Source organism: Chaetodon trifascialis, chromosome 6, assembly GCF_039877785.1.
Source record: "Chaetodon trifascialis isolate fChaTrf1 chromosome 6, fChaTrf1.hap1, whole genome shotgun sequence".
In the NCBI taxonomy this organism is placed as follows: Eukaryota; Metazoa; Chordata; class Actinopteri; order Chaetodontiformes; family Chaetodontidae; genus Chaetodon; species Chaetodon trifascialis.
The window spans coordinates 17,506,982-17,651,160 of NC_092061.1; the positions used below are offsets into that span (position 1 = coordinate 17,506,982).

General features: G+C 41.7%; 5 protein-coding genes across 6 annotated transcripts; 2 read left to right on the forward strand and 3 right to left on the reverse strand.

Annotated features, from left to right (window-relative positions):
- The first annotated feature begins 13,186 nt into the window (after positions 1–13,186).
- col27a1b (collagen, type XXVII, alpha 1b) lies at positions 13,187–75,526 on the forward strand. The gene is made up of 61 exons (XM_070965246.1): positions 13,187–13,751; positions 15,540–15,604; positions 19,630–20,951; positions 24,156–24,209; positions 29,278–29,331; positions 32,157–32,210; positions 32,306–32,359; positions 38,904–38,948; positions 41,304–41,357; positions 42,630–42,674; positions 43,609–43,662; positions 44,994–45,038; positions 46,991–47,044; positions 47,930–47,974; positions 48,382–48,435; positions 48,685–48,729; positions 48,957–49,010; positions 49,380–49,433; positions 50,329–50,382; positions 50,527–50,580; positions 50,668–50,721; positions 50,804–50,848; positions 52,178–52,231; positions 52,484–52,528; positions 52,691–52,744; positions 52,969–53,022; positions 53,246–53,299; positions 53,595–53,648; positions 56,353–56,406; positions 56,841–56,885; positions 57,427–57,471; positions 57,662–57,715; positions 58,368–58,421; positions 58,509–58,562; positions 60,018–60,071; positions 60,259–60,312; positions 62,645–62,752; positions 62,851–62,904; positions 63,130–63,237; positions 63,314–63,367; positions 64,396–64,449; positions 65,528–65,584; positions 65,674–65,727; positions 65,844–65,897; positions 66,008–66,061; positions 66,198–66,251; positions 66,484–66,591; positions 66,672–66,779; positions 67,554–67,661; positions 67,756–67,809; positions 69,446–69,508; positions 69,668–69,721; positions 69,823–69,858; positions 70,394–70,411; positions 70,568–70,603; positions 71,650–71,676; positions 71,793–71,858; positions 72,004–72,163; positions 72,274–72,383; positions 73,103–73,321; positions 73,932–75,526. Exons 1-61 carry the CDS (start codon positions 13,699–13,701, stop codon positions 74,076–74,078), a joined length of 5,106 nt encoding a protein of 1,701 aa, XP_070821347.1. The 5' UTR covers positions 13,187–13,698; the 3' UTR covers positions 74,079–75,526.
- Positions 75,527–75,777: 251 nt separating this feature from the next.
- LOC139332771 (3-oxoacyl-[acyl-carrier-protein] reductase FabG) lies at positions 75,778–78,471 on the reverse strand. Its single transcript, XM_070964867.1, has 8 exons — positions 78,405–78,471; positions 78,070–78,240; positions 77,366–77,544; positions 76,660–76,753; positions 76,499–76,568; positions 76,369–76,405; positions 76,120–76,183; positions 75,778–75,989 (listed from the first exon to the last, which is right to left on the reverse strand). Exons 1-8 carry the CDS (start codon positions 78,426–78,428, stop codon positions 75,831–75,833), a joined length of 798 nt encoding a protein of 265 aa, XP_070820968.1. The 5' UTR covers positions 78,429–78,471; the 3' UTR covers positions 75,778–75,830.
- Positions 78,472–78,669: 198 nt separating this feature from the next.
- ppil3 (peptidylprolyl isomerase (cyclophilin)-like 3) lies at positions 78,670–80,263 on the reverse strand. The gene is made up of 6 exons (XM_070964855.1): positions 80,222–80,263; positions 79,905–79,979; positions 79,558–79,651; positions 79,394–79,461; positions 79,164–79,282; positions 78,670–79,066 (listed from the first exon to the last, which is right to left on the reverse strand). The coding sequence occupies exons 1-6, from the start codon at positions 80,222–80,224 to the stop codon at positions 78,940–78,942; spliced, it is 486 nt and encodes a 161-aa protein (XP_070820956.1). The 5' UTR covers positions 80,225–80,263; the 3' UTR covers positions 78,670–78,939.
- Positions 80,264–81,492: 1,229 nt separating this feature from the next.
- Positions 81,493–91,285, reverse strand: lrrc8ab (leucine rich repeat containing 8 VRAC subunit Ab). The gene is made up of 4 exons (XM_070964330.1): positions 91,157–91,285; positions 90,407–90,532; positions 86,247–88,365; positions 81,493–86,092 (listed from the first exon to the last, which is right to left on the reverse strand). Exons 3-4 carry the CDS (start codon positions 88,356–88,358, stop codon positions 85,817–85,819), a joined length of 2,388 nt encoding a protein of 795 aa, XP_070820431.1. The 5' UTR covers positions 88,359–88,365; positions 90,407–90,532; positions 91,157–91,285; the 3' UTR covers positions 81,493–85,816.
- hscb (HscB mitochondrial iron-sulfur cluster cochaperone) lies at positions 90,801–113,674 on the forward strand. Of its 2 annotated transcripts, none has more exons than XM_070964332.1 (6): positions 90,801–91,826; positions 91,940–92,036; positions 95,696–95,785; positions 95,960–96,104; positions 97,409–97,456; positions 97,617–97,865. In XM_070964332.1, exons 1-6 carry the CDS (start codon positions 91,459–91,461, stop codon positions 97,709–97,711), a joined length of 843 nt encoding a protein of 280 aa, XP_070820433.1. In that variant the 5' UTR covers positions 90,801–91,458; the 3' UTR covers positions 97,712–97,865. The 2 variants fall into 2 exon arrangements, with proteins under 2 accessions (XP_070820433.1, XP_070820432.1); XM_070964331.1 differs by lacking the exons at positions 97,409–97,456; positions 97,617–97,865 and adding exons at positions 113,290–113,427; positions 113,569–113,674 and having other exon boundaries at positions 91,348–91,826.
- The last annotated feature ends 30,505 nt before the right edge of the window (positions 113,675–144,179 follow it).

Below are 144,179 nucleotides of genomic sequence, written 5' to 3' on the forward strand. Positions count from 1 at the left end.
TATGTTTCCAACTTGGAGTATGTCTACAACTGGCTGTTTTATCACTATTGAACTTTTAAGATGTGTGGCATTTAGTCCAACAGGGCCACTGTTGGACCAGCTCCAAAATTAATTAGGTTTTTCCTTGGCCCGTGCTACAGCCTCCCGCCAGGTTTCATGAAAACCGGGCCAGTAGTTTTTCTGTAATCCCGCTGACAAACAAACAAACAAACAAACAAACAAACAAACAAACAAACAAACAAACATAACTGAGAACATCCCCTCCTTGGCGAAAGTAATAAAGATGAAACAGTAAACATTCAAGATGCAAATGTCATCCATTCACATTTAAATAAGATGGAGTTTAAATGGAATGAATCCCGATTTCAGGGTCTGTGGGTGCATCAATGTTGTGTGTAAAAATCAAAAATATGAAATAACAGGAAACGTAACATGCATTTGTTCCATTATCAGGAGGCTAATTCACTAACAGTTTGTAACAAATGGTCACTGAGTTTTATCTGGGAGAGGCAGCCATTTGGCTCGGCCCTACCCATCACGATGAAAGAGCTTCCAACAGCGCCTGAAAAATTCCTCAAGGTCTAGCAAAGTGGTGCAGCGGTTGTGGCCGACAGCCAGTCCATATGTCTTTCTGGACTCTCACCGCGTCTCCATGTTGAGCAAATCTCCGGCACCTGTCCTGCTCACGTCTCATTCCTGCCCAGCGACACATTTTGGAGCAGCGTAGCCTATGCCGCTGTTGCACACAAACAGTAAATACTTGTGTTTGCAACGCTCTATTCTCTGGGCAGTGACACAGAATGTGTTTCTGTAAGAGGGAAACATTTTCTGTGCTACGAAACAGGATTTCTCTGTTTCAAGAAAACTGTCTGGCAGTTGAATCGAACTAGAAGTTGTGTTTTAGGTTTTGAATGTATTTGTTGGCTTTTTCAGAATTAACACAACAAATACATTTAAAAATGTTTGCACTCAACAGGTGACTTTGAAGATGATTAATAATTTGTCCCCTTCTTTAAAATAAACCTCTGTATCTTCCCCTTGGTGACATAAGTTAGTTTTCCCATGGCAGGGTTTCTACAGTCTACACACAGTGTTTAGCCTGAAGTGAGCAAAATGATTTTACTTTCACCTGACAGTCTTCAGACCAAGGGTAAATAGTCGAGGGCAGACAGGCAACCCAATACAGATAATGTCAGATATAGTCTGTAGTGACCTTTTCTGAGAATATTTTACATTTTGGGCAGCTCCAAAGGCAGTGGAATAATGTGCCTTCCTCTAAGCCACATTTAATATATAAAGGATTATCATTATCAAAGTGATGTAGCAGGGAGGAAGTTTGATCCATTTAAATTGAATCAGTTTAATTCTCTTTGGACAGTCTTGCATCCTCATGTGGGAGATCATTTCCCATCAGGATTATAGGACTGAAAAAGCACTAGAAATATACAGCAAATCTTGAGAGATGTCTCTCACTTCAACAACATTTGAGTTAGTTCTATAACTTCTGGCCTTATGAAGTCTTTCTTGGGTAAACTCAGATTGACAAGACAACCTTTTGGATGCCTTAAGTTTCAGAAAGTTTCTACTGACATCTTGCACCAAGCCAAACCAAATCCAAAAACATGACTTTCCCTGTAGCTCGATGCCATGATGACGGTGCTGAGCACATCCGATGAAGTGGAGCAGCTGGTTCTGAGGAACACAGACCTCACAGACGACCTTCTGCTGAGCCTGGCGGGGGCCCTCAAGAGCAGCCTATCCGAGGTCACGCTGCTCAACCTCAACCTCAACCTCATTGGCCCATATGGTGCTCACATCCTGCTGGACATTCTGAGAGTGAAGCCTCAGGTCAAAGGCTTACAGTAAGTCCAAGGCACCACTGGTACATCAATATCCGAGAAAGAAGAATAATCATTTGGAAAACACACTGAATAACAAGCCAGAACATCAACCTCTTAAAAGTGCTCTAATATGACTTTTCAAAAGAACATAATAAAACTGAAGAGACGCTGCTGATCCAAGGACAGCCTCATCATTGCAGTGTAAAATCTTAGCCTTTCACAGCTGAATTACACAATCCATCTCTTTTATGTGAACAAGAAATGCCACCAGTGCCTTACCTTTTTGAGTTATTTTCTTTTTTCCCCATGAAATGCAGTAAATGTGCAGGCGCTTGTCTTTCTGACATTTGCTCAGAGACCTATTGACAGATGTGGAGACTTATAGTGCATGCTGTCATGTGTGAGGCAGCGAGAGCACAGCTGGTCATCACATACAGGACAGACGAATAGCTGAAGGAGTAGTTTGAGACTTTGGCTTCTTTGCTCTGTGGCAGAGAATTATGTGAAAAGATGTCCATTAAATATGAGGCTATAGTCAGCAGCTGGTTAGCTTATCTTAGTACAAATGCTCTGAGCAGTTGGCAGGCAACCAATGGAGAATCCAGGAAGTTACTGGTCTCAGCTTAGAAACAGTCTCATAAATAACCCAATTTTGTTGGTTAAACAAACAATTCCTTTAAAGGTATACAATGCAGAATTTTCCCAAAGAACTATTGCATAAATACAGTGCAAATACAATACAAAACTAATCACTTATGACTTACTAGAAGTGCGTGGTGGTGTATTTATCAGAGACCCTGCCCTCTGCCACTATTTTCTTATGTTCTTCTTATCTTGCTGTGGTTGGTTGTTTGAGGGCTGTAACCTTTGGGCAGTGGGTGTTCTAGTCCCCCAGCCAATAACAGCGCTCATTATGAAAAGGTAGCAACCAGGTGCCAGACAGAAAGCAGCACACATCCAAGACAAAGCTACGGAAATGGGGGACAAAGCACTGAAAAATCTCAAATATAACAAGGTAAAATGCCAAGTGGCTGAAGCTTGTTGCAAAAGGAGGGTGCATTTGGCGTCGGCTTTCCCCCGCTCGCAAGTACTGAAGGACAAGAATTGCGATGAAGAGCGACACACACGGAGCTGGCCTGTTTCCTGTTAGACATATAAAGCGCCAGCAGTTAGCTTAGTTTGCATACAACAGTGTCGGCTTTTTCATTACTGCAAATGAAGTGCTCCTACAAAGGTAGCTTGTAGTGGATACACAAACAGTCTCAGAGGACCAGAGCAAGCATATACAAGACTTAATAAAAGTTAAACTAAACCAAATCAAAGTTTAATTAGGGAAAGCTTAATATCAGGCTGCATACCCTCTGAAATGAGCAGTTCAGGGTGGAATCAAAATCTCTGTGGCTACCACTTTTTTCTTTCTCTACAGCTTGTTTGGAAACAAATTGCGTGACCATGGAGTGCTGGCCCTGTTGAATGGAATAGCTGAGCTGCAGGAGCAAACGGCGAGAGCTGCTGCTGCCATCCATCAGGCAATGCTCTTCCCATCGGAGCAGAATATGCTTCTGCAGCTGCCCAGCGGATGGAGCTCTTTCAGGGTTTTTGCCCTTTTGGAACTAGATGTTGGGGGAAATGGCTTGAGCAGCGACGGGGTAAAGGTGTTAGCGTCATATATGAGGCACCACTCGTATCTTCGGTACTTAGGGCTGGCGCAGACCAGTGGTGCAGATCTGGCGGCTTGGAAGGAACTTTTCGACAGCATCAAAGGAAACAGCTCGCTGACTCAGGTCATCCTGGATGAGAACAACTTGGGGGACCCTGGGGTCAGGCTGCTGGCCGACACACTGAAAGAAAACATGAGTCTGCAGCAGGTGGATCTGGACAGAAACGGCATCAGCGACGTGGGAGGAAATGACATCATGTGGGCGTTGCTATGCAGAACGCAGGTCCCTCTGAGGCATCTGAGCCTTCAGGAGAACAACATCAGCGCAGGGCTAATGAGTAGAATACAGGAGGAGGTCAAATGTAAATGAATCCTGCACGAGTGGGAGAATCCACTTCCAAACCACGAGAACCTATGTAACATAATAAACACAGCACTGACTTGAGAACTTCTGTGTTTACATTTTGAGGTCAGGGAGGAAAAATCCTGACTCATTTGACCTTCAAACACTCACACAAAGATCTCTTCCTTCCTATAACTGGGTGGCCCTGCTAACAAATGCTGCATCTGAGTTTAGCCCAGGCAGGTAGTGTAGGAGGCATGTTTGCTTTAGGGCTGCACTGTGGTCTGGATGCATTTTCAAAGAGATCTCAATAAACTGAACCTTTCTTCTTTGTGGTGAGGTTATATCTTCACCTTGAGTTGTTTTTTTTTCTTCTTCTTCCCACCAACGTTACCCCTTATGACTCCACACCTCCTACTTTGCTAAAACTGACTTTGGCACTGACTTTGAATAATTTTCTGCCTGCCGACAAAAAAGAAACCACAGTGATTCATTCCACCCACAGTATTTACAGGTCACGGATGACTTACTCACGACCCCCCCCGCCAAACATTTCAGTAGCCATCAACACATCCCCTTTCTCCACTTCTACAAATCAAAAGAGAGTTATGGACAGCTAAGCCATGCCACGTCAACTACCCTCATTTTGTCATCCTTGTCTCTTCGTGTGCTAGACAGAGCTTCTATTCAGAAGCTAAGCATGAGGAGGGGGTGAAGAAAAACTGGGGCAAATTCGTCTGAATTTTCAGGCCGTCATCTCATTGTTCTATCAACACCGACATTCTGAGAATAACTGTACCTGTGATCAAAGCTTGTCAAAGTGGCAATTATCTCCTTCTCTCAGGGCTGCCAGTAGTGATTCTGCTGAAACCAATCCCTCCACATTTCATCTGCAGTCTTTGCGAATTCCTTTCTGTGGAACCCCGATAAAGACGCTCTTCGAAGTCCCGGGAGGATGACAGATAAATGAGACTGGCGCACCTGAAGATTACATCTGCAGAAGTCATCCTTCTCTGCCGTATCAGACTGAATAAGCTTCTATTTGTGGTGTTGTGGTGGCGTGCATTTAAAGCTCTGTACAGCAAAGAAAAGACATCTGGCTCAGGGTGTCTTATTTTGTTAGGTCAATTCTTAGCATCCGAAGTGTTGCAGACAAGACAGGAAAGAATTTGTTATCAGCACTAAAAAGAGTCAAAGTTTCTTTTCTCTTTCTACTGTTGATCTGTGAAGATCTCAACAGCCACATTTGTAGTAGACTGAACACAAAACTAAGTGGTACACCATCATGCCTGGCTGAGCATAAGCTGGCAAACAAGAGCTGCGCTGTAATTCACAGACTCCTTCGATAAGGCCTTTGTGCTTCTCTGTTACAAGTAAAACTCAGATCAGTGACCCCATTGTCTGTCTGCTAATGTTATCGGTATTTGGCCTGAAACAAATCCTGCAGTGTAACAAGCTTCTTTCAATCACTCTTCCAAAAACATGACGTTCAATCATAGAAGCTCAATCTGTTAGGAATTTACAGGTTTCGCTGGGAAGCAGTTTCCCGTCTCAGGCCTTTGTAAGTCACTGTATCGTATCTCTTGGTGCTTCAGCTGTACACATGCTGTCACATGAGGCCTCGCTAGTGCGGCAGTATCTACTGTTGTGCAGCCCAGAAATAATCAGGCTAAATACATCAATCATCAATGTTCTGCCGATGAGAACTGATCTATACCACTAATGGGTGAATTACAGCTGAAAAGAAGCACAGATGCATCTGATACCCTGGTACACAGGGTTGAGTTTCACACAGCCGATGCTGTGCTGGGAGGACAGTGGAGAGTGGAAAGTCTTGGGATTCGAGTTTTTTGATTGTGACTTTGGGCAAAAACCAAACAAATGAAGTGAACAATGGCTACATACCCTCCTGGGAAGTTCAGTGATTCAGACTTCCTCTAAGTTTCCTGGGCAGGGTGATGCAATTTATTTCCACTTGCAGCATATGAAGGATAGTGTCTTTGCAGTTTGCAGGGTATTAACTTTTGATGTCTTTGTAATCGCGCACCTCTGAATGAATCACCTTTCGAGTTAATCTCAAAGGATGCTGATGTCAGCCTGTCAGTCTTTGCAATCTGAAAAAACTCATAGCACCCTCCACCTTCTGTTGATGCTCCACGAAAGTATAATTTAACCCGTTCTCCTGTACCGTTCCCTGTTTCTTCACCATGTTAACCGCCTCCAATAGGAACAATGCATCTGCATCACACACAGCGCCGTTACACAAAGAGGACACACCATAGCACATGAGCCCAGGCGCCACCTCAACCCATTCTTCATGCTTCAATCTGGTCATAGATATAGATCCCTGCCCTGGAAATGCTATCTATCTATCTATCTATCTATCTATCTATCTATCTATCTATCTATCTATCTATCTATCTATCTATCTATCTATCTATCTATCTATCTATCTATCTATCTATCTATCTATCTATCTATCTATCTTTTGACTGTGCTTGTGAAGAGGCATACCAATTGCTTCAGTCTCATTACATCACTGTATGTGCACAAAGAACGACCTCTAAATGGTATCTGGGACAAAAAAGCCTTAATTGAGACACTATAGACAAGCTTGTATTTCAGTACATTTCCAAACAGAAAACAGCAGCACACTGGAGCAATACTAACACCAAAGCCTGCTGGGACTGACTGGATCCACTTGGAGCATTTGTGCCATGAGAACAGTCTGAGTCAGTGTATGACGTGAGGGAATGGGTGGGCAGGGGTGTATGTGTGCGTACAGCAGGCCTGTTTTCAGCCCACATGGAGAAAGCCAGGTGCTGTGTTTGTGTTTACAGAAGCCCGTGGGCGGTGGACCTCTGTCAGAACAGCAAACCCTCTGTTGGGTCCGCTGAAGCTCTGTACTTACCGCAGGCACTCCCTAATTTGTTTTGTCTAGTCTGTTCAAATAAGATGTTACTTGTGCAGGTTGATCAATTGGAAGCGGTTTGTTGTCAATTCAGAAATATTTTTTTTCACATGGAGACTTGCTGCAAGCCCTGAAACATGGTCTGGCTCTGTGGTTGGTTAAATAGAATCACTCAGTTTGTGCGGATGGAAAGCTAATCAGGTAATGTGCAGTGCTTGACTAACAGCAGTATTAAGATCTTTGTCTTCATCTGCGCAGCTGCTGCAGTAAACAGCGAGAAAGGAGCAGGAAGTTGATGTTGGCTCACACTTGGAGCACGCAGTGTAGCCGAGGATGAATGTGGAAAGGCCTGGCTGAGGATGAGAGTGAAGGTTTCTGGATTTGTGAGATGTAGCACCGCAGTGAAAATCTCATAGTGGGGCCGCTCCATAACAGATCGCCTTTTATTGTCAAGAATAGGAGAGAAATTTATAGACTGGATACCGCTGTGACGATGACGCATGCAAAGCTACAGTTACAGTGGCTGTACAGTTCAAGTGGTGTTTTATTGTCATATTGGAGGGTCAGCCAACAGCATTTAAACCACTGGTTTCCAGCTTAGAGCTGCATAAATCTGAGGGCTCATGAGATGATTAAAAACATATTTTGCTAAACACAATATGTTGTTTTTGTAAACATTTTTATTTTCTGGATAGTTTTGTCCCTTCAGGCTTCAAAAAATAATCAAACTTAGGGAATCTGTGGAGGGAAAATAACTTGCAGGCGAACACAGAACATAGTAAACCTATATGACACTAAACGTTGCTTAGGTTTAAGTTCACACAAGTAATGGGGACCGCTTATTTAGACCATAATAGGACACAACAAATTCAGATAAAAGCGGGATAATGACAGTGAAATCCTGAATAAACATGATCAAATTAAATTCTTGAAAGGCAGCAGACTTCATTCAAGTGCATGGCCAAAAACACTAATGTTATGTGAAATGAGTAAAAGTGAGGACTGTGCGTTGTGGATTACTAGCGGCGTGAGTCCAATGCAACAGTCCTTAAACTCTTCAGATTATAAACAACTGTATATTCAGTGCACCCTTCATTGCCACATTCTCTATAGTATGTGACACAGCATTGTGATGATGGTGAATGAAAAGTTTTCGAGTCCGCTCCGCGAACAATGGCTCCTGCTGCTGTTTGACATTTGGCAGAAAGAGCAGCTTTTCAATATGGATTATTCATCAGCGGTTTGATCCTCCACTCAAATGTCACCACAACAATGCCTCTGACTTGGCAGCAGCGTCTGTCTTTCTGCAGCTCTGCGGGGTAAGGAATTGGCAATAATTACCACATTTAATGTGGCCCTCTGGAAGATTCAGGCTCTGTGTTCTTTTGCTTTTAAGATTATTATTATTATTACCATTTTATTGAGAAGTAAGGAAAGAAATGAGCATCTTGGCTCACCACATCATTGCAATGCTGTGCTTTATGCTCTGACTTATGATGCATTCTAAGGTTGTAAAGATCCCTGTCACATTAATATGTGAACTCGTACAGACTAACAGATGACTGATGGATGTAACAGACCTGTGGCCACACAGAATTTATCAAATGCATTTCCTTAACATGCAGACCTCAAAACGCATGTATGGACCCTCACTAAAACCATGATTTGAGCTGTAAAATGTATTGTTTCTTTGAAAGCTTTTGATGAATTCACATGGACCATTTGGTACTATAGGAATACTGATTAGAGCAGCTTTAAGGAGGAAATGTGCTGCACGTTTCCTGTGTGCATTACTGCTATCCTAATAGCTACAAACATTTATCTGCATATGAATGCAGAATGTGTTGGCAAGGGAAAGATTTTGGTGTCGGAAACATTCTGGTTTCCATTTGTAGTCTGTTTGTAGCCATTGACCAATCACATTTGAGTGGGTTTGGTTGCATGCAGATAAACAGGAAAAGGGGAGAATGCATCGGCTGAAACAAAATCTTTAAACCCATTGCATATCATCTGACAACAATTTAGTTTTTTCTTAGCTTTTTTTCTTTGTTGTAAATAAATCTACACTCACAGGCAGATATCCATTTATAGAGATTAGGTGAAATGTCGTCATCTCATCTCAGGTTGCTAATCAGACTACACAATGGTCAGTGCACAGAAGAGGAAGTCTTGGTCCGGATCTTTTTATCCGCTGGCTACACCAGAAGCCCTCAGAGGCTAAAGTGTCACCAGATGATAGCTGAGGGGTTCTGAGATCTCTGCTGGTCTGATCAGGTGATTTTGTTTACAACACAAATCTTATTGTGTAAATGATTGGTAGAAAATGTGACAAACAGCACCTTTAAATATTTCCTTATGCACATAAAACATTCAAGAAACACCTTGGCGATATTGTCTTTAGGTGACAACTAAGGATTATTTTGATTGATTACTCTTCCAGTTATTTTCTGTATTAATTACTCGGTGTCTTGGTCTCTAAACATCAGAAAATAGAGGAGGAAATGACCCTGATGATTACCCAAAGTTAACATATTTAGATCACTTGTGTTGTCCAAACAAACAGTCAAAACCCCAAAGATGTTTAGTTTTTAAATCAAGAACCAGTGAATATTGACAATTTGTACTTCTGAATGAACAATTAAGTATCAATCTGTTGCCAGTTAATTTTCTCTCCATCTGTTTCAGCTCTAAGTTATTCATTTGTTTGAGCTTGTGGTTTGTCAATTGAGATCAGTAACTGTTATGCAACCATTAAACCTATTCAAAACATTACCCCAGTTAGAGGTTATACAGTTCCATCCCGAGGCAGCAACATAATAGAAACAGATAGAAACAATTATATCACTCTAATTGGGACTTACCCAGCAAGAATGAATAGAAGTTTTCTCTAAATTTCCTGTTGTAATGTATGGAATGGGTAAACACAGCACCGGGGCTTGCACTTATTGGATCCAGCTGTGCTTGGAAAGAGGTTGATGCATTCAGCTGGCCCCAATTCCCCAAGACATGGGAGTAAAACAAAAGACTCTGTGTTTATCTGACAAGAAATTCGATCAGTGGAGCATGGCATGAAAGGATACGTTTTCAAAGTTCATATTTTGAGGCCTGTTATAAAAATAGAAAAGAGAGAGGGATGACCTAAAATGATCATAATCCCCTCAGGTCTTTTAATTAATCTCAACAATAACAATACAGCCACAGTTAATGGAATAAATCACCACACTTGGACTGTGGACAACCAAATGCTGCTCATAAATGATATGACTGCTTTATTAACTAAAGATGATTCATATGCATATGGTATAGGAACGCTAGTTACATTGACACTGTCTGTCTGCAGGAAAATCCTCCAATTTCCTGCAGACACTGAACTTCTAATATCCATCGTAATGTCGGGGTATACAGGCCAGCTGACTTCTATTACCCACCACTGGTCTGGAGTAAAAACAGTCACAGCGCCTATCCACACCTGTCAATGGTTATAGACGGGTTCCAGGATGGCAGTCATATGTGATGAGTGGAAGAAAATCAACTCATAAAACACTAATAGAAAAACTTGCCTCCGGATCTCTAAAGAAAAAAAAAAATCTACTGTGTTTAATTTCTCTTTCCACCAGAGCTCTTTCATGGTTTCCATGAAACTGGCTGTTGGCCTTGATTGAGAGTGGAGGAAAGACTTTGCTCAGATTGGAAGGAGACTCTTGCTGAACTGCTGTCAGGTAGGAAATCAGTGATAAAATTGTGCGCTCCTGCCTTGAGGCATTTCTTCCCATAGGCCAGCATGAAAAGGGTTGTCAAACTTTTTGGTGTAAAGGACCAGCAGCATATGTATGAGACCGCAACCCCCTGTGTGCCTGAAGGAACCATATCTGGGAAGACTTTACATAATAGTTACATAAGTTTCTACAGCCTATGTCAGATAGGAAGGGATGGACCCTGACAGCCATTACTGACCGCCTTCCTTCAATCAGTAAGTGTCTATGCTTATTCCACACATGATATGTAGCTTAATTACCACAAAGTTCAAACTAGTCCCAGACAAATTCACTATTTAACCCTACTGAGTAACATTTACTAAAAACTAGATATTTACTTAGCCTTTTTTTTTTTTTTTTTTTTTTTTTTTTAAAAAGAAGGTATATGTTACCTGTTCCTCAGTATTTGAGTCTTTAGTACTGAGTGTCATACAGTCACAAATATGTTGTTAGTTTTGGGTCTTTCAAGGCACTTGTGTGCATTATGAGAAAAATAGAGAATTTTGCTAGCATAATCCTTTAAGTTAAAGAAGTTAGAAAAATTACAAAGTGTTTCAACATTTGGGGAAATGTGCTTATTCAATTTCTTACAGAGAGTTAGAAGGAAAGGTCGATACAGCTCTCATGTTGGCTAAGCAATAACCTGCAGCTGATCATCTTAGCATGAAGACTGGAAGTAGTATTTGTGAGCTACCAGCTCACAAAACCTGGCAGATTTGAAGGAGCCAGGCTAGGTTTTTGCCCCACTTCCCACTGTTTATGCTAAGCTAAGCTAATCAACTGCTGGCTGCCGCATCATATTCATTACATGGCATGAGATTGGTGTCAATCTTCTCATATCACGCCCTGCAACAAAGCAAATTAACATATTTTTATAAAATATCTCACTACAGATATTTCTTTAAGCTATTCCTCTTCTAACTCAACCCCCACAGCCATGCTTAGAAGAACACTTTGCACTTCCTAGGCCACAATTTGAGGACCACTTCCATAGGCTGCTGCAATAACCATTACAAACCCCATGAAACATTACACCCCAGATTGGAGATCTTCCTCTGCGCTCTTCCACAGGCCGAGAGGACATTGCGCTTCTTGTCTGTGAACTAAAACTCGTGGTAACAAAAGCTCACATCCGACGTAGCTCAGACAGGTACATGGGAAGTATTCTTTCAAGGTGGTGAGCTCCCTTCCTTCCTGGCCCTGAGAGGACGAACTGTGAGGGGGCTCTGTGTGAGGAGGAGGGATCCAGTTGCAGGCAGCTGAATCGGTGCTCTGTTGGGTCTCCACTGGACACTGTCATAGCGTGTTTGCTGAAGGCGGGTCAATGAGGACTTTCTTTGGCAGAGGAATTTCACAGCACACGACAGCACACAAACACACACACACACACACACACACACACACACACACACACACACACACACACACACACACACACTGGAACCAGTGCTGTCCTGCAACCCAGATCTCCGCTGCACTGGTGAGAACGGAAGTGGATGTTGGTGAAGCAGGAGGTGAAGGAAGCCTGTCACAATACGCTGCTCTATTGGTTTAACTTTTCACTTGATGAAATGAATCAGTGGATTGTCATGGCAGAAATATATCCTTCGTATCATACCGCAGTTTGGTGGAACTTGTTGCCAAGTTTGTTTAAAATTTAAAACCACCCCTCTCATTTTTTATTTAAACACACCAAATGTCCCAAATCTCAGTTTACCTCAAGGGGCTTTGCAATCTGTATAGCATAAGGTGCCTCTATGATTAGATCCTCGATTTGAATAAGGAAAAACTCTCCAAACAACCCTTTTAACGGGGAAAAAAATGAAAAAAAAAAAAAACCTCAGGAAGAGGAAAGAGGAAGCATCCCTCTCCTATGATGGACAGACATACAATAGATATGTACAGAAAAGATTGAGAAAAATCACAATAAACTGACATTTTGGTGACAAAAACACAGATCTCTGTAGACTAAAATTAAATATATTTAAGAGAGACAGTTTACTGGGGAGGCAATTACATGAAGGTCCTTCTGACACCAAGGACATGTCCTGCATTTCTGGCTCCAATGATTTCAGGTTTTTTGTGAGCCAGAATGCAGTTTTTATTGGAGGGGGACCAATAAATCAAATGGCTGATATTATCACAGATATAAATGTCGACACTCACATCTGCAGGTAACAAGAAGTATATTACAGTATGCAAATGTCAAAGAAATATCTTTGGTAAATTAGAAATAAAATGCTTAAGTTTGACCACAAGAGAGCGATAAAGAAATGGATAAAGCAATCTCAGCTCAAGGTCCACTTACTTGCTTGTTGTGGAGCTTTCCAGCGGTATTATAGGAAAGTTTTCAGGATTTTTTTAAATTTTATTTTTTATTTTTTTGTGGTGTTTGGTGAAAGTTTGCAACAGGTGGGCATGGGGGGACCAGAGGGGCCCTCAGTGTTACCAAAAGTCTTGCGGCAGCCCTGAAAAGACTTGAAATGCAACAAGCAGCTAGTGGCTGACAGGCGTACAACTCATTTACGCATTCATTTATTACCACACATGATGAGCAGCTGCACACACTGCACATGTCCCACTCCCACATGCAAATCCGACAGGGTCCCGCTTCCTAAAAAGACACACCTCCAGCAGCGGCAGCAGCGTCTCTGCTACAAATGTGTTTCCCTGGATGTCAGCTGAGGGCGACAGAGGGAGGTGTTCCCCCTTCCCGGTTCTCAAGATTTTCCTCAGTCCACAATAAACTTTCATTTTGGGAAGTCGACACACACACATACACACTCACGTACACACACAGCGGAGGTCGTCATCCTGTCCTGCAGCGGAAAGAAAGTCGGACAAGGCTTGACTTGACGTCCACTGTACTTTAACAAAACGCGCGAAAGGAGGAAGGAGAAACCACGGCAAGCGCACAGGTGGAGCTCTCCGGAGCGTCTTTTTTTTTTTTTTTATTATTTAGTATCATCTTGTGGAGGGCACCACAGGGACAAGAAGAGACAAGACAATGACAGAGAGCAGCCTTTACATCGCTGCCTCATCCCGCAGTGTCTGATCCGCTGTTTCGGTGTTGTTGCCCGGCACGTTCACTCCTCGCGCGACCCTCAAGCAACACCTGGAATGGAAAAAGTTGATCTGCCTCGTCCGGACTGCAGGAGAAACTCCCAAGAAAGAATGAAGTAACCGCTATGGAGCCGGACAATGCCCCGTACTCCAAACTCAAAACCACTGGAGTCGGGGGGTGAGTCGATCCATTCTGAAGTACAAAGGAAATAACATTTCTTTGATTTTTTTCCCCCTCAGGTTCATAGATATTCGTGTCCTCGTGAACATCACCTGCGTCTGCTTCAGTGTGTCATATCCACTTGAAGGTGATATTCGTGTTAAGTTGTTGCATTGATGTTGTAGCACAGCCAACACAAGCAGTCTGCTGCTAAGCTGTATCCTGAGAAGTAACACAAATTTAAAGTTCACGTTTGGAAAACTTGGGCAGTGAGATACTCGAACAGGTGGTATGGTTTAAAAGGTTGCAGGGAAGCTTATGGAAACAATTGTCTCTGCTCTTCGGACTGTTCAGTGGAAGCCAGTGTAGTCTGCTGTACTGTTTCTTGGAGTTGTGTCTCTGCAGCTTGTATTAGAATGAGCTGCCAAATGATCTGGGACTGATTTGAGGGAGATGTATGAGAGGAGGAGAGCTCTCCTCCTCCTCCTCTTTTTCTCTCCTCCCCGCTGTGCATCTCACTCAGCTGGTTGGCCCTGCTGTCCCAATGGGAGGGGGAACAAAAGTTAAAATGTTGCATCATATAACCCCACACACCAGAGAGACTTGGTCACAAACTGCACCCTCTCTCCCTTTTTCTGGGGTTTCTGCTGTGTGAGAGCAGTGAATGGGATGCAAAGACGAGGCAGGGGAAATTTAAAATAAGCTTCAGGCAGCGTGTCAGTGGTTGACCAGTGGCTTTGTGCGGCCCTCTGGAAAACCATTAATGCAAAAGATGCTCTGTCACTGCCATCACTGTGGCACAGCCTGGTTCACTTCAAACGCCGCTCGCTCGACAGGCGTCCAGTTTCATCCACTGCATGCAACCTAATGATTAGCTCTAAGAGTGTATCCTGCTGATAATACGAGTCCACACTCATCAGAGGTCATTTAACACCTTTGGAAACATAACATCTCGACATGTGAGCTGCCAACATCCCTTTTATCACTTGTTTTGCGAGAGAAGCGTCGCAGAAACATCAGTGGTTTAAAATTGGCTGTTCATTGGCTGATGTGGGCCGATAGGGATGGGGTGATGAATGTCCCTGTTGTCATGTGAAAAGAGTTGATCTAATGGTCTTTTATGGACTGCGCCTTTTTACATCCACACACACACGCACACACGCACACACACACACACACACACACACACACACACACACACACACACACACACACACACACACACACACAAAACCATTTCAAAACCAGCATCCTGCAATTTTCTTTCACTTTTCACTTGAATTGGAGGCTTGAAGGTGATGCTGTGTTTTTTCGGTTTGTCAGCGGTGGTCCTGTGGGAGTGCTCACTTAGCCACGCTGAGCACTGGCTTATCTGGTCAGGCAGCAAGACAAGACAAAGCTTGCTGACTTGAAACGGATGTTCGACTCTTTGAGCAGTGCAGAGCTGCTGATGCCCTCCCGCAGCAGGTCTCATCACCATGGGAGGTGGAAATCCAGGAGTTTATGGCATTTAAAGAGTGTTGAACAAGTAGCGGATTGATACAATAATCAGGCCCATCTACTGGTTACTGCTTCAAAGATGCAACAATGATGTTGTTTTTTGTGTTGCATCATGATGAAGCCTTGAATGAATGAATGAAACATAAGCAAATTACCTTTTGTTGAGAATGCATCATTGCTTTTGACATTTTAGAGAATGAACCATCAACTATTAATGAACTGTAAAGAAACATCTCCTAGATGATCTGTAGCCTACCTTGACTCTCTGCCATAATGTTTTTCCAACCCTTTTGTCTTTCTCTGTAGGAGAGTTCTGATTCTTTGGGCTATACTCTGTTGCACCTGCTCTCTAAGGCTAGCACAAGCACAAGGTAAGCACACTTCATGACAAGGATGGGGGAATGTTTGCTTTTCTCGTTACGCAAAGACATTATTGAGCAGGCAGTGTCTCAGATGTGCCTCACCAGCAGTGTGGGAAAGAGGAAATTAAAATTGATTTATTGGAGGTTAGAGTGACCCTTTCAGGTTTGTCCTGTGCACTGCACCTCGGTGAGACTATTCACATCCTGGACTGGGTGACATTATCATTATGTGACATTAAATAGCCATGGAACACAAGGTAAAAATAACCCTTGTAAGTAAGTACAGTGCCCCAACATGGGCCCCTTGTGCACATATTTATCCTTGTTATCCAGGGATTATCTGTGACCAAAGTGATCAGCATCCACATTTTCCAGCTTAGTCAGCTGTACCTCTGTCAGCATCGCCAAAAACTCTGATTCAGTGTGATTACTCTTCCCTGGAAAGCATATCAAGTCTTTGTTGGGAATTGGCTGCTGTTCTTCGCCTTTTTCCATCAAGTGGATGTTGTGCACTGAACGCGTGAACTGTTTTAGCCGAAAACGGCGGATGTTGCTCAGGATATGGATTCCTATTCATGGAATATCCAGCATTAGACACATCGTACTGGTGTTAAAAACCATTCAACGTTCTCTTCTTAGCCCAAACAAGCCCCATACCCCTCTCTGGTAAAGGCTTCCAAGGCGTTACATGACCCATCAGTCCTGATTCCCGAAGTCTTCTCTGCTTAAAGTGCACTCTGTCTCATGTTGACTCACATTCAGCTGTGTCTAGATGTCTGATGCAGTCAGCTTTCTGTTACACACCTTAAAGACCTTTTTATTGCCTGATTTTGCTGTCAGTCAGATTTTATTTTTCTGATCTCATTCAATCAGAGCTCTTCCCAGTTTCTAGATGCCTTCTGATAATGTAAGCCACTGCACTCAGTGATTGCTGTTTCTGCCAATTGCTGCTTGATATTTTCCTCCACTGATGACTGCTGAGACAGATTTTTATATGCAAGGACCTGTTCATTTGCAAACTCTCAGATTCCAATGAGACTATAAATGTGTCCCTTGATGAAACAGAGTGCCTGGGAAAACAGTTCTGCTGGTATTCAAACCTGCAGACAGTTCTTGCATCATTTGTAAGATAAATTCTCTTTCTGTCTGCTCATTTCGTGAGAAGATGACTTGCAGAGAAAGCCGATCATATGGAAAGTGACTGTGCAATCGCATGCTATTGTATTGTTTGTGTGATTGTTGCTGGCCATGCTCCAGTTCTTCGACTGTTACTTCTATATATAGTTACCATACAAGTGCCGTCGCATTTCATCAGAGGGGTCAGGACCTGATCAAGGTCAGCCAAAGTGCAGCAGATTTGGAGGCTCTGTCTGTCACTCGATGCAATACCAGTCTCCACCCAGATGGTGGCTCACCTGTAAGGGCTGGGAATCAAACCAGCAACCCCCCCACCTCTACCCTGAAGCCATCCTTTTGCCAGAAAACTCAACTCAGAAGTCTCAATAATAACGATGATAGTAAATAATTCATAAATTGGAAAATGCACTCACTGATGTAAGGAATTGTGATGTCCCATTGCTCATTCAACCATCCATTTCAATGTATCCTGGAAAAAAGATTAACTGAGACAATATTTTGAATGAGTTTTCTTTGGTGATTTCTGCTGGCCTGTAGATGCATTCGTGTGCTGAGTCAGAAGCCAGCAATTCACTCCCTGTTTTTTGAGAAACAATGTAACCCAAAAACATCTTTGGATGCCGAGTTCTTGAAAGACTTTCATCTGTCTATAAACACAGGTTGTCCTGAATGCTAAGAACCAGCTGTGTTGCTTAGTGTCAGTGCTTTTCCTGAATTAACAAATGAAGTGTCTGTCTGTTTCTATTCTTTGACTCCACTTTTCAGAATTTCGACTATAAAGCAGCCACATGAAATGTTGCATTGACGGCGTGCGAGTAGTGGAAATGAACTAGTCTGTGCACTTGCCTCCTTTCTGAGAAGAGTTGTGTTCTGGAGCTGTGTTTCTAGCATGTGTTATGCTCTGTTTTTTTGTATTCAGCTCATTAGGAGGTCACAAAAAGCCTTAGGTGGCCAGTCTACCAGCTCAGATTTAGACTTGCGAGGCAAGGCCCTGAAAGTGGATCACAAATCAGAAAATGAAAGAAGTAATTTGGCACACCATCATTAACAATTCAAATGAGCGCTATATGTGAATTTCAGCTGAAGACAGTCTTTCAGTTCTTTTTTTCACTTCATGTTTGATGTTTCCTTTGAATGTGTGGGTTTTCCAATCGAGCTGACCTCCCACTGCCTGCAAACACTGAGCAGGGTTTCCCTCCTAACATATCTAGTGTCTACATTATTTCTCCTCTGCTGAGCCGTAATTCATCATTCAGCACTTTATTTTAGTCTTGCACACATTTGTTTGGTTTTAGTCGAGAAAAGGACAGATTTTGAGATCTGTCTGTTAAGCTTTTAGTTACGACATTGCAAGTACTGAGGGGATTAGCGTACTTTGTTCTGGATATGCTGATTGGTCAGGGATGATCAGTTCCTCTTTATTTTCCAGACTTGCTAAATCAAACAAAAAAGCTCTTGTTTGACATAACTGATGACTTGCACCGGTGTCTAACAATAGACAATACTATGATATTGGGAACATTTCCAGTCTGTTTTGATGTTCGAAACAAAAACAGATTTAGCTGTCTGAGAGTGCTGAATGTTGTGCTTGCGAAAATAATAACCCAGATTTAGCATGACCTTGGTGCTGTAGTTTCAGTGTTTCTTGGACTGGGATTTTTTGTTGTGTTTAGGGTTCACAAAGACCATCATTTTTTCATTTAGAGGTTAAATCATGACTTTTTTCCCCTCTAATTTGAGCTTTTGTGAAATACTAAATTGTGTCAATTCAGGATTACAACCTAGAGAGGCATATCATTTTGTTATGAATGATATATGTATATGTTATCCTGTCTCTATGTGCACTGTGATGGGTGGTCACCGCTAGCTAAAGAGATACTTTAAGTGAAAAGGCAAACCACTCTTGCTCAAAAGGTGCATTAATGTAAAGAATACTTAAGTGGAATAAAGGCTGTGTCTTACTACAGTGAAATGTGGATTCATTTAAAGTCTTATATTCTGGAAAGGTGGGACCCAATCAGAAGCAATATATAGAACAACGCCATAATGTGTGAAAATTACCCTGAGTTTCCTCCCGTGAGATGCATGTAGCGATTAAAAACCTGCAGAAAGCACTGCAGTATGTTTCCATGAGCTTGGGCCCTGTCAGACCGATCATGTTTAATTATCAGACGTTACCAGATAAAGTGAGATGGCTTTTCTGTCTCTGCAGGAATGCACCTCTTAAAAACCCACCACTGTCCTCTCCAGGGACCCGTTGAGCCTCCGTTTCCTGAGAGCGTTCTAATTAAGACTGATGTAACCATTACATAATTGGCGGCAATCCCCAAAACTGGATGTTGATGTGTGGCCCTATCAGAAATTTTATGCAGCCTTTTTAAATTGCTTTTTGCTGCAGGATTTCCATTCGTCTAACTTTAAACTTGCGAACTCCCAGCCCGGCATCACAACATCATTATCACTTACATTACTGCACTATTGTTTTTTCGGTTCATGGTTTGCAAATCAGTGCACCACAGAGAGAGGTTGTTAATAGGTGCCTTATGCAAATTAATATGGTATTGTCTTTTAAATAGCTTATTAAGTGCACATACCATAAAGTGAAATGTGTTATGCAATTAACTTTTTTCTTTCCCCTTTTATCGTCACATTTATATATTGTAATAATTTTCCTTTTATGCTCCTCTGTAAAACCCTTTGCAGTTATACCTTTGCCAAAGTGTTGAATAAAAGTTACTTGGGGAAAAAAGGCCTGTTTTTTAGGCAAAGGCATGTACACGTTCTGTTGTGTTATATAAGCTTATGACTCATGATATCATGGTTTTGCAAAAAGTTAGTTTCTGCTGATGCTACAAAGCTAAGAGTCACTGACTTCTCTCTCTTTTGTTTATCTAAAGATGTGGATGTTCTGCAGCAGCTTGGGCTTTCTGGGCGAAGGGCAGGTGGGTCGCCATCTTCAGGCGCTCGATCCATCCCTAATGGCATCATCCCCTTCAAGTCTGGAGTTATCCTCACCCCGAGGGCACGTATCCAGGTGCCTCTGCGCACTGTTATCCCTGCTACCTACAGCTCCACCAATCTCTCCCTGATCCTCAGCTTGTCTGTTCATCGCATCAACAGCGCTTTTCTTTTCTCGGTTCTGTCCAAGAAGAGGAAAGTGCAGCTCGGAGTGCAGTTCATACCGGGCAAGGTCCTGGTGCAGGTGGGCCAGAGGAGCTCTGTGAGTTTTGACTATGATGTCCACGATGGCCAGTGGCACAGTCTGGCCTTGGATATCCAAGGCCACCGGGTGTTTTTACACACTTCTTGTGGAAAGGAAAGTGTGCATGCAGATTTAGGTACCAAAAAAGAGGAGGCCCTGGATGCAGGTGGCTCTTTCCTGCTGGGAAAAATGAACCACAACTCGGTGCCGTTTGAAGGTGCCATCTGTCAGTTTGACATTTATCCCCCTGCTAAGGCAGCTCATAACTATTGTGATTACATTAAGAAACACTGCAGAGAAGCCGACACGTATCGGCCCGTGTTTCCACCCCTGCTACCTCTATTTTCCACAGACCCAAACATTACTGTCACTCACATAACTCCACCATCATTGGCGGAGGTATCCCATAAGGCCCAGAGACCAACTTTGGCCTTCTCTGAGGAAAGCACCAGGACTACGTTTCTTGTTCCAACTGAGCGCTCACTGATGCTGAATGAAACATCTGCGTATCAGACTGCGAGCACTCCAAAACCTGGTGCTGTGTCTGTTTCTCCACCGGTTCGTCCAGGGTTGGAAAGTCCGTTTAAATTTCCGACTCAAACAGCTACCACATCTCTTAGGATCAGCGTGACACCACAAAACCCCAAACCAACCTCACACGACAGCGCCAGAAAGAACACAAAGCAAGGAGATGCTAATTCTCAGAGACCTTCTGTTGAAAATATGGATTTACCTGCTCCCACCGCACCATCCCAAAGAAAACCAAACCTCCAGACCACAGCTGCTTTCACACAGGGGTCCCCTTCCAACGCCTACCTTCCCCATGAACAGCAGTGGACCACAGTAGCTTCAAAGAAACCTGAGCCAAAAGTGACCAGTGTGCAGGATGTCAAACCCACCTTGCTTATTCCAGTCACTCCAGCTGCAACAGATGGCTTCCAAACATTTGACCTGGAACCGACCCAGTTCTCACTGCTGGCTGGACCACCTGGACAAAAGGGAGAACCAGGACCGCCGGTGAGTGTATGAGCTCGAAACAAACACAGCACACACCTGCTCCTGAAACCCCTGAGTATATGCATGTCTCTCGCACCTTTGAGCCACAATAAGTGCTTCTTTGTGTGTTTATCTTATCACATGCATACAGTCTACTATTTTAGTAGACTTTTTTTTTTTTTTACTAGACAATTTTAGTAGCTTACGAATTAGAGCGTTTGAATTGTAACAGATACACATTACTTTGCTTCAGGCCAATTTCCTAATACATCTGTGGATCACAACAATATACAGCGTGTGAGATTATTGTTTAAAGGTGGTTTGCCTTTCTTTGATGTCCAGAACTGCTGCTGACGTGTCTCGTGCTTGTGCGGTTTTGTGAATCTGGCAGTCACCAATCATTTAATCTCTGAAGTGTTTGCTTATGTGACAGTAGTGTGTCAGCTGTGTTAATGATTCAGAAGTGCTCCATTTCCCTTCCTCAGGTTTTTCCTTTCCTGCTTGCATGAAATACTGGCTTGTGGTGCCCTGCCAGATTGCAGCAGTGGTAGAAATAGTCAGGTTCATAGTTGGTCTTCGCCAGTTAGTGTTTGTCTGAGTGAAGGGGCTGGCGGTGAGGTGTTAGATTCCTCTGAGGGGGAGTGTGACTGCTCAGAGAATGGATACTTTTAAAGTAGGGTCAAAGGTGAAAACGGATTAAGCGCTTGCGCACAATTAACCATTTAAAGTAAAAATTTTAAAGGCTATGCAATATACAGGCAGTGCTTTATCTTTATTATTGAGAGCTGTAGTGTTTTTCTCATTTTAAGCACCCCTGACTTTTTTGGTAGGAGTGCTGGCCTGATGTGCAGGAATTGCAGGAAATGGAAATTTACCTTTTAGTTCGAGACTTAACATTTTTTTTTAATTTGCAGTTCAATGAAACTTCTAATTCTTTCTAAATATTTGACTGTAACTATAACAGTCTTGACTGTAGGTCTGAGGTTTTGCATGTCTGTGAAAAAGACCTAGTATTGCTTGCATCACACAACAGGCTTCAGTTTTAAAATGCCAGAACTGAAAAGTTAGTAATGAAGAGAAATGTAAACAATCGTTTTAATGAGATCAGTGTGTGTCTGCAGTGTGAAGACTGCAGACTAAGACCGAGCTTTTGAAGTTCAGAGCACAGTGTTGGAGACGAACATATTTCACCCTGTCATTCATGAACCCGTGTTGACAGTTGACTATATACATTCACATTGGCCATGTGGTCCTGACAGGCAGTGCTCCTCTGTTCAACACAAAATGGTTACCCACATTTTCCATTGTTAAAAGAACTCTTCTGTCTTGTATTAGGTCATGCTTGACCAAAAGGAATGCTTTAAGTAAAGCTTTCCTGCTTTGGCAACGAGGGAAACCACAGCTTTGCATGCCCCTGAAGCCACTCATTTTTACGAGAGAGGAGTAACCGATCCAGAGGTCTTTTGCCATCCTGCTGCTTGCTAATGTTTTAGTACACACTACAAAACAGATTGCTGAGTCAGGTGTAGAATCCAAATAATTTTCAGGCGGTCTTGTCTTCTGAATAGTTGTAGTGACGACTGGGAGCACGCTGTTGAGTTTCTGATCCTCTCCACTGGGATTTGGGTTGACGTTAGTGGGCCATGGACTGTTTAGAAGGGCATAAGCTTCAGCCGCTTACAAGAAAAGGAATGTCTTTGAAAGTAAATATGACAGATTCTTCTGCAGCATGTCAGCTCTGATAGATAAGAAAAGTGCTGATGAATACTTCAACAGGCAAGTTCTGAAGATGGGAGGATTGACGACTAGATAGTCAAGTAAGATCCTCAGTCGAGGACTAGAGACTTTTTACAGGTGTGATACTTGTTATATATCCACAGATAAACATCTCTGAAGAACGTCATGATGAACTGCAAGGTTCGTGGAACAATTAAACATACCTCATGAGTTTAATATGGAGGGGTTCTTCAAACCGCCACACAGTTTCTGTCGCATCCTTATAAAGTTCAGTGTTTCATTTACATTTATTCAGTAATAGCTAGCAGCTCAGTAATGCCAGGCTCGTGCACTGAGGCATGCAGGCTTTTAATTTGGTGAGGTGAGGTATTGTGAGTGGAAACATTGGATTGGTACGTGCTTTTCCACCCTTTTGAATTTTTGTTTTTGCAGTGGATGGAGATGCTACCTTGAAAGTTGAGCACCACTGGGATTTTCCACCTTGTTTCTGCAAGTTCAAATGATCTTGTTTGTCGCTGGCAGAGTAACAGCAGAGGCAGCATCAGAGTTTTCAGAGATAAAATACTTGAAAATAAGTATGTTTGCTTTTGTTTCACTTGAATCAAATAATTATTTGTGACAAAACAATTTCAAATCAAAGTATGGCTTGAGCCAAGAGTCTCTTGTCATGAATATTTATTGTTTGGAAATATTAATTCTATAAAGATGTGAGCCGTAGTGTTGCCTTGCCGCCTACCCTGCAGCTCCTACTGCTTATCATGTGTGTCTAAAGAATCGAAAGGTTGCTGAAATTCCTTTGGTTAAAAGAGTATAATTATAGCTGCTGGTCCTGTCTGAATCAGACAAAAGTGCTCTATACATCTGACATTATGACAGTAGCCCAATTTCAGCTGCCTTGAGCAGTTTTAAGGAGCATTTCTTTTTCCTCTCTGTAAACTTGTGGAGCCATGGGAAAATAAGTAACAAATCCTAACATCTCGAGCAAACACAGGTTGCTCAGATTGACCCCTCATTAGATTTGACCTTTCAGAGCTTTGCTAATCCATGGATGAAATTGTTTTAAAGCTAGCTGATGCCCATAATTAATGTGATTGGCTGTGGCTGGAACCAGTGCCGACCTCCCTGCCAGTACAATGAGTCAGACTTACAGTTCATTCGCTGTGGTGGTTTTGGACTGACATCGTATTGGCTGCAGGGGGACAGAGCTGCTCTCGTCTCTAACAAGACGCCCTCAAGCATGCCAGCATCTCACTGACTGCCCTGCAACTCTCAACTAACGTCATTAAAAGCGTAATGAGGGAAAAAAAACTCGCGTATTTGTTGATTGAATATCACGCTTGAGTGACTTTTACACCATTTTCACTGTGAACACTTGAAACTCTCTTTTACTGTTCAAGACTGTTCAAAAGGCAGCAACTCTTATTTTCTGCTTTGTGTTTATAGACTTGTCCCTCTGTCCCTGACATCTTTTATCTTTTTTCTTTTTAGGGCCTTCAAGGACTTCCTGGGTTGCCAGGAAAGCCAGGAAAGAGGGGCCCAAGGGTGAGTCTCCCAACCAGGCACAAGTTTCATATTTACCTTCCCACTGCTCCTCTTTTTTTCCATTAACGCTTTTCAGTGCCCCTGCAAAATCATCCCTGTGTATTGCACTGCATCTTAATGATGAAATAATTACGTCTGATCTGAGATTATACCCTTAGCACTGCACTGATATGGAGGACCTTTGAGCATTTTGATCAAGCACTCTCTGACATCTTTGGATTATGGAGCATTATTCAGTCAGACGTTAGTTTGCTTTGGCTCTGGTTTTGATCAAGCTGTGCTTCTCGGCTGCCAAGGTCCATTTGTAAAGCTGGAGAGCAAACAACCATAAGCTACAAATCTGCTGGTTGCCAATGTAAAATTAATTGAACACATACGATAGGTATCAGATGGAAATGAAAGAATAAGGTAACTTGTGCGAGTGTATCGTGTACTTTATTTCCAGAACAAGTACTTTCTATCCCATACATAAACAGTAACACTGCTTGAATTAGGCATAAGTCCTAAGTTAACATCGGTAAATGCTTCTAGTGTACTGGAGTCTGAGTCTTGGTGCCATATCTCTCATTTCTGGGGCTCAGCGTCAGTCTACAACTGTGACCTCCTGGTGGAACCACATGGAGTGAGTGCAGATGTTATTTTAAGCTCATGTTTTCATAAGAAATATAAGAAGAGAGAAAACACGGGGAGATGATTTGTCCCCAGGGATGGTTTGTTATTTTGATTTATATCTAAGACCTTTAACTGATGGTTGTGTATGTAGTTGCTGGCCTTTAAACTGCCTCTTCGCCGCCTTCATTTGAAAATGATTGAAGCAGAAGTTGAACTTTGCATTGCAGTGAGTGCTGAGCTGAAATACGTAGGCTAGAAGTAGAACTTAAGCCAGTGAAAAAATGGAGGGATACCCGGTTTGGTTGCTCTTTTGCAGAGCTCCCGCTGAAGTACTCCTGCAGAGTACTTGTGCTACTGAGGAGCGTGCGTATTAGCTACCTGCCGCAGCCCGTGAGACCGTGCCCTGCGGTCAGGCCTCAGAGGGGTGGGCTGTGTGGGAACCCAATCTCTTTAAACAAGGAAGAAAGAGGGCTTTGTCCCCATCTTATTAAAGGCATTTAAGACCCTGTCTGGAGCTCAGCAGCTCTATCCAGTAGTGCACCAAACTCTATAGAGTTCATTCATCATGAAGCTCTTGAGACCCAACTGCAGGCCACGTTGAGTCAGAGCAAAAAAAAAAAAATCCTGACCAGAGGGTGCAGCTCAAGTTTTTACTGATTGTTTTCCTGAACCACCAGAATTCTACTGGATAGGTCACATGATTAGGGAGAAATACCTCACAGCTGTGATCTACAGGAAGCTCTGCCGTGGACTCCATTATACTCCAACATTAGGAATTAAAGTGACATGCGTTGTGGTAGAAGATTTTATACTTTAAAGATACCGTATCCAATAGTTGATCCCCAGTAACATTTACACTGCTCAAGAAGTTGTCACACATTGTTTTTTGCTTGTTTCCCACAATAATTTAAGTTTAAGACAAACTAAAGTGCACCTGTAACATAGCTCAGAACACTGTTTGCAGCTTGTGTCAATTTTTGACACAAGCTGCAGGTATAGACGTATAAAAACCAAGGTTTGTTTGAAAGATTTACTAGAAAGATGCCTGAATGCAACTGTCAGTCCTTGCCCCTGCTAATGGCCAATAGATGTGCCAAATCAACAGTTTGCTTGTGTGTTTTGGGTGGCACAACAACATATAATCCTCTTTGTTTGTGGAGTTAGACAGCCTAAACTTACAGCATTGCCGTGCTATTCTGTGTCCATTTTTCAAGGAAATTATGTAGAAACGTTTATAGATAGAGATAAATCAGTTATATTTGAAAAGAAATTCACTGGAGAGACTGCTAAGGATAGAACAACATCTGGCCAAAAAAGCCTCAAGAAATTGAGGACATGTGTCCCTGATAAATGTATTCTCCTCAGGCTGAGCTGAATTGCAGTCAGCATCTCTAATCTTTTGAAGGCCCTTATCTCATTTCAATTGCACCTTTTAAATCAGATACAGAGCAGGTCGCACCAACATACAGTATGAGCTTGCTATTGCACTGAACATGAGAAGAGTGTGACCTGTGTGGGCATTCTTGCTCATCACAAAGGCTTTGCAGCAGCAGGGATGACAGCGCCCCATTAGGGCTTTACCTCTCTGACAGTAAGGTGTCATGTCTGACTGCGCAGACAGTCTCACCGCTGCTACCGCCGGTCAGCATCTCTTACACGTGAGAGCTTCCACGTTCCTCGACACGGCCACGAGCCCGGCAGAACGCCGCAGTTCACCCGGCCCTGAAGGGGAGGCTTGAGAGCGGATCAAAGAGGGCTTTGTGCAGAGAAACGGACCTGCCAGTGTGCAGTCAGTATGTGCCGCTGGGTTTCTGTCAAATTGAAAACCTTTGCATAATTTCTCTTTGCCTGTGGCTGATTGGTTCAGAAAACTGAACTGATTTATGTGTGTTTTAAAATTTAGATTATTCTGAAATGAATTACATGTGTAGGCATGAATGAGCAGTCTCTTGGAGGCTTGATTGGGTTTTTCTCCGTCATTATTGGTTACAGACATTTTCAACTATTGCTTGTACTTAAGCTAATTGGGAGCACGCTCAGAGAGTTAAGAGGCAGGGGGTTCACAGAAGATGCCAGCAGTCAGTTTGCTCATCACCGTTGAGTTGTTCCTGAGTTGTTCCTCTCTAGATTTGTTGACCTTTAAACAACTTCCCATGTAATGCACTGTAACACACCAGTCATTGAATCCCAGTCGATGAAAATAATTCTGCTTCTCTCAGCATTCGGGTAGGTCTACCTACCACATCTCAGCTCTGATGCAAAGCAGGGAATGCATTTTATATTACCCACAGCAGCAACAATCGTTTGTTTTGAATAAATTAAAGAGTCCTACCTTGAGAAACATGAATATGATTCAAAAACAGAAAAGGAAAGACAGATGCTCTTTTTGTACCGCTAGTTGAAACTTTTTCAAGTATGAGCATTTTTGGACTTTGGCCTGATTTTGCACCAGTTTTTGGCATTTTATAGACCTGACAATTAATCCATTGATCAGAAAATGAATGGGAGATTCATCATTAAGAAAACAATGGCTAGTTGCAACCGCAGTCGCACTACTGGCCATGCTGTTTCTCTGCCGGATCAGCAATCTCGGTGAAGCAATCAGCACTGATGGCCTGTACACATTGGGGCCGTAATGAATAAGTGACATGAAAATGTGAAATACTCCCCTGTGAATGCTTTGCATCAAAACTGTTCAAGTGTGTGGGTCATGCAAAAGAAAATCGATCTTCTCCTGGGCCGGTTCGTACTATTCACGAGAAAAACAACAGCTTGAAATATTCTACAGTATTGATGGGTGAATTGCGTGTGAAGGCCTTTACTGTAGGTAGCAGCAAAATGGCAAAATGGAGTAAATAAGAGGTGAGATCCTTTCGATATGCATTATATTGAATAATCATCAGGCAAAAGACGAAGTGTTTCCTTCCGTGCAGTCCAGTGAAGGTGTTAGCAGGTCTGTTCAGGGTTAACAGCCAATAAAAACAGTAGCTCCACGTGTCACCCCTGTTAAAGTCATCGGCCCACATCGTAAACCTGGTCACAGCTCTGGCATACAGGTGCTGTTCATCTGCAGTCCTCAGGTTTGTGTGTGTGTTTGTGTATGTGCTGACCTGGTTTTACATTAACCCCCGTGTGTGTTTGTGTTTTTTTTTGCGGGTGGTCTCTAATTGGTTCCTTGTCAGTCACTCTGAAATAATTAAGCAAAGAGGTTCTTCATTCCTCTCCTCACCCACGCCAACATAGATGGACAAAGTGACTCACTCTCCCCGTTATGCTCATCTCCGTCGGGATGACAACCGCCCACCTTGTCATCAGTGCCGTGCCTCCTCACCTTGTGTTCTGTGAGAATGCAATTTGTAATTTTCTGTCCTGACCTCCCTTTTTCTCTACGTCTCCTCCTCCCTTTGCTTCCTATCTGGAGATAATGACTTCCATACGTTTTAATATCGAGCGAGCGAAAGGGGGAATGCTCTGCATGGAAGAGGAGGAGGAAATCTGTAGATGAGCTTCTGTTAAGTGTCTCCATATGCCCAGCAGTGAGCGCCTGCGAGGGGAGAGGTCTGGCCAGTTTGAGGGGAGGGGAGCTGCTTGGGTTGTTCCAGTCCTCTCCGCAGTCTGATAAAGGAGTGCAGATAAATAACAGAGAGCGGCTGGATCACCCAACTGTACACTTACACCTTTTGGCCTCCTCCGTCTGTTTGACTCAGAGTAATCCTATCCTCACTTTCACCTCCAGCTCTGAGGAGAAGGTCTCACAACCCACGGAAAGTCTGAACAAGTCAAAGAACGGGCTGGAGATACAGTAGCTTCCTGTTCGGGCCATCTGAACATGTTTCAAGGCTTTCAATTTTGCTGGGGAAGATTTTCCATGCTCAGCATTTCGCTCCACACAAGGGCGCAGTTGAGGTGAAGACTCCTCACTTGGACGCCTCAGGAAGTTGTGGCTTTATTTTTCCAAACAATCCTTCTTTGCAGCTTGCTTGAATTTATAGTTCGCTCAACCAGAAAAAAGGAGATTTTGTCTCATCATTCTCAGCTCCTGTACGTCTTCCTGTATGGCCTGCCTTGCAGGAGATGCGTTTTGATAAAGCATTTGGCACAGATGGTGTGATGGATGAGTGGCCTTCGCTTTGTGGGACCCCAGAAACCAGTGGAAAAGTGTGAGGATGAGGAAAATCACATCCATATGTCATAACTTGGCCAGGCAGGCAGACAGTCAGGAGACGCAGTATGTCTCCCAGAGCACCTATACATAAACAGACACCTTGGGACAACACTGACCTGTCCCACAGCACAAACAGGCAGTGGACAGGGAATAATGTATGAATGCATCTGTGAATATCTGACACATAGTACTAACCCAACCCCCCCTTCACTGTGAAATGGAGGCCTGTTCAATGACCCCCAACAATCACCTTTACTCTGTGTCTTCTTAATCATGTGTGTCTGTTTTCAGGGTCCTCCTGGCCCACATGGAAACCCTGGTCGCCCTGGACCTTCTGGAGTGAAGGTACGGCATCCACAAGTCAATAGGTTTATGTCAAATGTTTGTCATGTGCACAGGAATGACAGGATCCAGATCATGTTTTAGTTTTGTCAGCCAACGTGTTGATGGCACAATCCAAGATCCCACTACCAACATTAATACAGCACTGCAACTCGTTTTTACCTCCAAATTAGTTGACAGGTATTTTAATACAGAGACTAACACAAGACAACAACTACACTATATATATATATATATATATATATATATATATATATATATATATATATATATTTGTCAAGAAATCCCATGAAAAATACTATTTAAACACTATTTATACACTTAAAAGAGCCAGTGTTGCACTGGGTGACATGTTCCTTTGTCACCATGAACACACTCAAGACAATCCCACATACACTACCCCTGTGCTGTAAATACTCATTAAAACACAAACTGTATATTAATCCGTGGTTGAAAATAGTTCCCAACAAATACATATTTTACTCCTGGCTGAGCTCCGTTTTCTAAAGTCTACAGTGTCCAGCTGGTTTAGAAAATTGCTTCAACAGCTATATATTTGTGGCCTGTTTTTAAAGGATTTATGTCTTCAGTAGGAACTACAGGGTTTGGGGCTGAGAACCACAGACCGAGCAGAGAAGTCTGAAAGTATTGAGAGATGGACTTACCACACTGTTTGTTTTGGTCTTTTCATGGGATTTGTTGAGTAAGAGAAACACAGAATAACAGCCACCCTTCTTGATGCTGTCAGTGGTTTGTTTACATCGAGAACACAGCGGGCAAACTGGCCTGTGTTTTCAGCTATGATGAACTGACAAAAATGCTTTTTCATGGTTATATTAAACTCGAAAAACAACATGATTGCATATTGCTGTAATTTATGTGCGCTCAACTAATACTGTCTGCCTTCTCAACACAATGCTGGATCCTCGAAGTGGACTTTTAGATATGGGACAACCTAATGGGCAGGCAAGAAGGTCCAACCAGTACAAAATGTTGATATAAACAAAATGCAATATAATATTTGGTATATATAACCTTAATATGGTCCATATATAACTGATGTAACAAAGGCATTTAAACAACAGTATTTTTTGTGGTATTTCCTCTTCATCCAGTGTTTGTTTGTGATTTCACTGTGTTAGCATGTCTGAGGCCAGCTCCTCTTGGCTTCACAGTACAGCTACTCTAGCCTCTTAAAAAGCCATTTGTTTCCCTTCAGGAGAGAACAGCAGTTTCATGTCGTTTTGACTCCCTCATTTGCTTGACAGCCGTCTGTGTTCCAGCTGATTTGAATTGTCAACAAAGAGGGCTGCTTAGCTCCAAAATATGCCAGTCTGATATCACAAAGGAGTCTGTATGTCAGACTTTGCTGGAATGAAATGGAAAATTGCTCATATTTCAAGTCTGTGCATAATCCATTTGAATGCATTGAAATTCAGCATTTTCCACACTGTCTTTAAACATTAAAAAACATAATTGATACCATACTTTGGCCTGCTTCAACCAGGGAAAAAGCATAATTCTTATATCGTACATATGTATTGCTGGAGCCCAACCAAACCTGGCCCGGTTTGACCCATTTGCCCACAAACCTCAAACAGCAGACAGCTTGGTCTGGCACAGTTCTCTGCTCTGAGGAAAAATGAACAACCCGGATGAAAACATGCTGTGTTTCAGCTGAATTTTGTTTTGAAAATGTGACTTCATCTGGATGTAATGATGATAAATTGAGACAAGATGATGATTAATTTACTACTGCTGTAAGATGCTTACCATTAGGCTTAATAATTGTATGAAAGAAGTCATAAAATACATGTGTAATCAGTGGAAGGTACACATGCTTATCAGCGTCTCGAGCTTTCAGTAGAAATGACCTCATTTAGCCTCTCTCTGAGTTTAAACTCTTCAGAGGATGTAGTTGGAATTAAAACCTTTTAGACAGTGAAAAGACACACTGTTCATGTATAGATGTAGCTCTTGGCTGGACTTGCACTCCTGGCTCTGCTAGGAAAAAAAAACTCCCACTAAGACTTTTCACTGCAAACTTGGAGGATTAAATGGGCCGATAGCATAGATGGGAACTGCTGTCACACTTTTACCAGTGACCCAGAAATAAAAACATACTGTTGGGAAGCAAGGATGTCTTTCTATGACTGAACTGTTGCCCTTTGCGTTGAGAGGTCTGGAAAAAAAAACAGCCCCCTACCCCTTAAAGAAGGGGTGTCGGCTTTAGGACTGCACAAAGTGAGTCACAGTACAGGACTTCTCTCTGCCCAAACTCCAGTTTCGTAAATGATCTATCAGAGCACTTGCAATCAGCTGATAACAGCTGGATTACAGTCCAGCCAACTCGGCGCTGCTGCATTTTTCTCCGGATTCTTGTTTCTTTATATGATAAGCACTAACACAGGAAATTAGGAGTTTCTCCATGGACCTCTTGCTTTATAATTACACAGATAACTGGGCCACTCTTTCACCAGTGCGATTCGCTGTCGAATGCTGACCCAGAACGCACTGACAGGATTCCCACTGCCCGAAAAGGGAGAAGAATGTACACGATCACTCCCCATCACTTCTAGCTGGCTTGGTGTAAACTGAGTCCCTGGAGGGCATAAATGGACTGCACGTTTGTGTAAATACAACTGCTTAGACCCACCAATAAGTTGTATGAACTCATTACTACTTGATAGTGTAAATTCAAACAGCAGACTCCTCTGCGGCTCCTGAAGTGGAATGCAGGAAATATGCGGTGATCTTCGGTGCAGAGTAGGATATACTTAGTGCCTACTGTGATGAAAAGTATGAAACGTTCTGTTTTCATGTTCTAGGGACAAAAAGGAGATCATGGACTGTCCCCCGGTCAAGCCCCAAAAGGACAAAAAGTATGCATATTCTCATCTGCCATAGAACTACCCACTTATTAGCAGATAGTCATGCAAATTATGTTGGTGTATGACCCAGTTTGTCCTTTCTTTAGGGAGAGCCTGGCGTCATTGGCCCCCCTGGACTGCCTGGCCAAGATGGACGAAAGGTAGAGAGTCTGATTTGTCTCAAACTCAAACAAGCGTTTGTGTGTAAATCTACAAGGAAGTAACTGATATCACTGGCCCTGTTCCATATGTGTGAAAGTCTGCGTGTGTGTCTGCTCTTTTTCTCCTCCCAAAATGTTTTCAGACTTGACACCTTGAATGAATGAGTGACTGAAAGAGTGGAGTTCTGCATATCGAGGATCACTAAACCACAGGAATACTCTCAACCCTGGCCCACTTTGAAGCGCCTTTGAGGGGGGGAAATCTGTGAAATTGCAGTGTTTAGAGGCTCCAGCCAAACATGGATGTTTGAGCTCTTGTTTGGAAAGCTGCCTCAACATAATGCAGGCGTCAAGGAGCACACCTGTGTTCTGGCTCCCTTGAGGGTTGACTCACCAAAGGCTTGAATATCTGGGCTGTTACATCATCGGTATCACAGGCCTCCAAAATGATGAAGGTACTTGAGGAGGAGCCCTGAAGTTTACTGAGGAAAAACACAAATCTCACTTGTTTCCTCCAAATACATGTTATGTCACTTACTCTCTGAAGAACAGTTCTCCTAAAAAGTAGGACAAGTTATGACTGTGGTTTCTGTGATCTCGTCCTGCTCTGGATTGTTAGTCAACATTATTTGACTTTATTTTACATGCTGCTGAGCTGGGTTACCCTGACAGAGAGGAATGGTTAGCAGAGCATTCTTCATGGCCTCGTGCATTTTATCCTTGGCCTTTTCCCAAAGCTGTTATCCCACTCTCAGTAATTACACATCTCAAGCAGACCAGAGCCTGTTGGATTTCCTACGATGCAGAGTGTGAAAATGACATAGTGCTTGGTTGCTGACTGGCTTTGTTTTAAGACAATATTTTTGCTTTAGATCTTTTTTTTTTTTTTTTTTTGACATGAAAATTTCTTATTTTGGTGACTGCAATGCATTTTAATCAGAATATCATGAAATAAAGCTTTAGTTTCCATTAAAGAGTAAAGTTGGGGATATTCTATGTTTGTTATTGTCAGCAAGTCCCAAGAAAAGATCATAAGCAGCAATGTGTCAGTCTCAATCCTAACTTCCCTTCCCTGTGTGTATCACGCAGTTAGTATTTACAGCAGCAGAATGGCGGCGGGATCAATTGCCCATCGTCATCCTAACTGTTATAATTTGTGGTCCAAGAAAAAACAGGAAGCGAACCCACTATGCAGACTTAAACAAAAAAGAACTCCCAAAAAGAATTTATTTTACAAAAACTAAGGCATCAAAGGACTAATGGGTAGGGGAAGCTGGTGAGATCAAAATCAAAATGTCCATACAAACACACTGAGGCTACGTTTACACTTTGGGAAAACGCATATGTTTTCATGCGGTTTGGCCTCTCGTTTACATGCAAATGGAGTTTTTTTCATGGAAAACGAACATTTTTAAAAAGTCCGGCCAAAGTGGAGATTTCTGAAAACGCCGGTTATGTGTTGGCGTGTAAACAGGGTTAAACAGCGTTTTAGGTTCCGAAACGTCACAACATGCGACTGAAAATACTTTAGGTCACGTGAGCGACCTATGTTTACATTCACGCCCATAGGTTTGGCATAGTTATGATGGTGCTCAACAGCGTATTTATCCGGGTTCATGTAAATGACAACATTTTTGAAAACAATGTTGTGTGCACGATGTTATTTTTGAAAACGGAGGGGCAGAAATATCCGTTTTCCAAAACACCCTGCTACGTGGAAACGTAGGCTCACTTAAATAGACGGGGGAGGAGAACTAAACAGACACAGCTGACATGAATCAGACAGTCACAAGGGCGGGAAAACGCAGGAAGTAAAGTCAAATCTGACACATGAGGGAAGACTTCAAACTAAAACAGGAAGTGGCAAAACCGAACAGTAACCAAGGAACATGTCAGCCAGTGTGACATTCGGCTCGTCAGTGTTATCCACGTTATTCCCAGCTCTGTGATACCCTGCATGAACTGGTAATGCAAGATGAATAGCTGTTAGCTGTCTGTAGCGATGGCTGATTTCAACAGACTGCAGGCTTCACAAAATCTTCCACAACAACTCATCTTTGCTGTCATTAGCTTCCCACGCTGGTGAGGTCAACAATGTGCACTTAATTTGCATGACAGAAATGTCACAAATTCAGCATTTCCTCCCCTGATCCTTCTTGTTAACACAGGGGAAAAAAATCTGGGAAACAGCACTCAGACCAGGCAGCTTTCCACTGAAGCCCAAATGTATGAAATTCATTTATCAGCTTTTCAAGCAGAGGGACCCGCCCTTCTTATTTAGTGGCAGAGAATCTCGAAGATTTACAACAGATAAATGCAAATTTCATTGCAGCCTGTTTTCATTCTGGGTAAAATAAGACTGAAGAGGGGAAACTTTACAAAGGGACTGACTGCTAAGTTACCTGACGGTATGCTGCAACATCTGCTTAGAAAAACAAAGTCATAAAAGTTTGTGGAAAAAAATCCTCAGACAGGCCTTCTTCTAAATTACACTCTGCAGTTTATCACACTTCTCCTTTTGTGGTCTGTTGTCAGAATTATACTCTGGTAAAGATAGAAAGAAACAAAAACTGTGCATCAGTACAGCTGAAGGTAAAAGTAAGGCCAGGTTTTGAATGTCTGAAGAATTAGAAATAGACTGTCACAAAATAGGAAACCTTTGTAAGCAATTTTCTCTCTCACTTACGCACACATATACACACCCCTTGTCCTCATTTGGGACACAATAGTGTGAGTGCAATAATGCCTTGGCGGGAGTTTCAACAAACTGTTATGCAATCGGGCAGCGCTGACTGTGAAAAACCATCTGGTGTGCTCAAGGTTCCTCCATTCAGTGTAGTAGTAGGGAGGACTCCAGCTCCAAGAAACAGGACCTCTTCGCGCCCGTGAGTCATGGAACGAGCAGTCATGGGAAAAAGCTGATAATCTTCCTGCTGATTTATGGTGATTGAGGATCTTGACTGGGTGCGGACTGGCGTCCTGGCAGGGGTGGTTGTGACACATCCACTTTTCAGTTCAGGTGGGATTCTGGTCCCTCTGATCAAGTCTGTGTTAATCTTAAATATGCTCCAGCCCCACAAGTAACTGCTGACAGCCATACAGAGCATTAAAATGCAGTTTGTATCCAGCTAATAGAGACAAGGCAATCAGCTCGGCTCTGCTGAAAGCCACCACACACCTCATTGCTTGCAGCTGTTCTTAACTCACTTAGATTTTTTTTTTCTTTTCATTTCTTTTTTATCATACTCCGGCACTGGAAGCCAAAAAGCACAGGGCACTTTTGTATTCAAATTACACTGAAATTCCACCGATGAAGCCCGCGGTTCGTTCTCTTCTCTGTTCTTGTCAGACCGGCCAGTAAAACTATGACCTGCCGCGGCTTTATGGACCCTTTTTGCTGAGTTTTACGCTCAGTCCTTGGCCCGCTGCCAGAGAAAGCCTTTCTCACTGTGGGAAATGTGTAAAGATGTAATGGGGAGGTTGCCTGGGAGTCAGTCAGTGATCTGCACTGTGAAGTAAGACGAGACTCGTGTATGCGTGCGTGTATCTTTCATACGGAAACACTCCGATGAGCATGGAGCAGCGTGCCTTTTACACAGCCAGCTCTGATCATGGCACGCTGGAATAGCTCTGAGCTTTTTATTAGCTGTGCGGCCCTCAACATTTTTCCTTCCTGCGCCTCAGCTTTGTACAGAAGTGCTCTCATACCTTTTATTTGCTGAGTCTGATTTGTCCAAGAAAGAAGTGTGAGGCTTGCCAGGTGGGAATATGCTTTTGTGTTATAGTAAAAATAAAAATCTACGGAAGGCACAATATTTTGTCTGCTAGAAAGAAAAGTCTGCTACTTATTCTGTGCGCAGGGGAGACGCTGCTGCAACAGCAGCAGCACTTTGCCTGTTAGCTGCAGGGTCGATCTGGTGTGAGTTACACTAATTAAAACTGTTTGCTCTTCATAGAAAGGGAGAACTAATGGAGAATGTGATCTGTTGCCATCGTTGTGTCACACGATGGATTTGCAGAGCTATGAAAGCTGTCCAATTCTTTTGAGCTCATATACAATACACATGCAGATACACATGCACACACATACACACTCAAGGGACAGACTTCCTTTCTCTACTTTTACTGTACTCAGCTGTATTGGCCTTGCTGGAAGGCCCAGACACATTCTTTTGTCTTCTCGTGGCTGCAGTGCTTTGGCTCCAGCAGGAGACTCATCTGCTCCCAGAAACCCTGTCAGGTATTTCCAACTCGAAGCACATTGCTGCCTGTCAGTCGATAAATACACAAATAATCACCAACGAGGAGTTTGATAGAACTGAAGCGTAACAGCGTCTGATTGAATCACTGCGGCCAATGGACCGGCATCTGGCTTCGCTTGTCCAAAAGCTGCAGGAGAAGAGACAGAAAATTTCAATATTTGAAGAAAGATAGTTGCCTTTTAAAGGGACTTAATTCTTTCCTTCATCTATAAGGACTTTTTATTGGACTCAGAGTGTTTTTCTTCTTTGTTTGCTTCCTGCTGATATTTTGAGGATCATTTCTCACATCGTGATGCTTTCAGAGGCCCGAGTCTATGAGCTACTTGTTATGTGTTTTCTGAAATCTTCCACTGGCATGTTATTAAGGTACGTCTCTGAGTTAAGACGATACACGCGGCCAATATTGGCCTTTGATCAACATGGGACATCAACCTGACAGCGTGATTTACTTAACAGCTTCAGGCATGTCAGCCTCACTCAGCCTCAGCCTCTCAGCCCTGCCTGACCCACTGCTGGGTCCATCATTATCAACTCACGTTGTGCGGCCGAACGATTTTCAAATCCACAAAATCTCATTTTGAATTCGTATTAAAGCTCCAGAGTTTCAGGTTTGAATGTTTTATTCATAATAAGCACCAGCTCAGCTTAAATGATGTGTTGAGAAAAGCAGATACAGATTACTGTATATGGTATGTGATGTTTTAACACAGTTAGAAATGATTGTTTTCTAAGTTAAAAAAGGGACAAGAAGACAAAAAGCAATAAAATGGGAATATGACATAAAATAAGAAACATTATCATTAACAACATTTTGATGGAGCCTGGCTAGCTGTTTCCCCCTGGAAGTCTTTGTGCTAAGCTAAGCTAACTGTCTGCTTGCTTTAGCTTCATATTTCATGGATATACTCAATGAAGATTGATACCACCACTCTCAATGTTCTCATCTATCTCTCAGCAAGGAAGAGAGAAATGTATTTTCTAAATTATGGAACTGTACCTTTAAGGGAAATATAAGGTAGAAAAGAGAGTTTTTCTTAGTATGTGGTGGAATCACACTGAAACCTGATGTTTCAGAGTTTTTAGCATCCTGCTAAGTATACTAAAAAAAGATTACTCATTATTTTTTCACACATAAAAAAAAAAAAATCTTAACAAACTGATTATCTGACGGTATTGAAACTGTCCTAATCCTGGTAAAAACTCTTGAATTCAGTTACATTGACCTTCCTCGTCACTGTCATAAAGCAAAGGCCTGCATAAACTCAGTGAAGTAGCCAAAGATGACTCCTGCTTTACATCAGTCCTACCAACTGTCTCGCAGGCCGTTTACAGAAGGAGATTTGAATCCTGGTGTATACACTCTGGCTGCAGGCTTAAGAGTGCTCGGTATGGGTCTCTTGATGGTGACTTGCTTGTTTACACAAAGTTTTTTGCGTCAGCCCCTGGAAGGCCGGGGTTTACTTTTTCTGCTGCTGACAGGCCAACACAGCTGGTGGCTAATGATTTCACACTTGTGGGGATAGACATGTTCTTCCCTCAGAGATAACAACGCATGACTCTATCTGCACCAGGTCTCGAGTATGAAAAGATGAACACATTTCGTAGCCAGCTGGCCTGCTCATTTGAGACCACAAGGCATTAAGGTGACCATTAATTACCCCTTTGGGATTCACTTGTTCTTGTCTAATTGGTTCACTGGTTTAATTAATCCAAGATTGGGCTGAATTGTTTTGTCAGAGTGCAGTGGTGGCAATAATGAGACAAACTCAGGGCCAAGCAGCTGTGCTGAAACAGTAAATAAAACGCCATTGTTCCCGGGTAGAAATCATAAAGAAGTGTTTTATTCAGGGTTAACCAGCCAATACTGCTGATAAGTGGCCTATTAGTTTCACAGCTATTAAGTTTGTCTTTGTTGTGAACCCTTTTAAGTGAAACTCTCCGGGTCTTTATTAAGTTATTTTATTAAACATTTTATGAGGAAACAAAGTCAAGTCCTCTCTGAGCCAACTGGGAAATGGCTCAACATAATTTCAGCCACCGTGGTATTGATGGAGAGGCTTGAACACAAGGTGATACACTTTCTACAAGAAGAACAAGAATTAGATTCAATTTGACCACTGACTTAATATTTTCCACCCAAGACCAACATAATCTCTTTCTCTAAAGAGCATCAGTTAGCATTCCCTGTGGCTTTGTGATCAGAATTTCAATAACATATGACACAGTAGTATTTTTTGGAGACTTGTGTGCAAGATTCTAACTTAATGTTTTTCTGTCTGCAGGGACAAAAAGGTTACGCTGGTCCTTCTGGTCTCCCAGGTGAACCTGTGAGTACTTTATTTTTTCATCTTTCATCTTCATCTTTCATCATCTTTCTCATTGTCTTCACCAGTCCACCATTAATTTGAAATGTCACTCCTCTTTGGGCCACTCAGTAATTAACACATCTGTAATTGCAATTCATGTAATTGTAGTGACCCCTTTAGGCCATTAAATATAGCAGGAAATTGCTAGAATGCGATGTCTGTATGCTACTTTGAAAATACATACAGTTAAATCTGAGGTGAGGTGCACCAAGTGTCTGAGTGGTTTTTCTCACAGGAGATAAAAACAATCATGAGGCAAGCCAAGAGGATTTTCTGAACAGCAGCAGTGGCATCTGAAACACAAGCAAAAATGTGATTTCTCTGGTTCCTCTGACACAATCCCTCCTCCGTCTCTTTGAAGTCTTATCATGCTGACTAAATCCGCTACATGCTGGTTGTCTGTCTGATGGCTGCGCTGTGTGTTAGCTGTATGTCAGCGTATGTTTACTCATTGAATAGAAGAGCCAAGGGGCCACGGAGACAGTTCCCATAAGACTCCAGCGTGTCTTTCCATTTATAGTTACAAAACAAGAGAAGGGGAGGGAATGACAGGGAGAAATTATCAACACGAACTCATCAGGATGTTAAAAAAAGAAGTGTGGGAGTGGTGGAGGATTACAGCCCGAGAGGCGAGGCATCAGACATGAGCCGTTCTGGAATCTTGGCGGGAATAGAGAAAGAGAGATTTTTGGCAGAGGTACAAGTGGGCTAAATAGTTTGGACACCCATAGGTCATTCCTCTTCCTCCCTCTCCTCTTCCTTCTCTCCCTTTTTCCTGAGCCCAAATCCTGTGTACTATCTTTTAGAAGAATGTGCTAAGTCACATAGCAAAAACAAACAAAAAAAAGAAGGAGGAAACTTGTCCTCTGTGCTGCGGTACTCTCCAGAGACAGTGCTTTGTGTTTTGTATGGAAAATAGCTCAAATGGCACATGGTTTAACATGCAGGACGGTCGGTTATGATCGGCCCTTTCAGCGCATTCTAGAGTTTGTTATTGTTGTTTGTGAAGCCGATTTGATTGTTTGCTAATCCAGTAACTGGCGACACCTTGTGTCCGAAAACATGACTTCTTGTTCATGGAAGGCACTCTTAATTAATTTGATGGAACTTATAATACAAAGTTATAACATATAAGTTATCAGTATTAATGGAATATGTAACAAATCTCAAAATGTCTGATGTGCAACTCTACACCTGTCAGATGACGTTCAAGCGTCCAAATTTCCATTTCACTATAAACCAAAATGTCGAGTGTCTGTTATGGGGAGAAGTGAACGAGTAAACGAGTTCACGACAGCCCGCGTTTACTTTGCTTGCCAGTCTTCTTCCCTGCCCTGAACAAGCTCGTTTCTGTGTTTCTTGGCATGCTGCTGCCACCAACAGCTGATCAATGGAATAGCTGTCGGCAGGTGTGCTCATGCATACCTGTGTGTCCTTGCACTGTTATCGATACAATACATGAACAAAACATGCACTTGCTCAACCCCCCCAAAAAACAGGGTTACCTCTCTGGGCTTTGCTGTGCATTAATAACCCTCCTGCTGTTCAGTATATCTTATATTGCTTCCATTACTACCACACCTTATACTGCTGCTAGCATGACAACTGTGTCTTTTTGGCCATGTGCAAGATTTCTCTTGTCATTTCTAATAACACGTAACAGTTTGATCTCTCATAACATATTAATTTTCCGGTGTTCCAAGGCAACTAAATAAAAATACAGCAACAGAACTGTTGACAGTGTGTGACTGTGGTCATCCTTCAGTATCCTGCACAAAGAGCCTGTAATTTCCTGCATGCCTTCACTAACTAATCCTGTTTTACTCTTCCCATACATGTAGAGTTAAACCTTCCTCTCGGAGGGATGCATTTTGTTTGAATGAGCATGTATTATACTGTGCTGTTGATGAGGATAAACATTAAGTGGGAACTGTGCTCACAGTAGTCTTAACAGCATGTGGCTGGACTGCGACAGCACTTAACTGTCGGATTAATGGAGCAGTTAGAGCGCTGATGTCTGCAGTGCCATCTCTCTCTTCAGGACACTGACTCGACTAAACAAAAGGTCTTTATTGAAACGCTATGAACTTTAAATTCCTCCATAGGATCGATTGACTGGTGTTTGTGACTTCATAAATGAAGTGCTTGTTTTCAGTTTTTATTATATTAGCTTCTTATTATTGCAATCAGTGAGGCCCCAACAGAAATCATGTGTGCATAAAAGACACCTTTTTCCTTGTTTCCCTCCCTCCATCCCTCAGTCCTTTCTCCTGCCCTCCTCTGGTGCTGATTTCTCTTCTGTCTCTCTCTCCACAGGGTGAACGGGGAGATGATGGAAGCCCTGGGGCCAAAGGCTATCCTGGCAGGCAGGTGCAGTAAATCTAGCGTTGCGGTGCTGGTTGAGCAGGGCCACACACACACACACACACACACACACACACACACACACACATAAAGGAAGATAACACAATAAATGGATGCTGGGATATCACCTCTATTGTGGATTCAGCTCTTTGAAATATTTTAGGCTTCTTAATAAATCAAATCACAGTCAGTAATTTTTGCTTACTCTCAGAATGATGAATAAAATGGGAATTGTAGCCCTGTATGTTGTCTGTAAAGATATTGAACGGTGGTAAAAAAAAAAAAAAAGTCAGACATTGGCATGTGAAGCCCAAGCCTCAAAAAACCTCATTTAGTAAATCCAAATACAAAGTTTGTAGCGGCTGAGTGGAGGGGAAAGGCCTCAGAAAGAGCGACAAACCACTCCAAGCTGTTGAGAAGCACCTGTGGTGGAATTTCAGCGATGCATGCCCCCAGTCCAGCGAAGAAATAAAATGTCAGAGGTTTCCATAGTAAGCATTGCTCTGAAGAAAGAGAAGGTAATAAAAGTGTGACTAATGCCACAGTTCCCTGGGTACAAATAAACTTCCTCTGTCCCTCCAAACTGCGAGCGTCACTCCTTGCCCCACTTCTGGGAATAGCGTTTAACTTAAGAAGTCAAAGCTGGGAAGCATTAGGGATTCTCTACATTTAAAATCTGTTTCCTCTTAGCTTTAAGCAAATTTCAACTCCGCAAGCAGCTGGACAACTACTCGCTCGCTGGCACTTCCTGAATGTTTATGATAACGTAGAGTTCAGGCATGGGTCTCAGTGTTTGCCTCTGTGGTCTGGTGCACTTACTTCGTCTGCACTCTGATCCCTATAGACACTTAGTGGTGTGTGATGGATTAGGTTTTAGCACCCCCTACCATCTGTGGGCTGTGAATCACCAGGACTGTCGGTTTATGTCAAGGCGTTGCACTTTGCTGTGGGGAGTTCTCCTGAGCTGTGACTTGATCTATATAGTCGCAGGGGGAGGTTTTCTGCACCGATGGATTTGCTGGCAGCATCTCTGAGAAATTGATGCAAATGCTGCTTAAGTGTTAACGCAGCAAACGCCAGCCAAGACGCTAATTCGAACTTTTAAAAGGATGCAAAAATCGGGATAAGGTTGATGCTTATCATCATGTATTGAGAATTTTTAATCTGGTTGGATATAACATTTTTTTCAGTGTTTTCCTAATTGAGCACAGTGACACAGATGATATTCTGCTGCTGTTTGTAACCATAGAAATAAATTTTGTCATCTGTTACATTTAGGGTTTACCCGGGCCTGTAGGGAAAATGGGGCCAAAAGGAGTGAGGGTAAGTAGATATTGGGGAAAATGACAGCTTTGTTTTATTAAATGTAAATTCTCCCGGCAGCATGCTTAATCTCTGGTCATAAAAAGGTGTTTTGAAAGTAAATACTGCACATCTAACACTGGAAAGTGTTTAAAGCACCCTCAGAATGACTGTTTACCCTCATTCGGCTTCCACTGAAGGCCACAGGGCAGAGAAGCATGACTCTTCTCTGAATAGTAAAGTTTTTGAACGTTCCCTTTTTTAAACGACCTGTGAAATGTCTCCTTAATGAAATACCAAACCAGTGTGGGTACATAAAAAGGCCAGTGCCATAAACACCACTTGTCTGCCCTTGTTAACTCCATGATGATGATGATGATGACAGATGGTGCTGTATTTAAAGTGCTGTAAGAATGAATGAACTCTGGCTCTCCCTAAATCACTTTTGTGCTTGCTGTTCTTCTTAATGTTAGCCAAATATCATAAAAATATATTGGTCTGTTGCCGAGCATAGCCATTATGTGTTTGGATGTTAGCTTCTCATTAATTGTCATTGGAATTTCTGTTTCCACCCTTTCTGCCGCTTTTTCCCCCCTCTTCCGCTTAGCAGGTCTGGCCCGAGAGATCTTCAGAGATCCCTGATGTGAGGGTATGTGCCCTTGGACTACATCGTGGAAGCCAGCACCATGCAGTCCATGGGCATATACACTTGCCTCAAGGCTTGGCTCTTCAGTGCCGCTCCATTGTATCAAAAAGCCTGCGGTGCTGTAACAGATCAAAGCATCGCTGCTGAAGAGATTTTTACGTGTGTTAGTGTTATTGGCATCTAAGGGTTCTTCACAATGTCCGTCCTCTTTTCTCCGTCTCATAGTGCACCCATGTCCATCTTCTTTTGCTTTTCCATCTATCTTTGCCTTATCTGTTCCTCCCCTCCGTGTTTTATTCAACTCTCTAGGGTCACATTGGCCTCCCTGGGCTTTTTGGCTTTCCTGGTCCCGATGGCGAGAGAGTGAGTATTAGTGGCTGTGGGAGAAAATGCCTGCTGGGTTGAATTATATGATGAGGAAATAGAAATAGATTTCATTCTTGAAGCACTGCAGGCACACTTCATCCAATCACTATTATAAGCCCAAGGTAGTGCAAGTTCCCTTGTACTGTAAATGGATCAAGCCAGGGGGCAAAGACAGCCCACATCCCAAACCTCTCTACTGTCTTGGCTAAGGTTAAAATGTAGGAGGTGGATTTGAATTTATTTAAACAGCCAGGACTCATGAAGCTCCAGGGCAGTGGATCAAAACAATGGCACCAAATCACAGAGGGGATTGAGGTCTGTTTTTCGTTTTTTAGCCACGCTAGCAAAACGACCTTCAGTGCGTCAGTCAGTTGATCCAATGCTTCAAGTAAAACATGTCACAAACATTGGGATGGATTTCCATTACATTTGGTAATTTGGCATTTACAGCTTGGTCCTGAGAGGAGGAATCCCACTTGCTTTGGTAATTCCTTGACTTTTCATTTAGTGCCAATAGTGTCAGGTCATATACTGTATTTCCTCTATGACAGGATAGTCCTAAAACTAATGACTGAATTGAGTCAGCCTCGGCTGCACCTTAAGATTAATGCTGATGTGGCTGGCTGCGAGGCTAACAGGCTAAGACTTCATACTGAATGTTAGCAAATGTGGTAGAGGTTGCCGCTTGGTATAGACAGTCTTGTTGGAAGGATCATAGGGCTGTGCCTCAGTTTCTTGATATGCTGCTGGATGGAGATTGGATTCTGTTGTTTAGATTAGAGCTTCTATTTGTGTCCTTGTTCTCTTGGGTATAACTACAGTGTTTGTCAAGCAAACTGCATGCCGTGGAGAATAATGACTTATCCATCAGCCAGTTAGCATGCTCATGTAGCATCCAGCTCAAAGCACACCTTAAGTGAAGTACAGCTGAGGGCTGACAGGGGACAGTCCAGAGGTCCATTTAGTATCTGTTCTGATCACATTACATGATCTTCATCAACAGATTTTTAAATTTACACTTGCTTCTGCACACTTTGAGGACTTCCCATCCACTTAAGCTTCAAAGTTGATGATTCTCTGCTAAAGATCATGTTGTGATCTATCAAAAAATTCCAGAAGAGCTACAAAAGGGACCTTTGAGATGGTTTTGTTAATTCAAGAATGAACTTTGAGGCTCAGTATTTCCATTTTTGCCTCACTAGTGGTTTTGTGTTTTGAAAGAGCTGCTACTGTGGCTAAAAACTGTTTTACATTATACACTTGTATCTCTTCTGAAGATCCTTATCCATTTTTCTCTCTCTCAAATCTGTTTTCTTTCCTGTTTCCAGGGAATTCCTGGCGTTCATGGGAAGAAGGGCAAGATGGGTAGGCCGGTAAAGTTTTCTCTCAACATACTTCTCAGAGAACATTTTTAATGCAGCCTCATGAAAGTGAGGGTGTTTTGTCTTGATCGTTGGAGTCTTATTGTAGTGCAGAGCTACTTTAAAATGTATTAAATGACCATTCCTCTGGCTCTAGTCCAAGCCTTAGCTGTAAGCCTGCAAAAGAAAAGCTGTGGTAACTTCCACACTGGCAAAGTGATGCTGGTGATTACTGTAGGGGCTGTTATAATGGTAGAAATATGCAGCCGAAACACTGTAACTGAAAGTACTGGAAACACAAATGTTCATGTGTCAGTCACTTCCCTTTATAAAATCTGAAATTACTGCCCTCATATTAAAGCTATTGACTCCTCTGGCAACTATAAATCTTGTATGATTAATTCCTCTGGCTGAAGTTTATTAGGAAACATTGTAAGTTGTACAGTGTGCTTAGTACTGTGCTTGTTTTGTGTTAGACTGATAGGATAATGTGATGTGTCAGTTGTGGGTTTGGTGCTCTGGAGCCTCTACCCACAGATTAGAGAAGTCTATTGTCATTGGCGCCTGGAAATAAATTTCCCATCCTTCCAGGCTTACGTGGAAAATACTAAAACAGCACACAACCACTTGATATTTTCCCATGCCTGGTCTGGTTGTACATGGTTTTTTTTGTTGTTGTTATATTATTATGCCATAACGGTCAGTGACATAAACTGAGACCGGAAAATATGCTAACAAAAGCCAAGTCATGAGCAAGCCATTTCTCTTCCTTTGTGGTAAAAAGTGAGGTCAGTCATTTTATGCAAGAAGTTTTTCTGTCCTGAATCAGCAGAAACAGGAGAGCGAGTTGGCATGCTTGATGCAGCGGAGATGCATGTGATTCATTCCAAAGCCGAACACAAGAAAGCAAATTTGGAGCCTGTGTGTATTTTGTGGTGATTAGCAGCTCCTCTTTCTTCACAGATGGAAAGTAGGAAAGCAGTTTTTAGTGAGTGTTATATTTTGCACATAGCAGACATTGGACAGATCACATAATGAAAAGTCTTGCCAGCCTCCCTGAAAGTTGTTGTCAATACGAGAACAAAGTCTTGCATGTGTTTCTGATCAAACCAAGTCAGCTATTGGCACTTTTGGGAAAAGACACATTTATGCACATGTCCTGTGGGTTTCGTGTTGCATCAATTACCGCTTATTACTTTATCCACGTTTGCATTTGTTGCCACACAAACACTCCGATCCCTGCCATCTCTTGAAGTCTTCTTACTTTGATTTAGTCTTTTCCTCTGCCGCTGTTGACAGATAACGAGCGATCTCTCCTCCGTTCTGCCGTTTATCGTTTGTCTAAGCACAACGTTTGCCTCCTGTGGGCGAGAGCTGAGCCGTGATCTGTGCGGTCGGCTGCATGTTGACCTTGGCACGCTGACAAGCGCACGTTGAGCGTGTGGCCTCGCGGCTGCATCACGTCTCTTGTTCTGCCTCCATAATGGAATTACTAGCACCAAGCAAAAAAAAAAAAAAGGATGCAGTCAGCAGTTTCTGGGCCAAGCAGCTTTATTCAGCCATTTAGACAAGTCCTGAGGGTTTGGGGTTCGCGGGTTGCTGAGTGCAGCGCGTGCACACACAGACACTCGGTCGCTTGGAAACATTCAGCCGTGGAATTTCCTGCCCGTCTCCCAGGAATGAAGCTCTGGGAGCACATTTGATGGGATTTGCTTGGCTTGACTCTGCAAAATTCTGTTTTGGGAAACATACTGGGGGTCTGAGGATGGAGGATGTCGTATGCTGTGTAGAACGTAAAGCCCCCTTGACGCAAATTTGTGATCTTTGGCTATATGAATAAAACTGACTTGACTTTGTTGATCACCTGTGTTTGGTGCGATAACTTCCCTGACAAACCATGTGACATAACAGCCTCTGACTTCCCCCTCTGGTTACATGACTATCCTGTCTCCTTCTGTTCTCAGGGGTTTCCTGGTGACTTTGGAGAGAGGGGACCTCCCGGCCCTGATGGGAACCCAGTAAGTGACATGATGTAGCTAAATGCGCCCTTTACTTACCTATTAGCATGGTGCAGTTCCTCTTGTATGGCCCTGACGTCCACACATTACACCTGACCTGACACATCTATTAAAATGCAGTACAGGGTGCTTCACAAGAAAAGAATAATAAAGTCATGAGGGCAGATGCAAAAAGTAAACACTGCTACACCACTTGACCTTCTTTTGTCTCTGTTCAGTTAGACTATTTGTGAGTAACTCAGAGTGGGAGCTTATTTCCATCTTGTTTTACAGCAAGAACATTTTATTCCTGCACAAGACTGACTTTGGGGCAAATCCGTGCCAGTAACTCATTCACCCGTCATAATCCATACTGATATGAGAGCAGCATCAGCAGTTTCACCCGCCTCTCCTCTTGCTTTTGTTTGACCCTCACTGCTCGTGATTGACGGGGTCAGTGTTGGATTGTGATTGGCTGACCTTTGAGAGCCTCCTCCAAGCCTCATTTCCTCTGCCTCCAGAGGGAAGAAGGGACGTTCCGTTTGGCTGAATTCATCTCCTTTCATTCATGGAGAAATAGAGGAGGCGACAGGAAGGCCGCGCTGGGCCGTGTGTCATCCATCTCTCCACTGGACGCGTAGCTCGGAGAGGATGTAGGCATGGCGTGTGGCTGCGGGGTAGATCATTTAGACAACAAGCCTCTCTGTGTGTCAAGTGCCAAGTGCTCACTCACTCCAGCCAAATGAGTGGAGAAACACAGTACTCGGGCGAACAGTGGAGGAGAACACTAGTAAACAAGCAAATATCGAAGCACAGTGTATGCTTTCATGCGTACCTTCATCTACACCTCTGTCCCCCTGAGCTTGTGTGGCATCTTTTATTTATTCTCTTTTTTTGTCCTCTTAGGGTGAACTGGGAGCTCCTGGCCCATGTGGTGTCCCCGGTCTTATTGTGAGTGTTGTTGTATCTGTCTCACTGATTTCATATCTTTCTATTTTATGGTCTCAACACTTTGGTTCCTACATAGTTCCTACATATTTGTCACTTTAACTCCCTCTTTGTCTTTTTTTTTTTGGAAAGCAGCTTGTAACTACTGCGCCATATAAAAATATATCTCAAAGTAGGGCATAAAGAATAATTTTGACATAGGTACTGAGAGTAGTATTATATGTATAGTATGGACATTTTTCAGACACTGCCCCAGTTGTGGGTAATAAGTTGCAGTTGTGAAGTATGGCCACTGACACACCAGAGTAAATGTTGACATTTGATTATCATTTAAGCCTTTGAAGATTAATTCAGACATGCAGCGCTCTAAGTGTGTTTTTTTTTTTGGGGGGGGGGGGGGTTGTTTGCAGGGAGACATGGGCCCCGTTGGTATTATGGGGTTACCAGGACCGCCAGGACTCAAGGTGAATGATGCCTTTTTTCTAGTTATGTCTCCATCTTGTTTTGCTATGGATACAATATGAATAGGGTACATTTTGGTAATTAAGCAATTATTCATAGCCAGAATGCCATCAAGTCATGGCTCAGCTCACTTTGGACAGACACATGGTCGCTGTTGTTATTCCACATCTTAAATGTGTAAATCCTAGTGAACATGGAAACATACACTGTCTGCTCAGTAATCATCTTTTAAATGTTGTTTTGCTTGCAAGGGAGTACCTGGAAACCATGGGGAGCCAGGACTGAAAGGTGATAAGGTGATCTGCACATGTCTTTCTCAGTCTACTAACCTGTTTACAAGAAAGATTACTCGAGGTGACAAATCACAATTTGTACCTCTGACTCCTGAGACCGCTAACAGATAACACAAAGCTTGTGTTAACCAGCTCTCCTGTGGTGCATGTTGATAGAATAGATTTTTTTATTTTTTATTTTTTTTACAAGCGTTCCTATTATTTTTTCATGTTTCTTTGTGTTTTCTCAGGGGGATATTGGTCTATCGGGAGAGCCAGGAGAGTGTGGATTCCAAGGGGACAAGGTAGGTGTGTGTTTGTTTGTGTTCATGTGGTGCAGCAGGTCATCCATAAATAATAAGGTGGGTTTTTCGATGCCAGGCTGCTCCTGTTTGCATGTCTGAGTGTCCCACAGCAAGACACTGAGCCCCAGATTCCCTCTGATGGTTAGACCAGTGACTTGTTTGGCATTGTGTTCACTGATTATTGAGACTTTTTGGAAAGTACTTTGTTCTGCTCTCTAAAAGCACTACAGAAGTGCATTTGCCATGTCTTTTATTCCTGTCATTGAGGTGTAGTTGGTGTGTTTCTCTATCTAATCGGCATGTATGTGACTTTTTTACATTTGTCCCACACTTTTGTCATGCAGACTGTTTTGTTTCTTTTTTGTACAGGGTATCCGTGGCTCACCTGGGTTGCCAGGTCCTCGTGGAAAACCTGGACCACAGGTATTTTTTATCTTCCATTCAAACACCAAGCACCAGCAGGGAAAACAGTTGCAAAGCTGGTCCCTTGATTAGCTTTTATTGAGCGGTTTCTTGTCATGCATAACTGCTTTCGTGACCTGTATATTCTCAGTAGGTGAAGCAGTGTGCAGATTTGAGTGGTCATTCTATCTAATGGAGAAGAGAGTAGGCTGTGAGTAGTCTACTGGATGTTGGATGCACTTAGTCAAAATGCTGGTGCTCCTGAGGTGAAATGGGTGGAAGTCATCAGATGTACACGAAAACAGACTTGTGTCCAATTCAGAAAATGCTCGCAGCTAATTTTACTCATCAGTGGAAGAGGTGTCCGTCCTGAGAATGTTTGCCAGTTAGCTTGTCAAACGCTGGCAAGGGCCAAAAAAAGGCCACAATTCATGCTTCACCCATTCTCCAGAATCAGATTATTCTCCAACTCCATCTTCTCTGTGGATCCACCATCAACCTGCTCAGCTCCCAGACTGGACTTTCCTGGACTAGGACTAGGAGTCCTTCAAACAGACATGGGCTCATAAAATGATGTGAATTTTGTAAGAAAGTCATGATATTTCATGATAATAGGCTAATTAGGCCTATTTTTTTATTCAAAAGTCCAGCCCCTACAGTGTCTGCTTAGAAAAATTCTGGCCCCTGGACAAATTTAGTTGAGGACTCCTGGTTGCTCAGTATGCTAATCAAGCTGTGGCATAAACCAGCCCTCAAAGAGCAGGGCACTGGCAGATTCCCGTACAGATCATTTTGATAACACACCACGATGTTCCAGGCAAAAACCATTAAGTGAATTTAGGCTGTGTGTTGGCAGTTTGGTTTATTTTGAGGTTTCTGATCTGCTGATAACAAGATCATTTGTGACATTTCTTAGGGCAAACCTGGTGAAAAGGGCCCTGATGGTTTTCCTGGCCCTCCTGGCCCAGAGGTAGGACAGAGTATAACTACAAAGAATTATACTTGGACGATGTCATTCTGTCATTGTCCAGTACATATTAATACAACACTGTGTGCATAAAGTATGCTACTGTGTGGTGACGAAGACGTGGTTCATTTCCTGTCATGTTCACAGGGCTTTCCAGGTGATATTGGCCCACCAGGAAAAAATGGCCCTGAAGGACCCAAAGTTAGTAGAGTGACATTAACACTTAGCGTATGAATTGTCAGTGAGTAGAGGTGAAGTGAAAGCTCACTCTCAGCATTTCATCCACAGGGAAAGCAAGGGACAAGAGGTTTGCCAGGTCCAAGAGGGACACCTGGACTTCAGGTGGGTTTGACTTTTTTGAACATGAATAAAAGATACAAGCACTTTACCTCCACTTGACCTTTTGTGACAATTTGCTTGTCAGGGTGATGAGGGACCAGTTGGACCAGCTGGACCCACTGGACTCGAGGTGAGTGCTGATTGGATAAGCCCTGCAGCTCAAGAACAGTTAGAGAATACAATAACACAATTATCTTTGAGGATCCACACACAACACCGCAACACGTGCTTATGCACAAGTGCACCATGTGTTTCTGCCTAAATTTAACCTTAGAGGACTAACTGTGTCCTATTATGACCAGTCAGTCCTTTGGCTGACTGACGTCTCTATTGTTCTAAAGCTGTTTTTGAGAGACTTCCTATTGGACGCTGTGTGCTCATATTACCAGATTGGTCAGCAAATTGCTATGCTCTTTTCTCTCATAAAAAACACACAATCACAAACAAAAACAACTGCCTTCAAATGTCAAACCAAAGTGGTTGTATGAGATGACTGATTGAGTTTAAAGTCGAGATGAAATGAAGATGCCTTTTTAACCCTTTCAGATCACGCCCATGGTCACACTGTGTTTAACAATATATGCCCAAAAAAAAATCCAACACAGAAATCCGTTTCTTTGTCTTCTTTTTGCAAAATCCACTCAAGTTTTCTTCCTGTAAAACAAAATATGACACCCATCAATCCGTCTTCAAATCTTCATTATTTCATTCATTCATTAGTTAGCAAGCTAGCAACAGCATGGTACGTCAGGGTGTCCTCTGGTGACGCCCTTTCATCTGGACTTTCCTGACGGTAATTCATTATATTGGCATCTGCCCAGGTGGTCAAATGTGAAATAAAAGTTTTTGAATTGACTCAACTAGTCCCCTTTATTGGTTGTCCTTCAAATACCTCCAACGTACATAGATTAACACCTTCAATTATGAGCATCATGGGCACCTGAACGTGGAATAGAGTTGATAAAAGGGCCCAGCAAGGCAAATTTATGTCTTAGTAAGAGACTAATAGGTTGGCTTTAAACTTTTCTGCAGTATAGATAAAAGTCCACACTAACAATCTTGTTCCAAAAAAAGTGTTTGTTTGGAGTCATCCCAGGCTAAACAATAGAGAACACTTTTCCAATGAAACTCTGTATTTTTTGCATTGGTTGACTCCAGTCTGCCATCTCCCAACAGTGTAACCCACAAGCGATTACTGAAAACAAACACAAATGACCCAATGACTTGTGTGAGTAATAAGAAGCCTTTGATGCTGCAAACGGCTCTTTGTTTTATGGATCATTAAGTTTCTTAAAGGGGGTGTTTTTGTTTTGGCATCAGTTGCTGCTTTGTTTTGTGCCTCGACCTCTCGAGGGACGGCAGACTCACAGACTGCACCTTTTACAGGAGATATAGCGTTTATTGTTTGTTGTGTGGAGCTGCAGTACACTTCTCTGTGTCATTTTTGCTTTTTGTTCAGGGCAGGCCTGGGAGGCAGGGATTCCCTGGACTGACAGGCCCAGATGGACTCAAGGTCAGACCTAACAGTCACACATCCACCGCCGAAACACCGTCATCCTTAACTGAACCCCCCCCCCCCCCCCCCCCCCCCCACCCCCCGGCTGTCTTTCGTGATAATTGTCTGTATCATCTGAATATGTGTAAATTTGATGTTAATTCTCTGTTACTGCTGGGGAACGGGCCTCTGAGCACATTTCAACTAATTTTGACTAAAACGAAAGGCACGACTAAGTTTGTGATGTGCTAATTGTCTGCTTTGCTGTAGGGCGAGACCGGGATAACTGGCGAGGTCGGGAAGCTTGGCGAGAGGGTAAAGACTTCTCTCCCTCTCTCTGCTGATGTCTGTCTGAAGTTCACTGTGCGTCTGTGTCTGTTTTGTTGGAGTCCCAGAGCTGTGCAGCCTATTATGAGAAATCTAACTTCAATAGAGCTAATAAGAGACAGTTAAGACAGCATGTTCTCTCTCCTTCAGGGACTGCCTGGGTTTGTCGGGCCTGTTGGAGAAACGGGCATCGCCGGAGAAAAGGTCAGCAGGCTCTCAGTTTGGCATACTTGGCTAGGATTGCAATTTTTTGTTGTTTTGTTACAGCAAATTTGATTGACTGATTAATTGTTTAAGTCATTTGTCCAAACTGGTACTGGCTTCTCAAATGTGCAGATTTGCTGCTTTTCTCAGTATTATGTCATTTGTAAGTTAAATATCATGAGTCACTTGTTATGTTGCTCTAATTGTGGCCTGTGGTTCCTCAGGGGGATCGAGGGAAAACAGGCGCCCCCGGGCCGCCAGGTGAATCGGGGCCGATGGTAAGGAGTAAGTCTGGACCCCGTCTCTCGTACCAAGGGGCATTCAATTCTACACATATAAGGGATGGGGGTGTGATACGTGTGAAGGGACTGAGTGATTAAACAATAATCATCTGACAGGCAGATAATAAGGCCACCCAGATTTGTCTGAAATCTGAGAGCTCATTTATGATTTCTTTGATAAATCATATTGATATCATTTGAGTAATATTGTATCCATCAGGGTCACACTGGAATACCTGGAGAGACGGGGCCACCTGGACCACAAGGGATCCCAGTGAGTTTTCTGTTATTGCTGTCATGGCTCCATGTGCAAGGTTTACAATACGTTTGGATGGAAAACTAGCTAGCAACAGGTGTGGAAGGGAGTGTGGTCAGAAATGTGCGGTGTTGCACTTGGAACCACGGCCAACAGTGATGTCACCAGGAAGTGCACATCTACACCAGTGTAGCAGAGCTTTCTATGTAACTGCATTCAACTTGCCACTGTTAATAATCAGTTAGACGACTGTTCCTCGTGTGTTGATTTGTTACAGTCAAACTCAAAGAATATTTTTTTCACATGCATTCAGGGGCCACCTGGTTCACGGGGATCCATCGGCGTCAGAGGACCCAAAGGCAGGAGGGTAAGTAACTGAAATCTGTGTGATAAGATTATATAACCATGAGTTGACACATAACTGCTGTCAATTGTCAAATGAAATGACAAAACAAATCTACACCCAGTTCATGCAATTAGCATCATGGCTTGAGGGATAGCAATCAAACTAACCCTAATTCATAAAATTAGACAAATGACTGTTGCATACCTGTCAATTAACACGACTGAGATCTGTGAGCCACCCCCAGTGCCCACACGCACACACACATGTACACACACACACACACTGGAACGTGCATAGCAGTGATTTGTTGTTGCACGTTTTCGGTTCAAACTGATGATGATCGGTGTGTTCACGGACAGTCCATGAAAGCGCTGCTCTAACCTTGTTACACTCTGCACCTGAGCCCATCTGAAAGATGGAAAGTTAGCGTGAGAAAGAGCATGTGTGGCGTGAGATCTGTGTTAATTTTCACCTCAGTCTCAGACTCAATGCATGAGAGTTGGCAACCCCATTAATGTGTTGGTTGGTCCAACACTCTGGTCCAGACTGAAATGTGTCATCAGCTCTCTGACAGATTGCCATGACATTTTGTGTAGACAGTCATGGTCTTGAGAAAATAAAGATCTGCAAGATTAAAAACATTCCCATCAGCCTCTGCTGTACTTTGGATTTACTGTTAATTAGCAAATATTAGCATGCTAACATGTCAACAGAAGATGGTGAACATGGAAGCAACTCAACATGACAGCAGCATAATGGCCATTGAGAGTGTGTCATGATGCTAGCTTTAGCGTTGCGCTAACATGACAGTTTTATTTGGGTCTTATCCAAGAAAGAAAAAATGCTATAGATAATCATGTGTTTTATATCCTCAGCAACAACAGTTTAGTTGGAATAAATGGAAGAGCAACTGTGTAATGTTAACATAAACAATGATGGTCACCTTCACTATGAAAGAGCACAATGTAGAGATCCTCCTCCAGCCATCCACAGATAATTAAATCTCTTAGAAGTATAGAGCAAAAACACCACAACAAGGCTAGCTTAGCAACAAAGGAAGAACAACCTTTAAGAAACATAGAGTACTGTAAATCTCCACCTATCTGAATATGTATTAATAAAGCACTTGAATTCTAAGATGCACTTTCTGTGCATGGAGATGTATATGTGTTGCTTTGTCTGCCAGCTCGGGATAATATTCGCTGGCTTTTCCATAATTGCATTTTCTACTTTTGGAAAATAGCCCTCGGTTGCACAGCAGTATCATTGAGCTGAAATGAATAATTGATCTAACATGAATAAGTGGTATAATTAAGGCATTTCATTCTGTGAATTGGTTTTACATGGCTCCCCTGATATCACAAGCAGTCACAAATGTAATATTTAATAACTATAATAGCTGAAAATTACATCAAGACTTTGGAATATAGAATTAAGACCAATACAATTAAACACCAGTCTCCTTATTAGACTGTCTGAAGACCTTCCCAGTCAACAAGAATGGGGACAAACCAGTGACAACCTTTTCCTGCTCCCAATGCTTTCTTTATAAAATTGTGATATCACCTCCAAAAAAAAGAAGATACTAGCTTTATTCTGCTGGAAACATTTTATTTTGGTCTGTTTGTGTTCCTGAAGGGAATGAAAGTATTATATGTAGCACAATAAATGAATCATAGGATTGTAAGAAAAGTGGTGACAGCTATTTGGAGGATGTGTCCAATCCTGTTACTGCATTTTTTGTTTGCTCTCATATCTTGTTAAGTTTCTACATTTGACTTTTAGAGCATTTAGCCACACTTGCGCATCATGTCACCCTGTCATTCTTGCCATCCAAAGTGACTCACTCACACTGAATTTAAGCAACTTTTCAATCTTAATGTGATGCATTTCTTCTCACACATGTAAGCAAGTCATTATCATCATTTTGTCTCAAGGGTTTCAAGTAAAAAGCCCCTAAAATTGGAGCACTTCACAAGAAAGCCAGGGAAAACGGTTGGGCTTCCAGCGAATGTGCCCGTTCAGGTTGAATGGATCTGAAAAAGTAATTATGGAGGCATTATGGTGGGTAAATGTCTGCATTATAAAACATGTCAATCTTAATAAGTCATTTAAAAAATAAAAAGCCAATGCATTGACAGAATTTCAGATTTTCCCACGCGTCACCTGCCACTTGACAATAACTTGAAACAACAGTAATGAACTGTATTCAGCTCTGGCCCCCGTGTGAATCACATTTATATAAGATGCTTACATGAACAACCAGCCAAAGACACAGTCAATCCTTTAATGCTTAACGACAGCGAATACTTTGGTTCAATTTTAATGGCAAGGATGAATCAGCTACAGGATTTGTGACCTTTTCCCAAGGCGTCTTGACAATAACTCCAGTGTGTGGGCGGTACCACCGTGTGTGATCCTGGAAAGATGGGGGCAAAGTCTACACAGTGTGGATTGGGCATGCTTCAGAGCTAATTCGCCGATGCCAAGTATTTGCGAAATCGCCACAATCTTTGATGATGTCTCTCCAGTGTGGGCTAAACCACAGGGCACAATGAAAGCGAGAGAGCTGCCTCCCAGGCTAAACTAAGTGGGGATGACAAAAATGGAGATGAAGTGCCCTAATTCATTGACTTAATAGGTCAAGTAACATGTGCCTCAGGTCTGTTAAAGGCCAGATTTTCCAAAGCTATTCATCAGTGACTACATGTATTTCTTTATACAGGGTCTGAGGGGTCCTGATGGCCCAATGGGAGACAAAGGGTCTGCTGGAGTAAAGGTGAGCATATGGTCACAAAGTCAAAGTTGACAATGGTTAATAAAACAATTTCAGCCTCAGCTTTAGCTCAAGCTTATGGCTATTTATTGATAATGTTGCTTCACATGCCAAACTGATTTAAAGCAATGTCTGGCTTTCAGCTTCCTAATTAATCAAATCTCTGTAAACAAAATGTCCCAAGTTTCTGTGACGTAGGGGGGAAAAAAAGAACTTTTACAAGCAGCTTTGTTCAGCAGACTGTAATTATTATCTATTTTTAACATCTAAAGAATCTTTAGAGGACACTCTTTGTTAGCTAGAAATCTAACAAGAGAACTTTAAATCAAAGAGTCTTAAAATATTGATGGTGCTGGTAGTGCCTGGCAGTTGGGAACATTTTGACTCTGGGGGATTTCAGAAAGCTCAGCTGACTGAGGTGGATGTTTTCTTTGCAGGGCCCTGATGGTCCACCAGGAAAATTGGGCCTCCCCGGGGAGGTGGTGAGGAAAATTGGGCTTCTTTACTTTCCCCTTTTAACAGCACTGGAATAAGTATTTGAATAATTGGCTTAAGTTAAAGTAGCAATATAAAAATGTGAAAAAGGGCCATTGCAAGTCCAAGTCCTGCATTTCTTACTGAAATGAAAGTGTTTAAGTGGTATCAGCAGCATCGGCATCATTTTACTCTTGTTGCTGATTGAGGTGGAGCTAATGCAGTATAAAGCTGCACAACATGGAAACACTCCAGTTAAGTATAAGTATTTTAAAACTATCCTTAGATACAGTGCTTGAGTAAATGTATTTAGTTACTTTCCACCACTGGTTTTCGTTTCATGTCATTCATGAAGGAAGACGGCCGCTCGTTCCAGTCTCTCAAATGTGATTTCCTGCTTTTCTCTGTTTTCTATCATTGTAAATTCAGTCTCTGGGATTTGGAGTATTTGTGGAACAAAAAAAAAAAGAAGATACATAAATATACAATTTGAACTTTTTTTTAATTTGAAGACTAAACAATTAAGGTATTTGTGTCGTTTTGCTGCAGGGAAAGCTCGGCGAGCCAGGTGAAGCTGGGCCTAAGGGATTTCCAGTAAGTGATTGGGGCTAACAAAGGTCTCTTTTAGGTCAGTCTTGATTTTTGGGGTGGACTCATTTTGGGGAACAGTAGTGGATCAGAGAGGCTTATGTGGCACACTGTTACTCTAGTGGGTGTTTTATCGTTTCAGCATGTGCATGAATAGCAATCGTGTGTGTGTTGTAAATGGCTGTTTTATTTTCAGGGTGTTCAAGGACCCTCGGGACCTCCAGGAGCCAAAGGAATTGCAGGAGAGCCAGTGAGTTTATTATTTGCTTACATGAATGTTGGATCCATATTTGAGAATCTACCTCATTGTCAAAGACCTGCTGTATGGAAATGTTTTCTCTCTCTGCATGTCTCATGTCAAATTTTCTAGTTTTGCAGAATCTCTTAAAGTGGATATAGACAGAAACTATAGTGTCTCATTATGTGTAATGACCTGTGTCTCTCCAGCACCCACTGTGCACCTTTCCTCTGCATATAAAGTCTGAATTTCCATTTTGACACCTTTTATTCAGTGCTTTCTAGAAACTCGTATCCTGGTCAAAAAGCCCTGAACAACCTAATCTTCTTTCTCTCATTCTGCCCAAGTCTCACAGACATAAGCACAGAAGCAGTGAGTCTGAGACAATTTGATTTACACCGTCTCCTTCTTGGAGAGGCAGCTTTATTGTAGCCTGAATGTGTCTCTATAACAGCAGGCCTGTTTCCATCACTTGCAGGAGCTTTGGCTCGGTCTTTTGAAGACTCTTAGCCCTGCAGATTAACTTATCTCCACAAATCCACACTTTCTGCCTGGTTCTTATTTATTCTCTCATTTTTCCTCTTTTACTGTCACTTTCAGAGGTGTTTGTCCAAGATTAGGAAGTGCTCTTAACCTTTTTATGAATGCCTCTTCTTTTCTGCAGGGACCAGCAGGGCCGCCAGGAACGATTGGGCCGCTGGGGGAAATGGGAGCGAGGGTGAGTTTGATCACACAGCTGGTGTAAAAACTCTACCTGACTTTTACGTTCGCACTGAATGCTAAAGGCTGTGACTGCTCTTGACAGGGGCTGCCGGGCAAGGCTGGAGAAAGAGGACTGGCTGGTGACCCTGGAGAGAAGGTGACGATGACGATACGCTGTTGACGTTTTCATTGGTTATTGCTGTGGACTGGCGGATGTGTGCTTACATTTGTACTTTACACCATGAACGTTTGTGTGGGATGACGACGTTACAGCACCTTTTGCTGCAGTAAATGGTTATGGCTGTGGGAGGAGCACCTCTTACTCTAAGGAATTATATTTGGCACTCAATCCTGCTCATTTTTACCAAAAAGATACAGATACATTATGTTTTGTAGATGAAAATTGCGCAAAAAATATTTAGTTTTATAAAACAAAAATCTGATCTGTGCTCAATAAATGTGTGTTTGCTATTACTCATATACTGTGAGTGCATAATAGTAAGCTCTGTGCCCTTTCAAACTCTTGGAAATTCACTCACATTGTCTTTCACTTGCTGTCTCTCAACATCTCCACTATGTGCACTCGAAGGCCCTGTTTACGCCTCACATTAACAAGCATCTTGGGTGGTCTGATCACAAGTGGACAGGTGTGAATGCAACCAAGAGGCATTGAGGACACATTGAGATCCACATTGAGTTGTCTGGGCCACATATGGCCTTTTAGCACTGTGTATGCGAATGTGTCCTGGGCCACATTGAAGGATGACTCTACTGACGTCCTCTGCAAAACAGCAAGAAGAAGCCACAACAACAGGCAACATGGATTCTTGTACACACGAAACATATATGTTTGTGCTCTCGCACCGCTTGCAGAGTTGCCCCTACTGGTCATTAGAGAGAGTGCAGGTGTCGGGTGTAAACAAGGCCAAAGGTTTTCCTGCATACTTGCAAATTCTGACCGATTGTTCCAGTCTACCACAATTTCAGCCAGTTGGAAAGCTAGAGTAGGTTATTGAATTGATTGGCTGTTTTGTCTCCAAGCAGATTGTAGGTAGCATTATTGGTTTCTGGGGAGGCAGTGGGAGAATGATAAGTAACTACTGTCAGCTAAGTTAGGTTTAGAAGTTAGCTACCTGCCTACCAAGATAGCTATGTAGAGACTAACGTCCAAGTGAAATTGCATGAATGCTAATGAAAATAGGTATGTCAAAAAAAGTGTATTTTGCACGAATGCTAATGAAAATAGGTATGTCAAAAAAAGTGTATTTGCAGCGTCGCTGTGTCACTGTGGTGTGCACACAGGCCATTGTACCAGGACTTCTACCTGAAGAGTCATTAAACCCTACTAGCAGCTGTGTTGGAAAGAAAACAGCCAAGAGAACTGATTACACACAGGTGGACACAATCAAACAACCACAAGGGCGGGAAAACACAGGAAGTAAAGTCAACTTTGACACATGAGGGATGGCTACAAAATATAACAGGAAATAACGAAACTAAAAAAGTTCAGATCCTAACAGAAATATTATTGTTTTCTACACAATATATAGTTTATGTGCTTGAAAAAAATGTTTTTCTGTACTCAAAATGTCCATCATGTTTCTCCTGACAGGGTGCCATTGGTCTGCCTGGCAACATCGGAGAGCAGGGTTTGATTGGCCAGAGAGTGAGTATCCTGCATTTCCTTTCAGTGTTGGATTTATTTTGGCAAAGCCTTAAAATTCCTAAAAAAAACCCCACATCACTTGCAGTGTTTGGCTTGCTCCTCATCTGTTTTTGCTTCCTGTGATTACAGTCCTACTGTAACACCAAAACATATTGCAACCATCATAATTTTATGATTTCTCTAACAGGGTGAGCCAGGCATTGATGGGGAGGCTGGAACAAGTGGACCTGATGGAGCCAAGGCAAGTCCAAAAAACATGTAGTGACTTAAAATTTGAGTTATTCATTACTTTAAAAGAGTGTTTTTTACTGTACAGGCCCACAGTCAATGGAAAAACATTGCTTCAAGACGTTGGCCACTGATCAAATTGTTGTCAGTAACTTCACCGTGGATTAATTCATCCCTGAGGCTTTATGTCTGCGAACCCACTGAACTATGCTGTTTACTGTAGCAGCTTATTGTAATCAGAGGGAGTATTGTTTGTGAGATACTGGCCTTTGTACTGTTGGAGCTGCATTGTGTTGACGCTCAGTGAAAACAGATAGCGGTGCTATTTTAAGAGCTCTTAAATCTTGAGAGTATTGTGACGGGGAAGAAAAAAATATGGAAAGCAGAAAAAGCCTGCCGATTCTGCAGAGCCAAATGGCTGGAGCTACGGCTGACAGCCCCACAGGCAACTTCTGGATTAAAGAAGGTGTTAAAATGTGAGCGCAGAGAGCAGCGAGCATTAGAAAGGAGTCAACCTGAGAGTGTGTTCGGCTCTGTGCTGTACAGGACGTTTTCTGTTAGTCAGGAGAGTAAACTGCTTTGAGTGGTTCTTGGCCACAGTGCAGCTCCTCGATGGAAAACGGCAGCTCGAGAGGGATTTCCAGCTTGTGCTGTTAACTGTTATGGGAATGAAAACCAGCGCATTGTCATGGTTCATTGTGATATTGGTGAAATTGGGTAAAATAGAAATTCAGCAAAGAATTAGAGGATTCTAACAATTGCTGACTGACTCTTTCCAGCAGTCTGTAGAAAATTGAATACATGATTATTGTTTCCAGGCTTTGTTAGAGTATGAAATGAGTCTGTATTACTGTATATCTGCAGTATCAGCTACCTCAGAGAGGAGCCATATTTGTATCTCAATAAACATCTATTAGGTTTTAGTGGGCAGGCAAGGTTGAGCAGGGAGACCAAGAAACCAGGAGGAAACACACAGAAATACAGTAGAATGTGATTTCACATTGAGGGGGCTGTGTTGGGAGACAAAACAACAAAACAACAGAATACAAATAATTTGAAAGAAACTGTTAATTTGTAAACATCATTGAAAATGGCCTTCTTGTGTCTCGGCTGTCAAATTGTAAAAAAAAACATCTTGTAGTCTAATGGACGTTGGATGTATTTCCGCTGTCCTCATGCTGAAGCGTCTAATGGTTTTCAAGTGAGCTGATGCTGGTAAGTGCTCATTCATTTTACTGCTAAAGTTTGAGTGCAGCTGTTCACTAGAATATTCAGTGGGTGGCCACATGGCACTGGTTCTCATCCTGTTTCTCAGTTTCTGTAAGGAACTACCTGTCATCTTGGTGTCCATGGTGTTCCTAAGGGCTCAATTCTTGGGCCAGTCTTGTTTTCTGTATTGACATATTCCCATTAGCCTTCATGCTTTTTTGCTTTTTTTTTTCTTGTCCTTATTAAATGCAGGCCTTGCCACTAAACTTTCTCCTTAAATGACTCTTGGAAACGATCTCAGCTGTCTACAATATTGGTTGCCTGCTGTGAAGCCTTGGCTGGTCAGCAGTTTCTTAAAATTGAAGTTCTGATAATGCAGCATCACATCTACCTCTGAGCCACGGCCATTTGCAGGCAACAAGTGATGGCCAAAGACTGTCAAGTCACTGTGACAGTCTTCTTTTAATCTTAGAAATGTTACAAAATCACAGCGCCTTGTGTTTCTCTAAGGAATTAGTCATGCTTTTGTGTCATTCTGGCTAAACTACTGGAACAACTCTCTGTTTACATGCCTAAGCGGTCACTGTAGAAACTGAAGCTACTTCAGAATTCTACAGACTTTAATGTAGAGCCAGATGTAAGACTTGGATGTCCTCTGTTCTGGGCTCACATCTTTGTGGGGTGTGAATACTGGATTTTATTTAGAACTTGCAGCACTCTGAGAATCAAACTCTGACTCAGAGACTCTTACTGTCTTACTGTAAAAATCCCTAAATATACGTGACCAAGCTTTGTCTTTGTGGCCCCCCAAGCTTTGCAATATGCTTGAGTTCTTGGGTCAGTTGATAATGTGGAATATCATTAGCGTATGAAACCTAGTACAAACAGACCTTTCATTGATATGTTTGATCCAGTGAAGGTAGTTTGCCATTTATTTATTTATTTATTTATTTATTTATTTATTTTCCACTTTTGAAACTCTAATGTGTCTATTGTATATAAATAATAATGTTTCCAGTCTGAATATTTTATTGAAATGTGTTCCTCCCCAAGGTTGCCTGTGATTGCACCAAAATACTCTAACTCTAAAGTTGAATGATCACCTTTTTTCACTGGACTTGTACTTTTCCTCTCAGGGTGAAAAGGGGGATGCTGGTACAGAGGGCGCCAAAGGAGACAGGGGTGAAATTGGTCTGAAAGGAAAGGAAGGACCCCCTGGGCCTTCTGGACTAGTGGGTGTGAGGGTGAGTGTCTCGGCAGCCAACTCCTAATTTCATTCAGTCCCCATGAAAAGGCAGCTCTTTTTGTCCACTTACTACCTGCTTCGATTTTCCTTTACCAGGGTCAGGAGGGCAAACCTGGCAAAATTGGAGAAAGAGGAAAACCAGGAGAAAGGGTTTGTCAGTTCACTTGCTTGGAGCTAAAATACACCTTTCATTCTTCAGTGTCTGTCAATTTGCTCTCACACAAGAGCTTGAATAGCCCTCTGCTGTAGTGGTAAACAATCATTGGAAGTGCTTGTCAAATAGACTTTCAGTATTAAATGTTTGAATTGTCAAACTACCTGTGGGTGAAGTTTGGGCACTCACTGCATACCTGCTCATTTACGGCCTTTCTCCAGGGGAGCAAGGGCCACCAAGGTCACCTGGGTGAGACTGGACCAATTGGAGAGCATGGAGAGATGGGGTTTGACGGGCAGAAGGGAGCGAGAGGAACCATTGGGCCCGTGGTAAGACACCCACAGATGGTTTGAAGGACTTGCTCAGTAGTTGGTGGATGTAAGCTAAATGTGTACATCCCCCCAGGGAGCTCCGGGGAGAATGGGCCAACAAGGAGATCCAGGCATATCAGGTTATGAGGTAAGCACTTGGTCATAAATACTGATGGAATAATATGTCTCATTGCAGGACGTGAGGAAAGTGAGGGACCTACAGCACTTCCAGAGCTGTAAAAAAGTAGTTTCTCTGCTGTCAATTCATAAATGTTTAAAAACCTCTGAGATGAAGGCTTTTGAACTTGTTTTACGAATCATTCTGTATTTCTATTGATAAGTAGTGCGGATGCCACTATATAACAATGGGCATGTTGGTAAAAAGGCAAAAACACGTAGGTTGCCTTGTCGTCTTTTATTTTACATGATGGAGATGCAACTTAACTTTAATTTCTTGATTCTTTGCTTGTGAAAGATATGAATCAGGCAAAATGTTTAAATCTTGATTACTGGCCCTGAAGAGGTAAAACCAGTTTTAATTACTTTTTCTCTTAAAGCTTACCACTAGAGGGCAGAAAGCAGACACCAAAACCACCTAATGTGCTATGGAGGCCATAGGGCAAATCCAGCAAAGCAAAATAAATAAGTAAAAACTGAATAGCAAAGAGGGAGTAATGTGTCATTTTCTAACAAGCCATGCTCGCTAGCAGCTCGCTAAATGTGCCTCTCCTCTGTCTAACCATACCAATGAAGACAATTTATGTGTTAAAACATCAGGGTGGAGAAGATTTTCGTTTACAGTGGATTTTTAACAACAAGCTTTCTTTTAGGAAATGAAACTGGCAATGTTACTGGTCCACATCTGTGTGTGCACATAATGCTGTCGGCTCAGGATGAGATCGAAGTTTAGAAATCGATCATTGCAGATAAGACTAGGGTATAATCATATTGCTAACACACACAACCATGACTTGACTGATGACTCACAAAATTGCATTCTCCGTGGCAATGAAAGATGAAGTGAAGATTGATGACACTGGTGTACTATCAGTTTACATAAGTTCCCTCTCTGTCTCTGCCTCAGTAGAAATGTGTGTCTCTGCGCTATGAACATAAGATTTAAGGTTTGGAGGTTATAGCCATGAAATGAGCCACCAACTCTTTTTCTTGTCATAGGGTCACACAGGACCACAGGGCCCCCTGGGACCTCCAGGGCCAAAAGGTGAAAAGGTACATTGCCACACTTATTTGCTGTCCCTTACCACTGTCTGCACTTTGATTGTGTCTAATGAGCTCTGGGAGCCTGTAATGGTTGAATTACTTAACAATGTAAAACTGCCTTGTGCTTCATTGTCTTTGAGTGTCCGGTCAGTCATTCTGATGCTCTGGAGCTTCAGTTGTGTCCCTAATTAGTGCTTCCTTTGTCTGTCTCGCCATCCTTGCCGTATTCCAAAAGTCACCCCTAATTTGATCAATGATATGAACTAGGACACATCCAATTAACCCATGCTGTCAAATGTATACAATTAGCCAACACCTGGACTCTTCTGCTCATGATTCTGGGGACATTATCAACATAATTTGTGTTCATTGTGACAAGAGCAGCACGCAATAGAACACACTGCATCAGAGTTTAGTGAGATGCTAATTTGCATTTTTTTTAGTCCCTGGGCAGGAGCCATCTGGATGTGGATATTTGTTATTTTCTCTTTGCCAATAACCACGAAATAATGGCTGCGTTTGAGCTCTAATTAAATCAGTATCATGCTATCACACGAGTCGTTGCAAAATGTATGATAGTCACTTGAGAGAGCCAGGTAGCTGTAACAACATGCCGCAGAGTCTGCTATAAATACAGATCTAAATACAGATCTGTATCACAGTTATGTTAAAAGCCCTAATGCTACAATATGTTGCTTTTTATCCACAGAGGTGCCAGCTTTGCTTGGCCCGTGGCCATCACCAATTATTCTTCTACTTTCGGTTGTCTGTCGGCCTCTTCATTTATTTATTTCATTTGACACATGGACAACACATGACTATTAACATCATACACACATCCATGGTTAATGTTTAATGAATCCCATAAAGACCCTGGAAGAGACATTAGCTCCATTCATGTGAAATGGGATCATTGTGGGTAACAGTGCATCTAATGACTTTCCATTCATCTGAGGAGAGTGGGCAATGTGCTTCCATCGTTATATGCTTCCAAACAAAACATGCATTGATTTTGCACAGACTATTGGGTTTAGAGGGAAATTCCATTGATTGCCGTTGTTTGTCTCTTTCTATATTGCTTGTTTAGGGTGAGCAGGGAGACGACAGCAAGGCAGAAGGTCCTGCAGGTCCCCAAGGTGACAGAGTGAGTTTCTTACATGTACTAGTTTTTCTTGTGTTGTTTGTTAGCTGTGATCTGGATTGTTTATTTAATTTGTTTCCATATGATCCCAGGGTCCTCGTGGAGACCGAGGAGAGAGAGGAGAGCCAGGTGACCCCGGACACATTGTAAGTCAAATGGAAAAAAAAAGCTGTCATTTTGTTTGTTTTTGTCTTCAGGTGTAGTGTCAGTTTGGTGTAAGAGGTGTTCTATACATTGAAATGCAGAACACGATGTTTTTCAGGGTCAAATAGGTGTTGATGGTAGCAGAGGGGAAGCTGGCGCCCCAGGGCTTCCTGTAAGTATCCAAATTATGTCTCTGAAACTATTAAAAGATATATAGATAGTATGTCAGCTTCTCCAAACGCAAACAGTGAAAGTCAAATCAAACAGTAATGATCATTTTAGGGACATCCAGGACCGAAGGGACATCCGGGGTTGAAAGGATCCAAAGGTGATCAAGTAAGGGCCTAAATAATAGTGGCATGATTTTTTTTTTGTATGAGAAGACTCCGTTATTTCATGCAATATTATTGGACTGCATTTCCTGTCATGCAACCATGTCAGAACTGTGGAACATGAACTCTTTATGTCTCAGGGTCAGAAAGGAAAATCAGGGGCGAGAGGCAAATCTGGGACCAAAGGACCACCAGTGAGTTGGATGCATGATATATATACACACACACACATATATATATATATATATATATATATATATATATATATATATATATATATATATATATATATATATATATATATATATATATATATATATATATATATATATATATATATATAATCAGATATAACTCACATTCAAGCTACATGCTACTAAAACCAGTGTAAGCTCTGATGTAAACATTCTGATTGTCATATCTAAGGGTCCAGAGGGTCCTCCTGGCCCACGGGGAGTTGTGGGCAGGGAGGGACTTGAGGGCCCACCTGGCATCGATGGACTGGCTAGTAAAGATGGAACGAAAGGAACCAAGGTGAGGACATTGTCTGTGGTGCACCTTTCCAATGAATGAATGAAAAAAAAAACCAGCTCTGATTGCACGACTGTGTTCAGGGGGAGCAAGGAGAAGATGGAGAGGTGGGCTTAACTGGCAAACCTGGTCAGCAGGGTAAAACTGGTGTGACAGGGCTGCCAGGAAGTCAAGGCTCCTTTGGACCAAAGGTGAGAATGATGGATGGACAATTTGCGCTATTTTTTTCTTCATTTGAGTTGCTTGAGCTACAAGTGCAGAAGTTTTGATCGTATTCACAAAGGACTTAATGTTAATTTATGGCCCAAGCTTTTTTATAGATTATAATGCAGGCAATTTTATTGCCAATCTCAGGTGGAAATTGCCAACTCAGCTTTAATCTGCCAGGGTTACCTCTCTTGGCACCAAAATGCTGCCTTTATATTTGGAGTGTTTTCTGGCACAAAGGCCAAACATGGCACAAAGTCTTTAACACCAGTTCTCAAAGGACCTCATATTAACTGCCTTGCTTTTGAGGAGTTAGTGTTGCAAATATTTATGAGTTGGCACAGTCTTGATTTGCATTGCTTTGCCAGTATTACAGAAAATTTACATATGCATGTCCGTGAGAAAGACAGAGAGGCCTTATTTGTTAGATCTACACTATTTTACATCACTGGGATTAGTGAGGTAATAAAGTTCATTTGGTCATATATTGATCATCTAACATTTATTGAATTTGGACAGTTTATTATGAGGTAAACTGTAGTTGGATTCTACTGCATCTTGTGATAATGAAGCTTTCAAAACTGATTTTCAGGAGCACCATAGTGACGTAGGGACATAGGTACGGGCCCACTGAGCAATTAAAAGTGTCCATTGGTGGGAAGCCAGTGAGGGATCACGAGGGTGCAGTCTACTGGTTGGTTATTGGATGGAATATGAGGAGGATGTGCATGTCTTTACATGTGTTTGTGTGTGTTCAGGGTGAGAGGGGTCTTTCAGGACAAACTGGTGAATCAGGAAAAAGAGGCTTTATTGGTGGGACAGGATTGCCAGGAAAACAAGGAGACCTTGGACCTAAAGGGCAACCAGTGAGCACTGATTTGTCAACAACTTTAAATTCCATTCCTTGACATCTTCTTTGGTTGTTCAGCAATGATACTTTCACCTCTCTCTGTTTATCAGGGGGATGCTGGTCAACAAGGAATTCCAGGGGTGCTGGGCATGTTTGGACCAAAGGTATGCGCTGCCATTCACAATCAATATGATGACCTCAGGTCAATCGTATCTATAAAGTTTTCATTTTCCAGTCTGAACAGAGTTCTTTACTCTTACGCCAGACTTATGATAAGACTCTGAGATAGTAAAATAACCTTAAAAGTAATATCTGGGTTTAACTCACCTTTTGGTTGAAGTGCTTTTGTGAAGTTTGAATGTCTAAAATTCTCTGGAGGTGCATTATATTATATTGTCCTGAGTAAAAATTGGGATGAAAGCTGTTAGGTATTACTGTAACCTGCCCCAGGATGAGATCTGCTACAACATAAGTCTTCTTTACTTACAGCACTGCTGCACTATAAATTATTGCCAGCTGAAGAAACAGAACAGGCTTTACCAGAGTCTCACTCTGAAACTTAAAACCCTGAGAGTGATGCTGGATGTCTTCCTGCAGGAGGAGTTGAACAGGAGTGTGAAGCAGATGAGCTCTGTGTCAGTATTGTTAATGATAATTTGTTACAATAATAACTTGTAAGTAAATGAGGAAGGAAAAATATAGTAAAGTCATAGGATAAAAGTGCAGTCGTGTAAAAGGCTCTGAAACAAAATTATGTAATGACAACAATATTGACCTCATTCTAAATAAGGGGAGAGATTAAGCTGCTTACATGAGTTTCTTGTAAAACCTTTCCACTTCTCAGAAGCATTACAAAGCTTAAGTTTGTTTGTTGTTAATGTAGTATTATGATTAATTTAGCAAAAACACTGCCCGATTTATTCTACAGCTATATTAGAATAGGTTAAAACTGGCAGCGCATATATCGTTAAGCACTTGGGTAGCTGTTTGCTAGTGCTGTATGAAACAATACACGCCGAACTGTTTTGTGTGGTGTTGCCCATAAACAAATTGTTGGAGCATCAAACCATAGTAACCATATAAAGACATCTGTGACACCCACATGTTTCTGATGGGACATTTTGGAAGATTGTGTTTGGGTGTAGAGGTCTGAAAGAGGTGAGGTGAGATGAATTGGTTGCAATCCCCCTCTTATATGCACTCTAAATCCACTTATTTTAGAGTGTGCTTTTAATCAACACTGCTGTCCTAAAATGTAATGCTCACAGGAAATAGAGAACCTTCCTACAGCTGCAATCAATTAAAATAAATTGCGAATGGTGTACAGCAGGATAACTCCAGAAACACCTCAGAAAACAAACAAATGATGGAAAGAACTTTGAGGAAAAGCTCTTTCTCTTTGAGAAGTTTATTTGGCAGTCCAAAGTTATATTTTGACATTAGGTCCATTAAAATATTGTATCATTTATATTCCATATACCTACTCACTGCAAAAAGAGTATATAGTACAGCACATAGTACAGTAGTACAAAGTGTTGGTAATTATAACCCTTATTCCAAAAAAGTTGGGAAGCTGCGGAGAACATAAATGAGAGGCCATGAGAGGAACTGCAGCTTGAGACATAATTGCTGTTTTAGCAGGTAATACAGGTTGCCTCTTGCTAACTGCAGAGGAATTCATCAGTGTAACAAATCCAGGTTCTTGCCAGTACGGGTCAACAAAGGTCATTGATTACTTGACTAGTTCCACTTTTAAGCCTTATCTGCCGATATATAATAACAAATATGTGTGTCCTTCAGGGACCCCCAGGAGATGCTGGCCCTGCAGGGATACAGGGACCAAAAGGACCACGTGGTTTGATGGTAAGATTAATGATAGTTTGGCAACTCAATGCAGTATTTCAGACAATGCCTGTGCACTGAACTCCCACAAACTGAACACTTCCAATGAAAAATAAGCAGTGCCCCATCAGATGCTCCATCATATATGTCCTCAGTCACTAACATGCCTCCGCTTTCCAGGGTATGGAGGGAGCTTTGGGCCCGGCTGGCATCATTGGCCCCAGCGGTCATCCTGTATGTACCTCATATCTCATCCTATCTGCCAAGCTTTATGTGGCTTCTCTCTGCTTTTTGGCAGTGATGGAGTGATCCTCTGTCTCCTTTCTCTCCATCAGGGACCTCAGGGTGACAAAGGAAGTCGGGGGGAGACGGTGCGTGGCGCTGTTTTGATGAATCCTTTTCTGTCTGTACTGTGAGCACAGAATAGGATACTTAGTATGGAGACAGCACACCACTCAGCCTCCTTTGCCCTCAGCACTTTTCATTTCCTATTGTGCTCCACTGTTTGTTGTTACACTCACAGTGACACTTAGCTGCTGTGGAATTCCTGTCAGGGTGATAAATGTTGGCTGCATGCTCATCTCAAGCTTTTTAAGAGGTTTGTTGAGAGCTCACATACAGGCATAATTCACAGTTCACTCCTGAAATGCCAACATTCGTATATGGGTTTGCTGTGTTGAAACAGGATTTGCTGTGTAGAAATAAGATTTCTGAGTGTACGCTTGCAAAGAAGCAAGAGGGCAATTCAACATACAGTAGATAAAGAGTCTCTATTGAATTGGTACACAGAGATGCTGTTACACTGCACATGATAGAATAATACTTGGTCTGCTCTCAAACTCATTCTCTTATTGTTGGATTGTCCACTTATGAATATTGATTTCTTTTTCCTTTCATCTCCAACAGGGGTTGCAAGGACCAAGGGTGAGTAATTATTCACTTCTGTAGCTTAATCATTATTCTTTGCACAGGCCTGTGGCCTGTCGAGTACTCCAAGAAAAAAATTAACTACTTCATCATCATCTCTAAAGGCCAAGTTCTAAATGATTTGAAGTCTAATTCAGTGCTGTAATTTTTCAGGGCTCTCCTGGCCCTCGTGGACCACCTGGACCACCAGTAAGTTTATCATTTTGCATATCGTGCATATGAAAAAAGACGTTTTATAATTCATTGTAGATTTGGATGTATAAGCAAGTGAAAAACATCCCTTGTGAGATTTAAATATTAAGGAGTTCTTCATGCATTTTCCAGAAATGTGCAGCTTAATTAGGTACGTCTCATATCAAGAAGAGAATGGAAACACTGATTTGTAGTCTTTTATAGTGGCACACAGTAGTAGTCAAAATGTACAGCAATAAATACAAAGTGGTGTTGAAGCATCTCTTTGCCTCTAAAAAATGCCACTTTTTTCCCGAATTCTTATTTTTACTTATTTATTAATTGCATCTTAAGAAGTTTCATGAAATAGCATAACAGTATTTTGATATCATATCACTTCACTGGAATCAAGATACTGTTATTTTGTAAGAAACTTATCAGACGTAACTGTTAGAATAAACTTATCTGCATTGAACGCAAGTGAGATTATGTTACACCCCTGGCAGTTTTTTCCAGCTTGTATCGATCCTGGAAATGGCCTCTTGCCAACACCTGAGGGTGGTCACGCTCAGTATCTTTTCAGAATTCAGATCCCAAAAAAGAAAAGAAAAAAAAAAAAGAGTAGACGCAGCTGAGGGTGCAGCATATAGCCTGCAGGAAAATCATTTAAAGAAGACAAACTTATTTTTGCATTTACACCTTAGCTAAACTGTGAGCACATCAAGTGTGTCATTTGGAGAATAATCTAACTAGTTACAGACGAGCTTGTTTTCCACTGTGATCTGAGTCAAATAGCTGTTAGCCAGCGGCTCTTCTTCTCTGCATTTAACACGCCTCATTTCCTGTACGGTCATGCCTCATTTCCTGTGCATTCGTGATTGTTTCTGTGCATATCTGTATATTGGGTGAGAATGGCAGAACCTACCACCAACAGTGGAGATTAGGATTTATGGAAGTGCTTCCTGAACACAAATACACTGCGTGGCTGTCGCTGCAAAAGTGCCAACATGGAAAAACAACGGAAGTGTGTCAATGTAATACAGAATTCTCTCTTTGGTTTGCAGGGTCTTCCAAGTTCTGCCCTCTCACTTGTAAGTAAACTTCTCTTCTTGTCTTCTTCTTGTTTTGGGAAACATGACATGTTACAGCACAAACAGAAGTAAAATTGGTTGTGGTTACCTTATTGTCTTGCTGTCTTCCTGGGTAGACAAATGAGGCTCTTGGTTCTGCCTTTCAAGTCATCATCGATTCCCATGCTGCTCTGAGGCCAGAGGTTAGTTTTGAGGGAAACTGCACTTTGCTCATCACTTGATTGTTGTGTTATTGTTACTGTTAATGTGAATGAGTCTGTTAAAACCTGAAAAGTTGAAGTCCATAAAGAAGGTTACTTGATCCAACGATGAATATTCTATTATCAGACCATGGACCTGCCCATGTTAGACCAGGGCACAGAGATCTTCAAGACCTTGCAGTATCTGAGCACTCTGATCCAGAGTCTGAAGAACCCCCTGGGAACCCGCAACAACCCTGCACGAATCTGCCGTGACCTCTACAACTGTGAACAGAAGATGTACGATGGTGAGGAGACATTTAAACTGCTCTGTCATTTCTGTGTACATACTCTGTCTGTAGTCTGTTCTTGCTAGTTACGAGCCATTTCCTCCTCTGCTGTCGCTCCTCTTTGACAGGCACTTACTGGATTGACCCAAACCTCGGCTGCGGTGCCGACACCATTGAGGTGACGTGCAACTTTACCGGTGGGGGACAGACTTGCCTGAAACCTATCACGGTATCCAAGGTGAGGATCACTTCTGTATTTAGCTATTTAGACAAAACACCCAGCGAAATGTAAACTTCTATCATCTAAATGCAGATAAGATCGCTCTGGGAGCTTGTTCTGTAGACAGTCGGTGAATATCAAATCCATGATTGCTTGTGCGCATGCAGAAGAATCTTCTCTGTTGTCTTTCTTAAGAAGCAGAGAAGCTTAGAGTTGAATGTTGTTCACGTGATAAATGAAGGTGCACAGCTGCATTTCTGGCTCTGTACCATAAACCAAAGCTCTTTTTCAATGGATAATTCTCGCAATGAATCTTAAGGCTTCCCATTTAGTCCCTTTGGCACCATCGACGGCAGGCTCAGTTGGCAAGCAAACCTCTAGAATCTTAAACTCTTTTTTCATTCCTTTGTTTTGGAGTTATACTTCAGCCATGAGATATTACAACAAAACACCGGAGCGCACACAAATACAGATTCAACACCTGCATAAACGGTAAATGAAACAAGGGGGACGGACAATCATACTTAAGGCACAATCTGTGATCCAACAGAACAGGAGTTTGTCATCAGCTCCTAAATGGATTGCGCCCAAGTTTGTCTATTACAGAGACTAATACTCGCCACGCAAGCATAAATTGTGTCAATAAAATGATTATACTTTTCTAAATTATGGTTATTGAAGAAACACATCTTCTCAAATGTCTCAATCAAAAATGCACTTTATAATCTGCTTTATAGTTGGAGATGGGAGTGGGTCGTATCCAGATGAACTTCGTCCACCTTTTGAGCACAGAGGCAGTGCAGCACATCATCGTTCACTGCCTCAACATGCCTGTATGGGCAGCAGGACCCTCCCTCCAACCTTCATCCAGGGCTGTGAGCTTCAGGGCCTGGACGGGGGAGAGGATTCGGGCAGGCGACCTCCTGGAGCCGCTCATACCCAGAGACGACTGCTGGGTATGCGCTGTTACTTCTCTGGCGCGGATTCAGAGTACAACGTCTAAGTCAAAGTCTATGCAGAACTCAAGCCTTTGGTTCAAAAATGTAGATATCCTTGAGGAAATAGTTCAACATTTTGGGAAATACACTTATTTGTTCCTTTGCTGACATAGATGAAAAGATCAATGCCACAACAGGACGCCTTTACCTTGTGGAGTTTTCTCGCAAACAAACGAAAGTTTACGTTCAGTGCTACTCACCACAATGCATTGTTATGTCCTTGAGATATTGAATGCGTTTTCCTCCCCATAAAACCACTGCAGATTTTTTAAGTATTTAAGTCTAGCATTGTTCACATCCGTGTTTACTTACTAGCAGTCTTGTCTGCTTTGCTGGCACATTGCAGCAGAGCTTGGGTGTGTTAGCATCTTGCTCATGTGCATACATGTATGTCCTTGTATATGAGATAAACAAAACAGGGAACAATATGGAGCTGAAGCCAGGAAGCTAGCTTAGCTTAGCATAAAGACTGGAATGGTAATGGTATGTGGCCATGCAGATAGTTTTGGCTGCTATTTTGTCTTCCACCTCCTCACATCATGTGACATAATACAACCTTCACTTTCAGATCAAAGATGGCCGCTGGCATCAGACCCACTTCATCTTCCAGACCCAGGACCCAAACTTACTCCCAATAGTGGATGTGTACAGCTTACCTACCACAGAACCTGGTGCACACTATCACCTTGAGGTTGGACCTGTGTGCTTCTTATAGGGCCCTGTGGAGGGGCTGGCAGTACTCCTCAAGGGAGTGACTGCATGGAGGAGGTGGCTGGGAGACTCATGTTTCTGTGGTTTCCAGATCAACAGACCCCCAAAACCCCAATTTCTCTCCACAAAATATGCTTGGACTGCAGAAACAGGAGGGGGCACCAGAGAAAGAAGGCCCATTGGAAATACAGAGATAAGACTTCTAGCACTAATCAGCCTATGGAAAACAATGATAAGCTTCTTTTTCAGAGACTTGTTTGTGTGACAAGACCTGAAGACTCCTTTTGGAAGGAAGTAATATGAACGTGTCATCTCTCGGACCATGCTGTACCATATTTCCTTCACGGTCTGATAAACCTGAAACACTTTTTCAAAAGAGATATGTACAGAAAAATGAAAACAGCTACATCTGAAAATGCAACAATTCCTATTTTAATGTTTAAGTATTATTTATACATGTATATGTACTGTATATTGTAATATAAAGTGCAATAGTTATTGTTCCACAGCCTTTAGGCATATACAGTATCAACATCATATCGCTCATTCAGGTATACAGTGTGCCTCAGACACACAGGCGTACTGTCTCCAGGTAAGTCTTTCTGAGCCTGTAAAAACTGTCCAGTGCTGAGAGACCCCGCATTTATACAGAGATCTTCACACAAACAACTGCTGTGTGGTACTTTTCGTGTTAAAGTGGATCGAAGCACTCCACAGTGTGAACCGAGAACAGTGTGTCAAGATGCTACCTCGTACCGCCCCTCTCATCTCACGGCAAACAAAACGTCATAATCCGAGATGACACGGAGGTGACACCCGGTGCTGCAACAGTTGACACGCGTATGATTGACTCTTGTCAGCTCTCAGCAAAGCTGCGTCTTTACGTAAAAAGGGAAGATTGTAAAATATACACGCAGGCCAAATTCATTAAATTATATTTTCCAAGGTATTTTATCGTTTTCAATACTCTGACTATCTGAGTCAGTCTGAGTCTCTCTAAATGTAAATGTCTATAATTATGCAACCTTTATTATTTACAGTGGATTCTATTTAAATTTTATTTAAACTCTGACTAGCTTTCCAGTTCAAAACCAGGCGTCATGTTTTATCACTTTTTTTTTTTTTTGTCATTGGGAGCTTCAAGGATTCCAGTCTGTATTAAATTGTCCGAGACAATCATTACTTTTTTTTTTAATTGTTCATGCATTTGTCACTCAAAGGTGCAGCAATGATGGTTGGTCCCTACCAATCTATAAACTCAGAGGATTTCTTACAATACACATCACTAAACTACACATGGTACATGAGCGTACATCGTTTGGTCTGTGCAGACGTTTTATGCTGCGTGAATGAAGTCTAATGACTCAGCAGGCAATTTCAATAAATGTCTGAAACCTTTGTTGATAAGCAGCTTTCAAGTTTTTTTTTTCCCCCCATCAAAGAAAACTTCATAGCAAAGTGAGAAAATAAAATGCATTTAAACTGCCTGCTTGTGGCAGTGAGTTTTGGCTTCCTTCTATTAATTTCACACCTGGAACTGTCGAATCCTGACAGCTACCACCATCCTGACAGCTACCACAAACATGTAAACATGGAGAAGAATTGTGTCCTTGAAGTAACATCCCCCCCCCCCCCCCCAGAGGCAACAGGATGACTCTTTCACCTGCAGCCTTATTTGATAAAAAAAACACAGACAGGCTTGGGAGTTTAAAAGAACTATATTAGCAGGCTGCCATTTCTTAACATACATGATATCTTATCTCGGGCACATGGCATGGCGGCCCCCATCAATGGGTAGGTTGACTCCAGTAATGAAGCTGGCGGCATCGGACGCCAGGAAGGCGATGCTTTGGGCCACTTCCTCCACCTCCCCTGGTCGACCGAGGGCATGGGTCTGCTTACACTTTGCAAGAAACTGGTGGTGAAAAAGATTGACAGAATGAGCTTAAAAGATGTTTGTCTTCATTTAATGGTAGATAGGAACATGAAAGACAGGGGGATTCTGTTACAGTGGCAACATTGAGTACACTGACATGATGTGTTACCTGAGCATACTGCTCCTCATCTAGTCCTGCTCTCTTGTGCACATCTGTGATGATCACACCAGGGCTGAAGAGATGCAGCAGGAGCAGGGATACAAAGTATGGTATGTTAGAAATACATTTCCTACAGAAACAACTGATAGCAATGCTTTTTAATTCAGAAATCCACAGAGACTGGGTTAACTAATTGTATATATCCCAAACAAGTACTGAACACAATAAAAATAATCATTTTTTCATTAAAACACTCACCAGACAGAGTTCACTCTGACTTGCTTACATGCAAGTTCTGAAAAAAAAAAAAAAAAAAGAGTTCTGTTATTCATATTAACAGCTTTGTCAATGGTAAACATACAGTATACTCAACAACATACTCACTCACCAAGGGCTATACAGCGTGTGAACTGATCAATGGCGGACTTGGACATGCAATAGGCCAACACACCCGGGAACTACAGCGAGAAAGCAGTCATGATTCTTACAGTCACTCAGAGTAACAGAGGAACGGTGGGTAAAAAAAGTGGCCAGCTGCTTAATACCCACTGATCTCTGTCCATTGACGCTGGATACATTGACGATGGAGCCTTTGGTCTTGATCAGGTGGGGCACGCAGAGTTGAGTCATCTGGTATACAGATCTGGAATATGAAACATATATAATATTAAAATAAAACATCAATTTCTGTTTCGGGCTGCACGGTGGCGCAGCAGGTAGTGCGCGTGCCTCACAGCACGAAGGTTGCCGGTTCGATCCCCGGGTCAGGCGGGGCCTTTCTGTGTGAAGTTTGCATGTTCTTCCCGTGCATGCGTGGGTTCTCTCCGGGTACTCCGGCTTCCTCCCACAGACCAAAAACATGCTCATTAGGTTAATTGATGACTCTAAATTGTCCGTAGGTGTGAGTGTGAGTGTGAATGGTTGTTTGTCCTTGCATGTGGCCCTGCAATCGGCTGGCGACCGGTTCAGGGTGTACCCCGCCTCTCGCCCATTGTAGCTGGGACAGGCTCCAGCCCCCCGCAACCCCGAAAGGGATAGGCGGTATAGATAATGGATGGATGGAATTTCTGTTTCGTTCAGGTGCCGTAACTAAAAAAAAAAAAATATATATATATATATATATATATATATATATATGCTTATTTATGATGCATCTTCCATCCATACATCACTTTAGCCTCCGTCAGATTGAACACTACTGTGCACTCAGCGCTGGCATGTCTCTGTGATGCTATGATGACGGGTGAAATCCTACCTGACATTGATGTTCATGACCTTGTCATACTGAGTCAGGTCTGTCGTCTCGATGCTGCCCATGGCCAGGATACCAGCACTGTTGACCAGGACATCCAGTCGGCCGAAGTGAGCGACAGTTTGCTCCACTGTCTTCTTCACCGTCTCCTCGTCAGTGAGGTCTCCAGGAACGAGCAAAGGCTAAACACACTCAGTGTTTCATTATGTCCTGACAGGTTGCAAAAACGTATTCACACAATACTGACCACAGACTGATCAAGCCACTTCGTTTAAGGCAGAAATGCCTGGACGAAGTATGAATACATGTATTTAAATTTAAATGTAATTGTGTATGTTTATATGATGCATATGCCCATTTGACATAAAACCATTTGCCTGTATAGTGTTCCTAAATATGTCTACATTTAAAAACATTGAAATGCTTTGTGCTCAACCCACAGTGCATCGGGGCTCCTTATTTTGATCGCAAGCCTAACAACCCTAACTTAATTTTGACTTATATCCCCCGTCAACTTGAAGTGTCAGGCTCTGTAAACGCACTGGGTGCTGTCACACCAAATCCCATTAAAAAAAATGCAGATTAAAGGTGTAGAATCTTATCATTAAGATGGTTCAAAAACAGCTGCATTCAGCGACACTTTAACATAGCGCCAACATGTCTGCACTCGGTTATGTAAGTCGTGTAATGTTGACAGTGAGAGGTACCTCTGCAGCTCCACAGTCGGTACACTGTTTGGCTATTTTGTTGAGGTTTTCCACGTCGCGGCCGTTAAGCGCCAGCAGAGCTCCGAGTTTGGCGAACAGGATGCTCGTGCCGGCCCCGATGCCCGAGCTGGCACCCGTGATCAGCGTCACCTTCCCCTTCAGAGAAGACACCTATACACACACATACCGCGGCTACCGGGTGTCAACACAGTACCTTACCACCAATAGGTAAACTGTCATTTAATTTTGATTGAGTTCATACTGGACAAGTAATAAAGCTGTAAAAAAAACCAAAAAGAGGTCACGTTAAACCACGTGCATGAAAGCAAACTTACTTTAAACGCATCATCTGAGGCCATCGCTCCTGTACGCTTTGCATCAAGTTTATGAACTAGCTCGAGCCAGCGTGCTTCGTCCACTTATGATGACGTAGTTTGACGCATCAGGTACCGAGCTGTAGTTTGTATAACACTACAACGCTGCTATTTATCTGGACCAGCTACATATTCACCGTCCTTGTCCTTTGACCTGGCGGCATTACAGAATGCGTATATTTTTGCATGCAGAAAACGTTTTAAAATAATACTAAAAACAGAATATATAATTATAAAAGTTTTATTTAGTAGAAAAAATAGGCAATTTATTTACATAGCCTGTCAAGAAAGAAGACCAGAGTCTGAATAAGAGTGCTGGACAAAGTCAGATATGTTTTTTTTTTTTTTTTTTGGGGGGGGGGGGGGGGGGGGGGCTATATCTTCTTACAAGTTATCCACTTTAACTCTTGCAAGGTACTATACACTGTGCCAACTGTCTTATTTGAAATATCACAGTCCAAGTATGTATCAAAGGTATATCTGCATATTCAGATATCTATCCGGCAAAAGGGTTGGCATGAATGGTCACATCCTTTATCCGGGTTTCAGTCAGTGGTCTGAACGTCTTTTCATTGACAGGCAGTTTCTCCAGTTCATCCAGCGTTTCCAAGCCATCGATAATCCTGCGTTTTAAAGAGAGTAAGACGTCAGCTGCAATTCTAAATTAGATTTTAATCAACCAGTAACTGTCAAGCACTCAGCAGCATAAAGGCTCCGTACTTTCCAAACACCGTGTACTTCATGTCCAGATGGGGCTGTTTGGCATATGTGAAGAAAAACTGGGAGCCATTTGTGTTGGGGCCATTGTTTGCCATCGAGACAACTCCTCTTACATTATGCTGAAAAGAAGGTGAGTAAAAGTGACAACGTTAAATACTGAGTCCTGGCAATATAGTTAGTGAATCTTCTTCCTGATATAGGAAAACAAGCTAGACTTAGTAGGTACTCACTTTTAGGTGTTCGCTAAACTCATCTTCAAATTTGCGGCCCCATATACTCGTTCCTCCTTTCCCCGTGCCTGAATGGTTTAATTATAACACAGCGAACGGTAAGTGAGGATGTGGAGTCTTACATTTCTGGACTGAAATGCAGCAGGTGAACAACAGTTCTGTACCTGTAGGATCACCAGTCTGAACCATGAAACCTTTAATATTTCGGTGGAAGATGGAGCCGTTGTAGAACCCACTGGCACACAAAGCCAGAAAGTTCTGTAATTAGTTAAAAGATGTTACTCCATAAACATTACAGCAGCTTAATTATCACAACGGCTGTCTGCAATACGTTTTCAATTCAAACCAAACATGCCATAACATAAGCTAGGGATGTTAAAACAAACTGTAGAATTTATAATAATACAATAACACAACTTCAATAAATTGGCATATCTCTATCAAGTCTCAAGTGCTGCAACAGAGCTGAAGCGTGAAGTCAGACGAATGAATCTTACTGAGGTTCACTCACCTCACACGTTTTCGGTGTGCGCTCACAAAACAATTCAATTTTAATGTCTCCCAGATCTGTGTGAAGGGTAACAGCCTGTAAAGTGTATCAAAGAGAGAAGATAGTTCACATGAATGTTCATTCAATTGCTACCTAGCTTAGCCTGTTACCCAGAACGCAAAAATAAGATAGTTTCCATTACAAAAGTGAATTTTCAACGTTTAATCCGAACAATAGTATCCGTATTAAAGCACCTTATTAGTTAATAGCCTATTAAACTGTTTTGTTATTTTTATGCTGACAGCTACCCGATAGAAATGTTTTACCATAAAATTTACCATTTCAAACGTCGCGTCTATGAACAAGTGTGTCGGAGAAACAGGTCCGTCTGGGTACACTGGGCCAGCGCTGAATGGTTCCGCAATGAGTTTATTGTCATTTTAGAGAGGGCACATTCTGTAAATATAAAATTAACGTAGGACCGTAGCATGGAGCTGTAAAAGCTCAGTGAAACAACAAGAACTACTCAGTCTATGCTGAGAATTTACTCTTGATGCTGTGAAGACATGGCCAGATTAACCTATGCTATGTTGCCACTGGCAAACATTCTGAGCCCCTATTAGTACCCCAATTTCTCCATTCTCTGTGCAATAAACTGTTTTTCTATGGTTGTAACGGCTTTTTTTTGGCTTTGCATTCTATTTTCTTTCTATTGTTAGTGGGACTAGGTACACTTTGATACACACATCCAAGAAGAATCCATAAAGTCCAAGTTATGTTGAAAAAATAACAAGTATTAAATATTTCCAACAAATATAATTAGGGCAACTTAAAGAATGCAAAACAGTGTTTTTGCTTCGTCAGTTTAGAAAAAAAAAAAAAAAGGGATTAAACAGAAAAATCAGGATTCAAAACTACTGTGGTTCAAAGAAAATCTATGCCCTTTCATAGTTCCTCACCAAATGTTTTCCCCCCCACCCATTTCCTGCTTCCTGTCTATCTAACCTGACACACCTGAACATAGCCCCTCCTTTCCCCATGAAATTCTCAACACAAACGTCAGGTGGGGTACTAGATAGGTAGACAAATGAATACAAATGTACACTAAACAATCCAAAATAGTTATTGTAGAACAATAGAATAAAGAGAATATTCCAAGGGCATAATGGTCTCTATATTGGTAGAGTTGATATGCGATAATTCAATTAACTACATTCATTTAGGAACATGCTACATACAAGCACAAAACTGAGAAAATAAATGTCTTACAAACTAGATCCTGATACAGGTACCATCTTCAAGACAGGTCCCCAACATCAGGTAGTAAAGCAGGATGCACCTGAAGGCTCTGATCATGCCATTTACCATTTGATATTGTGCTTTAGTAATGCATAATCCCAAATGACAGACTTTGGAAATGACAACTGCAGCTTAAGTCAAGGTGGCCGTGTGGTTAGGCCGTCCCATAACCAGGTGGCCCCTGGAATAATTATGACTATCACATTAACTAATATCTTGTATGATAGGCCTACCTGAGCAGTTAACAGGTTCTCTATCCAACACCAAAGTACAGCACTGAAACACCTACCCAACAGAAGCCAAGACAAATGTGATTGACCAAGTTCATTTTATTTTATCTCTAGAGGATGGTGTGCAGAAGAGGATGGGACACATGTTCAAACAGATTATTCACTGTTAAATCATTCATGTAAATACTGATGCATTGATGATTTCCTTATTAATGAAAAACTTTTGGCAACCAAACACTCCATTAAGACCAATTTGTACATGACCGTTGGATTTGAGTTGGGAAATGTTGAGAGAAAAAAAAAAGAAGTAAAGATTCTGTACCCAGACATGACGATTTTACAAGGAGTAAGAACAAAGATGAACATCAAGGGGTGAGAAAGTCTCATCATGCCAACATACACACATGGACAACAGTCACACACACACTCCATCTGTGCTAATCACGATGAAGACATAATTCAGAAACAACACAGCTCAGTTTTTTTATATGGTCACTGATGAAAACACAGAATCGAGGTTAAACCAAGTGGTTTCTTGAAAAACACAAACACGTTTTGCTTCAAATCAGCAGTCAATATTAAATACACCAAAACTAGAAAAGAATGTATAGAAATGCATATAAAACTTTAATTTTATAAAACAAACGTTTAAATTAATAAAAATACCGGGTGTAATAAAAATAGGCAATCAACTCAAAAAAGAAATGAGTACTAGCTGGCTTCCTGAGAAATTTAGTTATATTGTAATATACTAACAGCTGTCAAAATGAAAAATATCAGTGATACAAAAGGAGGGAAAAGGAGAACAAAAAGACTCAAAATAACTGAGACGAGCTCAACTAGTTACTGATACCACTTTACTATCAACCTATACAATGTATGTTTTAATATACTGACCATTTCACTTGCAGTGCTCCACATGTGACATTAGCTTTCTCATGTTAATCTTAATTAGTGTAGTTGATTGTCTTAATCGAGTAGAGGTGTATTGCTGCTCCAGGTGGGAGTTAAATGTGAGGACCAAAATTCTTTTTCTCTATGAGTTTCTCTAGAAGACAAACAAAAAACCTCCAAACCCTTACACGAAACAACAGAATACAACTGTAATCTCATGGCTGGCAGTCACAGAGTTGAACCTTCCCATATCAGAAAACACACAAAATGTGTTGTATACAGTCAGCTGTATACCATTATTAGCATTTATGTAAATGTAACTTGTGGGAGAGGTGTTGTAGTGCAAAAGCATTCTCTAGGACCAAAAAATCACCTCTAATCTACTCAGTTTGAAACTCTCACCATCACCTTAGTAAAACAAATGTGACACAAAGAATGCCCATGCACATCAGAAAACTACATCACTACTAACCTTTACATAGTTCAAATAAAGGCGATATTGCACAATATAGCATAGTTAGACATGTTATTGAAATAAATGTACATAGCTTTTACTATTCCTATGCTTTTCAACCCAGTTACTGTTACTGCTCTGCATATTGCTACTGTCCAGGTTTTCTTTGCTGTTAGGTTTATTAAAACATAAACTGTTGTTTTTTTTGTTTTTTGTTTTTTTCCCATTGGGGCAAAGAACCCCTGATGCGTGTTGTGCTGTGTCAGAGCTGTGCATTGATCTTGAATTCCATATTTTTAGCATCGTGCTGCTTACTGTGGCAAAACACAAGTGCAGGAAAGTCACTCTCAGGCAAAAAGTATTTAACGACTACTGTTATTTAGTAACATTTCTCGACAATTGAACACACTTTGAAACCAAAGAAATAACCAACAGTTAGCTCATTGGACCTGAAAAGTATGACGGCCCATTTACGACAGGACATAAAAAACAGAAATGACAGACAAAATGTTTACTTCCCAGGTTCAACTAACTCTTAGATCCAACTTGGTAAATTAGACCTTACTTTGTAACTTTGACTGAGCATTTTTAAAATACTTTCTAGTTTTTTGTCTTTTTTCCCCTGGCAGGGAACAGTTTCCATAAGAGGTGAGTGTATCTGGCAAAAATAAAACTCCCACACAAACAAAAAAATCCATCAAATAACAATAACAATAACAATAATAATTTAAAATTTAGATTCCCAAAATGAGATTGTGTCAGTCTGTATTTAAAATCTAAACCATCTTGTACTCTCTATTAAGTTGTCAGCAGCACTGGTTAAGAGCGTTAAAGCTGCACCAGGGCAGACTTTTACGCAGAAATAAAGTTAACACAGCCAATGCTGTGAGGCTTCAACACAAAAAATGTCTCATTAATCACATTTGAGACAGCATATGTCTCTTTTGTTTGCCCATACTGATTACTGGTGTCAAGAAAAGCCCACATGAAGTGATCACATGAAACATTAGAGCTAAATGTAAAACAAACAGCAAACTGTCCTTTTGCTCCCATTAGCATTTGGGGCAGGGCAGCCTAGTGCAGCTTTAAAGACATTTAAATGCATCTAAACATGGTCAAGAGTACGATTTGTTTTGAACTCCACAGATACCACAATAAAAAAAAAAATAACAGACACAGTACAGAGCACAGAGGGAGTGAATTAAAGTTAAGGCAACTGACCTGAAAGCCAGACTTTTTTCCAAAATGTCACCTGATCTTTCTTGCCAATGACAAATTAATTCCAATTTTTCTGTTCGTGATCTGGAATGTTGCTTGTTTTGTTTTTTTTTGTTGTTGTTTTTTTAAGCTTTAAGCTTTTTGACGTCAAAGCTAAAACTTGAGATTTCGTTACAATTAAGTTTCATTAATGGCCATTTTGGACCGTAATGCTATGTTTTTTGTTTTTTTAACATAAGAAACTCAGATTAAATTCCGTATTCACCTCACCTTAATGAATCTCACAAAGCAATTAAAATATTTTTAAAGATGGCTGTAATCGCACACTATCCTATCAAGGTAGAAACATCATACTAATTAATTAATTAATAAACAATGTTTGAAGAAACTGAAATTAACACAAGGCCAGGTGTTGGAACACATATTTGAAGACATATTTGGTTCTTTTACTTGTCATTTGCAGACAATAACACTGAAGTATCAGGACATACAAGTCAACCAAATGCTTCATATACACCACAGACAGGGGAATCAACCAATCTAGTGTTTCAGTCGAGTGTTAGCACGTTTGATGACATATTATCAATGTTTGGAGGCTACATTTCAGTGCCAATACTGTGTTGTCCTGCATAAACGTTTAATTCTTTTGACGCAAACTCAACTCATTCAAAACATTTTCAGCATTTTCCCCAGATTTGTTCAGTTTGTTTTGTGCAATTCCTTGCAAACAAACAATGTGGATGCAGCATGCCCATGAAACAGAATTCCCACTGGTATACTGGCAGTAAGGGTTGGGTATCTGCACGCTGGCAGGATGCTCCACCAATATAATTGCATGGGGGTGACGTCTTGTAATACAAGTCCACTGTGTAGCATTCAGTAGTATAACCGCTTTTCCTCAAGTGCTACAACTGTAGGTCAAATGCACTATGACTGATGACATGACTCATCATTAATTATCCCTGATTTGTAATTTCACGTCATACTGTCCTTTCATGATTTTCAGCTTTTTAGCTCACATGAAGGTAATTCAAGGCCATGGTCATCCCTCTCCAGCAGAAAAATAATGACCAGCAGAGCTGCGACTAATGTCAGAGCAGCGGTGGACAACAGATGTGAGTTAAAAGAGACGGAACAGTCACTATAACCAACTTATAAGATGCTAACATGACTGTGCAGTTTGCTTGTGACTGGTACTGTTTATACAAATATGACATGTGGTGAAATAATCATATGTCAAATACTGCGAGGGAACACCAGCAAAAGATTTTCTTCCCTAAAAATAAAAAACGAGAGATACAGCCTCTCGCCTGTCACGAGTTTGTGATGAATTCCTTTGCATGTTGGGAGTTGGGAGTTTGATACGATTTAACTTAAGTGAAACAAATGATGGTTGCAGTTTGATACACAATGATTCAACCTGATGTTATAGTGGGAACAGTGGAAACTTTGTTCAACTTCTTTTTATGTCTGTAACAAAGCTGGCCCACACTTTTTTCACTTCTCCATCAAACCGAGAAGCATATAATGTAAACGCATGCTACTGATCACAATGTGACTGCTACATTATTACTGAAAAGCGTCTCTACTGGCCTGATAGGCTGTTTGTAAAGGACAGAAAATCAACACAATTAAGAATTAAAAGACCACCCTGAAGCTAACAGTACTCGAGCTCTGCCAAGCTGGCACTGGTTCTCGATACCCAACCTTACTGGCAGTACACTGCAGCAGGACTACTGCCTGCTTCAACATGCCCTCTGGGACAGTATCGGCATTCACTCCTGTGTCAGGGCCTTGTTGGTCAGTATCCGTTATTTCACTCACAGCCACAGACCTGTTCAAGCCTGTTCTTTGTCGACTTTCCATAACTGTTCCTTGACCTCTGTGGGCAGGGTGTTGAAAAGGTCCTCCTCTACCACAAGACCAGTTCTCTTCAGCTGTCGGCACTCGCCCAGCTCCACGGGCAGACACTCCAGACGGTTTCCTCTCAGCTCTAGCTGTGTCAGCCCAGTCAGCTCTCCAAACCGTGACGGCAGGGACTGCAGGCAATTGTTCCCCAAGTTCAAAGTGCGAAGCTTCTTGCACTGGAACAGCTCATTGGGCAGGCTCTCAATCTTCATTTCAAGGTGGGGGAGGATGTTGTGACGGAAGAAAAATGGAGAAAAATTTGAATTTGTAACATTAAAATATTTTCAGCAGCATACAAACCGTAAGGGTAAAAAAACTTGTCATGTACACAAATTTAAAAGTGATTATTCAACTACTCACCCTGTTGGCAGTCACTGCCAGGTACTGAAGATTCTGGAGGAAGCCAATATCTGTAGGGATATATGTTAAGTTGTTATGGCTCAAGTCCAGGAAACGCAGCTTGCGGCAATAAAACAACTGGCTGGGGATCTTCTCAATCTTGTTTCTGTTCAGGTATAGTTTCTCCAGGTTGGTCAGCGTGCCAATCTGGATGGGAATATAGGCGATCTGGTTGTACCAGAGCTTAAGGCAGACCAGCCGATGAAGGTGCTGGAAGCTAATGATCTCCTCGATGGTCTTCAGGTTGTTGTCCTTCAGATCAATCTCTTGCAAGTTATGCAAGCTGAAGATTGAGTGCGGTATGCGCTCGAGATCACAGCGAATGAGCTCTAGTTCCGTCAGGTTCACCATCTTCTTCAGGCTGTTGAGCACCATCAGCTTGGTGCCTTCATTATTGATGGAAAGCTTCTGGAGGTGCATGCCCACATCAGTCACCACCTGAGGTAGCTTGGTGAGATTGCTCTTCAGACGAAGAACTTTGAGCCTCTTGAGCTCCCGGAGCCCATCAATGACAATGTAACGGTTGTTCTCCGCACTGAGATTCCCTGTTAGATGAAGTTCACTAAGATTCTTCAAACTGTATATCCATAAGGGAATCTCTTTAATGTCAGTGAACTTAATGTGTAAAGACTTCAAGTTCTCACGCAAAAAAGCTAGTGCGGGAGCTTCGATTTTGGCTGGTGTATGGTAGAGCCACATCTCTCGCATGTTGACCAGCTGGGCGATGATTGGGGGGATGGTGACATCGGGGATAAGCTCCAGTTTAAGAACCTCCAGCTCCATCAGGTCAAATACTGTGTCTGGAATGCCGCTCAGCATGAAAAGGTGCAACTCCAACTTCTCCTGAGAGTTCTTGGTAATCCTTTGCCTGAGCTTGTCCAGTGTCCACTCATTGTTGAGGTTGAGCTGCCTCAGCTTATTTTCGCTCACTTCCGACAGGAACACAGCAAAACGTTTAGAGTACAGAGGGTCATACTGATCTATCATGTGCATCATGAAAGCAAAGTCATTCTTCACATCGGGTATGTCACTGTAGCTGCTCTCTTCCCGTATGGACTCAAAAGAGTACTTCTTTAGAGAGCGCCGAAGCATCCAGCACAGTGTGTACATGCAGATCAAACCATACACCACCACTAAGCTAATGTAGAAACAGGCTAAGATTTTAAAAAGTGTAGCCAGCGGGTGAGCACAGCGGTACACACTGTATCCCGTCAGACTCTCTATATTTACCGAACAGTCAACGCTGAATTTAATATCGTGCACGTAATACCCTGTGTAGCAGATTATCAAAATAAACTTAATGACTTTGATGATGGTCTGACGGATGTACAGTCTGTACACAATGTCTCCTTCTTCAACATGTATACGGAACTTCTTCACTTTTTCAAACAGGGCTTTAGCCTGTTCGCCCTCTTTCTTGTCCAAAACCCCTGTTTCTGTTCTATCTACTATGCCCTGCTCAAAGCGTGTCTTTGTTCTTTGGAGCATAGGAACGCTTGCTTCAACATCCTCACTGATAACAGACTCCTTGTGGTCCATTGAGCCATTCATTTTCATCGGCTTTGGGTCACTCTCTTCAACCACCGTTTCTGACAGTGCCCTAGTTGTCCATGGGGAGTCAAAACATTTCAACAAGATGGAAACAAAGTGCTCTAGTTTGGAACTAGTCCGTGGGAACTTAAACCAAAAGTTGCTGCAAGCTAAAAAAATAAGGGTGTGAAGTAACACTAGGTAAGGAAAATACTTTGCAAACCAGTGCAATCTGTTCTCATAGCACACAGCATCCACATAGTTGTACTGGTGGCGGTCCAGATCATACTGGATCCCTTTGGGCTCCAAGAACAATGATGCAGAGAGTGTAGAGTTGAAGTTCTTCTTGCAGGTCTGATTGACCACCCATTTGCAGGGCAGGCAGATCATCTTGTCCTGGGTGACCTGCAGTGTCCCCCCGAACACAGAAATCATAAGCATAACAATGGAGATGTAGTCTGTGAAGACATCCCACCATGGTTTCAGGATGCGGTATGCTGGCTGTGTGTCCACAAAGTACCGCAGCTCAGTGATGGGGATCATGGTTTATCTGTGGAAAAAAGCAGATGAAGATATAATCATAAGTGAGTCCAGTGATATAATGAATTCTATAACCTTGAAAAACACTAAAATGTGTCAGATATGGCTTTCTACAAAATCAGAAGGAAAAATCTCCCTCTTCATAATGCGAAGCCTTTATCTGAACCACAACACAATACCAAGACGGCAAATCAATACTCGAATGCAACTAACAAGGTCATACATCAGGACTTTGCAGACGGTTAATTTGAAGGCTGCCAGGAGTAATGAAATAGAGATTCATGCTTGTTGTGACAAAGAACTGCCTGATTGACTTCACTGAGTGGGCTACCATGTTATTGATTTAACTATTGTTTAACAGACACAATTAATCTTGCTTTCAAAGGGGGTGTCATACTGGACATAGCATTTCAGGTGTACTCGACAAATGGCAAACCAGTCATCAATAAAATATCAAGTTAATTTGTCTGCATTTTAATTCAGTCTATACAAACCATTTAGGTGAAGAATTAGAGGACTGTTGAAAGAAAAAAACAAAAACAAATATGCCTTGAATGAGTGTTTGGGCTATAAACATTATAAATGAGTAAATTAACAGAACAATCATTTCAGATTGGCTCTATCAAGAAAAACCTATGTGCCTTCTTTTCATTGGGAGGACACCTGAACTAGCAGGGGTGCACTGATCCTGCTCTCCCTCTTCTGATGAAGATTATGACTGCTAAAGTAAATACTTCAGTACTGTGATAGTATTTAGAAAATTAGGAAAAGTTGAATAAGGTTTGTAAAATTGCACTGTTACACAATAACAACAGCGATAAAGAACCAGTAACACAGATCTGTCACTACCAGCTAATACCCTGTGTGTCAGTGATGGTGCTGATACTGATCCATGGTATAGATGCAGAACTATTAACTTAAGGAGGTGATACCATGATACATACTGCCATCAAAGATTTTGCCATACTGTTTATACTATGGCATCTATCTCTTAACATTGCTGTGTGCACTGTTGCTAATCAATGACCAGAACTGCATCATGGCAGAATTGAATAATTAAATAATGTATGCATCAATGTAATGAAGTACCTTCCAAAGTATTAAATTTGCTGGATTAAGCCACACCACACAATACTGTATGGTGATTTTATCCATGAACAAGCTTTAATTTATGTTCCAGAAACTGTGTTACATATCGATACTGTGAACTAAAATTACACATACCATACCATAGGACCCTAACCCTAACCCTTATCCACTTACGTTATAACGCCAAGTTTTTGGTTTGCAGTATAACCAAACTAAAAAAACACATTAACAACATAATTTGTGTGCAAGGATAGATAAACATGCTCTTAACACACTTGAAAAATAGTTCTACTTACGAATCCAAACTGTAAAGCACAATAACTCCATACATAAACAGTTAAAAGCGATCCACAAGTACTCCTTTGCCGCTGCTGTGCATCAGAGCCAGATAAAGCCATCCAAATCAACCTCTAGCCTTGTGTGAGTGTGACACACCCTGCACGTAAGCTTGAGAAGTCACTCTTCTAAAGATGATGTTCCGTTTTGGCTTGTTTAATCCAAACAACACGGCCGCCAGAGGAGCCACCTTGCTCGGCTGCTCTCTATTCTTAGCCATTTCCGTTAATAATACCCAGAGTATTGTCTGTGGGGGCCTTGAGAAGCACCTCCCTTGACCTTCAGGAGGAGATCCTGTTTACCTTATGGAAGCTGCTGTCTCCAACCAGTGTCTCTCTGGAATACTCTACCATCACCTTTTGCACCCCCACCTCCCCCAAAAACACATACTGACACACACACGACAGGAGTCTGGACTTGGCATTCATCAGAACTTGTACTTTGTTAGGAAACTGTTAAGGCCAGGAGTCACAATGCCTAGTCTGATCCTTGGCCAAATAAGCATATTTAGGCTGGCCCCAGTTCAGAGAAACTTTTGCAAACATAACAGCTATTCCAGTGTGGTAGCCTGGGTTGGATTAGACGATGTAGCAGCAACAAGTACACACAGTAAACAAAACACTCACCAGTTTGGAGGTGTTATCTGTGCTCCAATGCCTGATGATGTCCCTGGTGGACAAGCCACTCTCTGTGTATCCAAAACTCTTCATGGACCATTGCCTCTCTCATCGCCATGGGATTGAATTGAAAACCTGACAAAGACATTAAACGATGGAAATGTGGTTACAGCATTTTCTAGTGTACTCAGGAGTGACATACTACAGCGTCAAGAAAGTTCCCTGCATGCCTATTAACAAGTTATGATCAGCTTACAATAAACGATGTTGGTCGTTTGACGGGTTATGGCTCTTTTTAAGGAGAGTGTAATATATTTTACCAATTATGACTTGTGTTGTCAGATACATTTGTTGACTACATGGGTGCACCGACTCCATCAGTCTCCGCTCGTAACGTGTTAGCGTTAGCATGGGATGTCTTTGTCATCTGGCTAGGTAGCTCAGCAGGCGCTGAACAGAAAGTTAAAACTAGGTGTTATTTTAGTGTATATCATTAAATAACGTGACACCCTAGATTTGAGGAAGTACGCTGACATCCGACTGCAAGGTACTTATCAGCACCAAAAGCAAACACATTTTTTGCTGTTAAAACCCGTTAGCAAACTAAGCTAAGCAGCTGTTAGCTAGTGAGCTAACCTTGCTAACTACATATCGAGCACCGGCTCTGTCAACTGAAGTTTACATCTTATCAAACACTAAAATTAAAATTGCAGTGATACATTACTAGCATGTATTAAACTACTATGATGTTCAACTTACTACGTTTGGTGTGCTACGGTCAATTCCAACTCTACTTTAATAAAAATAGATAGCTAATAGATTGCGTTCACTGTTGCTAGCAGCCCAGTCTGCTAGCTGTTTTTTCCAGCGCCTCCCGAACAGAGCTCCTCTACACCGCCACAACGACAGGTGGCACTGTGATGCTTTTGTCAAACGCAGAGCAAGAGCACTCTTCCTCTCCCTCCCTGGAAAAGAGATGTTCTTGTTTTGGCTGTGAGTAGAGTGTTTTATGGTTTGATTCATTCTACAACAGCATCAGAGTGTGTATTTTAATTTCGGCAATGTTGCCATTGAACTCCTGGCGGATGTTGTCCGAATCCCGGGCTTTACTGCACCCAAACCGGCTGATGACGAACCGACAGTGTGTTTATAAAGCTGTTACATGTTCAGCACAGTGTATGTCCACCAGCGTCCCAAAGAAAGACACATGGCAGAGCCACGCGAACTTCAAAGCCCTGAGAAAGGAAAGAACGCTTGTTTACTACAATAATCCAGTCAGTTCATCCAGGAATTACTGTGCTGGTCAGAGTAAACTGAGCTGCTGGAACTGCAATCAGCCTCTTCATACAACACCTGTATTCTTCTGCATGTTATGCAAGGCACTCCAGCCCCCTGAAGAAGGGACATCCTTCTTTAAGATTCTGGATTGGTAAGTGTCTTATCTCATTTATCATAATCCGCTGACTTACTCTTGACCATTTTATGTATGAAGTCAGCCTGTGAGCAAAGCATTTCACGTTACTGTGTGTTGCCTCTTTTCAGTGACTACACATTCACACTGGACACACAAAAGCTGCAGAAAAGCTACTTGCGGCTCCAGCGGTCTCTACATCCAGACAACTTCAGCCAGAAATCTGTGGTAGGGAGGGGGGTGTCAGGGGGCTCTGAATAAAGAGCAGTTGAGTAACATGGATTATGACTCAGCTGAGGCTGTCCTATCTCTTAATATAAGTGTGACACAGGAAATTGGGTTTGACCCTGTGTCCCTATTACTCCAGATGACTGTGCATTTGTGTTTTGTTGGTGTGATTCATTGTGATTTGGCCGAGGGAATAACTCTGGGCAAAGTTGAATGATGGGTTTGTTAAAAGGCATTGACAAATTAGGGCAAATTTAGGCAGCTTTGCGTATCAAACAAGGTCAAGGCAGGCAAGTTCAATGAATCAAAAGCTGAACATTCAAAAAAAAGGAGAATAGACAAGTGGAAAGCCTGCAAAAAAAAAATGGAACTGCTTCTGCTGCCTACTTACTCTCCTACTTAGTGCTCACAACGGTACATGTTCTGAGATGCTGCCTCTCAGGGGAACTGCGTCTATCTTGAAGAAAATACATCAACAGTGACAACACACTTCAGCAAATATGTTGATGATGTGGTGATCACAAAGACAGTCAAATCATTACCCAACCAGAAAGCCTTTCAGTCAGCTGACAAGGAAGCATACAGCACTGCTAGAGCAGCAACACAGAAAACTGGCATCAAGGGGTAAATATGAGTAGGTTGGTTTCATTCGTAGGGCATCGAACAGAGATGCTTTGTCACGCCCCTCAGCTTTAAAATAGCTCCAATGTGAACCCATCTGCAGCAGTTTTAGGCGCTCAGAGCAGGGTGACATAGTCTAAAGATCAAGGTGTTCGTGTCCTGTGAGAAACAGTCTTTTCTTATATCTAACCAAGTGGTTTTGGTGCACAAATCTAATCAAACTGCAACCATTTCACAACATTAACCAGCATTGCAAAGGCTTTCTGGCAGGACGGCTTTGTGTGTGACTGGGATGGGAACTTGTTGGATGTCTGGAGCAGTTGCTCTGGGTGTCTCATATTGCTGCAGATGGGTTTCATTGGGGTCAGCTGAAAGCACGGTGCATCTCATAGAGTCTAAAGGGTACCGTGTGCATCTGTATGAGATGCCGTGGGGCGGTATTTGATGCTCGGGCAATGAGAATAGGTTGGTAAAGCTGCTGGCCTGATGACATCCCTGGCTGTCTACGAATGCCAGTCACCTAGTTGATTTATTACTCATTTGAAAGTATCACTGTTGCAGGAGAGCGTCCCCACCTGCTTCAGAACAGCCACCGTCACCCATAAAAAATGGTGGAGTTTTAAGACTTACTATTTGTTCAACCATTTACATAAATTTGTTTTTGAGTAGGGCGGCATGGTGGGGCAGCAGGTAGTGCATGTGCCTCACAGCAAGAAGGTCGCCAGTTCAATCCCCGGGTCGGGCAGGGCCTTTCTGTGTGAAGTTTGCATGTTCTTCCCGTGCATGCGTGGGTTCTCTCCGGGCACTCCAGCTTCCTCCCACAGACCAAAAACATGCTCATTAGGTTAACTGGTGACTCTAAATTGTCCTTAGGTGTGAATGTGAGCGTGAATGGTTGTCTGTCTTTGTATGTTGCCCTGCCCTTATAGTGTACTTATTTATACTGTGCTCTTCCTGCTATGAGATGTCAAGATGTCTACTGTGAAAAAGGACAAAGGCCTATTACAAAATACCATACGTTATAACTTAAAGATCTACAAGGAAGAAAGAGGGACAAGTTTAAATTACCTTCATTTCAGTTACAAAGAATCAAGTATGAGTAAAGTTTAATAAGGTATGTGATACAAATGGAAAGGTGAGTGCGTAAAAGTCATTACAAAATAAGTAACATTTAAGAAAGTGTGGTGGTTTTAACAGCTGAATTCACTTGAAGAGTTTTTAGAGATAAATAATGGCTTCTATGTCTCAAATAAGTGGCGCAACTAAAGCTGAAATCCAAATTTTGACTTAAAAGCACATTTGGGCAGAGGCGGAAAAGTAAGTGGTAGGAAGTCATTTTTGTTTAGCACCGATTATTTTCTTCATCAATTGATTGATCATTTCCTTTATAAAATGGTCAGAAAATGTATATAAACACACATTTTTGTGAACAGAAATAATATGTTAGTGACTCCAGCTGACAGAGCTGTAATTTTAGAGGGGCACCCCATTGATTTTACACACAAAGGTCAGTGAAAGTCAGAAGTATTGTGAAAACAGTTGGATAATATTATCCTCTTTGGCTCTGGAGGAGCTTTGTCACAGAAAATAACCACAATTATGACATAGTGATGTCATCAGGGCTATTTCATATCAGGCTGCGAGCCTACGGGTCTGTAACAGAGAGCCTGCATTACAAACTGGGGGAGTGGAGTTTAAAGACGGTAGGGAAAACGCAGGATGCAGTGTGTTCGGAGCTTCACCCATACTGCGGAAACTAAAGGGAAAAGACAGGAAAGAGAGATCATTTTGGTTTGTCCCCTTGTCTTTGGCTGGAGCTCTCACTCACCACCGTTCAGAGAATAAATGTGGTCTTCACTTTCTCTTCGCTTTTGATTTGCCACTTCTCATAGGCAGACAAGTGCACTTCTCTAACACCAGACTTGTGTGTGGAAAAATCGGTTTGATGTCATTGGTAAATCACATGAGTCCAAAGTACAGTTCGGCTGATGAAACAGGTAGGACTGTATTTTACATAAAAACCTCGAGTGCAGCTTTAAAAACGTCACAGCAAGAAATAAGACTTGCCCCAATGCGCCTGAGCAGTTTAGAGTGGAAAGTGTTTATGGGTTATTTTACAAAGCGGCGAACAGTTGACAAAATTTTCACATTATCCAGTTTCCCCCTCGTGGATCATTAAAAAAAATTGCATGGCAGTTTGGAAGAATAAGCATTATGAGTATGAGGAGGCGCGGAGGTGTGTTGCTCTGCACGTAATTTATTCTGTACACTCAGGTGGAAAAGCACAATGCAGAATGTTGTCATGATATGATATGAAAGCTAAACTCATATTCAGCAGACTGTGAGAGAGGAGGGGTAGCCTTAATGGCTTCTTCACACACAACCTGTCCAATATTGTACCGACTGTGTTTTATTTATCAGCACCTCTGGCCATTTTTTCTTAATTAGACATCTTCCAGCCTCAGGGTTCTTATCATGTATAGAAAACTCATTACTTACACAAGGATACAAGGCAGCCACCTACTGCACTGGTTGTTATTACCGAGACAGCTCCACACGATGGGCCCATGGGCCAGAGCTTGAGACTATTGATTTTCACAAGAGCTGACAGACCTGATAGCTGCAAAATATACTCGGATCTGCCAACCAATTCCAACATATTTTCCTCCCCGGCTTGTTTCCGCACATCTGTTGTGTCAAACTTGCACCTGAATCTCTTGAAGGGTTCCAAACTGCTCGACTACAAAAGAGTAGCTGGATGTCACACACCTAATTGTCAGCATCACCAAGGATTTGGTGTTTAGAAAAATGACAGTGGTATAGATTGGGATGGCACGGTGTAAAATAGCTCAGGTGTTATTCCCTTTTGTGACAGTTTGATGTGTATCTCTGACTAACGTGAATATTTGCTGTTCCAAATGCACAGTATGTTAGTTAAGAATCGCAATAACACAGATTTTCTTTGGCTCTTTTAACAAATGTTTATGGACTGAGCTTTCCATCACTGGAAGCAAACTCAACAGAACCCTCTTTTGCAGAAAGAACAGAAGTATTCAGAAATCCAGTCGGCTCTGGTGAACAAAGCATACAAGACTCTGCTTAAGCCTTTGAGTCGTGGTCTTTATATGGTGAGTTTGAAATCCCTGACTTAACTTCTGATGAATAGTTTACTTTCATAACTGCAAGCTCAGCCTGTCTGATCGCCTTGACCGGACAAACATCTTCACCAGCTGACAGTCAAAGGTAGTGACATGCATTTAAAGGAGCAGCTGAGTTTAATGATCTTCCATTCTATGCTTCAGCTGGAGCTGGAGGGGATGCGGATAGAAGAGGGCACGGACTCCGCGGCTGATTCCGAGTTTCTAATGGAGCTGATGGAGATCAATGAAGCCCTTGATGAAGCACAGACTCCAGAAGCAGCCAATAAGATCGGCCAAGACACAAAAGGTCAACAAATGTTCAATTTATTGAGTGAAAGTGTTGTTGAGTGATTAGAGCTGATTGGTGGTCTTAAATTAGCACAGGAGGCCAAGTGCATGTACCTGGTTAATCCGTGTTGATGCGTCAGATGTGTAGCTAATTCAGTACTTTAATCTCCACAGGCCTGAAAGAATTATTAAAATGAAGCCATAGAAGAAAGAAAATGCCATGCTTTGTTTGAGGGGTTAAAGCTGTAAAGGTTGATTTGGCGTTTCAGAAGCATTTTGCCAAACAGATTTTGTTGACTTGCTCAAATTTTTGTTGATTTGGTCTGCACAGGGTGTTTTATTTTGAAAAATGACCAGATTCTCTTTGCCGTTCCTGTGTCCGATTTCTTGCCCGGCTCGATCTCCTCAGTGCTGCTCAATGCAGCTTCCGTCAAAAATGTACTTGGCACGTATTTTCAGCAGATCAGAGCGGACAAACAAACAGAACATGTGCTCCACGTAATAACAAAAAAGCAGGTTTCGAGTTTTGAGTGTGTGTTCATCTGTGTCTTTGTGTGTATATGTGTGTGCGCACATGCAGCGCTCAATTTAGTGTTAGGCACATATGTCTAACGCTAATTTTATTAACTCAAAATGTAATAACTCAAACTGTAGAAAAGGAATAAAAATCCGGTCTCCCTCAGGATCAATTAATCTCCTCACTCTCCGCCATACTTCCATCAATTCGACTCAAGCGCAGAGATGTTTTAGGAACGAGACGGAGGATTTGATACGTGATATCACCATCATATTGAGGCACTTCTGTTGGCCACACATACACATCTGGGTATGACGGTGGTGTCAAGTACTGATCCTTGATTTTATTTCAAGCTGCAGCAGAAAGCACCACTGCGCTTGAGCTTCAGAAATGCTTGGGAAAATGTAGCTTGTGTGGATGCTACTACATGATCAGCTACAACACAACACTGTACCCAGGGTGGGAATCACATGCTCCACCACTAACGATGAATGATGACCATTAATATAATCAGAAATGCGATGTGGTTTGCTGAAAATCTTCAGGATTAAAACCACGTACAGAATGGACATAATTACCAACCGTTGATATGCGAAGAACAACAAGGTAGATAACTTGAGACCGATGAATGATGCATTCGTGACGGATTTCTCTCTGTCTGTGATCTGTTCTATTTGTGTCCCATTTTGTGAACCAAAATATTTCATGGGGCTTGATGGTGCGCACATCAAACCATGTTAACAAGGTATGTCTGAGTTTTCGAGTGTGGTTTGTTGAACTGGAACTTGTCTCCTCCTCCCTTGCAGGGAAACTGGCAGACTTGACAAAGGCCATAGATGCTGCCCTGCTAAAAGGTATTATGTTCAGACGCTGCATTGAAACGTTTTCTGTTCCTCCCACTCACTCCTTTGTTTGTTTTGTGATCTAAGCTGAAACATTTTCTTTAGGTCGTTGAGAATGAGTCAATGATTGAACTTCCTTTTGCACTCTCTTTCTTTTTGTTTTTTTTATCAGGAGAGCTCCAAGCTGCCAAAGTGTTGCTTGCCCAAATGAAATACTATGCAAACATTGAGGAGAAAGTGAAGGAAAAACTTAGTGAGTTCATGTGATTTTTCTTCCTATTTAATGTCGCTTTATTTGACATTTTTTGCAACTTTTAAAAAGTTCTGTGCATAAGCGCATAAATTATTGCACATTTGTCTTGGGTTTATGTAAATGTATTGTTTAAGATGAATAATAAAACCTTACTTCTAATGCACAATACACAACTGAGTTAATGGTGATTTGTACTTAATGTTATTTTTTGATTAAAAGCTGTATAGATAATGGGGGTTTAATTGGATGCATACAGTATCCCCCTTGAATTCCACTAATTTCACAATTGTAATCATATCCACTTGTAGCTAATACATCATTAAATATGACAGAAATCTATAATAGACTCTGATTAAGATGGCGCTCGGAGTGTTCATATGATTATCCTGCATATCAGTTAAGCATTTGTCATGTGGGACTCAAAAGACAGTCGCAGTACTCTCATTCAGTTCCTCGGGTTACCTTTAGGTGGAGACATAACACCTTGACAATCATGCACAAGAGTAGTACATGTTGTACTAACTGGATTTGAGAGCAGAAGGAAGTCCTTTATTGAGGTAGACAGCCTATTGAATTATTTATAATGGCTTCATAGTATGTAGCATTAATGCTATGATAATCAGGAAGGCCCCACGGAATGATGATTACTTGATGAGCCAAAGATCTGTGATCTGTGTAATTTCTGGCTCATAAATTGATGTACATTGACCCCGTACACCTATGCCTGCAGCACACTGATAGGTGCATCAGAGTGTAAATTCATTCATTTCCCTGATTTCATTTTCAACACCATAGAGAAAATTTGTCGTAATCTGTAATTGCTTTGCAAATTGGAGCTCCAGTCACATCAAGGCTTTTGATTCGAGAAAACGATACAGGTGTAATCACACTGAAATATGGGAGGTGTCACTTAATCTGATAGCAGAAAGTGAACCGTCATATCACATATCATACTCAAAATGTTATTTGAGACACACTGGCATCACAACCAAGAGCATTTTGTGTGTATTCATAGTTTTACACTGACACTGTTCGAGTGGGTCTCACAGCCCACTGGAAAATGCCACAGTAACACATCCTGACTGGTTGTTTATTAAGTCTGGAACAACAATGTCATGTGTCTGAAGTTGTTTCGGTATTTTTACCACAGGGAAGCATTTTCCTTAATACACATGGATAGACAGTGAATTAAACAGGGCTTCTTCCACCACAAGGAGAATACAGGCCTATTTATTATTCATGTCGTAATCGGAAGGCATCTACGGTGCCTTTAAATTAATGAGAAAATGTGATGGACCAACACTGAGGCCACTGCTGTCTCCCAGAACTCTTTGAAATTGAGTTTGAAAGAGACGAAAGGGAAAAAACTCACCACAGCCGGGCTGTGAAATTGACTTGGATGGGAAAGCTTGGCAAAATGAACTAGGTACATGGGACCACCGTGCAGCCTCTGGAATGAGACAGGTCAACATCAGGCACAGTACACAATTTACTGCTACTGTTCGAGTGTTTACTTAGATTTACTGGTCATGGTTCACTGGGTTAATTCAAATATTCTGAACAAGTTGAGATGACCTAGTAAATGGGATTCCCCTTTGTTGTGTTTTACTGCAGTAGCTTGACATTGTGGGAAATGAGCTCATTCCATTTCTTGTTGAGAGTTCGATGAGAAGATCAATACCAAGTATATCCGTCTGCTAAATATGAAGTTACAGCCAGCAGCTGGTTAGCTTAGCATAGCCTAAAGACTGAAACAGGTGCATAATCAGCTCCCCAACGCCTCTATTTTATATCTCATTTATTTAATCTGTACAAAAACTACATATATCTGATTTGCTTTACCAGGGTTATGTATTGGACTATTTCTTTTTTTATGACTTTTGTTACCTTTGAACTGAAGCTAGCTGGTCCCCTATTTTCCAGTCTTTATGCTAAGCTATGTTAAGCTAAGCTAACCAGCTACTGGCTGCAGCATCACATTTAGTAGACATATGTGGTATCGATCTTCTTGTCTGACTTTTGGCAGGAAAGTGAATGTGCTTATTTCCCCAAACTTTCAGCTTTTCCTTTAACACTGTGGAAGTATATCAAGACTGTCTTCATGCATTAATACCTAAATATTTCCTGTCATTGATTTGAAATGATGTGATAGATGGGGCTTCCATTTTCATGCTGTCAAGAATCCTTCCTTTGGATCATAGATGTTGTTGTCTTACAACCCAAATTGAGACAGTTTTACCTGGATTACGCTGTCTAAATAAACCTCCAACCATGTGAGTAACAGTGCATGCCATAATTGTTGTATTAATCATCTCCAATCATCTCCTTAACATAAATATCATAATAAGATTAACGTCTTCTTGTGACCCACGTAATCATAATGTTCTCTTAATCACATTAAGACTGGAATGTTGGTGAGCCACTGCAACGCAATTGCAGTACTCTTGACAAAAACCTCATGGGAAAATTTTAGCCTATTTGTCTCATAATGACAAAGTACAAACATGATATAAAGTTCAGCTGTGGACACAAACAGTAGCCAATGACAGGTGTGATTGACAGAGGTCTAAACCAGTGGAAGATGACTCACTGGAGCTGAGCAGCAGTTGTTATGATCCTCACCCCTCTGTTCATCAGCTGTGTGACTCAGGCATTGAGTGTCTGTCCCATCATCCTACAGACACCTCAAGCCTGCTGTGTGTACTCGTGTCTCACCAGGTAGTAATGCCATTATAATCTTCCACTATTAGGCTTTCTTCCCACCCCTTAATCCATGTTGTTATGTTGTTTGCCTCATCTCTTTACCAGCCCCTGTCTATGCCTCCCCATAAAGCTCCTGAACTATAGCCCACTTTGAAACCTGTTACTCTACAAATGTGTGTATTTTTTTAAGCTTGTCATTTCTTTTCTCAGTTGCGAATGCGTGCACATGTTTTGATTCGGTTTTCAGGACGAGCCCACTCGCACTACTTGGTGTCACTATGTAGATATTACAGAGAAAAAGATAAAAAATGCAGCTGTAATTTACACTGCTGGTGACAACACAGCACCTGGGATCCCATATGTTAGCTAATGTGATATTATACAGTAAACATATTGGGGGGAAAAGAAGCTGGAAGCATTAAACAAATACTGTTTCTCCCCTTTGTTTTTGAAACATGCTGGCAGTTCTTCATCCATTTTCTCAAAGATCATCTTCATTTTCTGCTTATTGTTATCATCTTACCGTCACTTTTAATCAGTTCATTAAAATTATGTATGTGATATCTCAAGCATTCCAGATTACCTTGTTTTTTTTCTTCATAATTGAATTTAATTATGAATCAAATCAAAATACACTTTGACAATAAGTGCCTTTTTTCTCAGCTACATGTTTGTGGGGATAATTCCCAGAGGTGTGTGCCTCACTGCAGCAGGCAAACGGCTCCTCTAAGCTTTTGATATAGGCCCTGCTGAGAGATTTCTTGGGGGAATCTATTCTCTTCTCAGCAATACGAGGCAAAAGGCCTGTGCATTTAGATGCTGCATGTTTGTGTGTTTGTGCACACGTGGCTGTAAGTGTTTGTGCAGACCAGAATCCAAGAGCTGCCGCATCTTCAAATCCCTTTGACTTCTGAGAATGGGTAATTGGCCCTCCAAAAAGCAGTTGTCAAGTAATCCCCTTATCAATTGCCTTCTCCTGAACCTCATGTCATGTGTATTCCTCCAAATGATATTGAATTTAATCTGATACACTCACACATCAAATGCATTTGTTTTTGTGCAGCAACCATGCCCCGCAGCCCACATCATGTTACTGTATACTCTAGATGGCAGTTTTTTAGTTATCTCTTTAAATAATTCAAATCAGTCATATTGTTGAAGCATGCCACTGGTGCATAGTAGGTTTCCATGCGTTATGCATGTTATGGCCGTGCAAAAGTCTATATTGTCTGTGGATGTCAACATATTATACTGTGGCATTCATTCCTAATAATGGGGTCACTATTGTAACTCTATATTCTCTACTGAATTCTTACGGATATAAAGGCCCTCATACAAACCCAACTCTCTATTCATGTGCCTGTACAGGAAACTTATTTCAGACTAAGCAAGGTCTCAATATTCCATTTTTTACAGCTGCAATTCTTTCACGTGCATATGTGGCTATGCAAAAACAGGAGACCCAGTGAAGGCAAATTGGTATATTGTTTGCATCTACAAAGTCAAATAGTCCAACAAAAACAAATATCAAATATCTGAAGTATTTACAACAGTTCTGAGGAGCATAATCCCAAAAGAAAAGGAGGGATTCATTTTTAATTAAACATCTGTGAAACAGCAGACTGCAGGTGGATCTGCAAGTTTAGAGGAATTTTTTGGCGCCTGGCTGTCCCATTGAAACACCAGGAGATATTGCTTCAAACGGCTCCTTTGTGGTTCTTGAGTTTGGAAAGCCTTTGAAGGCGAGGAACCGGGGGTTTTAAACAAGGTGTATTCGTGTGGAAACACAGATCAGCCATTCACTTTCAGCTTAGTTGAGTGCAAAGCACTCGCCTTTGGTGAGATTGCTCTCCTCACCTTATCTCCTCTGCCATACTGCAGATACTCCCCGCTGTCTGTCTCACAGCAATCACATTGTCCACGGTTCAGATCTGGACTGTTTATTTCTCATCTCATCTGAATACCATGCGCAGCATTGAAGCACTGGATTCCACTCTGATTCCACTCTGACATCATGGCTCTCATAGGACAATCTTTTGTACTCCTTGCACTTCTTAGTGCATCTTCTTGTCTGTGTGAGTATAGCCATCAACAACCAGTTGAAGAAACATAGTACTTACTGTATAGCCATGCTGCGCCTCTTTTTCTTAGATTTGGGTGCTACATTGGTTGTAATTGATCAGTTGACTTGAGAAATGGTGGTACTCTCTGGCACATTGCCTGGCACATTTGTGTCTCAGACATTTATGACTGAATATGGTACTCCTCAAGGAAACATTCTAGGTCCTCTTCTTTTTTCCTTATACATGCTCCCTCTGGGAAACATAATTAAGTATTTTCGTTTTTATATTTTATCCTATAAAATATCACTATTACACTGATGTTACACAACTATATACCTGTATCGCTGGACAAGCCCACTTCTTTAAAAGTTTAATGTGCAGAAAACAGTCGTAGGTTCAAAACCAGAAAGGACAGAGTCTGCATTGCCTGTCCAAACAAATTAAAATGTTGCAAATCTGGGAGTGATTTTAGATTCTGATCTGCTTTTATTTCAAGATACTTAGAATATTGCAACTCTCTTTACTGGTCTCCCTGAAAAGTCTTTAAGAAAATGACATAATTAAAAAAAAAGAGATCAAATTATCCCTCTGCTCGCATCACTGCACTGGCTAGTTGTATATTTTAGAATTGATTAGAAAGTCCTTTTACTTATCTACAAAGCCTCACATAATCTAGCACCCTCATATATCTCATTTTATGTTCCAAGATGAATGCTCAGAACTTCCACTGCCTTTCTTTGAGAAGTTCTTTAAGTGTCCCACAAGAAATCTGGTGAGGCTGCTTTCTGTTTTTACCCCTGAACACCCTTTAATTTTTACAAAGAAATGAAAGTTCTGTCTTTTTCATTTGGCTTTTAATTTGGGTTACTTTTGCTGGCATCACTGTTTTTATTTGTTTGTTTGTTTGTTAGCTTGTTTGCTTTTCTCTCACGTACTGCCATTGCTATTTTGACTTGCTATTATTGTGTATTTTCACTCTGATCTTTATTAGTTTTCCGATCACCAAATTGATTGAAATGGATTACCATACTGGCTTAACTGAACTGCTTTGCTACATGAAACCAGCATTTATTGATTTTTATGGCCAGTAATTACACCACTGACATATCATCACCTCATAAATCCCATATGGCGAGAATGTGGTTTCCATGTTTTAAAATGGCTCTTCGCATTGCAGCTCTCTCACTCTTATGTCTTTGTAAAATTTAAATAAAATGCAAACACATGTTCCAAACAGCCTCATGTCTTAGAGATTGCGAGCAGTATTGGGAAAGCTCGGTAAGTGGAATCCTCACGTAAAGAGACATCACGCCGTGCCTCAGCTTTACTGCAGGTGGGCCAGACAGGATTCATTTCTGAGGGAAGGCAGGACAAGGTGATTGCATTGTGGTGCCGGCACAAACCAATTGTGAGCTCTGAAAACAAAATTCTATCATTGAATTTTATTACTATGCAGGAATTCAGCCAAATCCCTGCACCTGTGGCAGTATATTGCCTTGACTCAATATTGTCCATGAGCCCCACCATATTCTCCTGCATTTTCATGCAGAGAATTTGCAGTCACCGGCGCACATTAATTCATAAGGCCTTGCTTTTCAAGCAAAACAAAAGAAGCAACAGTCCCCCCTCTGCCTGTGCTGTTGATATCTCATATAATGATGACTCTCATTACTCCATGCATCCTACCAAGTTCAACAACAATCTAACCTTTTTCCACTGCAGCTGTTTCTATGACAACGTGAGCCCCTGCTGCAACTTTAAAGCGTGATAAACACAAAAGCCAGAAAATGGATTTGATTGATCTTGCTTCTCTCTACGGGACTGATATCAAGACTGATAGTGGTGTTTAGGCTAACAGGCAAAGATCAAAAAGTGATAATGTTTTTGCTCCACTTACAAAATTTGCCACAGTTGAATATTTCTCAGCAGTGCATCAGAATTATGACTGGATTTCTTAAGCTATGGTAGTGAATGTGCATTACAACTCAGATTTTTTTTTTTGCAGGGAGGTCACATACCTATTCAACCACTTAATATCCAGATGAATCCAGGAATCTGTTTCTGAGGAAAAGATGTCAGCCCATCCTTCCATGATATGAAAACAGCTTCATTATTGCCTGCAGCAGGTATTGGATGTCTGTGTTATATGAGGCTGCAGTCGCAAACAAGAAAACACTGGGCTTTTCTCTGCCTTGCTTTCCTTATTGCATCTGACAGGACAGTGCCACATGACTCAATCCTGTCACCAGCTCAAATTGAGGCCTTTGAGAAAGTGCAGTGCCGTTGACCCTTGGGTTTCACTCAGTGCCTCTTCAGCTAAAAAACACCCAAGAATATGTGGCCCACCTCACCGCTGCACCGGCTCACAAAGTAATAGGATTGGTGCTGTAATCCAGATTCAGAAAAAAAAGCAACATGTGATGATGCGTGACATGATGATGATGCACCAGCCTCAGTTGGAGTCTCTTGCCAATCACCAAGTGAAGTGAAATTAATCACTCTCAGGGCTGTCAGTTGGCGTCAGCCAGGAGACATTTATCTTTGAACCCATGTCAGTAATTTGGCAATAACGGTTCCTTTGATTAATTCACTGCCTGAATCTGTGCCAGGAGAGCAGGAGTTCAGAGACAGTGACAGATTGATGATGCTTGTATGCTGTAATTCTGTGGCCGTCACTCTTTACAGTGATTAGGCTTGTGTAAAAAAAAAAAAAAAAGACAATACAGATTATGGCAAACTGCTAAATGTGATAATATGAACCAATGTTTGAGTGCAAGCCCTTCTAAGGTGCGTTGTCAGCATCAGCACGGTTGTTTGCTGTCTCCACTGTGTTGTCAGGAAGTTACAGCTGATTTCAGGCTAGTTATGGAGCAGCACTGAGGATTGTTTGCCCGCGCTAGCTCACTGCGTCGTCAGATTAGCTACAGTCATGCTGCTTAAGCAAAACTGTTGACACATCTCAAGCTAACAAAGTTCATGCATCCAAAAAATTTCAGCCAGGAAGAGAAGACAACATAATATTTTGTCAAACCCGCAGCAGAAAAAGCTCATTCAGCAGCTGTCGACCCACATATTGCCACCTCTGGTTGATTTGTTTTTTGGACAAACTTGATGTTTACTTCAAGGCCTCTCGAGGGGTTTGCCTGTGAGGTAAACAACACGCTTAGGATATCTTATTCTTTTTCATTTGACAGCCCAGAATGCAGTCTTGCTTTCCTGGGTACTGTCTTTTGCACAAAGCACCTTTTTACCAAGCTAAATGGAAATTAATGACTGTTATCTTCCACACAATTGAATCTATTAGTGGGAAACATTGGAATCTTAATTTGAGAATCACTGGTGTTATTATTTTAATTCAACCATATGTCAGGATGACAAATTGCCATCATTACTACATTTAATTGTTGTTGTGAATTTAAAAATGTGTTTTTGGCCACAAGTCTACCTGATTCATAATTCCCTTCCAAAATAAATAGAAAAAAAATGTATAAATAATAAAAAACCCTCTTTAGGCCACTTGTCAAAATTAGTAATGTAATAACCTCAAACTGTCTTATATAATTGGTCTCAGAGCAATGTGGTGGGGTTGTTTCAAAACCAGACACCCACATGCTTTTGAGTGGAAGTCATGTTGCAAAAATGAAGGAAAATACAGCTGATCGTTAACAAATACTGTAGCTCTTTCTGACTTGTTTGTCAGTGTGTTTCCACTGGGTCCTATGTGAAATCTTAGCAGCATTTCTGACAGTGCAGGTCATGGGAAATATATATTTCTTCCCCAGCAGATGGTCTCATCTGGCTAATCAGAGTTTCCCACCTCAGTATAGATCTTTCCCCATCACTCTTCCTCTTCCTGCAGTCCTGCCTCCACCAGAGCATCACAGTAAAATGTGCTCTTTTTTTTTTTTTTTGATCTTACCTGCTTATTTACTGCCTTTTTAGATAAATCATCGTCTGCCTATTCATCGATTACATGAACTCATACTGTGGATTTGACTAACGTGGCTCTGTCTGTTTTCTCTGCCTGACATACTTAATACTTGCCAGTTGATAAGGGAAATATTTTGATGTCTTGAAGCTCTGTAGTGTGTGTGGGTGTTATATTCCACTCTATATTTCATTTAACTGTGGGTTTCTGACTGTAGCCATGGAAACCTAGCCGCACTGTGACCCCTCCCATGGTAATACCTTATTAAAGCGAAATTTTGTAATTTAATGTAATGGGATCGCTGTAATTGGATTAGTGTACTATTACAGCCATTGCACTTATCTTCACAGCCCTCCCTAAAATCTCATAAATGTTCCACTCACTGATGTACTTTCTAACACTGGTTAGTCCCCTGGCAGAGCCAATGCAAGTGCTCTAGCAAGCATATCATTCGCACATTCTTGAAGAGATATGCAATAGCCATTAAAATCACTGATATCGACCTGTTACATTATTGCTCTGAACAGAGAACACTTCATGAAAAAGGAATTAACCAAAAGAAAAAGAAGAAAAAAGGTATTATCTTCAGAAATATATAAAGAGCTCTGAATGGCTGCCACCTGCTTCTCCATCCCTGGAATGTCCTCTACTCCGATTCCAGCTGCCTGCTGGAGGAATTAAGGAGGAGATTTGGAGAGCCTGGGCAGATGTAACAGCTGAGTTGACATTAGCCTGTGTGGGACAACATGCTGTTCAGATAGAGAGAAATGCTCTGCACTGGTAACAGGGAGGCTTAAGGATGTTGCCTGCTTCATTATGTCCCAGACAAGCTTTCCGACTTGCTAGCCAAAGTATATTTTCTACCCACTGGCCACGCTTATTCTAAGGGACGGAGATTGAGGGTTGGTTTGTCCAGGTGTGAAAAGTTGCTAGACCTGCAGAATTTGTCTACCTGGGCTGACCTTAAGAAGATCAGCTGTCAACTTAGTGGCACCTAACTGTAATTCCAATAAATTTAAGCTTTGGTAACTTGGAATGTGGAGAAAACTTTTCGTCCAATGTGAAATGAGGGACACTGGGATGCCTCGTCGGTCTGAAAATTAATAATACATACGATATGTTACCCAAGTGAGAAATAAGTACAAAGTCAACATGGTGGCGTTTAATCAACTATTTAATACTTGTTGGCAGAGCTCAGGGCTATGCTTTGTGTTAAGGGTATGACTGACATATACTGTCTATCAGGATGAGGAGTTACTGTCCAATAGGCCGGTCTGTCTTTATTCACTTCAGCAGCAAGAAACCCTGCTCTGTGAAATACACTGAGCAGGTCTTATGATGAGGAATAAAATCACCTGAAACTCCATGTACTGCAAGATTTATTTCCCTGTATGCATGAAATTACCAGAAATGAGTAAGTTATTCATTCCACCTGAAGGTTGTCCAGGTGGAAGCACACATATGAAGACAATGATCATCCTCATTCTCTCTTAATCGTTCACGTCTCCTTTTCCAGAGCGACTATATTTTTTAGATTTTGTGACCATGCAAGGGCAAGATGTAGCGCACCAAGTTTGCCAATATATCTGAATAGAAAAATTAAATATTCATCAAGGTTAAGGGGCCCTATGTATAAATGTGAGAATGCAAGAGAATTAAATTTGTTCCAGTTTATGGACTCAAAATGTTTGCTCTCTGCTCTCTCATATCTTCTGTGAATAAAATGACGCAAGCTCCCTTCCTACGCTGTATTGAAATTTAAAGGATCAAACATATCTTTATTAATGTCATCCCAATGGACTTTCACTTGTATGGAAATCACATAAATTAGCATTTTCTCACTACAAATAGGACAGAGACCCATTACACACATTCACTTAAACTACATAGTTGCTTTTATATTTAGGTTTTACATTCTGTAACGGTCAACATAATAGAGTGCAGTAGATGCACAGGGACCCAAACATTTCTAATGGCCTTTCTAACGGCTGGCCAGAAGATTTACAAGACTCCTGTTCATGTGGTTGCTGTTAAGAGCGGAGTCACAAGAGGTTTGATACACGATCCACTGGCACTATTAAATTTTAACACTTCCTCACACACAGATTGATGAGATCTGAGGTACAGGGCCGCATCTGTAACAAACCATTTCCATCTGTGCATGCACGTGCAAAACTAGTGTTACTGACACAGTTGCAGGTTGATCAGGCTTTGATTGGCTTCCCTCTGTGTCTCAAATATGAATTTCATCAGACCTCAAAAGCTGTTTAAGAGCTTAAAGGTGCATCTCCGTAGCTCTTGATGACTTACGGAAATCCACCTTTGGAGATGAGCATTAACAATAACAGCATCACTGATAAATCTCTACATCCTCAACCCATCTCAGACTCTGTAGGGACCATCTGGTGGAATAGACAAACAATTAAAACTCATTTCCCCATGGGAGATTTGTAAGCCAGGTAATTAAAGCAGAGATCCCACAGAAACATCACATGAAGATGGAATAATTATCCCACTGACAATTGCATTAATAACTAATATAAATAGTGTTTTGCCCTTGACAGTTTTGCCTTGAGAAGAATAAACCTCAGGACACCACTGTCTTGAGGTGCCATTGGACTTTTGGGAATTTAAAGTTTTTGCTCTAAAACAGAGTATGAGGCAGAAAATGAGTTTTTAAAGCATAACCCTATCAACACTCTGCAGATATATTATGGTCGTTTTGTGCTATGGGGCAGTAAAAACTATACTTATTGCCCCCTTAAAGGGATAGTTGGGGTCTCTAATGAGTCAGTTGGTTTTATTGTGAGCTGCGAGTCATTTCTGTCCATCCAAAAACCTCAATGTCACTGGCTGAGATGAGACTGCTTTTCAGTTGAGCTGTTCTAACACTGCTAATAAATGCTGCTACTTCCAGCGTGAACTGATAAAAGTGTTTTTTAATTGAACTGCAAGGACTTTTGTGATAGATCAGATTGGCCCTCTAAAATTCCGATCTCTCCCGAAATGATCCTTGCATTCCTTTTGTGCATAAATTACACAAGCAAATCTGCAAAAGCTAATTGAAAGATCAAACACAACATTTCAACATGAGAGCCTGTAAGCTGACATAAAAACAAAAAAGCAGAGACTGCAGTTGACGCATAATCAGTGCTGGTGAGATCCCTGCAGACTGAGATGTTAAATCACAAGCACAAAACATCTGCTTTCCCTCCACATGCTTCTCTTTGTTTTCTCACCTCTTAAATTTCTGTTTTATTTCATATCACTAAAAAGTTTGGTCACATTTATTTTGCCTGCCTGTCAGCATTGGTGATTATGCTCGTACTACGCTGGTGTCCATGGCTGTGGCCACTGACATTAACTTCATTGTTTGGTGGATTAATCTGCCGGCAGGTCATGTCTCTGCCTTCCTTTCTGCTCCGGCTACACTGCGTCAGCTCGGGCAGCAATGTCACTGTTTCTTTAGGCTATATTGTGATGATTCACACGAGTGAGCCATTAGGAAATGGATGTTTTCATGACCCTGTGAGGAGTAGAGTGAGTGGGTTGAAAGTGCAGGCTTTCTGCAAGACAGGCGCCCTAACAGCCCATATACCCTTTCCGTGTGTGATGCAGATATTGTGCACGGACAGAAACACAAATCCATCTTCTTAATTGGCTTTAGGCTTCATTAAAACCCATTATAAAGTTCATGTCTTTGGTGTGACTTGCAAAAATGTAATCCATGTAATATAAATAAGACAACAAGAGCTGTTAGGAGCATGCTTACGGTTCACTTTTCATGGATAAACCCTCTGACAAGGATTCAATTCTCCATCTCTTGTTTGGAGACCCCTGTTAGGCATTCAGCCTGTTAAGAGCTCTGTGAAAACATGAGGAACACTTAGTCCTTGAGAGGAAGGATCTGTTGTTTACAAAATGCCTTGGCTTTTATGGATGCTGCGTGTTTTTCTTCCCTTTGACTCTGAAAAGCTGTGGGGAGAAAAGGTCTAAGGAGCTAAGAGCACAGCTCTCTGATCTGCTCCATTTAAATGCTTAAAAGGGCATCTTTAGCTCAATGTGTTTAATTCATTACAGCCTCCCTTTATATTTGACTTAACCAGCATCTTCTCCCTCTTTTTCCTGCTGCCCCATGGCAGTAGCTGGCTGGGCACAGCCACAACACAACCGAGGACTTCACAGTCAGGGCCACCTCTCCGGGCTGGTATCCCTCCCACTAACAGCCAAGGTCTGCCATGACGCTGACCCATCACACACTCGAGGAGAGGTGGTGGGGCAAAGAGCTTATAGAAGTCTACACCGGAGATACCTAGGGGGGATATTACCCCTCCTTCTCCTCCTCTGTGCTTTTGTACATGCTTCCTATCTTCTTTTTCCCTGCTCTGTCCTGCACTGTAAAGGTGTGGCTGGGGCCCCCTCAGGGACCCATTTGCCTTCTATAAAGCCTATTGCTATGGAAATTGTGTGTAATTTCAGGGCCCGTTAACGGTGAGAGTGCAGGCATGCATATAGAGCGCGACTATCATCACACAGGAGCAGAAGAGCACCCAGGGCAGAATCTCATATTCGTCGCTCCTTTGCCAGTCTTTGCCCCTACAACATGACATGCATCACCTGATGCTAGCTGAATAAGGAATGGACAGACAGCGGAGCGGACAGCTGGGGAAGGGAGATGAGGGATGGATGGACTGAGAGGGAAAATTAGTGTGTGTCACAGGGCAAGAGAGAGAATGAGAGAGAGGGAGTGTTTTAGAAGGAGAAAAGATTGGAATTCTACACGAGGAAGGTCGAGACATCAGAAGAAGAAGCGAAAGGGTTCGAGGAAGGGAATCTGAGGAGAGAAAAGCCTGAATCAATATTTAGACTGTGAGGCGAGACAATTCTGAAGCAGTAATTAAATTGGTGTGTCATATTTCATTCCATTACCAGGCTGAGCTTGAATGCAAATGATCCAAAAGGCCTCCTTTTCAAATAGATTTCATTTCTCTTATGACAGTGAATAGAATGGAGGCAGGCAGAGAAAAATAAAATACCACTTCAGTATTCATGAGCTTATTGTTAGGAAGTTGGGGACCATTCAATTGCAATTCAGCGGGTGGTTGGGTGAGGTGGGGTGGGGAGTCTGATACAAATCCCTCTTGGAGGCAGCCAGCTCCACTGCAAGCCGTTCTACACTCAAACTAGGTGCAGGGGTGGGGAAGCAAATCAATCTCATTTGAATAATGATTAGTGAAATGAGGCAATGCCGTCGTTGATTGGAAACACGGTCTGATTCCCAACATTGCCTCCCCTTGTCCCCTCCTCCCCTCCCTGGAGTTAAGGAGAATGAATAAAACATATCAAAGTAAATGTTACATTGGAACGCTGCATGTGCAGATATTTTGTGTCGGACGCATTCTTCAGACATTGGGTACACATCCCATGTCATTTTCACAAAAATGATTTCAATAACTGCTCTATCATTGTCTTGGTTAGTTAGCATACACAGGAAACTGGATGGATGATTCTGGAAGGTGACCGCCCCTCTGTAAATCCTGTCACCAGTGTTTACAGTAAGTATTAGTTTCAGGTGCTGCCTCCCTATTACAGTGCTCTGCACTTCTGACAAATGGAATTTGGGGGGGAACAACAAAACACAGCTGCGCTCTGTGTAGCCAATTAAAAGTTTCCCTTCCACCTCTTTGCCTCTCAGTATTGGCTGTTCTTTTTCAGTTTCAACTCTACTGTGCAAGAAAAAGGATCAAAAGATAGAGGAGGGCGTCCAAAGCACAGCATCAGTGATTTTTTTTTTTTTTTTTTTTACAAACTCAAATTGCTTTGTAGGACCTTTTTCTACTCTCACCCAGTGTAGTCGATCTCCTGTGAGGGAACAGTGACCCTGACCTGGGAGTGCAGGCAGAGACACTAAATGGCAAGGGATGGAAAGCCTCTGGAGTGGTGCCATGTTCAGAGCACAGGTTCTGCCAATGGCATCTGAAGTGCTGCCAATGGGAAACTCGTCATTAATGTTTATAGTGGTAGAAAGAACAACAGCTGCTTATGTTGTGTGTTTCTGTGCCAACGTCCATGGGGAAAAAGGTTGTCAGATATGATGTGTGTTTCTGAAAGCTACTGGAAATTCTGCATTTGTGTGTACTAGTGCACGCACATATTGACTGCTGATTGCAGTCCAAACAGCAGTGATAGATGGGTACCGCAATTTATTGTAAAGATACTCCACAAGTGAAAGCTCCGCATTGAAAATGTACTTGAATAAAATGCATAAATGTGCAAAATATAATCAAGTTTTGAGTGAAAGTGGTCATTATGCAGAATAGTCCCTTTAAAAGTTTAGCGTTGTTATATAATTGGATTGTTACAACAAAAGCATTGCACATGCAAGCAGCATTTCCATGTTATAATAGAAGAGCAGCTATTTATATAATTTATATATTTTTGGGTTCTTTAGTTTTCAATACATCATATTTCTAAACTGATTATATGTTTTGTATTTCAGCAATTACATCTTCACAAGCAAATGTAGCTGGTAAAGAAATGGATTAGAATATGTTTTCCTCAGAATTGTAGTGATTAAGTACAAGTGAGTCACATTTCTATTTAAGTACATTGCTTCGGTAAATATTCATAGACTCATTTTCACTTTTAACAGTAACAGGCAATTAAATAGTTCATAGACAATAAAAAGACTGGATCTGTAAACAGTTTGCACAAAGCAGTGAGAGAGAGACAATCAGGAAAACCCCAGGGGTCAGCATCAACTGATGGAGGCTGTTACCAACCTCAAAAAATAAAGAAAAAGTCGAGTCTTGTAACAACACCAATGTGCTGACGGATAATCATTCTGCTGGTGTTGACAAGCTGATAAAACTTCATGCATGGCTTCTCGCTTTGTCAGGAGCGGCCAGCCGGAAGAATGACATATCTACTCATTATTACGGAGAGCATATGGGAGACCACACAGCTGCCAGACAGGGGGACTGGTGCATGCTGGCCCTCGGCGTGCCCTCTGCTGTTTGCTGGGCTGCAGCTGAGGGTGGGCAAAAAGCTTGTGCAGTCACTTGGGCACTGGGTGCAACAAAGCAGCCTAAATTTCACAGTAACAACCTTTAATCACGTGCAACTCAAATCAGATATTCTGTCATTTTCTGTCCTGTGCCTGCTTTTGCCTTTTCAGGGTCATGATTGGCTGCAGCTGCACTGAGTGGAGGACACAGAAACAAGAGACAGTCGCTCATATCTATAATGTGAGTGATTGTCACATAACAGCAACTGGGTGAAAATATATAGGCTTGGTGAAAGCATGCAAACTCTTTAACTTCTTTCTTGCTTTGAGCTATCATGACTATAAAAACCTAATATTAGCATTTTTTATGCACATTTCTGCAAATAAACTCTAGATGGCACTGGAGACCCAGTGGACTATCCCCCCTGTGTGTGTGTGTGTGTGTGCATGTGTGTGTGTGCGCATATGTGTGGAGCATGTGTGCTTGTGAATGTGTGTGCATGCAAGCACGTCTGTGTCTGCATCTGTGTGTATGCCTCCCAGATTCAATTATTCATCATTTCCAGTGCAAATACGGTTTGGCTTTTCTATGTCTCTTCTTTTTCTCCCAGTTTTGTTTATTATTTATTATGCTGAGGCTCACCCTGTTTGGGTAGAATAGAGAGCCGGGTAGCAATAATGTCACTGCGTGGGTGTCATAATTATGATCTGCTACAAACACACGGGGAAAGGTATTGGCCGTGTGTTGCAGTACTCGGTGCTGCCGAGTCAGACACATTTGTTTGCCTTGTGTCTCAGCGCTGATAGCCAGCGTCTGCAGACTGCATTATTTCACCAATAACTGGCAGACATGATTTTCAAATACTGTATCTGTCTCTGGCCTGGAATGGATATCTGTCAATATATCATCCAATGTGTTCCCACAGTCCACTGTGGTAATGATTCATTTTGCTTTCTCATTCATGTTTTTTTTTATTTTTTATCTATGTTAAATTCATGAGTCGCTCAGCATCCAAGGTAAATATATTTATCGATCATCGCAGCCCACGGTGGATCTTAATGGCACACCCGGCGATTTATGGTGCTTTCCAGACACAAAGTGAAGAATGTTTCTCACCTCTTTGAATGTTATTTAGATTTTTTTTTTTTTTTTTTGGGGGGGGGTGTCAAATTTCCTAAACATTAGAGAAAAAATAACTTGCAAAGAGATCACAACATCGCCTAAAAAGGAATCATAGCAAGGCATGTCGGCATGGGTGGTGATAAAAACGTTCTCTCAGTGACTCTGAGCAAGTATTTCTATAAGTGAAGAGGTATTTTGTTCTTTTTCAGTCTCAGTCAGAAATCTGAGCACACCTCCTTCAGTCTTTCATGAACGCTCACACGAATCCATTATAACACAAGTTAGTCGACACTGAATTGTGGTGTTGTGAGTCCCTCACAAATGAAAGTCCTTCTTCATGAAATATTTACACTGATTAAATATTTGAAATGTAGTGAACATGCCTCTCAATAGTGAAAAGGCTACATAAACAGCGTTGCTAAATAAAAACAGGCTAGCAATGACACAAATGTGTTCCTTCAGTGACCCCCTTAGCACAACAGCAGGGCTGTTCCATGTATCCATTAATACTAACTCTGTTGCCTTGCACACATCAAGTGAAACTGGGGCTGAACGTTCATGACAAGACAGGATTCCTACAGTGACTAAAGAATCCAAATACATCTCTAATGACATCTCTAACTAGCAGTTGTTCAGAGTTTGAAGTACTTTCCTCCCGTTGCTGCTTTCTGTAGACGCTCGCTTGAAAAACTCTAAAGCTCCATAAGAAACCTCCTCCTACTCTTAACAAGTTTTCCACCTTAGGAGCCATAGTCAGAGCTAAGAGGCTTTGCGTTAGCTTTTAGTCTTGCTAGGATTTAATCTTATTTTTAAGGTGAAATTCTCAAAGGATTACTTTAGCTTCTAACTGGCCAATTTAGAAGAAACTCAGTCAGTTCTAATGTTGAGACTCTGTAGTTTGTGGTCTGAAAGTAATTCAAGTGCTCGTTTCTTAATCTGTGAAATGTGAGCGGCAATCTGAAAGACTTCTAAATAACGAACCTGTAACTGTCCAAAACGTGACCACTGCAGGCAAAGTGTTTAAAAACTAAAGGAATTTGTTACTATTTTATGTTATATTGTAATTTTAAAACACCAGGCAAAATAATATATGCAAGCTTTCAATTTTTCAGCTTATTTGGTTCTGTTGATTTGCTTTTTTCCTATGGGTCTACGTAGCAAATCTTAGCGTGCTAACACAGTGACATTAGCATTTAGCTCCAAATCATGCAGGACCCAGAGGCGTCAGTATGCCAAAGTCCTTGTTGGAGCCCCCTCTGCCAACAACAGAAGTGGGAACAGGGCTGCTTCTGACAGCTTCTCCCAAAACTGACCATCTGCCAATCGTGCCCACTGCACGCAGTGATGGCCAAGGAGTTTTGAGGTGAGAAAGCAGGCAGGATTTGATCTCTCTCAAGCTCTCCTTTATCATTCTTCACACAATTACTTCATTGAATGTGGCCCTTTGGAACAGCGATAAACACTTTGCCTTCAAATGTGGTCAAAAGACACTTTGCACCAACTTCCTTTTGAGCTTATCCCTGCCTTATGTACTGCATGAGAAAGTCATGTAGACTCTAATTTATATAGTAAAACTGAATTCATTGATCTAGACTGATGCCCCTATCAAACAGTTACTCTGGGCATATTTCGTTTAATCAGCACAATGTCATTCTTGCAACAAGGTCAACCCTGCCTATTCTCGTAGATTTAAAGTTTGACCTCTTCTGAGGTAAACATTGCTCTCAGCGGTGCTATAAATAAGACCATTCTCATTCTTAGAAAGTTGTAGTGTTATTTGAAGAACTCTTGAGAGTAACATGAAATACTTTTTCAGAGTCTGTCCTCAAGTCACTCAGACACTGAGTTGTCCCTGTCTATGCAAATCTTCACACACTGTATACGGACACAAGCGCGATAGCTGCTGCTTAGACTGCTTAAACTTCTGGAGAGATAAGGTGTTGAAGGTGCTAATCTGCCAACTCAAAGCAAGGTAAAGCAAACCCATCTCTTTGCTTGCTGGCAGGCAGATACATGACCCGGCTGAAGCCGTGGGGAAGGAGAGAGGCAGTGAGGATGGCAACCAGCCAAGGAAATGTAAGTCCTCACTGTGTTTTGGTCATGGTTGGCGTCACTACATGGAGGCTGGAGATAAGATGGGAGCCAGGATTTTTGCTTAAGACTAAAAGAGGGAGGGATCGAGGGAGAGATAGAATGGAGAGGCAGAAGTAAGGGAAAAGGGGAGGAGAACGAGGGAGATAAGGGAAGAAAGAGAGACAGATGGAAGGAAAGAGAGAGCGGGCTTGAGCAGGAGGAAACAGCAAAACATGCCGGGAGAAATAGATTTAGGGGAAAGAGGAGATAAAGCAGAGGGATGGGACTGCTGGGATGGAGAGAGAGGCTGAGTTAGAAAGGAAAAAGCCAGACACTTGTATGTGTAAGCTGGCTGCTTTGTGTGAACACACAGAGGATTTGTGAAAGACACGATGCTCATACATTCAAATCGACTGTTATTTCCACTTATGTCGACATTCACACATTGGTGCAGTGCTGCCATTTCATAACATGTGATTTACCACTCATAAATATAAGTCACATCCTTCTTTTTGTGGCACTTGAATAAAAAGAGTATGAGGTTTACATAAGAATGTATGCATAGACTGAATGATATGTAGTGTTTAAAATGGTACATATTATTATTTAAACTGAAAATTTGTAGTATTAGTCAGAGATTTTTGACTAGTGTGTCTTGTCTATGGAATAAGAGCAGACAGAAGAAATTAGGAGAGAGTTGAGGAAAAGGTTGCATTGCCGAGTCATTCTCTCAGTGGAGCCATTGGGACGGAGAATTTCAATGAAGATTTGATGCAAGATCTGACTGTGGAAGCTTCCAGCGAGGCTCTCTGGGTAGCAGAGTTTACTTTGAATCATGCTCATTAAAAAATCCTGCTCAAAAAATTTCTAGAAATTTTCGGCCTAGAAATCTGAGCCTTGTGCTTAAAATAACAAAATTTCATGGTGAATGTGATAATGCCTTGGAGGTGGTGGAAATACAAAGAGGAGAACCGCTGTATTGAGGTTTGAAATATGTCATCTCAATGCCCTAGGAGAGTTCAGCCTGTATTAGTGAACAGTGAGTGCTGTCTGCCATAGTCAGAAACAAGAGAGAAGAGTTTGTTCCTCCCTGTTATCATAGTTAATGGAGCAGCTCCAGGCTGTACATCGATGTGACAATGCAGATTAGAGTTTCAGCACTCCGGTTTTGAAGCTTTGGAGGAAAGTTTTTGCAAAAACCCTACATGAACTTTCCGGGGCCAAAAGAAGAACACACATGAATCCTCAAAATGAGTTTTATTTCCATTTAAGAAGGATCCTGCATGGGTGAGAAAAAAACAACTCTTTATAGCCTTGTTATCTGGCTGTGCAAAGTTAAGGCACGCAGAAAGTGAGACAACCCTGAGACTGTGGTATTGCTGTTGGCATCCGTTACTGACACTGTGACACATGTTACAGTGTTGACAGGAAATGTCATTTGCTCCCATCTATCCTCTGCGGGGGTCCAGGCATCTCCGGCATGCCTGTATAAGCCACAGCAGGAACACTGCAGGAAGATATATGTTTTCTATATCTGTTTGGTGCTTTTTCTCCCAGCATGGCGGATTTATTATGACCTATGTGTAATGGAGTTTTCACACATGAACACAGAGGCTGTTTACCTGTCTTTATCCTTCATTTTGTATGTTACGCAATATAATTTTGAGAATGGCGTCATCCTGCATCTCATGAATGACAACCTTTCAAGGCAACACGTCAGAATAATCGGTTAATGCAGTAAAGTCCATTTACAGCTGATTTTTATCTCATTTGTCGACAGCAAATAACGTTACCATCTTGAGTGTTTTCTGAACCTTTTGTGGTCCTGAGGTTTGTTGGTTGCCTGCTTTATTTTGAAATACTTACCTTTCTGCTTGTTTCAGTACTTTACTTCCTGTCTTTGTGTTTTTCCAAACAGGTGTTTTTGGAGCATTCAACATCCTTCTCTTTTTTATTTAGTTGCTCCTGTCCCAACTTTTTGAAACATGTGACTGTCATCAAATTCAGAAAAAGCATATATTTACAAAAATTAATGAAGTTGATGAGGTTAAAGATTAAATATATTGTCTTTGTACTGTTCTCAATTGAGTATACATCAGAAAGGATTAGGAAGTTATCACATTCTGTTTTATTTCTGTTTTATGCAGCATCTCAACCTTTTTGGAATTGGGGTTGTATTATTAATGGAAGAAACTCTAAATTTGTTGCACACAGAATTTTATCACACATTTAACCTTTGTCCATTTAGTACGTTGTTTATTTTTAACTCCAATGTTGTCAGATATTGTGCTGTTGTGTGTTTTGTATGTCAGTGTGGACAAGCACAGATTTACGGTTAGATAATACCCAGAGGCAAGATGAGGCTTCACTTTCAAGCCTCAATGATGGAATTGTCATCTCAGCTCGTCCCTCCATTCCCAACTGTCTACCAATCATCCATCATTTTTATTGCTTTCATATGCGTAATTGTTGGCAAAGTAGTGCATCATTTGCAGTCATTATTATGGATGATGTGACATAAATATCAGTATAACACACCTATGATTGGAAGAATAATAATTTCTAATAAATACAGAATGTTGAGTGTAATTCAATCTAACAACCTAATAGATGATTTAATTGATCATTGGCTACAATTACATACACACAATAATGACTATTATCAATGCTGCAAGCAAAGCAATGGTCTAATTAAGCTGTTAACATAATCCTCCATGCTGACAGCTCCTTATAATAATCCTGTGTATGTGAGTGAAGTACGTATCTTGAGAGACAGCTGCAGGAATTGGAGCGAGTTTTGTCAAAGGAACAAGAAAGAAAAAATGGGTTCTAATCCTGCTGCTATCAAATTTTACCCAAAAAATAATTACAGCAATGACTCTGCAGAAGCACAGAAGCTTTTAATTCCTGTGGTTTTCCAGCAGAGTTGCTCTGACATTGTGTCTACCTTCCTTACTCTTGTTAAAATTCCACCAGCATGGCACTTACACTTGTTTAAAAGCTGCATCACAGCCATGTTTTGCACCATCTGCAATGTAAACCACATGACTCCAACATCTGGCCCTAGAAACCATCTTGGTCATGAATACTTGTACTGTATAATGTAACTGAATACAGCAGCACTGCAATCAACACCACCTCTGTGAAGCTTACAGTGCTTTTGTTGAGACTGGTAGACAAATGTTGATCACTAAATTTCTGTTCAGCAAAGCACCACTATCTTTGTATCATTTGTATATTTAAGCTCCACTAACAACTATTTTCTGTATTCAATGGACCAAATTACTGCGCTTCTAAGAAATGCGAAAGGAGATGCACAAATAATCATGAATCAGTTGAGACTAGACTGTCCCCTAACTCTGCACCCTGCAGCTCTACAGAGGTTTTTAGCATCTTTTAAGTAATTGTTTTTGGTTTTATGCCTCACAGACTCTTATCAAATCAATTTCCTGCACGCAGAATGCAGCAAAGGTTCTCGGAAACCCACACTACTAAATGAAAGAAAATGCAACGTCTCTCTTGTAAAGTCAAACATCTACAGCAGCTGAACAGCCAGATATTGAAGAGTAAAACAGGGCTAAAGTTGTAGGCAGTTTTTGAATTCATGGCTAGAAACATGATTGAAGAATAATGCTTCAATGTTCAAGGTCTTTGTTTGTCATATGCACAACAATTACAGTGAAGCCGTTGTTGGGAATGAAATTCTGCTGAAGGTCCCTCGGACAATGCTCATACAATATGTACAAAAAGAAAATCATGCGAGTATATCAGAAATGAGAAAAAGAGAAACCAAGGCATAAGACATCCATCCATCCATCCATCCATCCATCCATCCATCCATCCATTGTCTATGCCCAGCTATCCCTTTCAGGGTTGCGGGGGGGCTGGAGCCTATCCCAGCTGTCATTGGGTGAGAGGCGGGGTACACCCTGGACCGGTCGCCAGTCGATCGCAGGGCAACATATACAAACAAACAACCATTCACGCTCACACTCACACCTAAGGACAATTTCAGAGTCACCAATTCACCTAATGAGCATGTTTTTGGTCTGTGGGAGGAAGCCGGAGTGCCCGGAGAGAACCCATGCATGCACAGGAAGAACATGCAAACTTCACACAGAAAGACCCCGCCCAACACAGGGATCGAACCGACGACCTTCTTGCTGTGAGGCACGCGCACTACCTTCTGCCCACCGTGTGACCATGGTATAAGACATAATTGTTAAAATATAGGAATATAATATAAATAAGAAATATAATACACTCTAAAATATAACACTGTGGTAGACTGGTGTAGTCATAAAATGAATAAACTGTAATGCAGACAGGTAGTGTACACTATGGGATGCATACAGGTAATGCACATAAATATATATACTGTGATGGTTTAACAGCTTGTACAGTACTAAAATAAAATGCAGTATACAGCAATGTGTGCAGGTATGATATACAGAGATGCAAACAGGCAGTAACAATAAATAAAAGTAGCATAAAGGTGAAGTGTATCAGTGTGGTAGGTGTAAAGTATATTAATGAGGATGAGGTTCTGCTGAGATCTTGCTGTCACTGAGCTCAAGACTGAGCTTTCACACTCAGTGCTAATGCTGCTTTACGTGTGCAACAGCACTAACACATTATCACCTTTTTTAAGTCGATGTGGATGTTAGCAAACAGTTGCCAATTTACACAACAGATACAGAGCAACATTAGCATTCACAAGAGTCAATGAGGATGAATGTAAGCCAGATACTTTTAGCTCTGATTTTGGGCTCCACCAACTCCATAGGGAAATATCTGGTTCAGCTGCCTGCAAGACCAATGAGAGCAGAGACACCGAGCCAAAACAGAAAAGTTGTGGGCCCTAAAACCAAAACAATCTGCTAAAAGACGCTGCAAAGCTCCATAGAGCTGAGGGAAAGTTGGGGGATAAACCTCTGCGGGTCAACACGACAAGATGTGCATAACAAGTAGCCAATGTGATCCAATATTAATATAGAATTACTGATTTTGTAGCTGCTTTAAAGTTGGAGAAATTCCAATAATTAAGCTTCACAGGTACGTTATACAGATATATTTCCACCAGGTTGATATGATGAGTGTCTGCCTCTTCCCTACTTAAATGGCTCCTTAAGATCATTATAACATAATTTCACTGTTGCTGCAGGCTGTGTGTACAAGCACAGTTTGAATCTGGAAAATACTTAGAGGAAAGGCAAAGGGCTCTATCTTAGATTCCGCCACCGGCGCGGTCAGGTCCGCTTCGCCGATGGGGTGTGGCGGCACAGACTTTGGTATTTTTGTGCACTGCACTACATCTACTCCCCCTTCTCATCTCAGTCCCACCCAGCGGCGCAACTCAGAAGGAGGGAGGGGAGAAGGCGTGGAGTGGGTTTGACATAGCCCAGTCAAATCTTCACCAATCACACCAGCTCCTTGCCTCACCTTTAAAAATGCTGCTGGCTAGGCGTATGGCAAGTTTCGAGGATGACTGAGCCCACGCAGAAAAGTGAAAGTCTGACGCCCAAACTTCTCCCAGGAGGAAACTGACGTTCTGGTCCGGGAGGTCCAGGCTCGCAGCGGCCGTATCTACGGCCTCGCAAAATTTATTTCAATACTGTCTATCTGTTTAGTGTGGAAAGCTATTGATCGTCAGATGTTTTTTGAACTGATGTAACCGCAAATACTCACTTAATGACAAAGCTGGGTAGCGAGGCGCTCCCTCCTCTCCTCCTCTCGTGTGCTCTGAAGCTGTTGAAGGTGTGATATATGGCGTCATCAACCACGTTTTCCGTGGATAGCCGTTATCACCTAGCAGCCACCCATCCAGAGGGGTGTCCCCCGGAAAGACTGTAGGGATGCTAGAATTCGCCACGATGAACGAGTCATGTGCCGACCCGGGGAAACCGTCACCAGGCAATTTGAGTCACAGATCACCAGACATCCCTGTTTCACCTGTGTACATTCGGTCAGGTTGAGTGACCATTACACGTGCTGAACGCGCTTGCGATGTGGTCAAATGAGATACGGATCAAAATATACAAATTTAGGTCTGACTGTATGTGCTGACTCAGATAGTTGCATTGAATCGTGGCTGTTGCTAATTATTGATCGCAGTGAAATGCCAGACACTGTGGAAACCTGCCTGTGAGGTGTTGGTGATGTGAGCGCACGACTCCGCTAGTTTACGAAAATCCACTTGCCCAGCGACCAGGTCTGGGGTGGCAAGCTTTCAGTGCACTTTTACGCCGCTGGCGTGGACTGAAAAGGAACGAAAATCCAAATCCGCCGGCTGATTATGCCAACACCTCCCCTGACTGCGGCGCAACGCCCATCCTGGCGTACTGTGAAACCCACCTGTCCCTGTCGAAAATAGAACCCAAAGTGTCCCTTGTCAATTTTGGCCTGTCCTCATGTTACCTATCCCCCCCACACTGCCTCCATCCTGCTCCTTTGAAGTCCCTTGCAGCAACATTCAGCACTTGCTCTGCACAGCATGTGCAGGGTGCTGAGGGGGCCTGGAGGTCTGGGGTCTGGGGGCTTGTCACTCCAGACCTCCCTGGCAGAGAGGGGAAGGAGTGGGGCAGCGAGCAGCGTGCAGCTGGTGCCAGGATCACTGATTCTCTGACTGTTGGCGTGGAGTGAACGGCCCGGTGTGGGAGTAGATCTCCCCTGTGTCTGGGGTCTCTCTCTCTCTGCTTCTCTGTCTCTCACTCGTCTCAGCTGCGTAATGAGCACTGCTGGCAGAGAGAGCAGAGGAGAGAGAAAGACCAAGAGAGTCAGTGTGATTGTGTGTGTGCATGTGTCTCTGTGAGCGATTGCTGATTGCTTGAATATAAATGGGATGTGCTCATTCACCTAAATCAAGGCCACATGCTTGGGCCCAGAGTAAAGTGCTCTGAGCGCAATGAAGCGTTGTACTGTATCTGCCACTCAGCTCAGGAAATAAAGCCGGGCACTTTCTCTGCCCTACATGAAATACTCAGGGTAACCTTCAAAGAGTCTGTTGTTATAAACTGACTTCATGACTGACCTGATTGTCAGCGATTTTGTTGTTTTTTTTTCAGATGCACTTTATTTTTGATTTTTGAAAATTGGCCACATTTGCCTGCATTTTCTTTATCTCATGTATCTTCTGCGATATGACTTGTCTATTTGCTGTTTCACGGCTTTGTCTTGATATGTTAAAGGAAGGTCCCTCAATGACAAGTCGTGTCTTGTTAAGCTTGTGAAGCAGTGCAGTGCATAAGTCCCACATACTCCCAAATACTCACCAGCACACTTGAAAATAGTCCCCAACAAACCGCCTGTGTGCTCCTGTAGGAGTACTGTCCGCTAAAAACCACAGTGCCTGGCTCTTTCAGGAAATTACTGAGCTTTTTCTATTTTAAATTGAAGGTATATAGTTACAATGACTCTTCAGTAGGAGTGAGTGCCACAGACAGGAGAGAAAAATCAGAAGTTATTGAGAGATGGCTCATGATGAGTGAGACAATCTGAAAAATACATAATACTGGCAGCCTCATCCTTTGCGAGCTGACTGCCAAATGTCTTTTTTTTTTGAGTGGAAGTCAATGCCAAGTACTTTCTGACCTTAATCGATTGTTTTATTGGATAAAATTAACGATTTCACTTTCCCTTGTAGCACAAATTACAAGGTTTACACTGAGCAAATTGAACACTTCATGTCTGGGTACTTGCCAGCAATTATCAAAGACACAAAACGGTCCAGGAAACATCTCTTGGGACTAAATCATTGGCACCGACTTTACATTGATGTACTGACAAAGTTGTGTTATCGATAGCACAACTGTGTCAAACAGAATCAGCTTCTATAAACAGCGAAGGGTAAGATGACTTTGAATAATACATGACAACATGCTCCGTCCACTAACAACTTGAGACAGATATGAAGAGCCGGCAAAATGATGAAAGATAAGAAAATCTCCACCACACTGTCATTTTTCTTTGCATAAAAACTGCATTTTTTTTTCTCCATATGTCTCCTCTAAAGATTTCGCTTGAAATAAATCATGCCACAAATATTACAAGCTGCACTGCAGGTTTTGCATATCTCAGCACATTTCTGGCATGGTTAAATATTGGACTCTGCATGCATAATATAGGCACACAGTGGAGAGAAATGTGGAGCAGTCATGTGTCTGCATTCAGTCTGACAGATTGTCTGCCTATGGAACTGAACACCTGAGAATGATAATGTGTGTATTTCATCTGAGCTAGCATCATTTGGAGTTATATTTTCCAAACAAAGTGTCCTGATCAATGTCAGGACAGCTGCTGTATCAGTACTACAGCAGTAAATATGTCTGACTACATTTCATTTACAGCAGGAGTGAAAAACTTTCCTGTCATGTTACTTGTTTATGGTAATATGAGCTGACAGTTTTGCTTTTTACAACAAAAGCCGTTGTCTATATGAATTCTAATGATATTGATAAGTATTTAAACATTGTATGCTCATATTTCAGCTATGTAAGCACACTCTTAGATTATAATCATTGACTTATTTATGTATCCATGTGTCCAAATATTACAGATAGACACGTCATCTACCTTGTCCAACACACAGACCCATTGAAATGAACTAAAGACAGAGGCAGACTGATGCATATTCTCCACTTCAATCATTGGTAAAACTCACTACACACATTGTGCTGTGAACACTCAACATTTCCAGATGACTGAATCACCAACCATAATGTGCTTCAAATTTGTTCAATGTTTCAAATAGGTAGGTGTCTGGAGATGACTGGAGAAACACTTGACCTGTTCGAGCTCAGTTGATAATATCGAGGGACGTCCTCTCCCGGAGCTACCGAGCTGCATCCATGGAAAACGCTGACAGAAAAAAAGGGGATGAGATTGATGCAGCAATACGAACAGTTTTAAGTTGTCTTTGGCATATTTCATTAATCGTGGTGAAAAACGTTCAGTCAGCTGCCTCTTCCACAGCTCCCACAGCTTTCTTGTCAAGAGCAAACAAAACAACCCCCTCAAATACAAATCAGCTAATCTGAACACAAGATGACGAAAAATGACAATTTGGTTTGACTGTCTCACTGTAGGATTCAAAAAATGTCCAACTTTAGAGCCCCCTAGTGGTAACATCCCCCAATGCACCTTCCACCAGGATTGTCTCATTTTTATGAACAATAATTTGACTAATCACATAAAAACATACAACGCTTTCTTTATGAACCACTGAGGTGGAGAACATAAATCTAAAATCATTTTTTGACCTTTAACAGTTTTCTACTGAAATCTGTAGGTCAATTTCAGCCAATAAAGTCGACCACCCTTTTCACTCGTGCTCGAAATCACATCATTTAGCACAGACCATTTGGCTCAGACAGAGCTTCCCCAAGCACACAAAAACTTTATTCTCTCCAATCTTGATCAAAATTGCTCAGTGGGCAGGTGAGTCCTCACTGTATCTATGTGCAATGTACTCCGCTTGACGAGGTTTCACTTGGCCCCTGGTATATTTCAGTTTGCATAGAATGGCTTGTATTATTCATGGGAAATTGTTTTATAAAAGGCTTTTAAACTCATTTTGTATTCACCAGAAAATCAAAGCTGCAGTGTGATTGATGAAAAATTGAGCTTGATGTCAAAACAAGCTGTTTATTTCCCTCCTATATACTAATGGCAAAACAGACTTTTTCCTCTGTCTTTCCATCCTCTGTCTTCTCAAAAACAAATCCAGCATTTTGGATGATTCATTTGAATATGAGTATCTCATCGATTATTATTATTTTTCCAATGGATTTAAGATAGATCCATAGACAATGATTCATAATTATTCAACTATATCTCTGTTGTAAAACAATACCACAATGTGGTAGTTGAATATTAACATTGCCTTTCATTTTTACCACTAGAAGGTGTCATATAACTCCCCAGGTGCACATAATAAATCCTGAATTGATTTCTAGCAGGTATCCATCACTGAGAGAGAGACTGTTAAGCAACCCTCTGCTAGGTTATTGCCGGTCTAATTTAAGAGATCTGGCACACTGATCACAGGACAGTAATGAGTGATAAAACACAGAACGCCTCTAAAATACTGCCTTTACAATGGTCTTAAAGCAGCTAAAGTGACACTCTGAATTGGTATTCTGTCTTCCAATCGCTCTCTGCATCTTGGCCTGGTGTAACATTTTCAAAAGGACAGCGAGAGGAGGAGTGAGCGCTGACCTATTCTGTAGGCCAGCTGCTTGTAAATAGACACACTGCTGTTGTCCTTCAGAAGAGAGACTTTCTCACCAGTGTAATTCACCCATGCTGTTGTCTGATTTACGAAGTGTTGCTCGCAGACAGTCAGGGTGGTGCCTTATCTCTACCTTGTCTTGCTAAATGAATTCCGAATGGCACGCTGCCCAGTTATTTGTCAGTGCATTTGTTATTGCTGACAACTGCAACTCCCTTTTAAACAAATATAAATCTGTGGAAAACAATCGCTGAGCAAGATGCAGCGTAACCTTTTGAAATATCACGCTTGCCATCAGTTTCCATAGCAGATCATTTCCCCCCTACGCATGAAACATGAAAGTAATGGTTGCATAAGTCGTCTTAGAAAATACTCAGCCGTCTCTTTGTGTAATGCCAGTAACTCGAAGTTTGACAGGATAAGTATGCCGGTATCATTAGACAGTGGAGGCTGCTTGGAGGTCCGATGACAAGCATTGCAGCTGTGGTAATAAAAGTAGTACATTTCATATGCCATCTCCACATGACGGAGGCTGACATGTGACGGCAGAACATTTCATATGCCTATTTCATTTAGAGGCGTTAAAAAAACCCTTAATTTTCATGCACACTGTTGTGCACTGTTACATGGGGTTGAGCTTCCTGCTTGTCTGTAATTGTTTGTTGGTTTACAGAGGGTGTAATAAACTGTAACAGTCTCATGGGGGGCAAAACAGTCCATAAGAAAACATTTTATCATTAGCTGAGGCTTCCACTGACAGACAAACAAGAGCAAGTAAGTAAAGACTTGGCACTTTAAAAGAGGAATGACAAACAGAAACATCTCGTAATCAAACTGATTAAACACAAAATATCAGACACAATGTGAGAGGCACAAACAGCAGCAACAACAAAACAAAACAAATAGAAATAAATAAATAAATAAATAAATAGAAGAGAAACATATTTCATGGTCCCCAGAGGATAAACTGATCCTTACTTTTTTTTTCTTGAGCCACCATGAGGTTGACACTTGTCATTTTGAGTGAAATGTCTCAAACGTCAGTTGGTTACTGCAGACATTCGTGGTCCACTGAGGATAAACTGTAACACCTCAGCATCAGGGTCTGTTTCATTATTTGTCCAATACTTTTTTTTTTTAGCACCAAGTGCCTGTAAATGAATGACATTCCTATCAATTTTCAGCTGTACTTTGTGTTTAGAGCTATTTGGCAAATATTACCGTGCTAACATGCCACCATGATGAGCATTTTACCTGCTAAATATTTGCATGTCAACATTGTAAGTGTGAGCATCTAAGCATGCTGAGAATACCATTTAGATCAAAGCTTTGCTGTTGCCAAGTATAGCCTCATTGAATTGTTAACATGACTTGTAGGCAAAATAATCAATTGAAAGACATCCAGGCTTCGGTGGACTTAGGATGGATGCTTATTGTTTTATCTCTAATGAATCACTGGTTGTGATTCATTAGAGATTGCCAGTGAGCAATTACAACTGGCCCACTTGGCTCCAAAGCTAACCCCCCCCCCCCAAAAGTTCTTGCTGGGCATTGGGGACAGTTTTTTTTCCCCCACAACTCAGCCAGCTGACTGCTCTCACCAGCCTTGAGCCAAGTTAAAAGTATTAGTCTCAGTTAAGAGCAGCATGTCCAGCCTCTGAGAGGCTGTAAAATCATGGAGAATAAAAGTGTTTGTCATAAATTTTCCATTTATTAGTGCCACTTTAGCAGCCATTTGTTCCTGATCCATCATCAGTGATGAAAATATGCTGGAGATTCTTGAACACCTGCTGAATTTAGTAAGAAGAGTCAGCACACCCCAGACACACAAATGTATGACAGTATAGACTAAACACACGACAGATAAAGCAACTCAAGTCCTTTAGAGGAACACTTCAGGGGGTAAGAGGAGGTGGAACTAATCCTGTGGTCAGAGGGGGCTCAGTCTAAGGGGACATCATTTACAGGCGGACACAGAGGACACAGAGGCGCGTGGAGAGCAGAGGCTGTTAGACAGGTTTTCAGATAACAGTCTGGAGGGCAGATGCCATGACATTGGTTGCTGGTGGTGTGCCACTCTTTAAGCCACAGGCTGGAACGTCTTCTGCTTTCTCGCTGGTTGCATCATCCAGAATTCTAGTGATGGCAGCGAGTGATCAAACACAACAACATCAATAGCACACTCACCAGCGAGGGCTGCCTTGATATGTTGAGTATAGAGGCTGCAGCATCTTATATAAGCGTTGATTCTTTTCTTTCTCCTCCCATCCTCTCATCATTATCAAAGAATCAGGATTCCGTCTATTTAAATATGCATAAGAGACTGAAATGGCTCAGACTGATTGATGGGACCACACTGAAACAGATACAATTAGGCGTAATTAAATCTTGTAAAGCCTATGCTGTTTGCCAATTGCTCATTGGGAGATTATTCTATTTGCTGAGGGGCTTTGGTAATGTTGCACAAAACTCCCAGTCAAACAAAAGAAACGCATAATCCCCCTCTCCTTATATCGCGGGCCATTCGTCTGAATTCCATCTGCGGCTCAAACAGATTTCATTTACAGAGAAACCAAATGGCAGGAACAAATTGACAGCAGAACAGAGGTGATAAATAATTCAGCAACTTCTTGATAGGCATTTATCAGTTTTTTTCAAGACGCTCCCAGTCTTCTTGGGTGAACTCGAGTCTATTGTTGAGTTTCATAAAGTTTTGGGATTCAGTCCCCCTCATGAGACTACACCCTGACCTTGCCTAATGTGCAAGAAAACAGAGCTGACTCCCAGAATTTTTTGTAGCAGGGTGTTTGGACATTCATGTATTCGTCTCCGGAGGAGTTCAGATTCTGAGATGCTGGTTTTTTTTGTGTGAAAACGACTTCATGCCAGGACCAGAAAGGGGCTGGCCGGTGCTTATTCTGATCCGAAGCAACTGAAAAGAGAGTAAACAAGCTGACAGAAAAAGCCCAATGAGAAAAGGAGTACGGTAACAACGCCGCTCAAAACACAACAGGCACCAAAGCTTAAACCACGAGGCTGAACTGAGAGGTTCTCAGCTGTTTTGAGGTCTCCTTGGGTCAAGTTTTTCTCTGGAAGTGTAACTTTTTGTGGCAATAAATCAAATCCTTACACTTCTGCTAAGGTGCTGCAAAGCAGTAATTCCTAACCAGGGGTGGTTGTTCCCCTGGGGTATTTCTGCAGTTGCCAGGGGGTAGTTGGAAGGAGTGTTGAGCAGCTAAACCAATTTGACAAAATAGGAATTACAATTTGCTGGGAAAAAAAAAAAAAAAAAAAAAGCTCATAGTGAGGCAGCTGTAACTCTACATGTTGTGAGTGATGGTCTAGGAAATCCAGTAATCAAGTGAACAGGGACATCTTTGATTAGTTAAAAGTTATGGATCTGAATGGTTGAAATAGTTAGAGTGATGGATAAATGTTGAAATGGGTAAATTAATGGATGAATTATTGAAATAGGTAATGGAATGGATAAATGGTTGTAATAGTAATGGCAAAGTAGTGAAGAAAGTGGAAAAAAGGGTGAAAAAGCTAGATGTGCTGGATAAATACATTCAAGTAACTGATAAATAAAATGTCTTCAAGCGGTGGTACTTGACCAAAACAGTGACAGCTCAATTGTAATCAAATAATATTGGAACAATATCCACATTTCTGTAATTAATAGTGTTAAATAAAGTCCAGTTAACCCTAACCCTGACAATAGTAACTTAATAGTAATAGTAACAGTTAATCTACCAACCGCAAAAACCCTAATATTCCAGTGTTACATATTTATCTGCAATATTACACACACTGTCTATTGTTTACATTATGTATCATCTGCAACTGCATAATTATTTTTAGAACTACTGTAAATACTTGTTTAAATACTTAGTTGTATTTTCAATATATCATTATAATATTTTATAATATGTATTATACATTATAACACATATTATATAACTATATATTTAGTTATACTCAGTTATATTTTTAATAAACTGCTGTTATTCTTGTTTCTATATTTTGTTACATTTTTAAACAATTGTTGTATGTATTCTGTTTGTCTGTATGTTTAAATTGCTACTGCAACAGAATAATTTCCCAAATTGGGATCAATAAAAAGACAGTCTAAGTCTAAGTTTAAGTCTCAGTTTAAAAATTCATTCACATGAACACGCTGCTACATCAGATGAAAAGGCTGCTGCAGGGGTCGTCACGAAAGATAAATACAGTATTAACTGCCCTGATTTGTCCGATTGGCTCATAAAATGTTGATTGTTACACTGATGAGGCCACCTTTGCCTCCCATCCTTGAGGCCTGGGGTAGTGGTGCTCTAAATCTCCTCCGTTAGGGAAGAATGCACTCACTCTGAGTATATTCGTGACTATCTGAATGGGTTTTTAACCTCTGCTCCTGGAGAGGAGCATTTATTCCAAACAAGCCCTCCAAGCTGTCTTCTCTGGCACTCACAGAAACTGCCACCACTAATCAGGATACAAGCAATGTGTGGATGGGCACGCTTCCTGCTGTGCCTGTTGATGCAGTGTGAGAATGTGATATGGAGACACGGACACATCTTCTATGTGAAAGTGTCCTTGACTGGCTGTGCATGCTGTCCCTGTGAGCACATATATGCTTCTATGTGGCCATGTGAATGTTCTGTTTATCAGTATTTAATAGGGAGAGAAACAGAGACAGGGACAACACTGCAGACTCCCCTTTAAAGACATGTCTGCTAATTATGCAGTTATCCCTCGGGCCATTTTCCATCAAATTGGCTCATTGAATTGCAAGTGAAGTCAACACTTGGTTCTCTTCCTCTCAAAGAATGCAGTGTTTATTGCATGTATCGAGCAGGAGTACCATATGAAGCATAAACAGTATTTACCTGCATTCACAGCTGGCTCATTTCAAAGCTGGCCCAGAGTAGTGCTTAGACTTGTTTAGAACGCTTGACTATTGTTGATGGCAATTTTGTGGGAGGCGATTAAAGCAAGGCCTGACACAAATTAAAGTTAGAGTCTATTGTTGATTGTATTTTGACTCGTAACAAGGCGCAGGCTTTCGGATAGCCGGGTATTTTCATTAAGTCTGTTTTTGAACAGGATGGAAATGGAGGAGCGAGTCTTTAACACTCGGCCCACATAATTGACTGGGAAGGAGCTGAATGTTTAAGAATTGTCCCTTGGCCCCCCAAGACTAAATATCTTTCTGCAATGCCTAGTAATTAAGCAACACTGATTGCTGTTTTAATGACTTCCTTCCAGTGCTCAATATATTGGCAGTGAGCGAGGGTAGCTGTGTGTGTGTATGTGTATGTGTGTGTGGGCAGGTTTGAGCATAAAACGGCCATTGTGACAGGCTCTCTGCGGAGTTGAGGTGTCATTCTCAATCCATTATCAGACTGGATCCCTTTCATTCCCTGCGTCCACACCTGCGATTTCTCTCTCTCTCTCTCACCTGCTCTCACACAGAGGTCCTCTGATACACATGCCACTTCTCCAGGACCATTACTAAGACCAGTGTTTTCTGAACAAATAAGGCTTATTGTGAATAAAAACATTAAGATTAAACTAGTGTTTCTATCATCTATTATTGTTCTCAATGTTCTAAATGATTGTTTCTACTTTAATGTGACAGATCTTGTGGAAAACCTGAAAACTAGAAAGCCTACCTCTAACTAGGACACCCCCGGGTGCTGAGCCAGTGCAACTTTCAGATAAGCAACACCATCGTGTCTGATAATTGCTGTCAGACTGGCAACATGACTTTGGTAAGGTAACAGGAAACTATCAGTGTTAAGCTAGAAAGTCACAGAAGCAACCCAAATTCAACACTTACTTTATGTGGTAGCTTTGCTTGGAAGTTTGGGCAATTTACAGCAATTTGAATGATTCAGAGCAGTAATTGACAATATTTTCAACTGAATTCTAGTGCTCATATGTCCTATCTGTCTACAGTTAAACAATATAGTGCAGAAAAGCTCCTTTAGAATACCTGAGGTGATCTTTCCTGGGAAATGCTCTCCAGTGCACCAGTGCATCATGTGTTTTGTGTTCCCTGCAGCAGCTATAGGAGTTAAATTGCAGGGCTATGTACGAGCATATGTAGTGATACCATGAAGGCACAGAAAAAAGTGGCAACTGTAGAGAAAATCAAACTTTACTGATATCGCACTGTTTGCCAAGTGAGAGGTGAAAGAAATGATTGTTTTGCATCACCAAAAATTTGGTATCTGATTGTGTACCAGTTGAACTGTTACTGCAAAAATAGAGGCACATGAATAAACATGCAGGTTTATTTGAAATTCACTTTGCATTGTAATGCAATAAAGCAGTATTGAAATATATATATGTTACAACTATTTTAACCCAAACTGTGACCTTTTCCTAGCGCTAACAAAGTAGCTTTTGTGCCTGAACATTTCACAACATTAACCAAAGGATTTCTGGCAGGTGTCTCATACAGATGCTAAATGTTACCTTGTGCGTCACAGAAAACATCAGTATTTGACAGCGTGGGAATGAGAGCAGGTTGGCTGATGTTGACACATGACTCCCAGCCAGCTGTTTTGCTAGAAATAATCATGTTAGCTGGCTTTCAGCAATATTATACATTGCTGAGGATGTACACACCTTTCACCTGTCTTTAACATCCATTACACATTTGAAACAAGGATGCATTTACAATGAAATTAGATAAATTATGCAAAATACAGCTTATCAACAAACACTTTCATATAGACTTAACAGGGCTTTAAATAACTGCTTCTCTGCTCATGAACAGTTGGTGACACTGAGGTGGAACATTGTGTTTCTCTTGTTGCGTCTATTCTGCCACCAGAGGAGCAGTGCAACTCAAATCTCTCTGGTATCCTCTGAGAAGTAGCAGGAGATATTTATCCACACTGCAGAGAGCAGCGCTAACAATCCGGAGACAGGTTGTGTTCCTCCCTGCTTGGTACATTACATTATTCTTGATGAGGGAGGGAGCAGGGAGCTCTGGTAGAGGAGGCACTGGTCGGATCAGGCACAATTTACAGGAATAATCCGCCACTGTTTTACTTTCATTATCACACCTCTATCGCTGGTGTTTGCTGGTGAGCGTTGTGTGCTGCTCAGTGGTGCTGGCTTATTCAAATAAATGTGCAGCTGAGGTAGATGATGCTGCAGCTCTGCTGAAAATTGACTGCCTCCTGTAGTCTGCGGTGTAACCTGATCAGAGAGTATAATGCACTGTGCCGCATCGTCTGTCGCCTCTTCTGTGGGGGGTCTTTCTGTATAAAGATCACACTTTGGCTGTTGAAGACATAGAATGCTTTATGTAAAAGTAGTAATAACAGACAGTGAAAAAAATGTTGTTAATAGGTTTGATTTTAAGAGCTGAACTTATCTACCTTCGTTCTTTCTCATCATTTTTATTAACCTCATTCCCAGCAGAAGAAGCCTGCAGCTTCTAGTTAAAAACTCTGATAAAACCACTGTAAGGTACATACCCAAGACCAGGAAGCTAGTGACTAGCTGGTGAAGACAAATAGAGCAATTAGCAGCTAAAGAGACAACATCTCCCTCAGGAGCTGGTGGAGACCAAAACAGAAGCTAAAAGGAGAGTAAATAATTGGACTTACATCCATCTGGTGGCCAGAAACATGATTCACAATAAATGCTGCTCTTTAACTGCTGGATGTGTAAATTGTTTGCTAATGTTCATCTCATTAAGTTATCACTTTATAAGGTGATAATATGTCAGTGCTGTGTTTACAATTTGTTTTGCTGTGTCCAAATTGAAAAACACATTTAAAAGGAGTATGCAACATTAAGTCTAAATAATATATATGAATGTAGAGTGGCTCCTGTAGGTGGTATAGATAAAGCCAGTTTAAATATCATCTACCCAAAGGTATAAAAAGAATTGAATAAGTAATCAAAGTTGAATCTGCGATTTATCTAGTAACCACAGCTGTCAAATCAATGTAGTGGAGTAAGAAGGACAGTTTTTCTCTCTGAAATGCCGCAGAATGGAGCAGAAGTATGAAGAAGCATGAAATGTAAATGAAAGAGAAAGTAAAGATGCCTCAAGACTGAACTTTGGTACAGGGTTCAAAATACAGGAGCGGCTTGGTTCTCCTGACTTGAGAACCCCACAAAGCCATGTGTGAGAAATTCAATATTTTCTATATAAATTTAGATTTTCCTTGAATTTTGATTCCTGAAATAAATTAAGGGCTAATAGTAACGCACTTGTCAACATGCATGTTCATTTGAGATTAACAATTTAACATCATTTGTGTATAATAAACACAATGCTGTCTATTTCTGGCCATCCATTGTTTGGGGGCTCAATCAACGTACATTACACAGTTTATGTCATCTCATCAAACTGTTGACTTAATGTATAGCTTAATGTATGATGGCGTGTTTGTGAGCATTGGGTGTTGTGTTTCTAGTAGCTCTATCTTGCTATGTTTTCTGTCAGACCAATGTCTGAGGCTGTAGTCATGTTCTTAAATTTTCATGGGATGCAACCTTTGGTCTGTTCAACAAAGCCACACAAATCATGGCAGGCCCACTGTGTGCTGCCACAAAAAAGGACACTGGTTTGCTTTCGAATTTTCAGGTTTTTCTACTTTGTTGTGTATTCTGCTGTGCATGCATATTCTGTGTGCATGCTGTAAACTGAGGAGGGTATGACCTGAAACAATTGTTTGTTACAGTTCTGCTCTGTAAATTATTAAATGAATAAAAAAGGAACTACTGGTGAGTTTGAACCAGTTAGCTTCTATTTGGAGTTTGCGTGAGACAGATTCTATAATTAGTTTCACAGATCAGTGAGAGATTCAGTTCCTGGTCATATGAATCAGCAGCCTGGCAGACAAACATGGTTTGTCACACAGGACCATGTGAGAAGCCATCCATAGAAACTGTTCAGACAAGGGCAAGCACTATCAAAAAATACTTGTGATTGGATGAATTGCTGTCTGTGACGAGCTGACTTCAACCAATCAGATCATTGCACCATATGATGTAAGAGAGCTGAAGCCAGAAAACATCCTTTCAATGAGAAACGCCTTGAGTGGCATTGTTTGTTCTCCAGTTCTGATATAGCTGATGCTTCAGCAACATCCATGCTAACATCTTTAGGATCCACTGATTTTGAATTAACAGTCAAGCTGTTGCCACGCCTGCCTGAAGCTCGAACCACTGTGGTTTGGCCACAAGTGCATAACTTGAAAACCTAATAAGATGGATTGTCATACACACGTGATCTTGTGCATGCTTCCTTGCAAGGTATAAGAATGAACGATCAAATAACAAGAGTTTGGGCACACAGATGAGGAGTCTGGGCTTGCACTGTTTCTTTTGTAGTGTTTCAGTAATATCATCATTAGTGTCAGAGGTTATTTACCCCAGAGTCAAACAAAAGAACACTGTCTTCGTTTCATGTAACAGCAAACTAAGACGACAGCACAACATACCCGACTGCTGCAGTGTTACTACCCTTGAGCAAAGTTTGCGCTAAACTCCATTCATCTCAGCTGCATGCTTGAAGAGGTTCTTGCAATGAAATCTATTAGGACAGGTTAACATCATAGTCAAAGCATCCTTCGGTCCCCTGGAGTGAGAGTCATTATGCTGTATCGCCACTGAATCGTGTATCCTCGATGAGTGCTAAGAAAGGCGTTTCTTATTTTGGAGCAGTGCGCTCCTTGAGGCTAGCTGAAGCTGCAATTTGCCAGGATCTTAACAGGATTCTCCTCAACTATCTGCGAATTCTCAAGGGAGCCCGAAGTCTTGTGAGCCTGATCTATCTCTTTATAATGCCTGCGTTTTTCTTCAGCAGCCACAAATCAGTGGAATTAAACAAGACCAACCTCTGCAACACATGTCCTCCATCTATCTGGGTCAGGCTGATAAGCTCAATCTGCTCTTTGTGCATCTCAGGAAGGGGTAAGTGGAAATTTGTCATGTGCTGTGAACACAGCCAACAACTGGACACTATGAAGCCCATGTGCACTCTTGCCAAAATGTGCAAATGACCAAACAATGAAATAAATAACCCACTGAACATCATAATTTATCTTTTTCATTTCCAAAGCAGTAGATGCTCTCTTCACGTCTCCATCCACCCCTGAAATGCAGCATGTGTAGGCAAAAGCTCACACTGCGTAGCTTGATCTGAACCTTCTTCAGGGGAAAACCTCTGGAGGTATTCATTTTTCACACCAGCATTATGCTACCACCTAATCCAATATTAGCAAATTAGATGACTAATGATTCATATTGGAAGTAATTGAAAATCAGTACTTTCTCATGCCTCTTTCTTGAAATCTAATTAGCAAAGCTTTCATTTCAATGACTGAACAAGTACGTTTGCCTGAAACAACAGCCCTCACTCTCTGGGGCTGGTTTTTACAACATGCTGTCTTTTCTGACCTGGGAGGCCGATTCTGTGAAAGATCAGAGAGAAGCTATACGGGCGACTGCAGGCGATGGTATATGGATGATTAAGAAGCACATGTGCCCCAAAAGCTTCAATTTTCAACAGCGTATGAATCACATAGGATACAAGATGAGATGGAAATTAATCTTAAGTTGTAGGCAGACGGGCAGAGAAAAAAGTGTAAAGGAGCTAAGGAAGGTGAAGAAAGAGCGAGAGAGAAGGAGAAAGGGAACAAAGCAAGAGCAAACACCGGGGTAGAGACTGCAGCACAAGCTTCTCCTGAGGGAGCCGCAGAGATGGGCTGGAAGACAAATCAGGGCCACAGAGGTGATTTTGCAGCTGCACTCCTTCCCTTCTCCTCGAGCCACGGACATCGAATGTGCTATATTCCAGTTACGCCAGTTGTGACTGGAATTAACCAAAGTCGCTTGTTTATTTACAGAATCACTATTCATGATGCACCTCGGAGTATGCTGCAACTTTATTCCTGCATATCTTGATGAAGGGCAGAATCAGTCAGCCTTGGCGCATTCCTTGCAGAGCTGATCGAACAATGACATCAAGCTGTGCTGGATAAATTGGAATCCTACTGGGTCTATGCTGGAGACCAACTCACACACTGTTCGGAAAAAACACACAACCTTACAACTAGGCCAGTATCTCGTTAGGGTATGTCCATCACAAACCTATTCTGGGAACAATAGTTAGGCTCAGTTGCTGCTAAAAATACACATTATCACCTCAGGGAATCGGGCATGTGGTGCTTTTACTACATAGGTTTAAAAACGGTACAAATTGAAGCTGATGAAAGTTAAACTTCTGCTGGTTAATCTATCCTAATGCCACCGCAAGAGGAATTAGATGGTTCACTCCAAGGCGTCCTCTCCCTCTGCAGAGGATCATATGCTGCAGTTGTCAGTAATCAGAACAGATGCTAGTGGCTCAGGAACAGGGAGGCAATAAGGTTTGCTGTTGCTGTTCACAAAGGGTCAGTGAACTTGACTGATACCATCAGGTCATTATGAAAGGCTGCAATAGTGCAGTGGGGACAGGACTTTTAAGAAAATGCTGCTGCTTCTAGGCGGCTGCAATGTTTGTATAATAAATGTCAGTGCGGATGTCACTGGGAATCTTTGTAGGCGTGCCCCAAAGTTGCTTCACTGCTGTTGAAATCCAGATAGCAACTTCTACCCTCCTTTTCTCGGGGTATGATACATCACTAACAAGAAACACAGAGCCGTGGCGTCCACATCAACAACAAAGGCGACGTCGAGTCAAAGAACTAAGTTACATCATTTTGAAGCCTTTGTTTAAAAACTGGTCTGATCATGTGCGCTGTGCTTTTTTGCTCGGGAAAAAAGAAAAGGAAAGCGTTAGAGGGTCTCAGCTTCCAGCACAAGTTGAAAGGGTGGGGAAGGCAAGGAAGAGATGAGAGAGAGGAGGCACAGCGAAGATGAGGCTCTCACTGGTACAGCGTGGGGAAGGATACTGGCCCTCAGGGAGATATGGTGGTGCCACGATGACATTTTTAGGGCAGCTGTGAGAGTTATAGATGAGTATCAGATGTTATCCATTACGCCCTGGGAAAAAAATTATGAAACAAAAAACACAACAACAAAGGACAATGTAGAAATAAGGGGGGGGGGATCAAAGGACAGATTTAATCCAGGATCACAGAAAATTATTGAGTACAAACAACCTCCTCTTAGGGTGCTGATTACTGAGCACTGATGTGCCGCGATGTTTGTGATTCTAATGAAAGTACATTTGTTAATAAAATGACAAAAATAAACATTTGAAAATACATATTCACCTCTGAATGTTAAGACGCTGCAGGATGTTTCTTTTTCTTTTTTCCTCTTGTTGTTTTTATGGCCCCCTGAATATTTGCGAGGGATGCTCTCTTGCATGAATAAACAACAGAGGTGAATGAGTAAACATTTCAGTTGCACCCCGCTGTTAAAAGTTGAAAATGAATGCAGAGCCACACAGGCTGTCTGTTTGGTGTGCTACATGCTCTTTCACCCTCAAAACTCTTCAGTGGATACCCTCCTCTGCAGCTTTCGCCTTTGTGTAACATGTAAACTGCTAATGGGCTTTCAACCGTTTTATTATTTTGTGACTCGGGGATATGAGACCTATTTTAACTTTTTCATGTGTGTTAGTTCTGAAGAGTGACCTGCTCGTGGCTGTCGTAACCGCTGGATGTTTTGCAGACTAAACTTTGCAGAGAAATGCTGTATGAGTTACGCAGATCAGCGCGTTCTATACCTCAGACCTTGGCTGCTGAAACAGTTTCCTGTTCTCATGTGTTTGCAGCAAATCAGCTGTCACCAATACAGAGATGCAGCATGGCAACATCAGTGTCATATTCATGCTCAAATATGAACTTCAACAAAGTCCAAAACCCAGTGGGAAAGAAAAGCAGTTTCTCTTAAGACACACAACTAATTCTCACATCTTATTCTGACATATTTTGGCTTCCATCCCTCGTCTCGTCATTGCCGTGTCACTAAGTTTCTGTGACTTTATCCGGTAGGCGACTCAAACAGTCACTGCTGCTGTGCAGACGAGCAATATTCGAGCTGAGACGCGGTTCTTCAGCACGCATCTTTAACTCCCTTGGCTCTCAGGCTCCTGGTAGGTCACCCAAAAAGGAAGGAGACATGACCGCAAAGACGATAGACAGTTTTAATACAGCAGCACAAGCCCTCTGGGGAATCGAGTGGTTACCCCTGCTGGTATTATGGGCGGCGAAATGAAGCACATCCATTTCCTTCTGCCTGAACGATGACATGTGGCATCAGGGGCCTCCGATGGGGTTTGGTTGTTGCCTTGCCTGTCGCACAAACTCCCACCGATTAACAGAGCTAAATGAATGCTGGAATCCCCATCCCCCGCATACCAGCGAGTGAACAGTATTGATTTCATCCATACAGTTGTCGTGACTTTGATTATTTTCGCTTTTAGCACAGAAGACAATGCCATAACCATCCAGGAAGAGAGCTATGGGAGAGATGTTATGACTTCTGCTGTATGTCATTACAGACTGCTGCTGCTGTGTTTACACGCATGGAGCTGAGAGGATGGAGATTTGGACAGGTAACTGATAAAAATTAGATGCTGGAGGACTAGTAGCAGATATAAGTGGAGACACAGAGAAAGCACTTCACAGGGCACGATCATAATGAGTCTTTCCCAAAACTGCCTTTCAGTCCTGAGGCTGATCCCTCAGGGTTCGAGGAAAATTGCACAGCACCACACACCCACATGAAACTGGTTGGGACTGCATTTAGAGCATTTCTTTAAACACAGCCTCTTCCTGCTGCAGTCGCTGTCTCCCTCAGGATCAGACGATGCATAATCAATGCCCCGCTGCGGTCCACAGCCATCACATCGGAGCTGCTCCTCCTACAGCGGTGGCTCCCTTGCTCCAACCCTCAAGAGGAAGGAAAAGCAGTACACAGATGTGTCCAATTAACACCTGCTCTGATGGTTCACCGCCTTTATCTCTGTCATGCTCTCACATCTCCTATTTGCATATTCCATCTCCAAGCATCATCTGCGACTTGCCAACACCTCTCCCATTTCTGCCGACCCTCAGCCGGAGAGTTCTGGTACCTCAGTGGATTTAGGGTAAGCGTGGGAGGAATGTGTGCTGCGGTGCATCGCGGGTTCACATGGGCTTTGTAATAAATACAGAAAGGGAATATAGGCCTGTTCAGTGTGGTATTTCTGTAATCATCTTTGATAAGGGAGTTGTTTTGTAGCTAGTTAACATGTTGTTATCTAACTTCTTAGTCAATTATAAGAGCACATTAAATGCACTTCTGGTGTGACATAAAATTAATGTACAGTATATTCATGATGCTACACTGCAGCCCCATTTGAATTAATCTATATTCCATCAAAAATTAAACCCCTTTTTCAAAAAAGATTCCATCAACCTCCCTCTTCAATAAGGGAAACCAATAAAGGACGATATTTTTGCTGGATTCATCTTATAAAAAAAGAGTTTTCCCTTCACTGTAGATCTTTTTGCCACCACAGTTATATCAAACTCATATCAAACATAAATACAGCATTTCTTTCTATGAATGAGCTTGAGGTGAACAGACAACTTTCAGCATGTTGTGCACCTGCATCAGGCATTGTTTGCATCACACTGCCTCTCATGTGCTCCTCTACAACACAACAGCAATGGCATATCAGTAGTTGTGATTCCTTTACAAACAGCAAACCTTTTACATTAGAGCGGTCTTACGTAACTGCGACAAAAGGGCTTTGAGCTCTTTTTGCTGTTATCTTGGATCACTGAGAATGTCAAGGCAGATCTTCTTAATAAAGCAGCAGGAAATGTGGTTTTGTTAGCCTCTGTTTTTTTTTTTCTTTCTTAGCTGTATTCAACTCATAAAAGCTGAGGTCAGCATCTTCTATACCAAACATAGACATGGACATTTGAACTGGGAGATAAACCTGGGCGACTGCTCGCATGTTTAGCTGCAGGTAGACAGAAATCAAATCCAATCTCTTCATTAAAAGACAATTCAGTGAAATACCATTATCAGGCTAAAACTCCCCCTGAGATAATAAGAAACTTTCACAGAAAGCACTATATCTCCGAGTCCACTTTGAGAATGGATGGGTCGCACAAACTTGATAAAAATAAATACATTATCTCGAATTCCCTATCCTATGCTATCATTTCATATTACCAACAACCTAGCTAAAGAGACTGAAAAAGACTTAACGTTTAAATGGCATGGCAAAAAAAAAATCCAGATTAAGCATGAGGTTCATGCAGCTTTTTGAAGATGTTGGTTTGTCTAATATTAACGGGAATGGGTTTACATTGGAGTTAGTTGAAAGCCTGGTGTATCTCATACAGACGCTGAAGAGAACCTTGTGCATCTGTATGAGATGCCGAGAGCTGTATTTGACCCCCTGAGATTTAGACCAGGCTGTGCATCGCCAAATATTACATATTGTAATTAGGCTGCCATCGAATTTTTCATGAATGTGTTGTTTGCTATCTCAAAGGTACCACACTCTAGACCAGTAGACAATGCAATACGTGCTACTACTTACTAAAGTTTAAGGGTAGGCAGAAAATTATAAACTTTATCAGTAAAAGGAAGCAGCTTTATAAAGGTATGGCAACCAACTAACTTGCCCAATGATCTTTGTGACTTAATTCGAAGAGAAAGTGGCACAGTGGACTGGAAAGCTAGAGGCCCTTCAACAATTCACTCTATGAATGACATATGCAAACAATAGTGTGTGTATACTGATTTACTGAGTATTCATCTGTTTACTATTATATCAAGCTCAGGCTTGTGACAAAAATGATAATATTATTAAAGTGTGTTTGGTGTACATTTTGAAGTTGAGGAAAAGGACATAATTCGTTTGTGAATGTCAGTTATGTGACACTTATTTTTCAATGTTAAACGTGACCAGTGTCAAGGTCATTTTGTATAGGTAAGAGGCATGAAACTAATGATTTTTCAGATTAATGATTAATCAGCCTATTATTGTTCAATTCATCTTTTAACCTGTCAAAGCTCAGGAAATAGTAAAAAAAAAAAAAATCGTCTTCAAGCGTCTAGAAATGACAGGCAAGCCAGCAATTTAAACCCCAAAGAGAAACGCAGGGTAGGATGAATATACATTCTAAATATTTATGGGGATGGGTCCCCTCATCTCTAAAATCCACACTTATGATTTCTAGTGTACCTGAATAAAATCACGTTGAGATTTAATATGCTTTCATTGACATTTTGCCACAGTCATCTCCGATAGCCAGGTCAGCCAGGCTACATGCATACACGGCTTGACCCCAGCTCAGAGGTGATGGTCACACACCTGAAGCTGCTTGGTAACAGCCGAAAGAGGCATTTCAGCAGTGTAGTTACAACACTGACTGGTAAAAGTTAAGCTAGCTAACTAACAGCCATTCACTTTGCTCCATCATGCAAAGTGGCTGATGCTTACCTGCTGGCGAAAAACCGAACCCAGCGTCAACTGCAGCTCACATCACATTGTGTCTGACAAGGCTGTCACTCCAATCATTTAGAGGTTGAATGTAAAATGTAAAAAGTAATCAAACAGCCATTATAAAAGTCCATTAACTAGCAGCAATTTAAATCCGTCGGAAAGTCAAAGAAAAGATATGGGCCTTGAACTGTGCTTTGAATGACTCAATAGAGGGGGCAGATATGATGTGGTGGGCCAGTTTGTTCCACAGTTCTGGCCTGAGAACCGATAAGTGAGCCTCCACTGAGCCTGAGGGATGGCCAGAAGTTACTTGTCAGAGGACCTGAGTGTTTTTGGTGGGGTATAAGGAATAACATGGTCTGATAGGTAAGAGGGTGCCAATCCAAGACTTTAAAATGGACTCTAAAACTGACAGGGAGCCAGTGGAGGGAGGCAAGTACAGGGGAAACACGCTCTCAGCTGCAGGAACCAGTGAAAAACCAAGAAGCAATGTTCTACACATACTGCAGACATGAGAGAGAAGATTTTCTGAATCCTGGGGTTTTACTTTTGGCTCATGCCAAATCATCGCAAGGGTTTTTACGTAGGATTTCACAAAGGATGACAGTGGGCCAAGCTCCATGCAGAATGTTGGTAGAAGGTCAACTCACCACGTCAGTTTTCAGTTCGTTCAGCATCCAAAACGTCTGAGACATCCAGTCTTTAATGTTCTGGAAACAGTCAGATGACAATGGCTGAGGGCTGTGACATTTAAGCTATAGATATAGCTTGGTTTTGCCCATAAAACAATGGAAGGATGGAATGCCATGCCTCCTAATTAGGAGACCCAGAGGGAGTATATGCAGTGAGAAAAGAAGGGGTGCAAGAACAGAGCTCTGAGGAACCCTGCAGGTAAAGGAAGCCGAGGAGGAAGAAGCATT

Excerpts from the sequence above, each read along its gene's own strand:
- col27a1b (XM_070965246.1), top strand. The coding sequence starts at position 13,699 with ATGGAGCCGGACAATGCCCCGTACTCCAAACTCAAAACCACTGGAGTC. Across the intron at positions 48,436-48,684 it reads CAGGACCGCCAGGACTCAAG|GGAGTACCTGGAAACCATGG; the intron begins GTGAATGATGCC and ends TTTGCTTGCAAG. Across the intron at positions 70,604-71,649 it reads GTGGACCACCTGGACCACCA|GGTCTTCCAAGTTCTGCCCT; the intron begins GTAAGTTTATCA and ends TTTGGTTTGCAG.
- LOC139332771 (XM_070964867.1), bottom strand. The coding sequence starts at position 78,428 with ATGGCCTCAGATGATGCGTTTAAA. Across the intron at positions 77,545-78,069 it reads CCGACTGTGGAGCTGCAGAG|CCTTTGCTCGTTCCTGGAGA; the intron begins GTACCTCTCACT and ends GAGTGTGTTTAG. Across the intron at positions 76,569-76,659 it reads GCGTCAATGGACAGAGATCA|TTCCCGGGTGTGTTGGCCTA; the intron begins GTGGGTATTAAG and ends TTCTCGCTGTAG.
- ppil3 (XM_070964855.1), bottom strand. Across the intron at positions 79,283-79,393 it reads AGTTTAGCGAACACCTAAAA|CATAATGTAAGAGGAGTTGT; the intron begins GTGAGTACCTAC and ends CCTTCTTTTCAG. Across the intron at positions 79,067-79,163 it reads AAGTACACGGTGTTTGGAAA|GATTATCGATGGCTTGGAAA; the intron begins GTACGGAGCCTT and ends TTTAAAACGCAG.
- lrrc8ab (XM_070964330.1), bottom strand. The coding sequence starts at position 88,358 with ATGATCCCCATCACTGAGCTGCGGTACTTTGTGGACACACAGCCAGCA. Across the intron at positions 86,093-86,246 it reads TGGCAGTGACTGCCAACAGG|ATTGAGAGCCTGCCCAATGA; the intron begins GTGAGTAGTTGA and ends CTTGAAATGAAG.
- hscb (XM_070964331.1), top strand. The coding sequence starts at position 91,459 with ATGTTGCCATTGAACTCCTGGCGGATGTTGTCCGAATCCCGGGCTTTA. Across the intron at positions 95,786-95,959 it reads TGAGTCGTGGTCTTTATATG|CTGGAGCTGGAGGGGATGCG; the intron begins GTGAGTTTGAAA and ends TCTATGCTTCAG. Across the intron at positions 96,105-113,289 it reads GATCGGCCAAGACACAAAAG|GAGCGGCCAGCCGGAAGAAT; the intron begins GTCAACAAATGT and ends TCGCTTTGTCAG.